General features: G+C 39.5%; 2 protein-coding genes across 2 annotated transcripts; one reads left to right on the top strand and one right to left on the bottom strand.

Annotated features, from left to right (window-relative positions):
• Positions 1 to 67,664: 67,664 nt before the first annotated feature.
• On the bottom strand, positions 67,665 to 88,017 carry LOC148781986 (ATP-dependent DNA helicase Q-like 4A). The gene is made up of 5 exons (XM_088868503.1): positions 87,150 to 88,017; positions 69,017 to 69,146; positions 68,803 to 68,897; positions 68,619 to 68,696; positions 67,665 to 68,540 (listed from the first exon to the last, which is right to left on the bottom strand). Exons 1-5 carry the CDS (start codon positions 87,167 to 87,169, stop codon positions 68,093 to 68,095), a joined length of 771 nt encoding a protein of 256 aa, XP_088724629.1. The 5' UTR covers positions 87,170 to 88,017; the 3' UTR covers positions 67,665 to 68,092.
• A 24,620-nt stretch (positions 88,018 to 112,637) lies between these two features.
• Positions 112,638 to 128,424, top strand: LOC105420092 (GDSL esterase/lipase At5g45950-like). Its single transcript, XM_088866249.1, has 7 exons — positions 112,638 to 112,754; positions 126,417 to 126,527; positions 127,519 to 127,540; positions 127,582 to 127,716; positions 127,761 to 127,777; positions 127,910 to 128,016; positions 128,235 to 128,424. Exons 1-7 carry the CDS (start codon positions 112,638 to 112,640, stop codon positions 128,422 to 128,424), a joined length of 699 nt encoding a protein of 232 aa, XP_088722375.1.
• Positions 128,425 to 144,179: the final 15,755 nt, after the last annotated feature.

Raw genomic sequence — 144,179 nt, 5'->3', positions numbered from 1 at the left:
AAGTCAAGGGTTTATTTCTTTGACCACTACTTTTTTTGCCATTCGCCACCAATGTTGTGCTTCACAATCTAACATAAAAACTGCCAAGGCCACCTTCTTATCATCAGGACATTCTATTACCTCGAATATTTTCTCCAATTGCATAATCCATCCCTCGGCTTCCAGTAGGTTTACAGCACCCTTAAAAGAAGGTGGGTTCAATTTCTTAAATTGTTCGATATTACTCTCACCATTTCCCGTAACTGACTGTCTGGGCGGATTGTTGTTTTCCATCTGATGTTGCATTAGAGCAACCATATTTTCCAAGGCTTTGTGAATTCCTTCCATATTAGCTTCAGCTATTCTGGATCTTGACTTCGTCCCGGTCTGTACACGTAATAAATATGATTTTAAATACATTCTTTTTAAATTTCCTAAGAATCTTAAACCTATTGCTCTGGTACCATAATTGTCACGCCCCAAGAATTCGCCACTGTAAATTTTTCCTATCAATGAGATGTATATATGTTGTCACATCTTAGGAATATCAGTATTGTAAATTCTTGAGGCGTGACACTAGCCCTATTTGTCACACCACTCCCATATCTCACAAATCGATCATATAACTCAGGTAATCATATATCTGAGATTAATTTCATAACTCAGGCGACTACCTATCTCAGGCGATGCGATTTGCACAAGGCATTACCGGAAAGTCACATATTACCTCATGCGCACCTCACTGGTGTCAATCATGGCCATGCGATACGCTCAAAGCATGCAAAGTAATCACATAACAGTCACAGTATCACAATATCCAACTACCAATGATAGACTCATTACGTAGCAGTCAGAAATCAGTATTCATATAATATAATTAGAAAGTCTATTACCAATGGAGGACCCATTGTGTAACAGTCAGATAACAGTATCACAGAATGATAGTGTCAATATCACGGAATGACAGTGTCTGTCTCACAGAATGTCATTATCAACATCATATTTTTTAAGAGTATTAGATTCACAGAATAACAGTGCCCATATCACAAAATAACGGTATCCATATCACAAAATGAGTGTTACAGCTACAATTTCAAGCCGTTACATCTGGTGGTAAATAGGGTCATAACTTATGATTTCTTTGGAATTTGAAGATGGTTCTAGAACCAACTTTACACTAGACACATCTATCTTTCAAATGGGGGTAGTTTGAAAGCAATTGGACCTTGTTTGGCCCCTCAAAGGTTTAAAAGAATGGAGACATTTCATTTGAAATCTGTTGTGCAGTGATATGTCTTTAACATTAGTTGAATATCTCCCAAACCATAAGGAATTCCGAAATATGGTTAACATGTGATTCCAAGTACATGCAGAGATCTTTTAAGAGGCGATGGTTGAAAGAAAACAGATACTTTTTTGTCAGTCAAACTCCATGGCAACAAAGGAGTCAGTTCTAAGCCTGGTAGAATTGTCTAGAGTAATATATTATCACAATTAATTGTATAACTATCAAATCAAGCATAATTTCGAAAAGCGCTACACATGTGATTTTAATCTTACCCATAAATATTTCAAATAGTAGTGGTTTGGAAGAAAACAGACCTCATTTGGTTGGTCAAAGATCGTGACATCAGAGACATCAATGTTTGAACACATTTTTCAGCACCTTGGTCCCTGATGCAAAATAAAGAGGAAGCGGGTCAACAAAGCCTACAAAACAGTTGAAATTTCGATTGTTTCAGAATTTCCCTAGAATTGGTCAAGATCTTCACTAGCACTCCAAAAAGCCACTTGTCAAGTTTCATCGCAATCAGACATGTTTAAGGCAGTAAACATAAATAAATAATTTCAAAAAAATTGGTCTCTTGCACCCGAAAAATGGACTTGTAACTAGAACTTTATTTTTTGAGACTCAAATTTCTGAGAGACCACTATCATTGGATCCGACACTATCGAAAACTCATATGGGTCAAGTTTCGGCTTAATCGGGCACTCCAGGACAACGTTATATGGGTAAATACCTAAAAGCAGTAGACTGCACACTATTCCCGTGTGGCCACCTTGCACTAAAACACCATTAAAGGTGGTTGTTTTCACATTGACGGACAGTGACTTTTGGGGCCCATATATTACTCGTTCCAAGTCGGATCATGTTCAAATTTTGTGAGTGTGTTCGTCTCGTCAAGACGAACGTTTCGATATGTGGTACGTCCCGTGATGATGCCTGAGCAGGGAGAAAAACTAGATAGAAGTTGCTGATCCGTGAAGAAAGTTGTAGAAAATTTAACAACAGCATGCCTCACTGCAGTGGCCAACTCCCGACGCTCGCATACCCGATCAGCACAAAACCAATTGCATTATGTGCATAAGGTCCGTGGCCATCTTTGGTCCAAATTTTGCGTACGATAAATGGTTGGACTTGTCGAAGCTGCTATAAATTTAGGCCGCTGGATTTCAAGATTTTGGCTAAAAACCCAAGATGACGAAATCTTCATCTGGATATGAAATCGAGCTGCGTTTGTTTTAACGTGATCGTGACGGCATGCTCAGTGTGCTTCAGTAAAGAAACTGAAGAAAAACATCAAGGACCGAGCACACTATCGATCTGAAGTTTTCAAGATTCATCCAAAATTCATGTATCATGATCATGGCCTAAAAACATGATTCATGGCTCGAAGTTGGTATCAAATCGATCGCCATGCCGAGCCTCACTAGAAAACAATCATCTTTCAATCAAACGGGAATCAGAACAACCCCGAATTAGTCATGGAAGATCACGTAAGTTCTCAGGCAGCAGCAGGGACTGTTTTGAAATTCCACATATTATTAGGTAAGCGCAAAACAGTCCTTTTGCACCCATTTTTAGAATTTATTTTAATTCAAGTAAATTATAATTATCTTCAATTCTAGGTAGTTTTGAGCGTATACCCATGTTTTAGCCCAATTATATATAAGCATGTAAAGCCGAATTGTAAAATCCCCTTGAGTTCATTCTTAAGGATTCAATAAAGACTTCATTTATGCGTAAGCTCATGGGTGTGTCCTGGAGAGAGAGAGGATAGAGAAGAAAAGGGTCGGTACCCTTTGGTAAGATAATTTTCTCTCTCCTCTCCTCTTTCTCTCCTCCCCGCTTTCTCTCTCCTTCCCTCTTTCTCTCTCCTTCCCTCTTTCTCTCTCTCTCCTCTCTTCTTAAACCCAGTCGGTGGAGGCCCAGCATCGCCAGTCTTTCTCTCTCTCTCTTCTCTTCTTAAACACAACCGGCAACGCCTGGCGCCGACTATGTCCTTCTCTCTATCCTCTTTTCTTAAACACATCCGACGATGCCTAGCGCCGACTGTGTCCTCCCTCCCCTTCTTTTAACTCAGTCGACAATGCCTAGAGCCGACTATGTCCTTCTTCCTCTTTTTTTCTTCTAACCCAGCCGGTGATGCCTAGTGCCGACTGTGTCCTCTCTTTCCTCTTCTTCCAACACAGTCGGCAATACCTAGTGCGATTGTGTCCTCTCTCTCCCTTCTGTCACACTGGTGGAAGCACATTGTTATATGTGCTCTCTCTCTCTCTCTCTCTCTCTCTCTCTCTCTCTCTCTCTTTTCTCTTTAATTCACAGCTAGTGGAAGTCATCGCTGACTGTGTTTTCTCCTTCTCCCATTTCCTTCTGTGTCTGTCTTTACCCCTTCTTTCCATCTTCTCTCACACTCTTCTTCTCCCTTCCTTATCTCATCCATATTCTCTATGTTCTCTTCGTCTCCTCTTATTTTACTTTTTATTCTCTCTTTATGATCTTTATCTTTTCTTGTTATTATTTTGTTTGATTAAGAGGGATCGAGAATAGCCTTCCATGGTAACCACTGTCGTTTAGCCATAATGTTATGGTGCCAGTCATAGTTACTATTCCCACTTTACTGTAACGATAGACTAACCATCATGTCTAGCTAGTAAGTATTGATATTGTCGTCTAGTAGAAATCTTGTTGAGCCGGTGTGAGATACCGAGCCCGTTTTACTTCCACGTCAGATCAATTATTTATCAGCTTAGTCACTATACTGATCTCCCCGCCTGGTCAAATTCTTCTCTTCCCCATCTTTCTTCCGTCATTATTTTTTTCCTCTTTTTGAATGTGTATGCTCGTATGTATTCATCAAAAAGGAAAGGTGAGGTCTATTGACCCACCTATCTTATAACCTTTGCCATATGTGTATGATTCCAGAAAACAGGTGAATACAAGCCAAGGGAGGCGACTCCAAACCAGTTTTATTACTGGGGGGATTTCTTCATGATCTAAGAAGATGTTCACGCTAGCCAGCTCGAGTAAGTCTCGAATCCATCTTAAGTTTCTCTCTAATCAATTGGTAATACCTGCCCTTATCCTCGAACGAGGTTCTCGAAAGAGCGATATCAAAGTCCCAGGTCTCCCTGAAACCCTAGACGTGTGCCGCCCGATCATTCAGATCCGGAGGGTAGATCAAGGCACTTAACCAGCTTGGCGAGTCCATTGGCGAGTTACTACCCCTTAGTTAGATCATTCTTGTTTGGCTATTTTCTCTTTTTATTATCTATCTTTTCACGTGTTACTTAGGTCTTACGGGTTCTGTAACCCATTTATCTGGATCGAGGACTTCCTTATCCCCGCATTCGAGAGTGTCCTTAGGGAACAAGTTCCTCCAACTTCGTTCCCAATCATCCATTTGAGCAAAGACCCCTTGTCTAAATCCCAGGTTTTAACCTGGATCGGTGTGAGGAGGGACTTAAATGTCCCTCACTCCCCATCTCCTCGTTCTGTTTGAACCTCCACTAAGGCACCCTACATTGGCAGCACTTCTGTTGCCACACACAGCATGCACCCAGCCACCGGCAAGTCACTTGTCGGTCGTATTCCCGAGGTACACCGAAAGGCTGCCCAATCCCTTTATGCAAAAGATAAGCCAATTGTCAATGCTTTTGTGGGTCGCTGTAAGTCTACCCCCCACATTCCTACACCACCACGAGTCCCTATCCCTTGAGGCTCGACACATCAAGGCGAGGGCCCTGCGGCCTCCACCCCTCACACACATCACAAGGCTCCTGGATCACCCACTTGAGCCACACCTCGGGACAACCCTTATGTTACCTCGAGTCAGCATCCAAGATCAGACCTCCCAAGGCCAGGTCCTGTACACGCTGATCACATGCATCTCACTACTCAAGGCAACGCCATTACTGCCCCAACCAAAGTACACAGGAGACAACCTCCTCGTCCTTCTACTCAGCACACACAAGCGCACCCTGTAAGGGGTAGGCCTCCACCTGCTCTCTTACAGACACATGCTTGCAGTTCATGACCTCCTAAGGCCAGACCACTTGCTCGAGCTTGAGTTGACCCCCAGGTCACTTGTGACCCTTCTTCATGAGAAGCACAGGCGTCGTTGTCACAGACAGTACCTCACCATCGACTCAGGTGCCCTCATGAGTCAACCCCACTCCTGCATGCTCATCCATCATTGAGCAAGAACCTCTAGCCTTGGTACGTGAAGACCGTCCCCAAGAGTACCATTCTCAACCAGCCCTCTCATTTTGGTCACATCTCTAGAGCCTACAAGAGAGTTTGGGGTAATGACCAGTTGGAAGATCGAGTCCTCCATCCTCCCTGGTCTACGATGACTCCAGTCCCTAACCCTCAACCTTTGTCGCACCTAATAGAGACAGCTCTCTCTTGTGCAAGAAGCTGACCAGCCGCAGTCCAGATCATAATTTTGGCTCGAGGTTCATCAAAGGCTCAAAGTGAAGTGTGATAGAGGTCTGCGAATTCGGACCAAGGAAGTGAACAAGGCGATCAAGACAATCAGCTCTGACGACCCTTTGTGCCTCAATCCCTTCTACCCACTTCAGATGATGAAGGATGAAGAAGAAGCCCATGAGTCCTGCATTGTGGTTAGTGTCGTAGAAGATGACCTAGCCACTCAGCAACCACGGTCCCAAGACCCTCGAGTCCATTCAAGGCATGCTAGCCCCCTACTGGCCGATCTACCGCTCACGACGCATCAAGTTGCAAGCCCTCAGCTACAATTAACGTTGATCTCCCTGGAGAAACAGTCAGCATAATGGTTGTAAACGAGCCAGAGGACTCGCAGGAAGAGCGCTTGAGCAAGTTCGAGGATATGATGCGCGCGATGATGGAAAAGATCGATCGTATAGATGCCGCATGCCAAATCAGCTAACCATGAGGTCAATTCCCATCACTCTGATGGTGCACCTCTAAGGCAGCCCCCTCCTTCTACCTCATAGGATAATTCTGTCCCTCACCCCGTCTCTCAGGCAGGCATTGATGCTTTGGTGACCCATAGCTTAAAGAACAAACAAATCTCGAGGACACAGGGTGCAACACCTTATCAAAGGAGAAGTCTGCTCTATTCAACAGAACTACCTCCCCAAACCAGCACATCAACTACTTTCAGCCAACGTGTCGAGAAATAGCGGTTGGTGGGAGACTCCTTCTCCATTAGTTCGTTGAGACCCTTGACGGCCCAGCTTTTCAATGGTATACTCGACTTCCCCCGAACTCGGTGCATACTAGGGAAGAGATGGAGAAATTGTTCCACCAGCATTTTTATGAGGTCGAAAGAGAGGTTCAAACCATCAAGCTTCTCACCTTGACTCAAGACCCCGATGAGCCTGTGGAGCAGTTCATATCAAGATGGCGAAATTTGGCTACTCATCATCCCAATCCTATGCTTGAGAAGGAAGCAGTCCAAACTGTGTGCAGAACGTGAGACCTGAAATTGCTCTACACATCGAGGCCTCTAAAGTGACTTCCATGTCAAAGATAATTTCTAAATCAGTCTGCATAGAAAGTCGATCACGTCACCATGGTGGGTCCCGACAACCATCTGCAAGCTCAGGAAACAATCGGGGCAATGGTAGCTCTCGGACTAACACCCGGGGCAGCCAACAAAAAGGAGTAATCAGTGCAGCGGTCATGGTCAGTGATCTAAAAAAGGCTCCCTCCCAAACTTTGGACCTCTCCAAAGGGGTGAGCACAACGAAGACAACGCCCCAGGGAGGCAAGCAACAACAGTCATACAAACGAGTATCTCCACCAGTGAATCTTAATCGGGATGATTATTTCACCAGACATAGGAACAAGGTCTACCCCTTTGAGAAGGAATGGGTCCTTGCACTGTTACGATTATTATTGGAACATAATATGATCGAGCTTCCTGAAGCCAAGTTCCCTGAGCAAGCTAGGCTCGATACTCAAGCAAATTACGGTGCCTACCATAGAAGGATCAATCATCCCACAGATAACTGCTTCACACTAAAAGACATCATTGAGGCCCAGATTTAGAAGGGTTAGATAAAGCTTGAGGACTTAAAGAAGACACTCGGGACAGCGAAAGCCTCCCATGTAGTAATGGTCCAAGAGGAAGACGAAGCCCCTAGTATCCTTTATGCCTTCTTTATTATAATACTTCAGGAAAGCCTACTCATACCAAAACCGATAAGGCAGCCTCGACACCTTGCTCGAGGGACTGAAGTCCATTTGTGCTCATATCACCAGATATGGGGCCACTACCTGTGGGAATGCACCAGTTTCTATGATATATTTGTTAAGAAAATGAGGGAATGTCAAGAGTTTTACAACGCTCCAGAAGTGAGCCCCTAGCCACTGCTCCACCGGTGGAAGAGGGCCTTCCAACACAAGACCTTCCCAATAATGATTCAAATGTTGCTGAGCACTTGACTTCTCATCCATGGATAGTCCACCGCGGGCAAAGCAGACTCAAGTCCTTGGGGCGAGAAGCGGTCCACCAAGCTAGGGTTGTTCACAACTTTATTGGACTTTATCCTTGCCACTATCCTTCTTCCTTCCCCGACTCATCGACAAGACCTCTAAGAGTCATCTTCCACTCAAAGCACGTCCAATGAGAGTGCTTATTTACCTAATATCTTAAGATATGCCGAGCTGAAATTTGTTAATTCATTCTATTTATTCATATATTTCTCTTTCCATTATGCTTATTTACCTAATATCTGTGAATAAGTTAAATGGGGAGTTATTACAAGTAAATACAATACTAGACCAGTCTCTTTCGAAATTGTTTGCCCAAGGTAAAACAAGATAGACATTTAAAGAGGGCAACAATAAATAAAAAACAACACATGGGTTTCTAAATATGTTATATTCTATCTTCAAGTGAGAATGTTTTTAAATACTTTTGGCTAAGAAGCCCTAATTTACAACGACAAAAAGAATTTCACTAGTTATTTTCAAGGATCAAGCTCTCATTCCAACAAGCACTTGGATATATCCTCGCACAAAACCTATCGAATTTTAGAACACAAGGTTGGGATGTTCCAATTTTTTTTTTGTTGAATAAATCTATTAAAGAAATATCACAAAAAGAACAACGCTGATAGTTTGCATTAAAGAGCAATCTCACAAAAATGATGACATGAATAGTTTTTACGAAAAAGCATGTCACAAAAGGAATGACATGTATACTTTGCTGAAAGAGAAATTTAACGAAAAGAATGACACAAATGTTTGTCATTTTTGGACTTTATAGGATTTAATTTATTACAACGCTATTTTATAATATGAATTTGTATTTTTGGAACTCGGCATGTATTATTAATTAGTAAGTGGAGAAATGATAGTTTTCAGCAAATGTCCCATGTTGAGAGATTTGGGGTATGATCTTTATCACTCTCACCTTTTCGGGAAACAAGACTACCCCCTTGTTTTCTAGGAAAGACAAATGGTCATGGACCCTTAGGAGGATGATGATATTTATAAGGTGACAGAAGTAGCCCCAAATGAGAAGATGCTACTACTTTCCTTTTAGGAAAAAACAACCAATGGATTCTACTCGAGTTTCTCTGATGCCAATACCATGTCCAATACTTCACTCATGAATATCTCATGTTTTCTTATAATAATGATAGCATGGTCTTCAAATCTGGACAATATTGCATATTAATTCCCTATTCGATGCACTATTGACTAAAGCTATTCTATTATTTAAAACTAGAGAAGAATACAAAGAGAGAAATAGGGATTTTGGAATTTAGGGAAAATGATTATACAAACACACTAGAAATGTAGGGAAATTAGATAAACACAATATCTTAAGATATGCCGAGCTCAAATTCGCTAAATTGTTCTATTTATTCATGTATTTCTCTTTCCATTATGCTTATTTACCTAATATCTGTGAATAAGTTAAATAGGGAGTTTTCACAAGTAAATTCAATACATGTCCAGTCTCTTTTGAAATTGTTTGCCCTAGGTAAAATAAGATAGACATTTAAAGAAGGCAACAATAAATAAAAAACAACACATCGGTTTCTAAAAATGCTATATTCTATCTTCAAGTGAGAATGTTTTTAATCACTTTCGCCTAGGAAGCCCTAATTTGCAATGACAAAAAGAGTTTCACTAGTTATTTTCAAGGATCAAGTTGTCATTCCAACAAGCACTTGGATATATCTTAACACAAAACCTATCGAATTTTAGAACACAAGGTTGGGATGTTCCAATTTTTTTTTTGGTCGAATAAATCTATTAAAGAGTATTTCAAGAGCAATCTCACAAAAAAGGATGACATGAATAGTTTGTACGAAAAAGTAGGTCACAAAAGGAACAACATGTATACTTTGCGAAAAGAGCAATTTAACGAAAAGAATGACACAAAGAGTATTTCCACATTACGATGATGAGTAGAATTTTCATTAAAGTGTAACCTCACGAACGCGTACAGCGTGCATAAAAGGGACAATTCACAAAAAGAATGCATAAACGCAATCTATAGAGGCAAGTGCAAGCTTTTTCAAAAACCTGAAAGCAATTCAACTTCCTTTTTGTCATCATAGTATACAAGAAAATAATTTCAATGCATAACACCATAAGGGCAATGCAAAATCTTTCCTATAGAATGATAAAATATTCTTCATTAACGAAGGTTCATGCTATCAGTAATTCTTCTTTTTTTGGCAACTTCACCAGGGAGATGATCTACAAGGCATTTAGTCAAGCCTATCATTTGCAATGAACTAAGATGCATGGGAGGTACTTGCTCTTAAACATTTCTTTTTTTGATAGGTGAGCAATCATGTTTTAGAATAGGAATGTAGTGTTGGCCATTGCAATCATAAACACCATAACCAATAAATCCCCAACCCGATTCCTACACTAAAACATAGATACATGGATCACTCCTTTGGTAGGTGGTTGCTCTAGAATGGACATGTTGGCACGATGTTATGACTTTGGCCACATTCAGATCTCTTGAGCAGGCTCCTTTGCCATTGTGTGGTTATCCCATGTGGTTTACCAAGGCTTAGCTTCTTGGCTAATACTCTGTCTGGCAGGTATTTACGTTAACGCATAATATACGAGTGTGGAATGAGGCCTAGCTCGGGTAAGCCTTTTTGGGAGATTGTGAGTCTAGAGTAGAACCATCAACCACAAAAGGATGTCTACTTTTATCAATATTAAGACATAGGCTTGGGATTGATTGCTTAAGGTTTCTGCACTTCCAACATGGCATCGCAAGCTTGATTCCAACAACTTTACTATCCAAAATACACACACATATTTTTATCATTGTGTGCATGTGTGAGATTGTAAGCCTATATTTTTTTGAGTAAGTACCTCTTGTACATCTTTGTTCACCGAAATGAGATGCTTGATTGAGCATCAATGTTGAAAAACTATTTACAAGAGTTGCAATTAACTTACAAAATTACTGATGATGTGAACCCTTATTAATAAAGGGTATTTTCTAATTCTGCAGAATAGTGTGTTCCTCTTATGGTGTTATGCATTGAAAGTTTTCTCTTATACTTTGATGAAAAACGAGAGGATGGTTTATTTTCAAGTTTGTCCAAGTAAGTATTCCATTTGGCTCTATAGTGGATAGAATGTCGTTCTTTTTGTGACGTTGTCTTTCATCCAAAACTATGTCATTTCTCTTTCATACAAATTGTACGTATTGTTCTTTTTATGACATTGCGCTTTGATGTAATCTCTAACATGACATCATTCATGTGATAATGCTCTTTTATGCAAAGTATACATGTTGGTCTTTTATGACATTGCTCTTTGATAGCTTTTATTCAACCAAATCAAAACTTGTTACACACACAAACACTAGAGTAGCAATTCTCCAAGCGTTGCTTTCTCAATTTTGTGCAATTTTAAAAAGGGATATTTTCAGTTCCATGTTAAAATGACAAATATACTAGTTTTAATGTAATATCCATTTGAGGAATAACACCTAGTTTTTTTAGAAACCACATGTCACCTTTTTATATATCTCTATAGCCTTCGGAGTAACTATTTTACCCGTCACTTTTGTGGTTTCCTTTTGGTGGTTTTAGAATTTGTTATTGAAAATCAGAAAGCTTCACCTGTTTGTCATTTTTGAAATTTATAGAATTTAATTTGTTACAATACTATTTAATAATATGAATTTGTATTTTTGGAACTCGGCATGTGTTATTAATTGGTAAGTGAAGAAATGAAAGTTTTTAGGAAATGTCCCATGCTTAGAGATTTGGGGTATGATCTCTCTCTCTCTCAACTTTTGGAGAAACAAGACTATCCCCTCCTTTTGAAGGAAAAACAAATGGTAATGGACCTCAAAGAGGATGATGATAATTATAAGTTGACAGAAGTAACCCCAAATGAGAAGATGCTACTACTTTCCTTTTGGGAAAAAACTTCTAATGGATTCTACTACAGTTTCTCTGATGCCAATACCATGTCCAATACTTCCCTGATTAATATCTCAAGTTTTTTTATAATAATGATTGCATGGTCATCAAATATGGACGATATTACATATTAATTCCCTATTCGATGCACTATGACTAAGACTATTCTATTATTTAAAACTAGAGAAGAATAAAAAGACAGAAATAGGGATTTTGGAGTTTAGGGAAAATGATTATACGCAACACACTAGATGTAGGGAAATTGGAAAAACACAACATCTTAAGATATGTCGTGCTGAAATTAGCTAATTTGTTGTATTTATTCAAATATTTCTCTTTCCATTATATTTATTTACCTAATATCAGTGAATATGTTAAATGGGGAGTTTTCACAAGTAAATACAATGCTTGTCTAGTCTTGTAACAATCCAAAAATTTCAAAAAAAAAAAAAAAAAAAAAAAAAAAAGAAAAGAAAAAAGAAGTGAAAAGATGCTTTTAATAGGTGATGGTCTGTTTGAGTATGATGGTCCTTGGGGACCATCACTATTTTCAAAAAGTTTTACTTGGTTTAACTTTTGCTTGCCTGCTTTTGCTTGCCTGCTTTTGCTTGCTTGCTTTTGCTTGCTGCTTGCAGCTGGCAACGTCCTTTAGCGGACGTGGTTTTCGTATGTTAAAAGCAGACGCTTAACCCGACACCTCAGGTATGAGGTAGAGCGTAATAAAATATTATAATAATACGTTATAAGAATTTAAATAGGGGAGGTGAGCACTCCCACCCTAGAAAATTTTGAGATCTCTCTCTCTCTCTCTGGTCGAAACACAGTGAACTCCTCTCTCGAACCGAAATTTTTATCGGAAGCTCCCTCTCAAACATTTGTGGGTAAGTGACATCGTCTTCCTGAAAAATAGTTTGTTTTTAATAAATAGTGATATTTCCGTCCAGGATCTTTATTTTATAAGTTTTGCGTGTAAGTGACTCCATTGTCTCGAAAAATAATCCATTCTTTTTAAAAATGAAATGAAATAATTATTTCTGCTTATTATCATGAATTTTAGGCGCGATAAATTTTATGCGCACGTGACCTCATTATCTTGAAAAATAATCTTTTTAATAAAAATTGTGATATTTTATCTATGTTAGAAATTTTGAATGCTGTAAATAGAAAAATAAATTTATTTATTTTTCTTGTTTATTATTAGAAATAAATGTGATATTTCTGCTTTTAGTAAAATTGTGATATTTCTTTCTACTGTTTTGAATATTTAGACATTGTAAAATTCATGTGCAAATGACTGCCGTATTATTTAAAAATTGACATTTTTGCAATTGATTATAGTATTGTTGTGAAATGTTTATTTGCAAATTAACATCCCATAAATTGTGATAATTCCGTTCTATAAGAGTTTTTCTATATATATTAAATTGGCAATTATGCTAGAACGTCTTTACGAACTGCTACCTTTCTAAATTTGAGCCCAAAATATTTGATTGGTTATTTTAGAAATGTTATTAAAAGTGTCTGTTATTAATGGTTTCAGTGAAATTCATATTAATGATTTCAGTGATATATTGAATACATGATATTGCTGCTTTCGAATGTTTAAAGAGATTTAGAAATAATTTAAGTATGCAAGTGGACTCATCCGGTTCGTCGGTGAGGTATAAGTGGACCTATCTGGGACACCGGTAGGGATTAAGTGGACTCATCCAGTACGCCGGTGAGGTATAAGTGGACCTGCAGGGATTAAGTGGACCTATCTGGGACACCGATAGGGATTAAGTGGACCCATCAGGACGCTGATGGGGTATATAGGTGACCTACTTGGGACGCCAGTAGGGTATTTTGTGAAATCCTTTGAATTATGTACTGCCATTAAAAGTGTTATAAGCATTTCAATTACTCGAATTATACTTAATTATGCGTTTATTGAAAGTGAAACTGTTGATGCATTTCTGTTAATAAATCTTATTTTGAAAAATATTGATATCTTTCAATCATGATTATTTTTAGGATTATGATGATCACTTACTGAGTAGCCAAACTCATCAAACTATGGTAAACATTTTTCAGGATAACTGCGGATTCATTTTGAGTGCTAGTCAAGATCAACTTTGGAAGATACTGTTGTTGTGCTAGCTTTCTTTATTTACTTTGTAAGACCTCGCCACTGTAAATTTGTCCTATCAATAGATGTATATATGTTTTGTCTGTCACATCTCAGGAATAACAGTATTGTAAATTCTTGGGGTGTGACAAGTCTCTTTCGAAATTGTTTGCCCTAGGTAAAATAAGATAGACATTTAAAGAATGAAACAATAAACAAAAAAAGATACACGGGTTTCTAAAAATGCTATATTCTATCTTCAGGTGAGAATGTTTTTAATCAGTTTTGGCTAAGAACCCCTTATTTACAATGACAAAAATAGTTTCACTAGTTATTTTCAAGCATCAAGTTGTCATTCAAACAAGCACTTGGATATATCCTGACACAAAACCTGTCGAATTTGAGAACACAAGGTTGGGATGTTCCAATTTTTTACTTAGTTGAATAAATCTATTAAAGAAATATCACAAAAAGAACAACACAGATAGTTTGCATTAAAGAGCAATCTCACAAAAAGGATGACATGAATAGTTTGTATGAAAAAGCATGTCACAAAAGGAATGACATGTATACTTTGCTGAAAGAACAATTTAACGAAAAGAACGACACAAAGAGCATTTCCACATTATGAATGACATGTAGAGTTTTCACTAAAATGTAACCTCACCAACGCGCATGGTGTGCATGAAAGGGACATTTCACGAAAAGAACGACATATACGCAATCTACAGAGCCAAGTGCAAGCTTTTTGGAAAACCTGAAAGCAATTCAACTTCCTTTTTGTCATCATAGTATACACGAAAATAATTTCAATGCATAACACCGTAAGGGGAATGCACAGAGATGATCTACATGGCATTCAGTCTAGCATATCATTTGCATTGAATAAAGATGCATGGGATGCACTTGCTCTTAAACATTTCCTTTTTTGATGGTTGACAGATCATGTTTTAGAATAGGAATGTAGTTTTGGCCGTTGCAATCATTAACACCATACCCAGTAAATCCCCAAATCCCCAACCTGATTCCTACACTTAAACATTGATACATGGATCGCTCATTTGGTTGGTGGTTGCTCTAGAATGGACATGTTGGTACCATTTTATGACTTCGGCCACATTCAGATCTCTTGAGCTAACTCCGTTGCCACTGTGTGGTTATGCCTTGTGGTTTACCAAGGCTTAGCTTCTAGGCTATTTCTCTATATGGCTTGTATTTACGTTAAAGGATTATATAATAGTGTGGAAAGTGGCCTAGTACGGGTAAGCCTTTCTATGAGATTGTGAGTCTAGAGCAGAAACACCAACCACAAAGGGATGTGTACATTTATCAATATTAAGACGTAGGCTTCGGTTTTATTGGTTAAGGTTTCTGCACTTCCAACACGGCATCGCAAGCTTGATTCCAACCACTTTACTAGCCAAAATACACACACCTATTTTTATCATTGTGTGCATGTGTGGGATTGTATGCCTTTATTTTTCTGAGTAAGTACCTCTTGTACATCTTTATTCACCCAAACGAGATGTTTGATTGAGCATCAATGTTGAAAAACTATTTATAAAAGTTGCAATGAACTTAAAAAATTAATAATTACATGAACCCTTATTAATGAAGAATATTTTCTAATCTTGCAGAATAGTGCGTTCCTCTAATGGTGTTATTTACAAAAAAATTTTGTGACATGGTCTTACATCAAAAAATATGACATTCTCTATCAAACAAATTGTACCTATAGTTCTTTTATGACATTGCTTTTTGATGTAATCTCTAACATGACATCCTTCATGTGACAATGGTCTTTTATGCAAAGTATACATGTTGATCTTTTATGACATTGCTCTTTGATAGCTTTTATTTAACCAAATCTAAACTTGTTACACACACAAAAACTAGAGTAGCAATTAACCAAGCATCGCTTTCTCAACTCTGTGCAATTTTAAAGAGGGATATTTTCAGTTCCTTGTTAAAATGACAAATATACCAGTTATAATGTAATATCCATTTGAGGAATAACTCCTAATATTTTTAAAAACTACATGTCTCCTTTCTATATATCTCTATAGCCTTCTGAGTTACTATTTACACGTCACATTTGTAGTTTCCTTTTTTTGGTTTAAGAATTTGTTATTGAAAATCAAAAAGCTTCACCTGTTTGTCATTTTTGGACTTTATATGATTTAATTTGTTACAATACAATTTTATAATATAAATTTGTATTTTTGGAACTCGGCATGTGTTATTAATTGGTTAAGTGAAGAAATGATCGTTTTCAGCAAATGTCCCAAATCATTAACACCATAACCAATAAATCCCCAACCGCATTCCTACACTTAAACATTGATACATGGATCGCTCCTTTGGTTGGTGGTTGATCTAGAATGGATATGTTGGCACCATGTTATGACTTCAGCCACATTTAGATCTCCTGAGCACGCTCCCTTTCAACTGCGTGGTTATGCCTTGTGGTTTACCAAGGCTTAGCTTATAGGCTATTACTCTGTCTGGCTTGTATTTGCGTTAACGCATTATATACTAGTGTGGAATGCGGCCTAGCTCAGGTAAGCCTTTCTAGAAATTTGTGAGTCTAGAGTAGAACCACCAACCACAAAGACATGTCAATGTTTATTAATAATATGACATAGGCTTTGGCTTGATTGGTTAAGGTTTTGTACTTCCAACATGGCATGGCAAGCTTGATACCAGCGACATTACCACCAAAAATACACACACATATTTTTATCATTGTGTGCATGTGTGAGATTGTTTGCCTTTATTTTTCTGAGTAAGTACCTCTTGTACATCTTTATTCACTGAAACGAGATGCTTGATTGAGTATCAATGTTGAAAAACTATTTATAGGAGTTGCAATTAACTTACAAAATTAATGATGACGTGAACCCTTATTAATAAAGAGTGTTTTCTACTTTTGCAAAATAGTGCGTTCCTCTTATGGTGTTATGCACGAAAAGTTTTCTCTTGTACTATGATGAAAAAGGAGATGATGGTTTGTTTTCAAGTTTGTCAAAGTATGTCATTTGGCTCTATAATTAATACATATGCCGTTCTTTTTGTGACGTTGTCTTTCATAAAAACTGTACCTATTGTTCTTTTTATGACATTTCTCTTTGATGTAATCTCTAACATGACATCCTTCATGTGACAATGCTCTTTTATGCAAAGTATATATGCTGGTCTTTTATGACATTACTCTTTGATAGCTTTTATTCAACCAAATCAAAATTAGTTACAGACACAAAAACTAGAGTAGCAATTCTCTAAGCGTTGCTTTCTCAACTTTGCAATTTTAAAGAGTGATATTTTCAGTTCTTTGTTAAAATGACAAATATACCAGCTTTAATGTAATGTCCGTTCGAGGAATAACACCTAGTTTTTTTAGAACGGAATGTCTCCTTTCTATATATCTCTATAGCCTTCTGAGTTACTATTTTACCCTTCACTTTTGCGGTTTCCTTTCTGTGGTTTTAGAATTTGTTAATAAAAATCAAAAAGCTTCACATGTTTGTCATTTTTGGACTTTATAGGATTTAATTTGTTACAATGCTATTTTATAATATGAATTTGTATTTTTGGAACTCAACATGTATTATTATTGGTAAGTGAAGAAATGATAGTTTTCAGCAAATGTTCCATGTTGAGAGATTTGGGGTACGATCTCTATCTCTCTCATCTTTTGGGGAAACAAGACTACCCCCTCCTTTTCTAGGAAAGACAAATGGTCATGGACCTCTAAGAGGATGATGGTATTTATGAGAAGTAACCCCAAATGCGAACATGCTACTACTTTCCTTTTAAAAAAAACTACCAATGGATTCTACTCAAGTTTCTTTGATGCCAATACCATGTCCAGTACTTCACTGATGAATATCTCATGTTTTCTTATAATAATGATAGCATGGTCATCAAATATGGACAATATTACATATTAATCCCCAATTCGATGCACTATTGACTAAGGCTATTCAATTATTTAAAACTAGAGAAGAATACAAAGAGGAAAATAGGGATTTAGGAGTTTAGGGAAAAGGATTATACACAACACACTAGAGATGTAGGGAAATTGGATAAACACAATATCTTAAGATATGCCGTGCTGAAAGTTGCTAATTTGTTCTATTTATTCATATAGCTCTTTTTCCATTATATTTATTTACCTAATATTTGTGAATAAGTTAAATGGGAAGTTTTCACAAGTAAATACATTACTTGTCCAGTCTCTATCAAAATTGTTTATCATAGGTAAAATAAGATAGACATTTAAAGAAGGCAACAATATATAAAAAATGACGCATGGGTTTCTAAAAATGTTGTATTATATCTTCAAGTGAGAATGTTTTTAATCACTTTTGGCTAAGAAGTCTTAATTTGCAATGACAAAATGAGTTTCATTTGTTATTTTCAAGGATCAAGTTGTCATTCCAACAAGCACTTGGATATATCCTCACACTAAACCTGTCGAATTTGAGAACACAAGGTTGGGATGTTCCAATTTTTTATTTAGTTGAATAAATATATTGAAGAAATATCACAAAAAGAACAACATGACTAGTGTGCATTAAAGAGCAATCTCACAAAAAGGATGATACTAATAGTTTGTATGGAATAGCATGTCACGAAAGGGACGACATGAATACTTTGCTGAAAGAGCAATTTGATAAAAAGAATAACACAAAGAGCTGGTTAGGTGCCTTGATCTCACCCTCCAGATCTAGGTGATCTGGTGGCACATATCTCGAGTTTTTGGCGAACCCAAGATTTGAGATCGCTCTCTCAGAACCTTGCTCGAGAGCAAGGGCAGGTATACCAACCAATGAGAGAGGAATTTTAGGTGGGTTTGGGACTTACTCGGGCTGGCTCGCGTGGGTACTCTCTTAGATCACGAAGAAATCCCCCATGCTACTTGAGCTGGTTCCAAATCGCCTCCCTTGACCTGTAATCCTCTTGTTTTTCTGCACAACACTTCTGTGGTTAATCTGTAAGACAAGTGGGTCGAAGGACCCACCCTTGTCATAGGGTGATGCACGTTCGTATGAGAAGGCAATGAAGTGCAAGGTTAGATGAAAGATAGAAAGGAAAAGATAACTTGACAGAGGGGCGAGACTAGCATGACGTCCAGAAGTCACCGACTCGGAGTGGCAGCAAGACAGGCATGGTTCACAAGACCAGCATGACGACAACACTACTCGAAACCAAGGCCGACACGGCATTGCTAAGCTAGGTTTACCCTCAGTCAAGCGAGAAGATAAAGGGGTGAAGAGAAGAGGGTGAGACGGCAAAGAAGGGGGAGGTTCGAACGTCAATAGGCATCGCGGTTGACAACGTGAGGAGATGACGCATCCCTTGCGGATGGTGCTGACTCTTGAAGAGGTGCACAGCGATGGTTTCCCTTAGGTCACACAGTGATAGGTGCAGTACGCAGGGAGAAGGTTGGCGGGCATCAGAAGTGCGGAGGAAGCTCATGAACGGAGGTTGTTGTTGTTAGAGCCTCTAGCGGGCGGCGATAGGTATCACCGTCTGTGCTAGATGAAGGAAGACCCCCGTGGGTAACAACAGGCCTCGCCGTCTGGGTTCTTCACCAAGACGTCACAGTCTGTGGGCGGCAATGGGTAGTGCCATCTACAGACTTACTAGAAGAAAGAGACAGACGAGGAGAAGGGGAAGAAGACTCGCTCATGGTACTGCCATCACCATGCGTGACAAGTGAGACCAAGGGAGAGTCATGCACAGCACTGCCACTGTCGTGCATGGCCTCTACGAGGAACTCAGACGAAGTTGAGGGAGAAGAGAGAGGAGAAGAGAGAGAAAAGAAGAAAAGAAAAAAAAGAGAGAGAAGAATTACCTCAACCCTAGAGGTAACGATCAAAATTTTCTCTCACCTCACTCTCTCTCAAGCGTGACACAACAATGGTAAGAAAAAAAAACTTGTATTAAGTGAAAACTCTCTCTTGTGTGTGTATGACTCACCGTGTCTCTTCTGTATATCTTTGCTACGTACAATGTTGGTACGTATATATTAAAGTGTGCCCCAAACATGAGGGGATGATCAAAATTAACCCTAATTGCTGGAAATTAAGATTAAATTGAATTAAAAGAAATTAGAAAATAGGGTACAAAATGACAGATTTGCTCCTTCCTAACAAGTTGTGGAATTTCATAACAGTCCCTATGTTGCCTTAGGACTTGCGTGTTCTTGCATGGCTAATCCGGGGTCGTTATGATGCCCAGTTGATCATAAGATTATTGTTTTATTGTAGGGCTCGGCATGGCAATCCATTTGATATCAGCTTAGAGCCATGGATCGTGTTTTTGATGCATGACACGATTATGTGTCTTGAAATTTGAATAGATCTTGAAACTTTGGATCGATAGTGTGTTCGTTCCTTGATGCTTTTCGGTGTTTTCTTCACTGAATCACACTAAGCATTCCGTTACGATCATGAGGCACCAAACGCAGCTTGATTTCTTGCCCAAATAACGATTTTGTAAGTTTGGAATTTTGGTCAGAATCAAGGATTCCGGCAACAGAATTTGCAGTCTATTCGTCGGGTTCGTGTGCAGAAACCAACTATTCATCATGTATGGGGTTCGGGTCAGAGATGGCCCGAGACCTTACGCCTGTAATGGAATTGGTCTCACGTTGATATGGCTCATGAGCGATGTGATTTCGCCGCTCAAGCAAGGCACGACGCTGCTGAATTTCCTGCACTTTTTTCATGGATCAGCAATTTCTCTCAAGCTTGTCTTTGTGCTCGGGTATCGTCATGGGGCGTGCCACATATCGAATCGCTCATCTTAACTATACGAATATGCTCACCAAATTTGAGATTGATCCAACTTGGGACGAGTGAGATATAAGTGTCGAAATTCACTAGTTGTGCTTGTCCCTTTAATGGTGTAGTTTTGCAGGGTGGCCACACGGGAGTAGCATACAGCTTCACCTGTTTCACTCTTTCGCCTATAAAATTTTTTGGAAAGTCCGTTTGAGCTAAAACTTGACCCTTAGGGGTTTTCAACTATGCCGGATCCAATGGCGGTAGTCCCACATCAATTTGAGATGCTGAAAATGTAGCTCTAGTATAGGGGTCCGTTTTAAAGTGCGAGAGGCCGATTCTGCCAAAATTGTTTCTCAATCTGCACTGCCTTAGATATGTCGAAATGCTACGGAACTTGGCAAGAGACTCTTGAGAGATCTCATTAAGATCTTGGCTAGTTCTAGGGCTATTCTGGGACTGTTGAAATTCCCACTACTTACTAAGCCTTTATTGAGAGAGGTCCCCATGTTGATGAAAAATACTTTCCAACAAGAGCATTTCCACATTATGAATGACATGTAGAGTTTTCATTAAAGAGTAAGCTCACAAACGTGTATGGTGTGCATGAAAGGGTTATGTCATAAAAAGATTGACATGTAAGCAATCTACAGAGCGAAGTGCAAGCTTTTTGGAAAACCTGAAAGTAATTCAACTTCCTTTTTGTCATCATAGTATAGAAGATAATTAATGCATAACACCATTAGGGGAATGCACAATCTTTCCTTAATAATGAGAAAATACTCTTCATTAAGGAGGGTTCATGCTATCAGTAATTCTACTTTTTTTGGTAACTCCACCAGGGAGATGATTTACATGGCATTCAGCCAAGCATATCATTTGCAAGGAACAAAGATGCATGTGAGGTACTTGCTCTTAAACATTTTTTTTTTTTATGGTTGGCCAATCATGTTTTATAATAGGACTGTGGTGTTGGCTGTTGCAATTATAAACACCATAACCAATAAAACCCCAACCCGATTCCTACACTTAAACATTGATACATGGATCTCTCCTTTGGTTGGTGGTTAATCTATAATGGACATGTTGGTACCATGTTATGACTTCAGCCACATTTAGATCTCCTGAGTAAGCTCCTTTTCCATTGCGTGGTTATGACTTGCGGTTTACCAAGGCTTAGATTCTGTGTTATTACTCTGACTGGCTTGTATTTGCGTTAACGCATTATATACTAGTGTGGAATGCGGCCTAGCTCGGGTAAGCCTTTTTGGGAGATTGTGATTCTTGAGCAGAACTACCAACCACAAAGGGATGTCTATATTTATCAATATTAAGACTTAGGCTTGAGCTTGTTTGGTTAAGGTTTCGGTACTTCCAACACTTTATCCCAAGCTTGATTCCAACCACTTTACCACCCAAAATACATATATTATCATTGTGTGCATGTGTGAGATTGCATGCCTTTATTTTTTTGGGTAAGTACCTCTTGTACATCTTCATTCACCGAAACGAGATGCTTGATTGAGCATCAATGTTGAAAAACTGTTTATAGGAGTTGTAATTAACATACAAAATTACTGATGACGTGTTAATAAAGAGTATTTTCTAATTCTACAAATGTGTTCTTCTTATGGTGTTATGTACAGAAAGTATTCTATTGTACCATGATGAAAAATAAAACGATGATTTGTTTTCAAGTTTGTCAAGGTAAGTATGCCGCTTGGCTCTATAGTAGATACATATGCCGCTCTTTTTGTGACGTTGTCTTTCATGCAAAACAATGACATTGCTCTTTCATACAAACTGTACCTATTGTTCTCTTTATGACATTGCTCTTTGATGTATCTCTAACATGACATCCTTCACGTGACATTGCTCTTTTATGCAAAGTATCATTGCTCTTTGATATCTTTTACTCAACCAAATCAAAAAAATTTACACACACAAAAACAAGAGTAGCAATTCTCCGAGTGTTGTGTTCTCAACTATATTCTATCTTCACGGGAGAATTTTTTTAAGCACTTTTGGCTAAGAAGCCCTAACTGCATTCAAATGACAAAAAGAGTTTCACTTGTTATTTTCGAGGACCAAGTTGTCATTCCAACAAGAATTTAGATATATGCTAATACAAAACCTATCGAATTTGAGAGCGCAAGGTTGGGATGTTCCAATTTTTTATTTGGCTGAATAAATCTATTAAAGAAATATCACAAAAATAATAACACGGATAGTTTGCATTAAAGAATAGTCTCACAAAAAGGGTGACACGAATAGTTTGTATAAAATAGCATGTCACAAGAGAAACAACATGTATACTTTGTTGAAAGAGCAATTTGTCGAAAAGAATGACATAAAGAGCATTTCCACAATACGAATGATATGTAGAGTTTTCATTAAAGCGAAACCTCACAAACACTTAGGGTGTGCATGAAAGAGACTTCTCACAAAAAGAATGACATATATGCAATCTATACATAGCCAAGTGCGAGCTTTTTGGCAAACCTGAAAGGAAGTCAACTTTCTTTTAGGGAATAATTTATATGCATTACCCTATGTGGGAGTGCACAATCTTTCCTGAAATATGAGAATAATTTTCATCAACGAGGGTTCATGTTAGAAGTAATTTTGCTTTTTTTCTGCAACTCCACTAGGGAGATGATCTACATGGCTTTCGGTCAAGCATTTCATTTGCAGGGAACAAAGATGCATGGGAGGTACTTCCTCGTAAACATTTCATTTTTTGATGGTTGACCAATCATGTTTTAGAATAGGGATGTAGTGTTGGCCATTGCAATCATAAACAACTTAACCAATAAAACCCCAACCCGATTCTCACACGTAAACATTGAAACATGGATCGCCCGTTTGGTTGGTGGTTTCTCTAGAAGGGAAACGTTGGCACTATGTTATCATTTCGATCATGTTTAGTTCTCCTGAGTAGGTCCTTCGCCAATGCGCGATAATGCCTTATTGTTTACTAAGGGTCGGCCTCTAGGCTATTACTCTTACTGGTTTGTATTTACGTTAACGCATCAATGCTAGTGTGGAATGTGGCCAGGCCCGAGTACACCTTTCTGGGAAATTGGGTCTAGAGCAGAACTACCAACCACAAAGGGATGTCTATGTTTATCAATATTAGGACTTAGGCTTGATAGGCACTTCCAACACTACATCCCAAGCTTGATTCCAACACTTTACTACAAAAAATACACACGCATACTGTTGCATGCCTTTGTTTTTTTGAGTAATTACCTCTTGTACATCTTTATTCACCGAAACGAGATGCTTGATTGAGCATCAATTTTGAAAAACTGTTTATAGGAGTTGCAATTAAATTACAAAATTACTAATGACGTGGATCCTTATTAATAAAGAGTATTTTCTAATTCTGCAAAAAACTGTGTTCCTCTTATGGTGTTATGCACGGAAAGTTTTCTCTTGTACTGTGATGAAAAAAGAAATGATAGTTTGTTTTCAAGTTTGTCAAAGTAAGCCAGCTTTTTGACTCTATAGTTGATACATATGCCATTCGTTTTGTGACGTCTTTCATCCAAAACTATGACATTGATCTTCCATACAAACTTTACCTATTGTTCTTTTTATGACATTGCTCTTTGATGTAATCTCTAACATGACATCTTTCATGTGACATTGCTCTTTGATAGCTTTTATTCAACGAAATAAAAACTTGTTACACACACAAAAACAACAGTAGCAATTCTCCGAGCGTTGTGTTCTCAACTATATTCTATCTTCATGTGAGCTTGTTTTTTAGCACTTTTTGCTAAGAAGCCCTAATTGCATTCAAAGGACAAAAAAGAGTTTCACTTGTTATTTTCAAGGATCAAGTTGTCATTTCAACAAGCACTTAGATATATGCTAACACAAAACCTGCCGAATTTGAGAACACAAGGTTGGGATGTTCCAATTTTTTATTTGGCTGAATAAATCAATTAAAGAAATATCACAAAACGATTAACACGGACAGTTTGTAGTAAAGAACAATCTCACAAAAAGGGTGACATGAATAGTTTGTATAAAAAAAGCATGTCACAAAAGCAACAACATGTATACTTTGTTGAAAGAGCAATTTGACATTTAATGACATTAAGAGCGTTTCCTCAATACGAATGACATGTAGAGTTTTCATTAAAGCGAAACCTCACAAACACATATGGTGTGGATGAAAGGGACTTGTCACAAAAAGAAGGACATATATGCAATCTACATAGCAAAGTGTGAGCTTTTTGGCAAACCTGAAAGAAATTCAACTTTCCTTTATTCATCATAGTATACAAGAGAATAATTTATATGCATTATCCCATGAGGAAAGTGCACAATCTTTCTTGAATAATGAGAAAATAGTCTTCATCAATGAGGGTCCATGCTAAAAGCAATGCTACTTTTTTTTCCGCAATCCATCAGGGAGATGATCTACATGGAATTTGTCCAAGCATTTCATTTACAGGGAACAAAGATGCATGGGAGGCACTTGCTCTTAAACATTTCATTTTTTGATGGTTGACCGATTGTGTTTTAGAATAGGGATGTAGTGTTGGCCATTGCAATCATAAACAACTTAACCAATAAAACCCCAAACCGATTCCTACACGTAAACATTGATACATGGATCGCCCGTTTGGTTGGTGGTTGCTCTAGATGGGGCATGTTGGCACCATGTTATCATTTCGATCATGTTCAGATCTTCTGAGCGGGGTCCTTCGCCACTGCGTTGTAATGCCTTGCAGTTTACTAAGGGTCAGCCTCTAGGTTATTACTCTTACTGGTTTGTATTTGCATTAACGCATCAATGCTAGTGTGGAACAAGGCCTGGCCGGGGTAAACATTTTTGGGAGATTGTGAGTCTAGAGCAGAACACCAACTACAAAGGGATGTCTATGTTTATCAATATTATGACATAGGCTTAGACTTAATTGGTCAAGGTATCGACACTTTCAACACTGCATCCCAAGCTTATTCCAACCACTTTACTACGCAGAATACACACGCATCTGTGCATGTGTTTGAGAGTGCATGCCTTGGTTTTTTTTAGTAAGTACCTCTTGTACATCTTTATTCACCGGTTGAGCATCAATGTTCAAAAACTTTTTGTAGGACTTGCAATTAACTTACAAAATTACTGATGACGTGAATCATTATCAATAAAGTGTATTTTCCCGTTCTTCATAATTGTATGTTCCTCTTATGGTGTTATGCATGGAAAGTTTTCTCTTGTACTATGATGAAAAAGGAGAGAATGGCTTGTTTTCAAGTTTGTCAAAGTAAGTCTGCCGTTTGCCTATAGTTGTTATTAATTGGTAAGTGAAAAAATGATAGTTTTCACCTAGCGTCCCATGTTGAGAGATTTGGGGTACACCGTCCCTCTCTCTCTACTTTTGGGGAAACAAGACTCCCCCCTCCTTTTCTAAGAAAGACAAATGGTCATTCACCTCTAAGAGGATGATGGTATTTATAAGTTGAGATAAATAACCCCAAATGAGAAGATGCTACTACTTTCCTTTTAGGAAAAAACTACCAATGGATTCTTTTCGTGTTTATCTTTAGCCAATACCATGTCGAATATTTCACTGAAGAAGATCTCATGGTTTCTTATAATAATGATAATACGCTTATCAAATCTGGACAATATTAGATATTAAACAAAGCGAGAAATAGGGATTTCGAAGTTTCGGGAAAAGGATTACACACAACACACGAGAGATGTAGTGAATTTGGATAAACAAAATATCATAAGATATGCTGAGCTGAAATTTGTTAGTTTGTTCTATTTATTCATATATTTCTCTTTCCATTTAGTTACCTAATAGTTGTGAATAAGTTAAATGGGGAGTTTTCATAAGTAAATTCATTACTTGTCCAGTCTCTTTTGAAATTTTTTGCTCTAGATAAAATAGTATAGACATTTAAAGAAGGCAACAATAAATAAAGGACACATGGTTTTCTAAAAATGCTATATTTTTTATTCACATGAGATTGTGTTTAAGCACTTTTGGATAAGCCCTAATGGCATTCAAATGACATAAAGAGTTTCACTAGTTATTTTCAAGGATCAAGTTGTCATTCCAACAGGCATTTGGATATATCCTAACACAAAACCTGTCGAATTTGAGAATGCGGGGTTGGATTGTTCGAATTTTTATTTGATTGAATTAATCAATAGAAGAAATATCACAAAAAGAGCAACACGTATAGTTTGCATTAAAGAGCAATCTCACAAAAAGGGTGACATAAATAGTTTTTATTAAAAAGCATGTCACAAAAGGAACGACATGTATACTTTCCTGGAAGAGCAATTTGACGAAAAGAATGACACAAAGAACATTTCCACAATATGAATGATATGTAGAATTTTCCTTAAAGTGTAACCTCACAAACACGTATGGTGTGCATGAAAGGGACTCGTCACAAAAAGAATGGCATATATGCAATCTACAGAGCTAAGTGCGAGCTTTTTGACAAACCTGAAAGCAAATTCATCTTTCTTTTTCTCATCATAATATACAAGAGAATAATTTTTATACATTACCCCATAAGGGGAGTGCACAATCTTTCTTGAAGAATAAGAAAATAATCTTCATCACTATCAGTAATTCTACTTTTTTTCCTCAACACCACCAGGGAGATGATCTACATTTCATTCGGTCGTGCAGCTCATTACTAGGGAACAAAGATGCATGGGAGGTACTTGCTCTTAAACATTTCATTTTTTTATGGTTGACCAATCGTGTTTTAGAAATAGGGATGTAGTGATGGCCATTGCAATCATAGACATCTTAACCAATAAAACCCCAACCCGATTCCCACACTTAAACATTAATACATGGATCGCCCATTTGGTTGGTGGTTGCTCTAAAAGGGACATGTTGGCACCATGTTATCATTTCGACCATATTCAGATCTCCTAAGCGGGGTCCTTTGCCACAACGTGGTAATGCCTTGCGATCTACCAAGGGTCGACCTCTAAGCTATTACTCTTACTACCTTGTATTTGCTGTAACACATCAATGCTAGTGTGGAACGCGCCTTAGCTCGAGTAAACCTTTATAGGAGATTACGAGTCTAGAGCAGAACCTCCAACCACAAAGGATGTCTATGTTTATCAATATTAGGACTTAGGCTTGGGCTTAATTGGTTAAGTTATCTACACTTCCTACAATGGTTAATGCATCGATGCTAGTGTGGAATGCGGCATAGCCTGGGTAAACCCTTGGCTTTTTGAGTAAGAACCTTTTGTACATTTTTATTCACCGAAACAGGTTGCTTGATTGAGTATCAATGTTGAAAAAAATCATTGTGGGAGTTGCAATTAACATACAAAATTACTAATGACGTGAACCCTTATCAATAAAGAGTATTTTCTAATTCTACAGAATTGTGCATTCCTCTTATGGTGTTATGCACGGAAAGTTTTCTCTTGTACTATGATTAAAAATGAGAGGATGGTTTGTTTTCAAGTTTGTCAGAGTAAGTCGGCCGTTTGGCTCTATAGTTGATAGATATGCCGTTCTTTTTGTGGCATTGCCTTACATGTAATTCTATGACATTGTTCTTTCATGCAAACTATACCTATTGTTCTTTTTATGACAATGCTTGTTAATGTAATCTCTAACATGACATCATTCATGTTATATTGCTCTTTTATGCAAAGTATACATGTTTTTTTATGACATTGCTCTTTGACAGCTTTTAGTCAACCAAATCAAAACTTGTTACACACACAAAAAATAGAGGAGCAATTCTCTGAGCCTTGCGTGCTCAACTTTGTTCAACTTTAAAGAGGGATAATTCCAGTTCCTTGTTAAAATGACTAATATACCCGCTTTAATGTAATATCCATTTGAGGAATAACACTTGATATTTTTAGAATCCATTTGTCTTATTTTTATATATCTCCATAACCTTCTCAGTAACTATTTTACCCGTCACTTTTGTGGTTTCCCTTGTGTGGTTTTGGTATTTGTTATTGAAAATCAGAAAGCTTCACTTGTTTGTCATTTTTGGAATTTATAGGATTTAATTTGTTAGAATATTATTTTAAAATATGAATTTGCATTTGTGGAACTCGCATGTGTTATTAATTGGTAAGTGAAGAAATGAAAGTTTTCAGCTAACGTCCCATGTTGAGAACTCTCTCTGCTTTTTGGGAAACAAGACTACCCCCTCCTTTTCTACGAAAGGCAAATGACCATGGACCTCTAAGAGGATGATGATATTTATTAGTTGACAGAAATAACCCCAAATGAGAAGATGCTCTACTACTTGCCTTTTAGGAAAAACACTACCAATGGATTCTACTCAAGTTTCTCTGATGCCAATACCATGTCCAATACTTCACTGAAGAAGATCTCATGTTTTCTTATAATAATGATAGTATGCTCATCAAATCTGGACAATATTACATATTAATTCCCTATTCGATGCACTATTGAATAAGGCAATTCTATTATTTAAAACTAGGAATTTATACAAAGAGAGAAATAGGGATTTAGGAGTTTAGGGAAAAGGATTAGACACAACAGACTAGAGATGTAACGAATTTGAATAAACACAATATCTTAAGCTATGCTGAGCTGAAATTTGCTAATTTGTTTTATTTATTCATATATTTCTCTTTCCATTATGTTTATTTACCTAATATATGTGAATAAGTTAAATAGGGAGTTTTCACAAGTAACATCATTACCTGTCCAGTCTCTTTCGAAATTGTTTGCCCTAGGTAAAATAAGAGATATTTAAAGAAGGCAACAATAAATAAATAAAGACACATGAGTTTCTATGCTATATTCTATCTTCAAGCACTATTCGCTAAGAAACCCTAACTACATTCAAATGACAAAAAGAGTTTCACTACTTATTTTCAAGGATCAAGTTGTCATTCCAACAAGCACTTGGATATATCCTAACACAAAACCTGTCGAAGTTGAGCACTCAAGGTTGGGATATTCCAATTTTTTTTTTTGGTTGAATAAATCTATTAAAAAAATATCACTAAAAGAACAACATAGATAGTTTGCATTAAAGAGAAAAATAACAAAAAGTGTGACTCGAATAGATTATACAAAGAAGCATGTCACAAAAGGAAGACTGGTATACTTTGCTGAAAGAGCAATTTCCCTTAAAGCATGATGCAGAGCATTTCCATAATACGAATGACATGTAGAGTTTTTATTAAAGCGTAACCTCACAAACACGTATGGACGTACGGTGTACATGAAAGGGACATGTCACAAAAAACATTGATACATGGATCGCCCCTTTGGTTGTTGATTGCTCTAAAAGGGACATGTTGGCACCATGTTAAAACTTTGCTCATGTTCAGATCTCTTGAGCGGGGGTCCTTCGCCACTGTGTGGTTATGCCTTGCGGTTTACCAAGGGTCAGCCACTAGGCTAATACTCTTACTGGCTTGTATTTGCATTAACGCATTACATGCTACTGTGGAATGCGGCTTGGCCCAGATAAGCCTTTATGGGAGATTGTTAGTCCATAGCAGAACCACCAATAACAAAGAAGGGATGTTTATATCTATCAATATTAAGTCTTAGGCTTCGGCTTGATTGGTTAATGTTTCAGCAATTCCAATACTGCATCCCAAGCATGATTCCAACCACGTTACTACCCTAATTAGACTCATATTTTTATCATTGTGTGCATGTGTGAGATTGCATGCCTTTGTTTTTTTGCTTACGTACCTCTTGTTCATCTTTATTCACCGAAACGAGATGCATGATTGAGCATAAATGTTGAAAAATTCGTTCATCTTTATTCACCAAAACGAGATGCTTGATTGAGCATCAATGCTGAAAAACTCATTATAGGATTTGCAATTAACTTACAAAATTTATGATGGCATGAACCTTTATTTATAAAAAGTACTTTGCAGAATTGTGCATTCCTCTTATGGTGTTATGCAAGGAAATTTTTCTCTTGTACTATGACGAAAAAGGAGAGGATGGTTTGTTTTCAAGTTTGTCAAAGTAAGTATGTCGTTTGTGTCATAGTTGATACATATGCCGTTCTTTTTTAAACGTTGCCTTTCATGCAACACTATGATATGCTCTTTCAAGCAAATTGTACGTATTGTTCTTTTTATTACAATACCCTTTAATGTAATCTCTAACATGACATCCTTCATGTGACACTGCTCTTTTATGCAAAGTGTACATGTTGTCCTTTTATGACATTACTCTTTGACCGTTTTATGCAACCAAATTCAAAACTTGTTACAAACCCAAAAACTAGAGTATCAATTCGCCAAGCCTTGCATTCTCATTAAAATGATAATGTACCTGCTTTCATGTAATATCCATTTGAGGAATAATATCTGGTATTTTTAGAAACCATGTGTCACCTTTCTGTATTTCTCTATAGCCTTCTGAGTTACTATTTTACCCGTCACTTTTGTGGTTTCCCTTGTTTGGATTTGGTATTGAAAATCACCTTGTTTGGTATTGGTATTGAATATCACCTTGTTTGGTTTTGGTATTTGTTATAGAAAATCAAAAAGCTTCACCAGTTTGTCATTTTTGGACTTCGTAGGATTTAATTTATTACAATACTATTTTATAATATGAATTTCTTTTCTAAGAAAGACAAATGGGCATGCACCTCTATATGGAAGATGATATTTATAAGTTGTTAGAAATAAACCTAAATGAGAAGATTATACTACTTTCTTTAAGGAAAAAACTACCAATGGATTCTACTCGAGTTTCTCTGATGCCAACACCATGCCCAATACTTCACAGAAGAAGATCTCATATTTTCTTATAATAATGATGATATGCTCATGAAATCTAGACAATACTACATATTAATTCCATATTTGATGCATTAATGAATAAGGCATTTCTATTATTTAAAACTAGAGATAAATACATAGAAATAAATTGGGATTTAGGAGTTTAGGGAAAAGGATTACACACAACACACTAGAGATGTAGGGAATTTGGATAAACACAATATCTTCTGATATGTTGAGCTGAAATAGCTAATTTGTTCTATTTATTCGTATATTTCTCTTTCCATTATGTTTATTTACCTAATATATGTGGATAAGTTAAATGGGGGTGTTTTTACAAGTAAATTCATTACTTGTCCATTCCCTTTCGAAGTTATTTTCCCCAGGTAAAATAAGAGACATTTAAAGAAGGCAACAATAAATAAAAAAGGACAAATGGGTTTCTAAAAAAGTTATATTCTATACACAAAACGTGCATGCCCATTCTCCTATCGCTCGCTAATCAGAGGCGAGGGTGATCTCGGATCCTATTGCTAAGATCATGGCTGGTCCTTAACCTTGAAACCTGCATACCCACCATTTAGTCATTTGATTCTCACATGTCAGCCGACCACACCAAGTAGCTCATTGATCCTCGTGGGGGCAAGGAAGGGCATCTCTCTTAGGTCTGGGTCCTCACTCTGTTATCGCCCGGTCAGTTCACTCGTTCTGTTCACCTCATCCAGTGAATCTAGAATGGTACCATGAATGTTAATGATCCCAAAAGTCATGGATCCTAGTTCCGTATATCTTGAGGAACCCTTGGCACTAGCAGTGCATATGATTTGGGAACTAATAAAGAAAAATCATGTGTAATTAGTCATTATTTGAATGTCAAACCCTCAAATGCCATATAACACATGCTTACAAATTATCTACTTTCCTGAATTAGAGACTTTAATGAACATGTTTGATAAAAATGATAAACACATTAAAGACAAGTGATCCCCAATTGGTATTCCTAAATAAAAGGACATTTTATTGCATATATAAGTTATCTAGAAAATATATAAATACATTAAATGAAAGTGATCATGGATGGGTAGTTGATATGGAGGAGATATCCATTCATCATTGATAATTTGCGTAAAAATAAGTAATCATATCTTGATATTCCATTTTAAAATTAAATTGTGTATGGGCTTATATTATTTTGGACTCAATGATGAATGTATCAATCTTTGGAATCATATAATTATTTATAGCATATTTGTGTTTTTATTTTTGTATAAGTAAATTTTATTTTTTTTATTGTGCTTACATAAAGACTGCTTTTTATAAAATAATATATTAATTTAGTATAATAAACTCTTGTTTTTTTTTTTTTTTGGTAATTCAGTGGGAAAGATGCCTACCCGTTCTTTCAATAAATTGGGGAGTTACATTTTTTAAGGTGTTAATTTGGGGTGCCAACGGTATGAATGGATACCACGATGTGGTACCTGGGTGTGGGGATGCTCCCACCATGACCCCAACCCCAACCCCATTCCTATTAAACTCTAGATAAATTTTGCACAAGTGCTATATAGAAAAGTTCTACCCGTAATCTCCTGAAAAAATTCCTTGTTGATAATATATTGATGAAATATTTGCTGCTAAGCACTTTGTATAGCCTACAAAGTTGGAAGCAATGTTACCTTAACACCTGGCTTTCTACATTTTGTTGCATGTGAACATTTGTGCCTTAGGCAAAAAATTGATGACGGATTTAGTGAGAAATTTTAGGTTTAATTTTTTTATTTCCAAGTTTCCAAACAGGATTGAGTTTCATATAGTTCCCATTGAAATTCTAGGGATTAGTTTCCTATGTTACTAAATTACTGAGTGACAATTCATCAACATCATCGTCAAAGTCTTTTCCCAAATAATTGGATCGAATGCACGAATCCTAATCCGTCATTCTGCTCTATTAAAGGTCATACCCTTAGTGAAACCATAGGCCCCCATATATTTTCTTACCACTTCCAAACATGTCATTTTGGGCTTATCTCTTGCTCGTTTTGAGCCATCCACTTATCTGTGTCATACATGGATAGCCCACCTAAGTCTGCTCTCTCTCATCTTATTGCCTATTGGTGCCACATCTAAATCTTTCCAAATATATTCGGTTCGAATTTTCTCCCTTCTTATCTAGCCCCTCATCCATCTCAACATCCTCATATCCACTACACTTATTCTATGCGTATATTATTTTTTGACCGCCCAACATTTCGCCCCATAGAGCAAAGCTGGTCTCACAACTGTCCTATAGAACTTGCTCTTCAGCATCATTGATATGCGGTGACCACATAAAATTTCGGTTGCACATCTCCACTTCACCCGCCCAGCCCTAATTCTATACGTGACACCTTCCTCAATCTCTCCATTTTCCTGGATTATCGACCCATGATATCGAAAATGCATTCTTTTTGGTTTTTTTTGGCCGTTAATCTTAACTACTTCCACATCTTTACTCCTATAATTTTAAAATTTGCAGCCCATATATTATGTCTAAGCCCGACTAATTTTAAAACATTTAGATTCTAGAGAATCCATCCAAATTTTAAACTTTGTATTAATGTCGTTTCCTGTCACATCAATCAAAACTATGTCATCAGCGAATAACATGCACCACAATACCTCACCTTGTAGATGCCTAGTTTAGTCGTCCATAATTAAGACAGTCCATAATTAAGACAGAGGTGTGGGCTTAATGCTGAACCCTGACCTAAACCTATTGTCATTGAAAACTCACTCATCTATCCACTAGTTGTTTGTACACTAGTTAGTGCTCTATCGTACATATCTCTCACCAAGTCGATATAGTGTATGGAGACTCCTTTCTTTTCCAACATCTACTAAATCAAATATCGAGATACTCTCTCATAAGTTTTCTATAAATCAATAAAAACCATGTGGAGGTCTCTTCCCTTCGCCCTCAACTTCTCAATCAGTTGCCTAAGTAGGATATGTCGTTTACCTCCTTGACATAAAACCGAATTGGTTTTCTGATACATTCATTTCATAAAAGTATCAGAATTGTGTGAAGTATCAGAAAACCAAAATTCGAGTAAAGGGTTTTGAGAAACTTGTCACTATTCTCTGGAGTCTCAAGCTGAACAAGAGCCATATCACGGGTGCCCTTTTGTAATTTTGTTGCCTTTTTTGTGTTCCACACACTAGGTAGTATACTCCAGAAATTATTTCCACTATATTTCAACCATCCAACATCGTAATGGCTTGACTTTTTGGGGATCTTTTGGAGGGTAAATAAGATTAGATTTAAGCTTATTGTGAGGACCATCTACATGTGTTTTTATCTTCTTTGACCATGTTCCTTTATTAGACATCTGATCATGATCAACCACATAGCAACGACTTTTATCTCTCCCAAAGCTTCATTGTGTGGCTCATAAGTTTGATCTCTTGATACTTCACTCAATTCTGTATATCTCTTTTATTCTTGTAATTAGATACCGCAGTACTTTTCTTCCATTTATCTGGAATTTTCTTTGTTCTCAATACTTTGTTGAAGAGCTTGGTCAGTCAATCAACGTCAATCTCACTCATGCACTTTCCAAGCCTTCATCGTGATACCATCTGATCCTAAATCCTTTCCTATCTTCATCATTTTCAAAGCTTCTTTCACTTCCGATATCCTAATCTTACAAATGTATTTATGACCTCTACCCTCATTATGCCAACAGTTTGTGTTCGTCATTTAATTAGTTTTTAAAATAAGCTCTCCACCTTTTGTTGACCTTTTCATCCTTCACCAAGACCCTTTGATCCGCATTCTTAATGTATGTTTAGATCTCTGCACTATTTCTCTATCTTTTGCGCTAATTTGAAGACGTTTTTCACTTTTCTTGCTCCTAGTTTACTATATAGATTATGATATGCCTTAAGTTTAACCTTACTTACTATTTGTTTAGAATTTTTCTTAGCATTTTTATATTCTTCTAAGTTTTGATCCTTTGTATTCGTTGCTAATGCATAGTGACAAGTATGCCTGATAAATTGAAATTATCTCAATTTTATCACAAGCCGTTCTATTTATTGCCAATAATAACTTTGATAGTACCCCGACAAAATGAATATCCTAATAAAATGAATTTATCGCATTAATATAGGGTGTTCCGATAATATCACGATACGAACCTTTCTTGATCATAACTTGTATGTAGTATGAAAGCAAAAGCAATTTGACTTTAAGAAGAACAATTGGGGAGCAATTTGCAAGAAACTAATAATGGCTGTGTAGTTAAAGTTCTTAAGTTAGATAATGAGTTTTAACATTTCAAATTTTGACTTGCATTAGAAAATAGTCGACTTTATCATTTATAGACTTTTTATAATATTTACTTTTCGTGTATAAATGGAATTCAAATTCATCAAGGTTAATAAGAATTTATTTTAGAATGAATAATGTATTTGACTTAGTAGATTAAAGACCTAGTAATTATCCGATACATTTTCAAATAAAAAGACATGCGATAATATCCCGATAAAATCCTCCGTCGATAATATTCCAATAATGATAATTGTCACTAAGGTTGCAAGGATTTAGTTTCCTTGTTATGAGAAATTCCTTTTATGCAATAGGAGCTCAAGTTTTCTTTTTGCAAAGATTTTCCTGATTTCTTAATTTTGAAAGTAGAATTTCTATGGCAAGTCTAGAATTACTTGGAGTCTAAGCCCAACTAGGATTTGAGACAAGAAACTATCATGACACATGCGTTGAGTGCAACACCAGGCAATGAAATACTTATGAAAAAAGAAAGGCTGCACTATAAAATTTGAGAATTTAATTAAGAGTAGTTTTAAGCTTTGGTTGTGAATTCCATCAATAAGATGCTTATTCCTCCATATCTTGTTCTGTTGATTCCACAAGGAACCTTGATTTTATACAATGCTGATTCTATACAATTTATAGGTTTTCTTTCGAGTCCTTGTATAGTGCTGATTCTATACATGTCTAGATCCCCCAATCCTTTAGGTACCAATTCCTAATACTGCTTTATATGTATTTGGTACAATCTTCGACGAATTTGTTTAAATTACTTGACAAATGCAAATAAATGTATGTCTGACATATATGTATTTATCAATGCTTCACCTCTTTTGTTTAAGAAAGGTATGGGTGGTTTTTATTATAATAAGATAAATTTCAAAAAATCAACATAACAATAAAACCAAGATCTTAACAACTTGATGTCATTGAAACAATTATGCACTATGCTTGAGATTAAAAGATAAGATTGCAAGAAACAAAAGGAAGAGTGTCGGAGATTACCTCAACCGGGCATATTACATCCCACACCGAGTCACCACCATCCGATGGTGCAGGATCAATGGTCTAGCTTCAATCTCGAATCAGGAAAGCAAATTTCGGTCTAGCCACACCAATGAAACATGAATCCCTTTGATCACAAATTCAAACCCTAAGTGAATTCTCTTAGCAACCTAGTTTGAGAGAGATGGATTCTCTTTTTACTAAACCCTAAAACCCTTAGCCATGAATCCATATTTGAGAGATAAGAGAGAATAACTCCATAACCTTAGGTTCTTTCACAATGTGGGAGAGAGAGATCAAATATGAGAGAGATAAACTTTCTTAAGAGAGAGATAGAAAGATAAGGTGTAGAGATTTTTTGGTAAAGGCAATCCATTTTTATAGGCTTTGAATAATATTAGGGTTTCTTAGGGTTTTCTTTGGCTTGCCTCTTTTTATGAGATTGAACATAGACCGTCGATCAAGGGTGACTTGTAGGGTGAAAGATTTGCACCATCCATTCCATAGATTGGCCATCAACATTATAGAAGGTGTATAAACCATTATCCCCCTTTCCTAAACTATTTTCCCATCAATAGAAATTAAATAAATTATAAATATAATCAAAATATTGTGCATACCATAAAATAACACAAGTCTACTCAATCTGTTTACAAAATCTTTCAAAGATATATCAAGTCAAATATTTAGTCAATATCTTCCAACCATATGGCCACATGTCATATCACCAAACAATAGGAAAGAGAATAAGGGTGGGGCATGCCACCCAAGGGAGGCACTCACGAGGCCCAACTTCTAAAATAAATATGGTGGGCCCATGTGCACAATAGCCCCCCATGATATTTTTATATATTTATAATTAATAAAAAAATTATAATATTATTTGAATATTTAAACAATTGTAAAGTCAATATTTTAAATTTTATAAATCCAAATATTATAAATAAAATATCCAAGGGTTCATAAAAATTCAAATAATAATCTTAAAATAATTTTCATTATAAAACAAAAAAAATTGAATTAATTTAATGGGAAAATGATCCATATGGTTTAGGAATCAACAATCATGGGGGCACTCCACCTTCAACTCCACCTTCAACTGTGGACTACAGACCACACTTGCTTTATCAGACCGACCCAATGTTTTTCATGATCCACAGTCCAAGCAAGGGCTCATTAGCAAGTCACCAAAGTCCAACCAATGAGCCAAGGGATCGTAATCTCAGCCTGTGGATTTCAGGTCCTCCCCTAGAGACATGTCAAGGTCATCAAGACCTTATGCGACCACAGCTCTATGGCGCATAGGGATATCTCTCGCATATACATACGCTTCACCCTAAAATGTAGATTTCTGACTTTTTCGAACGATCTATCGATATGCATGCCATGTGATGGTATATGGATGAGGTTTTGGCCCATGTCTCTGTAGGCCACCATCACACACAAGGGTTACACAGTCCCTCGGCTCACTCATCCGGGCATATTCTCTAACCTCATCAAGGGCTAACCCATTAGAAATCTTCTCGGATTGTTCTTTATGCCCAGGTAACATGGGTTTTCCCAACCGATTGGCCTAAATCGTCAAGCACAGTCTGGTATCTGTAAACATCGTTTTCTTAGTATGATCCACGAGAGACCACACTCCCACTGAGTTCATGTTCCACTATATCATTTCATTTTACAAGCACTCATAAGGCCTTTAAAAGCCACATAAATCCAACAGTCAACTCATCATTCCGGTACACCTCATAGATAGCACCGAGTTCGCCCAAGTACTGTAAAATGGAAAAGGAAAAATAAGTAGCTCTTAGCATCTAATTCAATCTATATCATTCAAAAATTTGAGCATTATGTGCATATGAACTAATCAATAGCTCAGCTATTTTCTCATTAAAACTCCAACTTTTGTGCATCATCAGTTCTTAGCATGCAAACTTTCACTTAGAACGAACACCACATTAAGTTATGAGAGAACGAACACCACATTAAGTTACGAGAGGAGACACTTGAGTGCCTTGTGCCAAGGACATAATTTGAACCTAATAGAGCTATATTAGAAAAGGTATACTAGAAGCACTACAATGCTTAGTTCCTCTTATTTTCTCAAAGAATTTGAAGGTGAATGTGCCCAATTTCATGCAGACTGGTAACCTAGGGTCCTGATGACGACCACCACAGATAGTTCCCTTTTTTCATTGGACTTGGAAGAGAAGTTCTGGTGAATTGGTCCAAAGACAATCAACAAATTGGCTCCAGAACCAAAGTTGATCATAGATGAAAATTGGTTGGGGTGGCCACCTTTGAAGTCCATATTCATGAGGCTGGAAGGTGATGACAATGGAAATAAGATGGTAAATTGGTGAAAGTCATTTGCCGTAAAGAGTAGGGCCATGAATAGGCTCTTTGGAAAAATGAAGCAGAAAAATGCAAGAAAAGTGTTTAGAAGAAAAAAGGGACAAGTAACTTGAGTTTGTATTTGTCTACCACAAGATTTTAAAACTCGGCCTAGTTGACTTGGACTCGGCCGAGTTACTTGGACGCAACACCTTACCGAGCCGAGCCCTAGAAACAAACTCAAACATGTCAAAATTGGATGTTTCTGGTGATGATTTGTGAGTCATATGCTCTATTTTTCTATTCCCCTTTTAGTGGACTTCTATAAATTATAAAGTTGTTTGGGTGTGTTAACAGTCTTTTCTCTCCGCGATTATCTCACTCAACAAACGGGATTTATAGGCGGAGGAGGCACAAGCTTAGTGAAAGAAATAAGAAATTGAAATTAGTGATCTAGGGTTTGGCGCAAGCTTTTTCCTCCATTGATTTTCTCCACGTAAGCTCTACACCCCCACCATGAATGGCTTCATCCAAGCTCAAAACACTGAACAATATTTTCAAAATGCCATAGTTAAGATAGCAGTTTCTCAAATTTGTGAAGCCTCAGGCTTTGATTCTTCTCAAGACTCTGCGCTAGAAACCCTCTTAGACATCGCCACAAGATACTTGGAAACTCTAGTTTGTTTCGCCCATTCTCATGCCAATTCATGTGGCAGGTCACAATGCCATACTGTTGACGCCATTAATGCGATTGGGGAAATGAGTTCACTTCTAGGGGTTTTCTAGAGCTTCAGACTGTAATCGTTTAATTTTGAGCTTTGGAGTTGTTAAAGCAATCATGGATTATGTTAGTTTAGTTGAGGAGACCCCTTTGCTAGGCCGATAACTCGAGACACTAGTTCTAGAGAGAGAAAGAGGAGTTATCATAGTTTCACTCAGTCAGGCAAAGAGCCACCTTATGGGCATGTCCCTCTATGGCTCCTTGCTTTCCCTGATTCTCTCATTAGAGAAAGTAACTCAGAGAGAAAGGGTAGATTTGGGGTTTTTGAAAAAAAGTTTAATCGTGAGCCAGAGGGTAGATTTGGGGTTTCTGAAAAAGAGTTTAATTGTGAGCCTTCAATGATTGTTCACAATGGAAGTCATAAGCTTGATTCTAAGTTTTCATGTTGTGGGTTTGCACGGGGGTGAGAGAAGGCCGCACTTTCATCCGAAAAAATTCTAGTCTATACTGAATTTTTTTTTTTTGGTGACTTTTGCCTTGACACGGGAGTTTTTTTCCTTTCAGTCTAAAATCTAGCAAAATCATGTGGTTGTTCAAACGGTTCAAAGTCCATTTCACAATATTTTTGAATTACAATCCAAAAATATTCCAATTTTGGGTACATTCAAACTGGCACTTAAAACACCAAAACTTAGAAAAATTTGTAGACAATCCAAATATCAGAAGTACATCACACCACACCCTAGAATACCCTAGAATGCAAACCATTGCCAAAGAACTCAAAAACAACAAAATACCGATATTCCAGGATAACATGTGTAATTATTCTTATGATATTACCTGAAGTACATGAAACTAAAACATGTTATACATGTCTCAGTCATCTACTGTTCCAATTAGCCTCATGTTCTCCTTCCATATACGAAACTTGCAACTGATACTCAGAACCCAACCCCACCTAAATCATATATCAAATAAAGACGTAAATAAAGGATCAAATCTAGGAGTAAGAATTTGTCCTCCAGATATATACTTCAATGTCACTAATTTTTATGACACAAATTGTAATATCCCAAGAGGTTTGTGAAGGGGCTGCACTTTAAGTTTATTTCTTATCATTAATGAAATTACTCGAGTAGTGAAGTTCTTCCTCACTGATTCACCTAAAAGAAATGATCAAGCAAATCTCTGCATTATCAGTAGGTTCCTCTGAACCAAAGACTACTTTGCATAATGAATACTAAAATAGAAACCCAGACTCCTAAGGAACCAATTGATTACAGGGAAACTTATGAAGCAGAATGCCAGATCATAACTATCAAACATAAGAGGCAAAAAGAGATATCCATATACAAAGGAATAAGCACAGTATTTAGTAAATGAACTTGAGAATATTGATAAAACCATATAAAACCAATACAGAAAGTGACATGCAAAGATTAATAATCAAAACATAAACATAGGAATTAGTTCATGAACTTGATATCATTGATAGAAGTAAAACCATCAAACCCAATACAACAAAGTGACATGCAAAGATTAATCACAAGCAAATAGCAAAGAACTCAACACAAAGCCCAACATACTCCCAGAATAAACATAGCCATTAGTTCATGAACATGAGATCATTGATAAAACCATGTATGACATAGTACATGAAGGGGACATGCAAAGATTTGATAAAACAATATAAAACCTAATACAACAAAGTAAGATGCAAATATCAATCGGAAGAAATAGCAAAGAATTCAATATAAGACCCAACAAACTCATGAGAATAAACAGGTTATTCAGTTCATGAAATTGAGATCAATTGATAAAAGCACTGAAACTCAGCAAACGGAGCCAAGTTACTTGGACCCCCCTCCTTGCCGAGCCGAGGACTTAGCTACAAACACATGAAAATAAAAAAAAAATTATAAAAATCATAAAAATATAATTTTTGCAAAATAAATTATGAGGTTTTTATATGTGTTTGGTGAGTTTTGCATGTCATGTGCCTTTTTTATATTGTCCACTTTTTCAAGATTTTTCTGAAATGCTTCCAGCTATAAATCATTTGTTTCTAAATCTATCTTTTTTTTATCTTATTTAGACTTTTAATGTTGTTTATAGTTCACTTTCCCTTTTACTGAGTTCTTTTTACCATTTTTTTTTTATTCGGCTCTTTTTGGAACCTTGCACAACCCAGTGAGTCCTAGTAACTTGGCTCGGGCAAGGAGCACGTCCTGAGTCCCAGCCAGCGCCTAGCCTTCAAACCTTCAAAACCCCATAAAACCTTACATGAAAAAGTTGCATGCAAAGATTAAAAACAAAACCAATGAAAAATTGACATGCACATGCTAATCAAAAGCAAAAAACTCTATACAAACACATACTTAAACAACAAAATATAGAAAATTAGTTCGTGAACTTGAAATCCCAAATAAAACCATGCAAAACCAAGTCAAAAAAATTACACGCAAATATTAATCGGAAGCTACTTGCAAATGATACTGTAAAAAACATGAAGGAATTTTTTTTATTTTTTACCACACCTGGCAAAGATTATAAGTGAAACTATCATAGTTATCAATCACAATAATTGGATTAACTGAATTATTCTCCTTAATTTTGTCCATGGCAGAACCCATTTCAGTTATGACTGAGGCTCTGAGAGTACGAAAAATCTGAAACCAACCTCGGGAGAGAGAGAGAAAGAGAGTCAGAGGTGGTGGAACTCAGAAAGATCAAAAGAAATGTAGTGAGAGAAAAGGGGGTTCTTACTTTGATTGATGCAAGTTTGGAGAGAGAAAGTAGATTGGACTTGGGGTTTTCTTGAAAAGCACTAGTGGGGTTGAGAGAGATTGAAAACGCCATGAGAGCAGGTCACAAGGCACCGAACCTCGCCGGAAGAAGGAGAAAATGAGGGGAAACTGAGGCCCTGTGGGCAAGGAGACAGATAAAAAGAGAGAAATAGAGAGAGAGGGGCCAAAGAAAGATAGGTCGAGAGAGAGAGCTTGGCCAACCTCAATGGAAGAGAGAGAAAGTAAGAGCCCCGACTGAAGAAATCGATAAATATGTAGAGAGAGAAACCCAGCCCCTGAACCTTGGGTGAGGAGAGAGAAAATGTAGAAATGGTTCTGACTTCTTCTGACTAGTGGCATTAGCATAGCACTCTCCCATTGCTTTATTCCTTGATGACGAAAATACCCTCCCCCTACGTCGTCACATCGCCCTCTTACTTGAAATGAATCCGATACAGTAGTGGCATATTTGTAATTATAGAGAGGGGGGCTAAAATTGTAATAGAGGTGATGCTATTTTCCCGCCACGCGAGGTTAGATCCTCGTCCGCCATCATCTACATTTGCCAAGAGAGCCTTTTTTTTTTTTTTTACTTTTTTTTTTTTTCACCCTAATAATATTCTAGTACATATAGTTTAATAGAAAGGATTACATACTATGAGACCACTTATATTTTTTACAAAAAGGTTGTAATTACTATTAATCATTAGATATCAAATTGCATGGCTTGGAGCATGTCAAGAAGTTCTAGAAAGTTTTTGAAGTTTAAGTCTAATCAATAACAAATTCAAAACCACCCAATTTAAAATCCAAATAACAAGAGTAATTGTGGTTTCCTCGTGCTAAAAGTAAATGAAAAATTTCATATAAAGTTGCAACCTTAAAATATGGAATTAAAGATGCACCTTAAAAATCTATCGGAAAAGGTTGTTTTAACCTCTGGACATCAATATATATATAAAGAGAGAGAAATATATTGAGTCTCAGAGATAGTGCATCTTGCAACGCTTTATCTTGACCATGCATTTTTAAAGTTTTCATATGTTTATAGATCTACTTGATTTTAACTATTTTTAAAGTTTAAAATTTTATAAATAGAGATGAAAATAAATTTTCAGATAATCCTAAAAATTCTTTACACTAAAATTACATATTATGATAAAATTTGGAGTTGCGCCTAAATTGGATTGTTTAAGGTTGCAACTTTATACAAACCATACCCAAGAGTAAATGGTCTCTTTCTATACGTTTCTAATTAATTTTACACGATGGAAGTGAGTGCAGTTTAAAAACCCATAGGAACAGGTTGTTTTGGTTGTGAAAACCTTATAATTGATCAGCATGACCTCAAGGAAAAAAAAAATTAATAAAAAAAAAAGATTTCAAGTCTTGAAAATAGTATATCATGTAACAAATTATCTAGACCATCCACTCTCAATATTTTTAAGTTTTTCCAGTCTACTCGAACTATATAATTTTTTAAAGTTTTAAATTTTATATTGAAAATAGATTTTTAGCGCATCACAAGGGTTTACGGCACTGCAATGTATATTCCAGCAGGCTCAGCGTACACTCATAAATGACAATCCATAGTTAAATTCCATATCCTACTACAAGAACGGACGGTGGATACAACTACAATGCACCATTACCATACAACAGTGGCGTATGGCAGTGTTAGCAAAATCGAACCGGAATGGTTAACTAGACATGGGGCTAGGAGTAGTTTGAACCGGAACCGAACTAACCAGTCAAGTAGATTTTTTATAAAAAAAGAAAGGATCAAAAAATCCCAAAAAAATAAAATAAAAAATAGAAATACTTGGATTAAGTGTATAATATCTTATTACATGTATTTATCTTACAAAAAAAAATTAAAACAGCTTTTTATAAATTAATATTTGAATACTATGGTCATGTACATAAAAATATCTTGGGATATTTTTGTCATGTAACATCTTCTTCCAAAAATTAACATATTCATTCCAAACCTTACGTTGTCAAACTTTCTAGTTTCTTTTGAACAAAAATCGCTCACATTAGGAATGAAAGTTTATGTATTTTTTGCAAATAACAAAAGTAGCTTGATGCTATTAAATCAAATAAAAATATCAACTAATTAAGACAAGAAATAGAAAAAACCTCTTCCATATAGTTAGATAAAGCATAATTCGTACAATACTTTTTTGATGAAGTTAAATAAGGCATACTTCACAAAAAGCACATCTCATGACATGCAACAAAACGAAAAATCAATGCATAGTTTTTCTTATATGTTTTTATATGTACATTCTATATCCATATCAGTGTGTCGTGCATTGATTTTATCAAAAACTAAGATCAATAGAACAAATAATTTAATCACAAATAATTTTATTAAGAAAAAAAGAAAACACTACCCTTATTTATCATAAAACATAATTTTATTAAAAAACCATAATTTTCTCAAAAAATAATTTTACCAAGCAAAATGAAAAACCACTTCCCATATTCATCATAAAACATTATTTTATTAAAAACCATAATTTTATCAAAAATAATAATTTTGTTAAGCAAAATAAAAAAACAATTCCCATATTCATCAAAAAATATAGTTTTTTATTAAAAAACATAATTTTATTTAAAAGATAATTTTATTAAGCAATATAGAAATAAAACTTCCCATATTGATAACAAAACATAATTTTACTAAGAAAAAAGAATTTTTTTAAAAAAAAATCAATTTTTCAAAATGTGAGGGATGATTTGAAATTAAGATCACATTTGTAAAAATCTCTCTCTCTCTCTCTCTCTCTCTCTCTCTCTCTCTCTCTCTCTCTCTCTCTCTCTCTCTCTCTCTCTCTCTCTCTCTCTCTCTCTCTCTCTCTCTCTCTCTCTCTCTGGGTGGAATCGGGCTAGATCGAGATCGGCTAGTGACCGATCCCGAGTTAGTCGGCCGATTTTTAAAAATAAGTTGATCTTTTAAAGACCATTTCTATAGCATTCCAAAAACCGTGAAAAAAAAAAAAGAGGAAACAAAGAAGAACGAAACACATACAAGACAATGGTATAGTGTTTCGTTGAACATAAGGCAATCAATTTTTTTACATACACTTAAAAAAACAAAATGTCTCATTTCCATCATTACAAATATAATTATATCATACACTTAAAACAACATAACTAAAAAAATTGAGCGACACTATCATGCACTTATCAAAAAGAAGAATCAATTTCATCAAAAAAAAATTTTATCAAAAAGAATAATTTCGTTAAACAAAATAGAAAAACACTTCCCATATTCGTCAGAAAAAGTAATTTTGTTAAAACATCATAATTATATTAAAAATAATTTTATTAAGCAAACAAAAAAAAAACTTCCGATATTCATCAAAAAACATAATTTCATCAAACAAACAAAAAAAAATTTAGAACAAATTGATTTTCAAGAAACCCCAAAAATCAAGCAACATTTCGAGCAAGAAACAACCCTCAATGTTTGAAAAATCAAACAAATAAACATACATGCACTGTAAAGGCTTCGATCATCTTTCAAACGCTCCAAATTTCATCAAAAAATATTCGGTATTTTTAATTTAATTGAAAAAAAGGCGGAAATTTCATATCTAAGAAATTTTCATGATATTATGCAATGAAAAATTCCATATAAAAACATTGAATCAATCGTAAATAGGCACACCAATTTTATTTGAGAGAGCAAGCAGTGATCATAAAAATACACAACTCAATTTTATAAAAAACGACCAATAAATAGATCAAAAATCTATGTTTTTTTATCGAATACAGGTTTTTTGAGCAGGAACAACATTTCGGGCCAAAATCAACCCATAATATTCGGTTTTCTGAAAAAATTGAAACATAAATATGATAAATAATTCAATTATCTATCAAAACCACCAAATTTCTTCAAGAACCATTCGGTATCAAAGAAATTATTGAAAGAATGGCGGAAATTTTCAAAAGCCTAAAAAATGCACCATTTCAATCCAAAAAACTCTTATTTTTTCGATGTTTCAATCCAAAGTTCTTGTTTTATAGATTATAGATAGTGATTTACAGCAATAAATCATGAAAAATGACAAAAAAAAAAAAAAACAAAGGAGGAAAACGGATCAAAAAAGTGAAATTTTGGATTCAAGAATGCTTGCTACAAATAATGGTCTCGATTTCGAAATAACGGCCGTTATTTACTACTCTACCGATTTTTACATTATAATGGACGTTATTTAGGCTAACCGGTCCGATTAGCATAAACCAGCCAGTTTTGTGGAAAAATAGCCGATTCAATCGGCCGGTTTTTTACCCAAAGTTTTTGGAGATCACTAAAACCGGTGGTAACCGGAGTCGCCACCCGTCGGTAGCGATCTAACCGGCCGGTTCCGGTTCTAACCGGCCGGTTCCGGTTCTAACCGGCCGATTTTACAAACACTGGTGTATGGTTAATTTTAAAATTTTGAAATATCAAATGAAAAAACATTGGTCTGCCAAAAGGTGGATCATAGTATCCTCCCCATTTTGGGGTATTAATGGCATTTGTGTTGCCTTGAATTTGGGATACACGTCCCTTTGATTCAGTTGAATATGATAGTGAAAAATAATTCTATAAAAATATGCAAAAGTGATTTTTGTTGAGGAGAGCAAAAGTAGTCCATCTTAGAAAGCAAAGTTGGAGACAAAGATCTTGGAAGGCTTGGGAGGTTTATTCCCCACCCCTATCCGATCTAACTTTTTTGATGGTTCGACCTAGTTGGTTTTCAACTTCCACTTTATATCGTTGGAATTTGATTATGGCCTCACTTTTGTTTCTCATGAGACAGGTGTGACTAAAACGGGCCTGGTCATCAAAAAATGTTATGAAGTACCTCATGTGCCCCATACGCACACTCAAATTTTGTAAATCATCACCCAAGTAAGCAAACTCCTTTTTCATTTCAATTTCATAAAACCCTTGAACCAAGTGGGCTACAAAAACAAGGTCTCCATTAATAGAGCCCTCATGGGCATAGACCTTATCCTCCTTGAACAAGAGCACAAACCCGGCTTTACTCATCTTGGAAACCGAGATGAGATTATCCCTCATCCCAAGTGCATAGAAGGTGTCCTTAAGCATGAGAGTCTCATCATTAGTGAGCTCCAACACATAGTCTCATTTTCCTAAGACCTATCCATTTGATTTCCACCCATATAAAAATTATGGGTGTCGGGTTTGACATCATAAAATCTTCTAAAACCCTTCATAGAATTTGTCACATGGATAATAGCCCCCGAGTCAAGAACCCACACATCCGCCTCCTCATTGGCAATCAAAGTTTCATGGACCATGCAAACTCTGTTTCCTTGGTCCTCCACCGGTATTAGCTTGAAGCTTATCGATATTAGGCTTAGGAACAAAATGAGGGCTTTATAGAGGAGGAGGATATCTACAAACCTTTTGGGTATGCCTGTATTTCTTGCATCTATGGCAGCACCTTTGAATAATCTTGGCTTGAGGGCCAAACTGACCTCCTACCTACCATCATGGGTGTGGGTGGGGGTTTAGGCCTAAAAGGAAGGGGGCTAGCATAGTTTGGAGGGTAGGCATGGGTCTTAGGGGGTAAGGGCTAAATGGATAAGCGGAGTAACATTTCCCCTTCTGCTTCCCCTTCCCTTTCTTTTCTTGTTCTTAGTATTATCGCTCTCATTCACTCCCATAATACACGTATTCACCATAGAAGGGTAAGAAGAGAAGAAGAGATAGGAATAATGAGTAAGGGAGTAAAAGAAGATGAGGGTTGGTGAGATTTTACCATATGGACCATGGATACAAAGCTAAGTGAATAAGTTACAATCCTTTAAATAAAAATTACAACCATTTATAACCTTGTAAAACCACTGTAAATAAACTCAAATACCATCCCCTTGTGGGGCAATTACATATAAAACAAAACTAGCTTATGAATTATACTTTCATAGCACAAACTACATAAACTATGTCCTAAAGCTTAAATACAACATACAACTAATCTAAACAAAATTCTAATAAATAAAATCAACTAATTAGGGAATTAGAATTCCAAATTAAAATCGAGAAACCACGTTTCGAACCCCTTGTGCCGGGGCCACCCAATCGGGTCATATAAAGAATTAATTTTATCCTTTTGGATTGTACAGAAGTTGTTCAATCTCACAAGAGTATCTAATCCATTTAGGCAGCAATTACACACATTAAAATCACTTTTTAAGATCTCAACATAGTGGCATTATCATCCAAAACAGAATACAAAAGGTTTGAATCGAATCAGATAAAGAACAAGAGAGTTATGACCAAACTACACACGGTGGTCCCTCGGACCACCAAAACAGTCTTGTATAAAAAGATTGCGAACCCTTATAGGTGAAAACAAGTTGAAAAACTTCTAAAAATTAAGTGATACACTGAGACTAAAGTACTTGATGGATTTCAAGCAAAGTAACCAATAGATACTATGCATGATCATGGATTCTCATGCATAAAAGCTATAACTCATGAAGGACCACATTATGAATAAGCATGATGAAAAAGATGATCAAATGGGAATTCTAAGATCAATAAAACTTTTGTAAATTCAAAACTCCAACAACTATAGCTGCCAAAAATATAAACTTATAAGAAAAAAAAACTCAATGGAGTTTACCTTGATAAAAGTACACGATGGACTTCAACATAAGAAATGATGACTACTATCAAGATCACCATCAACGAAGCTTTAAAAGCCTTTTGGAAAAAAAAAAAAAATGTGAGGTCTCTCTTTCTTCAATTTTCTCTCACAAAGCTCTAGAAAAATGGGGGTGACACAAATTTTCGAAAATAGTTCAAGAGTAGAGATAGTTAGGGTTTGAGATATCATGATATACTTTTATAACATGGGTGTAACCTTGGTCTCAATCAACATCATTGATGCACTAATCCAAAAGCACATAAGAGGCTAATGTACCTAGCCACTCATCCACATCCAACCACTAAAATGAAGGAATGGGATTTCACACTATTGTCACTCACCCTAACCCTAAGTTATTTCAATTGCATCCAATATGCCTTTACAAAAACACCCTTAGTTTTTTTTAATAATATATTAGAGTAGATAACCACCAAGGGTAAAGGGCAAAGAAGTAATTGACAAAGCACACACATGTGAAGATATTCTACTTTATCAAAAACAATCACTTTGTATATCCAAAATTTCAAACCAATCAATTTAAAGACAATGTCCCGCTTCACACATGTGTGTGAAGATATTTTTCAACTCAAATTTGAAAATCCATTTTCTCTTTTATATCAAATCAATAAATAAATTAAACTTCACACATACCATGCATGGCCCATGTGTGAGTTAATTATGACATGTGATAAAAAGGGGCCTTAGGTTATAATACTATATAACAATATATAACAAGACATCGTAACACACCCCTTATGAAACAAGCAACCAAATGCCAAATATGTCCCCCCCCCTTGCTACCGTCGTCGCCACCGCCACCGCTTAGGGATCAATACCTAGCTGGGCCGTGATCTTTGAGTGAGGTGTGGGGTGCCACGTGGCTGCCCTATGGCCACTCAGACACCACATAGCACTGCTAGGTCAGGACTAAAGTGGAATTTAAGTCATATAATTTGAAAAACCTCATATTTTTACTAAATAAAATTTCAAAAAATTCTATAAAATTTACAATAAATATTTAAAGTATTTTTTAGCAATTATTAGGTTTTTCTCATCATTATAAAATCAGATAAAAGGTATAATGAGATCTCATGCTAATAACTGTAGGTATCGGAGTACTTCATTGGGCTAGTCTCGAATGATGTTCCATTGAGTCTCTGATCGACCCAATAGACCTATCTTCCACAGTTTAAAGCAGGGATACGTAATTGGCCATATCAAAGCTGCTGAGCAAGAACTTCCAATCACCTGGCTCTCAATGGATTACAGGTGTACCCCTATGAGACATGATCTAACTCAATTACAGGGGTTCTCTCAAAGCATATGTACAAAATGCTTTGACCATTCCATACAGGGTGAGTAATGGTCTCGTGTTAGGATACGGACTTATGTCCCATAAGTCTTGATCATTCCATACAGGGTGAGTACTCAATAAGTACTCGGGTTCTATTTCTCTCGTTTGGATTCTACAAGCCCTGGTCGATCGCAGCTAAACATGAAGCTAGCCTATAAAATCCTGACTAGGAGGTAACCTTTACACCTCCTTGAGAAATTATTTTCTCAACATGTGAACTCTCGATGCCTCATGAGTACTCGAGGTAAAAAAATATGGGCTCCATTTTGCAAGGCACCAAGATTTCAATCTCTCAATCGCTCCCACTGAATGAGAGGCTACTGGAATTTCAGCCTTGAGAGGCCATATTTCTAACAGTTCAAATGTTGGAGGCTAGAGTTTTAAGGGTCAACATTCGAGGTTGAAAGTTTTAGATGTTTGGTTAAGGGTTTTGGGTGAGGTTTGCTTGGTTTGGCCTCTCTATCCTTCTCCCACATTTGCTCGATGTTCCGAGCATTCTCTAGCTCAATCATCTTTTGGACATAGGGATTGATCATTTTATTCTACGAGACCCAACATATTCATCATTTCAGGTGGCAGATACAACTCCATTCTTTAAAATATTTTGAAGAAATTCTAAAAGGGGGAGATGTTTTGGAAACTGAGACTGGCGCCATCTTATGATTTTAACTAAATAATTAACATTTTTGAAAACACAAACATAGAATTTCAAAAATAAAAATACAAATCGAGGCTGTCCTTGAAATAGAGTTTGAAAATTTCAAGAGATTGAACATAAAAAGACTTGAAAGTTTTAAAGAGAGTGAGATTTTAAAAAACAAGTGTGATCGGTAATTTCCCCTCTTGCGACCATATGAGTGTGAGCTTCACAGTTTTTTCACCTATGCCACTCTAGTGGATATAGAGGTTTCTATAAACTTTCTTTAGTTGCGATTTTTATTAACCCAAAATCTAACCATATAACTAAATTTTGGAAAATCAAATATGTGCCCCTTGTGCGAAGAATTATTTGATATTTTTAGATCTCTCCTCACGGATCAAATTCAATCAATTCATTGTTTAGAGCCCAGCCAACCCTAACAAGGATCATGGGGTTGGGAATCCTCGTGTACTTTTGCCCTTGATCCTTTGGTCTTCGTGTTACAATCCAAAGAAGACTCATAGGGTCCTCAGTTGAGCCTATGCCTTTGGAAGCATTTATTGGGTGAGTGTGGCCATTAAAAGCCTTATGAGTGCTTGTGAAATGAAATGATATAATGAAACATGAACTCAATGGGAGTGTGGCCCCTCACGGACCATACTAAGCAAACAATGTTTGCTGATACCGGACTAAGCTTGATGAGCTAGGCCAGTCGGTTGGAAAAAACTTATGTTACCTACGCATTGAAAACTATCTGACAAGGGTTGTAATAGAGAGGTCGAAGTTTGCCTAGATGAGTGAGTCGAGGGACTGTGTGACCCTTGTGTGTGATGGTGGCCTTCAGAGACGGGGTCAAAGCCTCATCTGTGAGCCATCACACGACATGCATAATGATAGCCATTTCGGGAAAGCAAACTACCTTTTAGGGTGAAGCTTATGTATGTGCGAGATATACCCATATGCGTCTTAAGAGCTGTGGTCGTATCAGGTCTGGGTGACCTTAGTACGTCTCTAGGGAAAACCTGAAATCCACAAATTGCAATTACAACCCCTTGGTTCATTGGCCATACTTTCGCGACCCACTAATGAAGCCCTGCATGGATTGTGGGTCGTGGAAAACATTGGGTCAGTTTGATAAAAGCACGTATGGACCGTAATCCACAGTTGAAGGTTGATTGCCCTGGATTTTATTTATATAATTCCTAGACCAAATGGATCATTTTCCCATCTATTGAATTTAATTATTTTTCTTAATGATATATGATTTTTAAATTATTATTTGAAATTTTCTAGATCTTTGAATATTTTATTTATCAAATTTTGATTTATAAAAACAAAGATATTGATTTTAAATTGATTTAAATATTCAAATTTGATTTTATGGATTTCTAAAGATCATATAATAAATTTTAATCATTTTTAATATTGCATGGGAGGCCCAATAAGTTAATGGGCCCATCATTGCATGTAGGTGGGGGCCATTAAGTACCACCTAGGGTGGCACACCACACCCTAATGAAACTTTCCTTGTGTTGGTTCAAGCTTTGGCTTGAAGAGAAAGCTTTGAAGTGTTTTGATAATATTTTGCCTTGAAAAAGCTTTCAAACGATTTTTGGAAAGCATGAGAAGGCTTGTACATAATTTTGGTAAGCACTATATTATAAATGGACTTATTTTATTTTATTTCTATTGATGGGAAAATGGTTTAGGAATGGGAGATAAAGGTTCTAACACCTTCTATAATATTGATGGCCCATCTATGAAATGGAAGGCTCAAATCTCTCACCCCACAAATCACCCAAAATCAATGGTCCATATTCAATCTTATAAGAAGAAGCAAGTCAAGAAAAACCCTAATAAACCTTAATCTTGTTTAAACACTATAAAAATGGGATTGATCCCTACCTAAACTTCTACATCTTATCTCTTACACCTAATTCCCATCTCTATCTCTCACATCCCACAAAGGGAACACGCGCCTCACTTAGAATATATCTCTCGCAATAAAGTTTTTCTCTCGCAATAAAGTTTTTCTTTCTCCCTCAAGAGACCCAAAGGGTCACACCCTACCCTCTCATCTTTGATATCTCTCTCATAGTGGTTCTCTCAACCCTCTCATGATCTCTCATCTTTCATTGGGGTTTAGACTATAGGGTTGTGGTAGAAAAGATAAGTATTTCTCTTTAACTAAGTTGCTAAGGGGATTTACCTAAGGGTTTGAGATTTGTGATAAAGGAGTTCATAGTTCTATTAGAGAACGTGGCCTAAACTTGCTTTTCCGATTGAGACTAAAGGTTGATCGTTGATCCCACGCCATTGGATAGTGGTGACTCAGTGTAGGGTGTAATAAGCCCGGTTAAGATATTATTGGGCACTCTCTTTTTGTTTCTTGCCATATTTAATTATATTGTCCTTATATTCCAAGAATTGTGGATATTTTCTTTGTTTAAAGAAAATTGGTTTAATGGTATCAAGGTTTTTAAGATATTGGATTTGTTAGTTTTATTTTATTTGAAGCAATAGTTATTGTAATAAGGCTGCTTGTAAGTGATATTTGCCAAAAGAAAAGAAAATGGGTGAAAAAAAGAAAAATAAAAATATATATTCCCCGACAAAATCGCATTAGTCTTTCCTTCAGTATTGGCCACTGCCTTTAAATGTCTTCGGGTCTCTTCGGGTTTCTGATATTGTCCTCTCCACTACATAATTCTAGAGTTTAGATGGCCGAGGCTTTTCAGGTTTGTTAGAGTGGTCTTGCCCGTTCATCCAAACTCAAAGTTGCTCTTGGTTCCCTCATCCCTCAATCCTTGGTCCGTTTGGCTAGGTTCGTTAGGTTAGGATTTTGCCTTAATGGATTAATAGTTGTCATTTACCCCAAAGGTGTTGAATTTTTATTATTCTCTTGAGACTTTGAACGAAACCAGAAAGTCTACCACTGCTTGAGGTGTCATAAAGAAAAGGATCGAGTGTATGGGTTGCCCCATGTGCCAAGTTTTGAACCCACGGCCCCGTGGCATCGGTTAGCATCTGTACTAGTGACCAATACATAGAATCGATAGAGAGGTCTTCAATCCTGAAGCTTTTGTGCAATTAAACTCAAATTTGTGTAAATTTTCCAAAAAAAATATGTGTGATTGTGAGAGAGAAGTGGGAGTATGGAGTTCGATAGGCTCTCTCAAGAGAATAAGAATAGCTCATGTGAAGTCAAACATAAGGTATAAACCTTTTCACCAAAAATATTTTGGGACCTTTGAATAAATCACAGGAATTAGACAAAATGAAACTTCTTCTGTAGCCACACTCCATTATCAAATGGTGTACAGGCTTCAGAATCATGCTTTCGATATTGTCACACCCTTACCACCTGAATGTGAAAACACTGCCTTATTCATTAAAGTTGATAATAACTCCCAACCTATTTGCCATTATATCCCGAGACAGATATCAAGAAAAAGATTGCTTGAGTTAATTCCATCCACTTGGGTTATAAACTATGAAAACCTACAAACCTAATGTTAGTCTGTGATACAGTCTGAATCCAGAAAAACAAGGATGTCAGATGGAACAGTTCAAATCAATTTTCAGTCTTCAAAGGATAATGACTCTCAAACTCAAACCAGGGAAATATTGCCTACACAGTTTCAAGGTCTTCTTGAGAAAGTTCCAGTGGTTGCTTTTGATAAAAATGGAAATCCTATTTATGAACAAAAGACCTCTAACAATCATAATTGGTTTGATTGTTGTAACTGTTCTCATGTCTTCAAACTAACGAAGATTTTGATGAAAAGCCAAAATAGAGAAATAAAAAAAAAAAATCTTCTCAGCAAAAGCTTCATGAAAGATTTCTTGATGGAGATCCATCAGTTCGACTTCTTGGTAAAAGTTCAGGCAAGTGGGATTATTATGCAACCTATGGCAGTCAAAAACAAAAATTTTCACCTACTGAACCTTGTGATATCATCCCTACTGGATGGGATGATCAGGATGATGCTTTTGATAAACAAAGTCAAGTTGCTAAATGTTTAATGTTTGATCCTCAAAGTTCTAATTATGCTAGTAATTTTCCTCCATTACATGATTATGAAAAAATTCAAGATAAAGAAAGGCATGCATGGAAGATTAAAAACCCAAATACCACGGATTCTTCTGGTATCTTAAAGACAGTCTCTCCTACTGAAGCAAGCCTAAACTGACAAGCTGAAAATGCAAAATCTCAGAACTTAGCATTGCTTCGAATAGAAGAACAACAGACTCATATGTCTTCTCAGTTACAGGGTTTAACTGGTATAATTATGCAATTAAAAGAACGGATACAACTGTTGCATGAGGAATTAATACAAATTTTACATTCAGTAAAAGATATTTATCAGCAGTCATATTTGCTTGATCAGAAAGGAAAAGAGAAAGCATTTTCGGAGAAACAGCTTCATAGCCTGGAAAGAGATATTTGGATGAAGTCTCAGTCTCAACCTCCATACCAGTCCCAGTTCAGACCATTCTATTCAAACCCTTATGTCCCAAGCTATCCAACCCTAAAAAACCCTAATCCATTTCCTCCTACAATAACCATATACCCTCCTACTGGTTTAATCCCGCCAGAAACTTTGGTTTCAGGTCTTTCAGCTCTTTTGAAGAAGAAAGACGTTTCCTAGAAGAAATATACTTTCCTCAATTAAGGAAAAAACCAAATATCGAATCAAGTTCATCTCAGATCCCAATACCTCATCCTCCTGTACCCAATCCTCCACCTACTACACAATCTATTCCTGAACCTCCTGCTCAATCTTCATTTCCTTTTCCTCAAAAGAAAGAAACTCAAATGCTCCAAGCATCTGACACTGATTCAGTTGTAATAGCTTCATCAGTTTCCCCAAATAGTTTAACTTCTCTTCAACCTTTGCAAGACATGAGTACCTTTTTAAAAAATTTGACCAGACAACCAGAATTGAACCTCCACACAGAAACCCAATCCTCTGATTCTGTGACAAATTTTTCTGAAACTTCTAGCCATAACTCATCCTCTTCTCATGACCTTTTGATGCTTAATGAACCTATGGAACCTGACCCTGATCCTATCATTGATGAAGAAGTCAGACCTCCATTGCACCCAAAACCTCACCCTTCCTATGGAGATTCATCTAAAGGATTCACTCTTGATGATATTCCACCTTCAAAATGGAATGATAGATTTCATGAAATTCAAGGATGGATGCATGCATAAATGCTTAATCCTGCTAATTCTTTGGCTAGCACCATTAGCAAAGTCATTGTAAGACTGCGAGGAAGATTGTTCGATTGGTACATAAATCTTGGAGAATATCGCCAAACTCAGTTAAGAAATTGTGAGTCAATTGTTGAATTCCTTAATTATTTGGTATCTGAATTCACAGGTCCTGTTAAAGATGAACAAATTACTGCACGTGAAGAATTCTTTCAGCTTAATTGTTGCTCATTTAAAAGACAAGACCTTGAAAAACATTTTTCGAAAATGAATAAAAGATACCATAAAATTGGAGGTATTGATGATGTGAATTTGAAGCAATTTTATCTCGAGTCTATTCCTCCAACCCTTGGTAAGGAAGCAACAAAAACATTGGAAAACCAAGGTCTCACAATTCAGAATGTCAGGTTTGGTGAAATTTATCAGTTTGTCCTCCATGCTTTAGAAATATTATGTAACCAAGTTGAATTTGTGAAACCGATGAAAAAGAATAAGCATCTCCTATGCAAATCTTGTGATAAGCCTCATTTGAAGATCAAGCGTGATTCAGAAAAACAATGTGATTGTCCTCCCTTTGGAAAAAAGAAGAAGTCTGAGCAAAAGAGAAAAAAGAAGAAATTTAAGAGATTTAAATATCTTCGAAGCTTCAGATTTCCAAAAAACAGGAAAAAAGGAGATCGTTGTTATGTCTATGGAAAAAAAAAACATTTTGCAAAAGATTGCCCGAATCAGAAAAAGAAAAAGAAAATCATTGGTATTTATCCCAAGTCTTGGATAAAGACATTGATGATGATTTAGAGTCAGTATTCTCTCTTGATGATGAGCAAAATGATGAAACATTGATATCGATTTCATATGCAGATGATTTTGAACTCAATGAGATAAGCAATACAATTACTCCTGAGATACTGTTTCCACAACATGAAATCCCTGAAATACACAGTATACCTTTTCAACCTACCCCAATAGCCCTTGACCAAATCCTCCATGAACACTATTCCAAACCTTTGCAAATCCAAGCCTTTTTTGACACTGGTGCATCTGCTAGCATTCTTAAACCTGATTTGCAAAACAATTTTAGAAAAATTGCAATCAAACTTTTCGAGCTGCTAACGGTGAAAAATTTACCATCGCCCAAATTAGTAAACCAATCCTCATTATACTATTTCCAAAAGTTGTCATCCAACATAAACTCTTAGGATCCTACTTACCCAACAAAGACCTCTTATTAGGATTTGATGTTTTACATCAAGTAAAACTTCAGTGGACCTCCAAAACAATTTAAACAAACAGATAGAAAAAATAGAAAACAGTCATGAAACAAACATGGATTAAAGATCAGAAGTAGAAGTAAACAAACATGCACACCAGAGTTTACAAGATCATACAAAGGGATACAAGGATCTTCGAAGCATAAAAGAAGGTTACAGCGGAAAACAGCAGCAAGGAAGAAAGCAAGGCAAGAAATAAAGAAGTAAAGCCCACCAAAGGAAACTAAGGCTGAGAGGCTCTAGAAGCACTTTGGCCATTACAAATGCCATGAAGGGGTATTTATAGTCCCTGGACCTGAAAGGAGGATTCGAAACAAAATAAAAAAGTATACTTGGCCCTTATGTACAGTGATCTACAGTAGTCGGTGGCCGACAAACAATGCCAAGTGTCTCGACATGAACAGTGTAAAGCTGATGAACAGTGACAGGTGTCCCGACATGAATAGTGAAAAGCTGATGAACAGTGCCAGATGTCCCGACATGAACAGTGAAAAGTCGATGAACAGTGCCTGCCGACGAAATAGTGAGTTACAATGCGTGCCGACAAAATAGTAAGTTACAGTGTCTTGCGGCTTCAAGGACAAGGGCGGCTCCAAACTGGTACGACTTCAAGTGCGGCTTCAAACATGTGCGGCTTCAGGTTTGTGAATTTGGTGCGGCTTCATCTTCAATCTGTATCAGGATAGAGCTCATAAGGGTATCCATCTGAATCATAACTTGAAGAGAGAGGGCTATGTGATGGTCCAGTATATGTATCATCACTTGAGCTGTCTTCTGGTTTTGCAGGTGGGGGATGATCTGCAAGCTATAGATGAAGCTGATGTAGCAAAGCTGCTTCTCTGGGTGTTTCATCGGTCCAAACAGTATTTCCTATATAAACATCCACATGAATCCATTTTGGCTGGATTCTGTTAATATAACACATTATGCTCTTTAATTCTTTCCATAAATCAGTCTGAAATAGCCAGAAACTTAGAAGATTAAAATCATACCATCCAATGGTTTCAATAATGGGGTGTTGGGTAATGTAAGTATGTTCTGGATAAACATGGGGATTAAGATCTTAGTGGAAGGCTACAACGATATAAGGTTTATGAGGATATCCAAAAGATTCAAACCACTGGTTATAATGGTAATGTTTTATAAGAAATTTATAAAAGTTTAAAGCTCGAGGATTGGGATGTTGGTAATTGTTCCATTGTAAAAAGTGGCAATGTCGAAGGTAGGATAGGGGTTTTCTTACATGGAAGATAAAACATATATGGTGGTTTTGGGTAAGATACCAAATAAAGCAAATGACTTCTTTTAGCATATTATAGTAGTGTCTAGTCTGGAAGAGGGATAGGAATGGGTAATTAGGATGGCATCGAATTCCTTGAAAATAATCTCCATGGTTTCGTAGTACTATTTCATGCATTTTTTGTTGCATCAGAGAATTTTTTGAATCCATAGTTTTCCTGAGGATTATGTCATAAATTTCATCAAGGAGATCTTGTTGATTGTCATTAATGCTGATAATGGCACCCAAAAAAGGAATTACTGGAAGAATTTGTTGATCAAATAATTTCTTCCTTGAGAACATGTCTTCTAAAACATTATTTTTTCCAAAGATGTGTTTGTATTCAAAATTCCATTGGGAAAACCAATTCGACCATCTCAATACTTGGGGATTTGGAAGTATTTTGTTTTTTAATTTCAACATGTTGGGGAAAGCAGACAAATTCATCTCTACAAGAAAATTGTGGCCGATAAAATGAAATTAGAATTTTTCAATTCCTCATTTGACGGTCAGTATTTCTTTAAAAGTAGAATGATAATGCATTTCTGATTCTTTAAATTTTCCACTTTTATAGCCGCAAATCATTCTGTCTTTTCCAATTTGCTCTAGCAAAATACATGCTCAGAATTCATCTGATGCGTCAGTTTGTAATACTCTTTTTCCATTGGAAGGTATTTTCAAAGAAGGTAAATTTTGAGATAATCTCTTTAGCTCCTGAACACACTCAGACTGTTTTTGTTTCCATGGTGGTGTTTTTTTCTTTAACAGTAGATAATGAGGACTGGTAAACAAAGAGAGTTTAGGAATAAAAGGTGACATATAATTTACAATGCCTAAGAATTGTTGGATCTGCTTTACTGAGGTCAAAGTATCAGGAAAATCTAGCAAATGATTAACTATATGGGGTTGTAATCTGTACATACCATTATGGAAATGCATACCAAGAAAATCTATTTCAGTAGTAGCTAAGACACACTTCTTTTTAGAGAGCATGATACCATATTTACAGCAAAGGGAATAAAACTTATCTAATAGATTGACATGACTATCAAGATCAGGAGAGAATAGTATAATGTCATCTATATATATCAAAGCTTGTATTGAGATTGGTTCGAAAATAGTAGTTAAAACTTTTTGAAAATAAGTGGGTGCATTTTTCAAACCAAAGAGCATAACAGTCCATTGAAAGTGGTAATTTGGAAGACAAAAGGCTGTTTTTGGTCTATCATCTGGGTGTATGCCTATCTGCCAAAATCATAACTTTAAGTCAAATTTTGAAAACTATATGAGCATGAGATATCTGAGAAAATAAAGCAACTTGGTTAGGTAAAGGAAACTTATCATCTGCAAGAAAGGTATTCAATGGTTGATAGTTGATGACTAACCTAAGTTTTCCTCGGGTTTGTTCTGCTCTTTTATTGACATAAAAGGCTTCACATGCCCAGGGAGAACTAGTTGTTTCAATTAATCCTTTCTTAATCGGATCATGAATTTCTTGCTTGGTTTGTTCTAACAAATCAGGATTTAACCCTCTGTAGGAGGCTTTTGTGGGGTTGATGTCTTCATTCTTTTTGAATGGGAGTTTGACGTAAAATTTTTGGTTTCTCCAAAGTGGATTGGTGCATTTCTTAAGGAATTCAGTATGAGAATTTGCACAACAATCAGATATGATTTTTTGTCTAACTGTTCCAAGGTTTCGGTTTGGGTTTGGACTAGGCTAGAAATCCAGGACATGGTCATGTTTCTAAAATGAAGGCCTTTGGAGGTCCACTGAAGTTTTACTTGATGTAAAACATCAAATCCTAATAAGAGGTCTTTGTTGGGTAAGTAGGATCCTAAGAGTTTATGTTGGATGACAACTTTTCGAAATAGTTTAATGAGGATTGGTTTACTAATTTGGGTGATGGCAAATTTTTCACCGTTAACAGCTCGAAAAGTTTGATTGCAATTTTCCCAAAATTGTTTTGGTAGCAAATCAGGTTTAAGAATGTTAGCAGATGCACCAGTGTCAAAAAGGCTGGGATTTACAAAGGTTTGGAATAAGTATTCATGGAGGATTTGGACAAGGGCCATTGGGGTAGGTTGAAAAGGTATACTATGTATTTCAGGGATTTCAGGTTGTGGAGACAGTATCTCAAGAGTAATTGTGTTGCTTATCTCATTAAGTTCAAAATCATCTGCATATGAAATTGATATCAATGTTTCATTATTTTGCTCATCGTCAAGAGAGAATACTGACTCTAAATCATCATCAATGTCTTTATCAAAGACTTGGGATAAAAGACCAATGATTTTCTTTTTCTTTTTCTGATTCGGGCAATCTTTAGCAAAATGTCTTTTTTTTCCACAACATAACAACGATCTCCTTTTTTCCTTTTTTTTCGAAATCTGGATCTTCGAAGATATTTAAATCTCTTAAATTTCTTCTTTTTTCCAAAGGGAGGACAATCACATTGTTTTTCTGATTCACACTTGATCTTCAAATGAGGCTTATCACAAGTTTTGCCTAGGAGATGCTTATTCTTTTTCATCTTTTCACAACTTCAACTTGGTTACATAATCTTTCTAAAGCATGGAGGTCAAACTGATACATTTCACCAAACCTGACATTCTGAATTGTGAGACCCTGGTTTTCCATTGTTTTTGTTGCTTCCTTACCAAGGGTTGGAGGAATAGACTCGAGATAAAATTGCTTCAAATTCACATCATCAATACCTCCAATTTTATGGTATCTTTTACTCATTTCCAAAAAATGTTTCTCAAGGTCTTGTCTTTTAAATGAGCAACAATTAAGCTGAAAGAATTCTTCACGTGCAGTAATTTGTTCATGTTTAACAGGACCTGTGAATTCAGATACCAAATAATTAAGGAATTCAACAATTGACTCACAATTTCTTAACTGAGTTTGGCGATATTCTCCAAGATTTATGTACCTATCGAACAATCTTCCTCGCAGTCTTACAATGACTTTGCTAATGGTGCTAGCCAAAGAATTAGCAGGATTAAGCATTTATGCATGCATCCATCCTTGAATTTCATGAAATCTATCATTCCATTTTGAAGGTGGAATATCATCAAGAGTGAATCCTTTAGATGAATCTCCATAGGAAGGGTGAGGTTTTGGGTGCAATGGAGGTCTGACTTCTTCATCAATGACAGGATCAGGGTCAGGTTCCATAGGTTCATTAAGCATCAAAAGGTCATGAGAAGAGGATGAGTTATGGCTAGAAGTTTCAGAAAAATCTGTCACAGAATCAGAGGATTGAGTTTCTGTGTGGAGGTTCAATTCTGGTTGTCTGGTCAAATTTTTTAAAAAGGTACTCATGTCTTGCAAAGGTTGAAGAGAAGTTAAACTATTTGCGGAAACTGATGAAGCTATTACAACTGAATCAGTGTCAGATCCTTGGAGCATTTGAGTTTCTTTCTTTTGAGGAAAAGGAAATGAAGATTGAGCAGGAGGTTCAGGTATAGATTGTGTAGTAGGTGGAGGATTGGGTACAGGAGGATGAGGTATTGGGATCTGAGATGAACTTGATTCGATATTTGGTTTTTTCTTTAATTGAGGAAAGTATATTTCTTCTGAGAAATGTCTTTCTTCTTCAAAAGAGCTGAAAGACCTGAAACCAAAATTTCTGGCGGGATTAAACCAGTAGGAGGGTATATGGTTATTGTAGGAGGAAATGGATCAGGGTTTTTTAGGGTTGGATAGCTTGGGACATAAGGGTTTGAATAGAATGGTCTGAACTGGGACTGGTATGGAGGTTGAGACTGAGACTTCATCCAAATATCTCTTTCCAGGCTATGAAGTTGTTTCTCCGAAAATGCTTTCTTTTTTCCTTTCTGATCAAGCAAATATGACTGCTGATAAATATCTTTTACTGAATGTAAAATTTGTATTAATTCCTCATGCAACAGTTGTATCCATTCTTTTAATTGCATAATTATACCAGTTAAACCCTGTAACTGAGAAGACATATGAGTCTATTGTTCTTCTATTCGAAGCAATGCTAAGTTCTGAGACTTTGCATTTTCAGCTTGCCAGTTTAAGCTTGCTTCTGCAGGAGAGACTGTCTTTAAGATACCAGAAGATTCCCTGGTATTTGGGTTTTTAATCTTCCATACATGCCTTTCGTTATCTTGAATTTTTTCATAATCATGTAATGAAGGAAAATTACTAGCATAATTAGAACTTTGAGGATCAAACATTAAACATTCAGCAACTTGACTTTGTTTATCAAAAGCATCATCCTGATCATCCCATCCAGTAGGGATGACATCACAAGGTTCAACAGGTACATAATAATCCCACTTGGCTGAACTTTCACCAAGAAGTCCAACTAATGGATCTCCATCAAGAAATCTTTCATGAAGCTTTTGCTGAGAAGATTTTCTCTTTTTATTTCTCTGTTTTGGCGTTTCATCAAAATCTTCGTTAGTTTGAAGACATGTAGAACAGTTACAACAATCAAACCAATAATGACCGTCAGAGGTCTTTTGTTCATAAATAAGATTTCCATTTTTATCAAAAGCAACCACTGGAACTTTCTCAAGTAGACCTTGAAACTATGTAGGGAATATTTCCCTGGTTTGAGTTTGAGAGTCATTATCCTTTGAAGACTGAAAATTGATTTGAACTGTTCCATCTGACATCCTTGTCATTTTGGATTCAGATTGTATCACAGACTGACATTGGGTTTGTAGGTTTTCATAGTTTGTAACCCAAGTGGATGGAATTAACTCAAGCAATCTTTCCCTTGATATCTGTCTCGGGATATAATGGCAAACAGGTTGGAAGTTATTATCAACTTTAATGAATAAGGCAGTGTTTTCACATTCAGGGGGTAAGGGTGTGACAATGTCGAAAGCATGATTCTGAAGCCTATACACCATTTGATAATGGAGTGTGGCTACAGAAAAAGTTTCAATTTGTCTGGTTCCTGTGATTTGAAGTTGATCTTTAAATGCAGAGCTCTGGTGGGGGTCTTTAATAGGGATATTAAAGTTAGGAAAGAAGGTAACAAAGATGGTATCAGCATTTAGAGTAGTTTGGATAGTACCGATGCAAGCATGCTGATATTCTAAAAACCTGGTATCTAACAAAGCTATTCTGGTTACTGCTTCTATTCCTCGACCATGAAAGGTGAGGGCTAGCTTAATGGCTCCAAAATGGATATGAGTATATCCTTCTTTAAGCCATTGAGGAAAAAGGTTTCTGGGAAGGGTAATGGTAACATATTGTTCAGCTTAGGTAGTAGGAATGTGGTGTTGGTCAAAAGAAGAGGCTTGAACATATTCTTTGATAGCTTCTGGATTCTTTTTCCCACAAAGCTTCTTGATTCATTTAGTCCAATTCAAACTAGATTTATCATAAACATGATAAGGATTGATCAATTGATAATGCGTTTCAGAAAGCTTTTCAAGGGTGTATGTTATTTCAAAAAAGTGTTTTTGTTTTGAAAACATGGGTCCTAAATCAAGGGAAGAAGAAGAAGAAGGAAAACCTACAGAAGTATCAGAAATACTATCATCTGCCATTTTTGAAAATAATTGTATAGTGTTGACTGTGCAAAGATAAAGGTAGGTTAAAGGGTAACTTTCCTTACTGGTTTATAAAGTATGAACTCCACTCCAGGCCTCTTGCCAATTTTAGAGTTTCTGTCATATAAACCACATAAAGTTTTGACAGTGGATTGTCAACTTCATTTCAAGAAATTAACCTTTAATTCGTATTCTGTTTTCTGATGCGAGAGATCGTAGACCAGCTACATAGACGGAGAGCATACTAATCCGAATACGGACTATAGATTAACCCAACCAACAGTGTACTAAAATAATCTCAACAGCATGATCCAGGCTCTGATACCAATATAGATGTGCATAAACAATTTAAACAAACAGATAGAACAAACAAACAACAGTCATGAAACAAACATGGGGAAAGTGAAGGCAACTGACACCATTCTCTGTTACAATAACTAAATTCAAAGTAGATAAATAATTAGAAAAAGAGAGAGAGAGAGAGAGAGAGAAAACAAAATTAAAGAGCCTTATAAAATTAAGAACAAAGTGAAAAGCACATGAAATATCCCGAAAAGTAAAAAAAAATGGGGTCCAATATCTCAAAGGAAAATCAAGAATGTGCCCGAAGTACCAAGTCGATTTCAGTACTCAAGACAATCAAGGGACATTAGTTTGACAGGTTATGATTAAGGAACTCTCCAAGTGAACCTAAAAGACCTTGACCATTTGAACTTCAAAGTTAGGTGGTTGAGGAACGAAATTAGAAGTCTGAGGAGATCCTAAGCATTTAAGGGCAATATCCCATATTCTTGAGTTAGATGCCTAAAAATAGGTTAAAATTCTACCCAAGGGCATAGATGATTGTCCAGTGTAAACATCTGGCCGTGGCCTTGATTGACGACATGAGGCGCGTCATCAAGCCCAGAAAGTGTAACGATGTGATGCAAATCGTCAAACCAGAAAACATCAAAACTATGCGAACCGCGTCGTTAATCTCATAGATTTGACGATGAATATCGCAACATCAACACTTTCTAGGTCCAGATGAATTCTAAATTTTGGGGTAATTTTTTTTTTGACCTTTTGGAATTTCTGGAACAAGTTTGAGCTAGCTTTTTTACTGGATTTGACCAAATATGACCTAATCCTATCACCAATTAAACTTTATCATGGATCTAAGATGCCTAACCCCAATGGAACTACTACCTAATTGGATCCTATATAAACCCCCCTAGTCTCTCATAGTTAACCAATTAAAGTCCTTAAAAAATCTTAGAAAAACCTTAGAAATTAAAGGCTATCCAAGAAAATTATGAGAAAAATACCCATAAATTCCTTACGCTAGCTTAAACTCAAAAGCCCAAGGAAGAAAACCCTACGTGAAACCCTAAGCCAATTCTTTACAATTTTAAAAACTATAATTTCAAATTCAAAACCTACATTCCCTAAGTATTTCTTTTCAGCCAAAAGCTCTAGAGTGGGGAATGAAGACACTTCAACCACCAATCTAATCCTGCAGTCCACGTGCTGAGCTAGAGGGACCATATTCTACATAAGTTTTATTTTCTTAAATTTTGTGCTTACTTTATTCTTTTTATTTTCCTTTATTTCTTTCATTGGTTTATTTTCATGGATATTGCGTGATTTCAATTCGGTTCTGCCGACAGTTCGTAGAGAGGGCTTATCTTTCGAGATCAATATCTATCTTTGAACTATAATTTGACTGATCCCCACAATATTTATCGATTATAATTTTGAACAATTTGAAGCACAAATTTGTGGAGGTGTTATAAGAGATCTCTTCAGGTTTGGCTGTAAACAACTTGGAGATGACCAAGCATGACCTTTCACTATGTCAAAAAAGCATGTAAACAAGTTGGAGCTGACCGAGCATGAACTTTCACTATGTCAAGAAGCATGGCAGAGAGAAATAATTCTATATAAATGGTCTTTCAAATTTGCCCAAACTTCTTTGTATCAAAAAAGCTCCATGTACTTTGTAAGATCATTGTAATTTGTGATGCACATTGTTGCATTGCGTATAGGAATGGCCTCAAGGCTAGGTGGTCAAGTTGGTGAGATGTCATAATGTGATATCTTGAATTTCATTCCTAATCGGGGACCCCTCCCCCAAAAAACAAAGCTTGCGTTGGTCATATACAATCTAAGAATATGAATTAAAAGCGAAACATACCACATCACCTTGTTGTGTCAGGGGCTCCTCTAGGTGCCACGCCAAAATACATTTTAGTGTTGTTACTGTGACATTTTAGCTAATCACTAAAACTGATGTCAGTTTACAACATATTCAGGTGTAGCTACACTAAAGATCTGCAACCATTTTGAGTGATGAAAACTGAAAATACCAACGTTCTTCCCACTGGCAGAAACACCACATTTCATTTTGAAAAAACATGTATTGACCAAAACACTTCATACAATCGAGCTCTAGAAAAATGGAAGTCTTCAAATTCTGTTTGCATCAATAATATGAAACAAAAACCGATGCATAAATATTATTTTTGGGATGAAATTCCAAATATGTTGCACTTATATGAGATGCCTGATTCATATTTTGTCACTAGCATGGCTCACACTGATTATGCGGTTATAAAAATTTATTCCATCAATGAATTCCAAATACGCTCACTGTAAGGATGATAAAAGGCATAATCTTGATCACAAAAAGAGCTGTAAAATGGATAAGGAACCATTATCCTCACAGTTTCACCCAAAAAAAGCATGTTTGGATGGTGTAAAAGTCCTGGATAGCACGACATTTTTTATAAGACCCACAAAAATGGATGTTTGGCATGGACAAATATCCAGTTCCAGAATTCTTGTTCTTTCTAGCTCTAGGGCCAAGACAAGCATGACCAAAAAATTGCAAATAATGTGGAACAGATCTATGGGTGCCACATATGGTTATTACTGCTTATCAGCAAATATTTACAACGATCAACATACGTTCGACACATGCTGAGTAGATGGTTCCATGCAGCTACTTATAAACCACAAGCAAACACCTAAAAAGTTCAAAAACTTCTACATTGATGCTTGGAGAATTTGGAATGGCCAACATTATCATGTTTCCTTGGCCTAAACATTTACAACCTGAATATTTTGCAGTAATCAAAACATAGATTTTGAAATGCATTTCAAAGGAAATCAGGACCATAGTTCAACTGTGAAACTGAAACTGACCAAATGGATGGAACACTAAAAGGAAGGTGCTGTCATAATAAATAAGATGCCTCTTTACAAAATTGCATGTTCCCAGAGAACATTATAAGTTTACATGCCTTTTAGAGCAGATGGTTTAGAAAGGGAAATCATTTAGATTCTAGGTTCATGTCACAGGAATTGCCGGAGTTTTCAACTGGTTTCCACTCTAGAATTTCAAAACAAAGTGATTCTACGACATTTAGAGCTGCATCTGATAACATTTTGTTCAAATAAGGCCCAACCCAAGCAGCATTTCCCATCGTAAGAGATATTCTGCTCAGATCAGTATGGGGATGAGATCATAACTAATTTATAATAAGAATCTGATAGCAACACCCATCAGTATGGATCAGAAAGACCACAAAAGAGATGGATACATGAACGTAATACTGTACACAATTTTGCTAAAGATTCTGATCAAGTTTGGCTCCTGAAGGCATAGTCTTCAAACAAAGGACTAGTTGAACCACCAGGTTTGCTCTTTGGGTTCAACCAAGTAGGCAAGATTCTCCCCCCTTGACCGTGATGGTCATCGGTCATTTCACTATCATCAAGATCTATGACACACTTATTCCCTGCATCTCTGCAATCCATGTCCCACTTTTCCGCCGCCACTGAACTAAACTTGTCCCTTATCTCATTTTTGTCCACATCAGTAACCCTTTTCTTTGACAAACTAACATCCTCAAAGAAGTCATCATTTGGGAGGGGATTTGTAGTTGGAGTAACAGATGTCTCTCGCCTCCTCTTGTAAGATTCAATGTTTTCATAATTGCCACTGACATTTTTCTCTGATTTATGGTATTCTTTCAGCGTAGATTCAATTGTTTCTAATAAACGATCTCCATATTTCTTTATCTTTGCCCTAATATCAGGAATCCACTTTCAGTAAATTTTACATATTTTGAGACGTGAAGAAGATTCAAATAGATACAATACTTACTTTCCAATGCCACTAATCTCCAAAAGTTCCTCTTTTGTTCTTGGAACTCTCTCGCTGATCTCCTGCAAGGTGGCATTTCTACAGAAAAAAGATGACAAACCTTACAGAAGTAAGCCAAGGACAAATTTAACCAAACATAAAATATTAAGGAACAAACAAACTTGATCCAAGAAAAAATTCGTACCCAAAGATGTGGTAAGCCATGACTCCTTCACCAGCCTCTTTCACAAGCATGGTTCGAAGTGTGCGCAATGCAGAAAAAAGTAGTGCTGAGAGTTTCTGCAACAAAATATTCAGCATGAAGTTCATGAAGCTAAACATTTCTAATAATGAAAAATATAACAGCTGGCTTGAACAAGGAGAAAAGAAAGATGCAACATAATCTTTGAGAAGATTACCGGATCCGCCTCTGATTGAGGTTGTGTAGGACTATCATATATTTTGGGTGTCTTTCCTAGTTGAAGTTGGCCCTTAGCTGGAGTCACTTCGGGCTTCTCTGGTTTATTTGCCTTTTGGGGGGCAGCAAATCTGAAAGAAGTATATAGGATAAATATCATATATAAAGAATTTTATCGCACCATAATTGCAACATCCATTCCAAGCCATAAGACGGCTTAGTTGGTTCTCATCATCAAGGTAACCAGTCTCAGAAGACAGCAGACATCACAAAGTGTGGACTTGGCTTTTCAGTTATAAATCAAACATGACACATCAACCCATTCATTCCCTCCTTGTAATGAGTCATACAGACATTCTCTGAACTTAATCTAAAAACCAAACGAAAGAGAAAAGAAACAGGCCTGAAAAAGAAAGGCTAACTATTTTCTGCATATTCAAAGTTTCAAACAAAAAAGCTTCAAAGAGCAGTACCTAACATAAGAATCCACCATGCTACATGGTGCACATACAATTATTTAAAAGAAGATAATGTACCAAAGTTAATGTCAATCAAGAATGTAATCTTATATACAAGCACCTGTAAAGAGTATGCTTGCTAATGCTTGCTAAGTCACGAACACTATCTAACTGGTTGTCAAGCAGTGGAAAGAGTATGCTTGCAAAGTCAGGAACACTATCCAACTGGTTGCCAAGCAGCAAACTATCCCAGTATTGTTTCTACATTGTCTATGTGTTTGTTGCATTTTTTTTTTTCTGTGTGTCTATAAAAACTCACTGGTTCCCAGGTCTATATAGGCACTGTATCCCAATACAACCACTTTTCCACTGGTCCTGAACAGGGATACCTGGGCCACTGGTTCAAACCTGGCTGGGACCCCATGGAAGCTGAGCCAGTTCTTGGTCAAACTCAGGCAAGTCCTGGCCTAGTCTGAACATTTTTTACTGTTGATTGATGCAGGGCAAAAAAGTAAAAGGCCTGTTTATCAGCCCTCTCTCGATTTGAAAGCGACTTCTGAAAAAATTCACCAATTTCATGGATTTGAGAGAAATTGAAATTCACATTTCAAGTTCAAAAAAGATTCGGCAAACCTCAGGTCAAGTTGATTCAAAGCCTAGCCCAAAGAACACATAGGGGGTTCAATTTCACAGGCTTCTAGAGTCGATCTACGGCTGCTAAATGATTTTACATTGTTTACACTGCATAACTTTCATCTTTTCCTCTTTTCCTTTTAAAACCCATGATATGGTTCCATTTCTTCAAAATAATCACGATCAACACCGATCTAGGCTTCATTTCATTTTCACCTGGATTTGTTTTTTCTGTCAACCAACAGCCATTGTTAAAAAATATGTACAAACTATCAATAGAATTGAAAAAATTTCATTTTTATTTTAGCATTGAATGTGTTTGCAAATATAATGTTTTAGTATTGTACACTGTTTTCCCCAATTTATTCTTGATTTATAAGAAATTATTTCTGAACTTTTTTATTTTTTAGCATGAAATTGCTTTCTATTTTATTTTCTAGATGTAGGTGGCTCAGTTTGGGTGCAAACAGTTAGTTTTTAAAAAAAAATTGGGAAGGAGCAATTTTTTGGATAGTGAAGTGCTTTCTGGTTTTATTCTTCACGTGTTTGCATGTCTGATAGTTTTGCAGACGCCAATCCTCACCAAACACATTAAGTTTGGGCCCAAAAAACAATTTTTTGGAGAAAAATTTGGTAACAATCAATTTTTAGGCATTGAACTGCTTTCTCTTTTTGAACATGTACTTGGGCATGCTTTTAAGGCTGCCAATCCTCAGCCATAAGTGTTTAGTTCGAGTGCAAATAATTAATTTTTTAATAAAAATTTGGAAATGAGAAATTTTTCAAGCATGAAAATGCCTTTTGATTTTTGTTTTTTCTTCGTTCATTGATATGTGTACATTCCAGTTTTAAAGCAGGTACACCTTTGGATTTTGCAGTATGCCACACAGAAAAGAGAAACCTGGTAAGGAGTACGAGGACGGGTATTTCCCCACAGGGAGGTTAAGATTAGATGCATTTTATGTAAGGAGTAGAGTGGCGATATCAACTGCCTGAAATTGAAAGTGAGGTCGATGTTGTGGCATGTGGCATGTGATAGGTGCTAAAGAATGCACAACAACAAATCCTGGCAGTCATCACTTCGTCAAAGGAGAAGAAAGTCACAAAAAAAAAAATATTAAAAAAGAGGGTTAAGGAGATTGGTAGCCAATACTATGCCCCTACTCAAGAGGGAAGGCATGATGATGAGGATTTTGAGACCCAACAAGAAATTATGAGGGGCACAAGTTTAGAGGATCAGCATTGCAGCAAACTTGTATGAGGATGTTTGGAAATAGGGGATCCTTAGGGGCAAGCACGAGCCACATTGTTAATTATACAAGGAGTTGCACATTGGGTTTGCCAAGTCTGTGAGCATTATAGACGGCTGGATGGTTATGAGCTCAACCTAGCCAATCTCCTTAACCCACCAAGGCATCTAGCTTACCCAAGGTCTAATTGCCCTTTCCTTTCAGAGTCATCAGCAAAACAGAGGACCACCAAATCAGTTTTGCTAAGAGTATAAGGAAGCGCCCAATGAGTGCAACTAAGAAGTTCTTTTATGATGTTGCCATTAATTTCAATAGGACCAACAGTGAATACTTCGAGCCCATGATATCCACAATCAAGGTACCAGGACTCAACTTGGCCAAGGTACTCGTCCATTGGCCAAACTGAGTTACTCGAGCAAGTCCAAGTAACTCACCTAAGTCAAGCCCATGTTTAAAAATAAATGAAAAACAACCTATTTGTAACAGCAAAGCTCAATTGGCACACTAGTTAAATGATGTGGATCCTCAATAAAAGGGTGAGGGGTGGTCGAATTACGCCCATACATATGTATTTTTTCAATTAACCCCGTTAAACCTTATTTGAACGATGCCTATTTTTTAATAAAAAAAATATAGGATGGCATATAAGGAGATTTGAACCTTGGACGTGAGGGTATTGAAGCGTACGTATTAGCCATCAGGTCATTTGAGCACTGCTTGAATGAAAATGGGCATACATAACATTTATATAAGTGCACACTGTACACGACCTTGCCCATAGACCGAGTGCGAGTAACTCGCCAAAGTCCAAGTCACCTCAGGCGAGTCATGGAACAGTGTCCACAATAGTTAATGCAAGGCCAGAAATTAAGCCCCTCACTGCACATGAGCTTAGTGGGCCCTGCTGAAGTGAGGAGGTAGCGAAGGTTAGCCTCATTGTGGATGAGCAGACACAAATGTGGGAGAGAATAGGGATACCCATCATGTAGATGGCTAGGACATCATGGGCAACCCCTGATTAATTTCTTGGTGTATTGGCCACAAGAGACATGCTTCTAAAGCAATGTAGATGCCTCTAAACTGAAGAATAGGAAGATATTGATCGGGAAACTTGATAATGTAATGAAAGTTATTCGTGATTAGCACGTAGTCCCATAAATAACAGCCAAAATCAAGAACTATGTCAACACGGGAAAAAGCTTAATGAGGAAGAGGAAGAATTTGGTATGGAGCCTCTATGGTGCCCACTACATCAACCTGATGCTCAAAGACATTAGGCAACCTAAGTGGGCTAAAGCCCTTGTCGAGTAGGGAAAGACTGTTACCAAATTCATGTAAAATTTTTCATGGGTTCAAAATTTTATGAGGCGATATACAATGGGGAGACATCTAATGGTTAGTAATCTTACAATTCACCACCCCCTTATCCATCGATTTGATATTAAGGCCGCAACCTAGGCTTAAAAATATCGCCATTCATGTTCATTCTCACTCATCTCTTCTTCCCGTCATGGACAGCAAAACCTATTGCCGTCCATGTTCATTCTCTTTCTTTCTCAGTTATCATAGACGGCAGAGCCGATCGCCGTCCATGTTCTTTCTCTTTCTCTCTCTTCTATCATGAAGAGCAATACCTATTGTCGTTCATGACTCTCACTCATCTCTCTTTCTTGTCATACACGACAGTGCTTACCGTTGCGCATGACTTTTCTCCTTCTCTCCCTTCTGTCATGAATGGCAATGCCCATTGCCGTTCATGACTCCTTTCTCACCTCTCTCCTGTCATGAACGGCAGTACTTAATGTCATCCATGACTTCCTTCCTCATCTTCTTTGTTCTCTTTCCTCTTCATCTCTCTTCTCTTCTCTTCTCTTCTCTTCTCTCTCGCCTTTCCCTCTTTTCTTCCTCTTCTTTCCTTTCTCATCTTCCCTCTCCTCTGCTCTCTCTTTTCTTTCTCTCTCTGCTTTCTCTCTCCCTTATCTCTCATCTCTCTCTTATATCTCTTCTTTCCTTTCTTCTCATTCTTTTTTCACTCTTCTGACCTCTCTCTCTTATCTCTCCTCTTTTCCCTCTCTCTCTTCCCTCTCTCCTTTTCTCAATCTCTTCTTTAACTCTTCCTCTTCCCCCTCTTTTCTCTTCTTTTTTCTCTTCTATCTCTTCTCTCTTCACTTTTCTTCTCTCATTTGACCAGAGGATAGGTTAAGCCTTGCACTGCCAAGTTAGTCTTGCCGTCGAGCAGTTTAGCCGCAGCACCAGTCTGAGTCACCGTGCCCGTCTAGCTGCTACGTCAAGCTAACCGTGGTGTCAGTTTAGTCAGTGTGTTGGTTTTGTAGTCGAGTAGTTTAGCTGTCGTGCCGGTCAAAGCCACCGTGCCCATCTAGCTACCATGCCAAATCAGTCACCGCACTAGTCTTTGCCCTGCGACAATCTAGCTACCTGGTCAAATTTCTTCTCTCTCATTCATCTCTATCAACTCTTTTCTCCTCATCTCTTCCCTTATTCTATTTCTTCATACTATCTTTCTCTCTCTTGACCTTATTAAACTTCATTCATTTCTAAAACACACACTTCATCTTTAAAGTACTGGTTGAAAGCCATACCAGTCATTAGAGCCATTTCTTTAAAGTACTGGTTGAAAGCCATACCAGTCTTTAGAGCCATTTATTTAAAGTACTGGTTGAAAGCCATACTAGTCTTTAGAGCCATTTCTTTAAAGTACTGGTTGAAAGCCATACCAGTCTTTAGAGCCATTTCTTTAAAGTACTGGTTGAAAGCCATATCAGTCTTTAAAGCCCTTTCTTTAAAGTGTGGGTTGAAAGCCATACCAGTCTTTAAAGTTCCTTCCTTGGAGTACTGGGTGAAAAACAGACCAGCCTTTAAGAGTTTATTCTTCTCCTCTTTGAGAGATTAGTTGAAAGCCATAGGAATCTTTCATTTTCTAACATTCCCCCCTCCTTTCCTCTCATCTTTATTCTACTCTCTTTTCTTTGTCTGGAAGATTAGGTGAACATCAGACTGGTTTCCAGCTTTCTATTCTACCCCTTGAATGTACACTCGTGTGCATTCACCTAAAGGCAAAGTGAGGTCCTCTAACCCACTTGTCTTGTATACTAATATGTGCGTGTGCAATTATAGAAACAGGAGAGAACGAGTCAAGGGAGGGGATTGCGAATCAGCCATAGGCTTGGGGGGCTTTCCATCGTGATCTAAGAGTGCGCCCATGCGAGTCAGCCCGAGTGCATCACGAACTCAGGTGAGGTGTGTCTTGCCTCACACCCTAATTCTTCTCTCACCGGTTGGTGTACCTGCCCTTGTTTTATACACAAGGCTCCCGAGAGAGCAGTCTCAAGTCTCGGGTTCTCTTTGAAACCCGAGACACGAGCCACGAGGTCAACCCGACCTGGGGGCGAGATCGAGGCATCTAACCACCCACATAGGCACAAAGTGGCATTTTCATGCCCCAAAAGTAGGCAGCAATTTTTAGGAACTCTACAATGGTCGTCAGGGAGTGGTTTAAACCTCGGAAAATACGACTATTTCTTTCATTCCAGAGAACCCATAGCAACACAAAGACCAAGATCTTCCAAAGTTGCATCCTGTTTTAGGGAGAGAAGAAGAAAGGAAAGCCGCGAGGAGCTGTTTGACCGTCCACGGGGTCACCCAGGTCATAATGAAGGAATCAAGCAGTCAGAGCGCGTATAGAATATGGTCGGGCAGTGGAGGAAGAGGTGGTCAGCCATCTTCTCAACTTGTAAGTAGAATACACAAAGGTTTGGCATGTGGAAACCCCTCTTTTAGAACTGGTCGCTTCTAAAGCCCTGCAATTTGCAAGTATCCAAGCAAAAGCCTAGACCCTTGGGGGAATAGGAGCAGACCAATTCTTATGGAACACAGTATTAGGGGTGTGTCTATGCACACGGTCTGCGTAGATGGAAGCTACAGAGAAGTTCCTGTTACGTGTGGGGCCCCAAGTAAGGACTCTTCACCCTAGATGGTTAAGAACAAACCCCGAAATAGATCTCAAAGGGTAAGAAGTTGAGTGGCTTCCTCATCCGAAAATGCCCCTCTAAAAATGGGACCCAAATGATAGTGTCGGCTATGAAATCATAATCTGAAATGTGGGCTTTGGGGTTAGCAACTATGGGATACAGGGAAGGAAAAGGTTGAATAAAGTTTGAAGTCCTGTCCAAAGATCCTTCCAAAACATGATCCATTTCCCTCAGCCAACTTTGAACCTAACCCTTGGTGTGAATAGAGGACTACTTTTAACTATGCTGATCCAAGCCCCTGAGGTTCAATGGCACGGGAACTTGGGAAATTAAACCCCTAGCTCCATATTTAGCGGCCACAACCTCCTTCCAAATGTGGGCTGTTCCTTTACAACTTTGCTAGAAGAGCTAGGTTGAATTCACTCAATCTATAGATGCCCATCCCCTCAGCTTTCTTGGGTCTACACACTTAGTGCCACAAGATGAGGTGTTTTTTTTACCCTCATTTCCTGCTGGACTATAGGAACCTGCACATGAGGCCCTCAAGTATGGATGCCAATGAAGCAAGGATATGGAAAAGGGACATAAGAAGAATGGCATATCAGCAAGGACAGCTTTTAGGAGGGTGATCCAACCCCCAAGAGAGAGAAGCCTACCTTTGCAATTTGCCAGCTTCCTATTGAATTTCTCAATGACAGTGTCCCATAAGTGTTTCCTGGGTTTTTCTAGACATAAGGGACGGCCTAGATAATCGAAAGGCAAAGCTTCAGTACTGCAGCCCAATTGATGAGCAAAAGGCCTTGTTTCCTTGTCCGTCATTCCAATGCCCATCAAACAGGTTTTGCCCATGTTTACCTTCATCCTTGTGGAAAGCTCGAAGGATTTGAGAAACAACCAGAGGCTATCAAGCTGTGAAGGGTAGGCATCACAGAAGATGATCATGTCGTCAGCATATAAAAGGTGGGGAATAATGGGACCACTACAAGACGAACAGAAAACTTGGGGAACTCCCTGGCTGTGGAGGCATGAAATGGAAGTTGAGGAAAGTTCTCCCACTATTGCCAAAAGGAAAGGTGATAGGGAGTCGCCTTACCTCAACCGTTAGAGATGCAGAAGTACCCTTGTGGAGTTCCATTGATGATAATGGATAAAGAAGTATAGCCTTTAATCCCGTTCTTGCCTAATCTTCATTGAAAAGCTCCCAATCAACGTGGTCATAGACTTTTTCCCAATCAAGTTTGATAGCCACGCCTCATTGACTAGAAAGGCTTGAGAGGTTTGCTAAACGGGCAACTAAGACGTGTATTATTTGTTGTTAAGCCACAAAAGCTGATTAAGAGGAAGAGGTAACTTAGGGAGACCTTCAATCTAGTTGCAAGAATCTTTGAGAGAATCTTATAGGTGGAGTTAAGGAGGCTTATGGGCAATTAAGTCCATTTTTTTTCCTACTTTGATTTTGGGGATGAGGGCGAAGAAATGGCGTTCATTCCTTTGTGAATACACCATTTGGAGTAGAAGCCATTGAAGAAACTCAGAATATCAAGAGCAAGAGAATCCCCAAAGGTTCTGAACAAGATTACAAGGAAACCATCAGGTCTGGTAACTTTGTCCTAGGTCTAAATCATGTATTTCCTTTTTGATTGCCTCCCTAAAGAAGGGTCTTTCTAGTCACAAAGAGTCAGAATGAGAGAGTTTTCAAGGGAAGGTTATCAATGCTAGGTCTAGGGCCAAGTTTCTTGGTCTTGCGATGCTATTATTGAGCTAGTTTGGCCGGTTGAAAATTTGGTCACCTACTGATATCTAAGTAATAGTTTTCCCCCTACACCTAGAACTGGCGGTCTTATGGAAGAAAGTCGTATATCTATCACCCACTTTGAGCCACTTTACCATACACCTTCGGTATCAATAACTCATCATCTTGTTTAAGGGTGACAAGGATGTTCTGTCTTGCCTCTAATCTCTCATTTTTCTCAGGTTCAGACAGGGGTCTACTTTCTTCCAACTGGTCAAGGGTAGGGATTTTGTTGTTGAGGACCTGGGTTTGAGAGATAATGTTTCTCGAAAGGTTTTTGCTCCACTGGTTAAGGTTGGTTTTAAGGAGTTGCAGTTTTCTAGTCAATACCTTGTAACATTGAAAGAAGACCACCAAGTGCATGTCAATTGAGAGAAATATGGTTCCTCAAAGCATAGGAGCTTCCAAGTCAGATGAGAACAAGAAATGATCCAACTTGGAGAGGAGTTCTTCATCCGTATGGTCTAACTGGTGTGTGTAGCACCCGGGAGGGGGATGGGCTATTTTGGTCTATGAAGTCACAAAAAGCCCTCCTGCAAGCAGTAATTCTCCCCCCTAGTTCCTCTCGTGGGTCCAACTTATGACATTGAAACCACTTCCAAGGACCCAAGGGACAAAGGGGGTAGGGGACTCATATTAAATATCAAGCCAAAGATCTACTCTGGTTTTGGAACAGCTAGGGCTATAAACTATTGTGTATTTCCACTGCAGTCCATTGAAGGATCTTTCTAGTACTACACTAATTGAGAAACTCCTTGTCGAAGAGGAGATTAAGGTAGGAACGGAGGGGTCCAATGCCACCCAAATACCATTGGATACCCCAATAGTCTCCAGAGCGACCCATTGGCAGCATTTGCAACCCCACACATTCCTAACTAGGAGAGCTCCAGCGTAGGTAGTTTAGTTTAGGCAAGGGCCATGATGTCCAGCACTAGGATTGAACCTAGGGCAGCTATTTTCTTTTGGTAGCTACCTAGACCTAATATTCCAAACTAGGATTTTCATCCTGGAGAGTTCAGTGGCTGGGGCATTCTTCTTCTGAACCTCCCATGAGTAGGCGTGGAGCTAGGATTTGGGCTCGGAAGTGATCTCAAAGGCAAGGTTATGAGTTCTCTAGTGCCTTTGGAAGTTCTCTTTTTTGGTTTTACCTGGGAGGCACCCACTTCCTCTCTGAGGATGTCCACGAGGTCCGAGATTCTTCCATCGTACACAGAACCCATGCTCTAAAGCTGGCATCCACATGTAGTACACCTCCATCTACCCTCCTAATCTCCTGGGGATGGGCTGACTCTAGGGATTGGATGTTGTAGTGGAAATCTTCATCGCCTAATCTCCAGTTGAAGCCTAGTGGCTCTAGCAAGATCAATGGAGAACGATTCAAGTGTTACAAAGTGGTTGGGTTGCAATGGCATAAGAAATTGAGTTTTTGAAATGATGTGGTTTAACTGGGTGTACTAAATGTATGTAATTGTGATATAAAGACGGTGATTAAGGTCCTCAGGAACCTTTTCCTACATCATGCAAGGTCGAGATGTCAAAAGCGAGGGTAGACTATGGGTGGGAAAGATCTTGGGATGAGAGAGGAGGGAAAGAAAAGCAGGAAGGCTAGAGTACAAAGGTTAGACCACATGTAGTGGGGCTCAGCTGTGTGGGGCAGAAGAAGTACATGTCCTGTAGTGGTAGTCATTACAGAGCTCCACTTGAGAAAGAACAATATGCATATTGTTGTTTTTCTCCAACCTGAATTTCTGTCATCATGAAAATGCTAACAAGCGGATTATGATTTCTCTATCACGCGATTTAGAGGGATCCCACTCTGCACACATCAAACTCATCTCTCTTTCCTATAGAGAGAGAGGGGAGAGGGAGAGATAAGTCATGATCTGTCTGCAAAGCTGGAAGCTTTGGCCCTAGAGCGAGCGAGAGAGATTTAAGAGAGAGAGAGAGAGAGAGAGAGAGAGTTGAGTTACTAGGGAGAAAGAGATGTTTTGTTCTTCTGCCAGCTAACTCTCGAAAGTGTGTTGTTCTTCTACTAGCTATCCACCAGAGAAAGAAGTTGTTTTTTCTCTATCACCCTTAGAGAGAGAAAGAGAGAGGGGGGAGAGAGAGTCTGTAACCTACCTAAAACAATGGAGAATCCCCCACTAAAAGGTCAATGGGAGTTATTAAAAGAGATTAAAGTGAGGTCAGAGGGGAGAGAAAGGAGGAAGAAGACCAGTCCAACTCTCTCTCTCTCTCTCTCTCTCTCTCTCTCTCTCTCTCTCTCTCTCGCTCGCAATATATATATATATAGACTCCAAAGTGGGAGGTGCATGGAGTAAATTATCTTCAGGAGCGCAGCAGTCTCTGTCTAACCAGAGATTTTGTTTCTGGCATAGTAGTGCATCAAGTTAAATCTCTATTGTGCAGAGTTCCGCAGTCTCCCTGTAGAATTAAATTAATCACAGTACATAAACAGCAGTAACATTACAGAAAATATCTCGCAAATTGCAAAGGATTCAATTGAAGGGTGAAGCAAATTTACAAAGGAGAGCATAGAGCACAAGGACATCGCTAAAATTGCTGGACTCTCTAGCAAGGTAGAGTTTAGAATTGTAGGACCTTCCATTATTTCGAGGGAGTTCATCCGACATTAAGAGTGCTACCTCAAGCTGAAAAGACAGGGACAACCATTTTCTCCTATTGACCCTTCAACAGTTGAGGAATATCTATGATTTTCTTTCAGGATTGGATTTTTGCTTTGATTGGACTGGATTATCTTACGTTTGAAATTGAAAATCTGGCACAGCTTAGTGTCTTCCTTAGCATGTATGGGACTTGATTGTTGCTGGTAGAATTAAAGGGCCTAGTTTTAGGAGCTATGGTTCCCTCCACAACGTTGCTAGAGCTGCTCTTATCCAGCTTAGTAGTTTTAACTTGATCGCTCCTATTAATCGCATGAATCACTATAATCTTTTCTACACATTTTTTTCCTTTTTAGAGATCTTCTTCTATGGAGTAATGAACCCGCTTATGTGGGAATTCTCAAGCAATATGTAAATATAATTGATGCTCTCAAAATCCAACCTCCAAAAGAATCTCGCGTCTTAGTTTCTTCAAATTTTTAATTTCTTTGTGGTCCTAAACCCCAACAGGTAGAGAGACCATGCCAGTGGGTCTCTATACCTGCGGACAGGGCATTAGGGGATTAGGGGGTATATGGGTGATCTGGAACCCTTCAGAACACATCCTCCTCTCATCCCACCTAGGGGAGTTCTCCACCACCGTACTTCTCTCTCGAATATTAGACGGTTTCCTATGGAAATTCTCGTCAATACATGGTCCCAACTCAGCCTCTCTCAGACCAAGGCTTTGGGCAGAATTGGACCACGCAGCTTCCCTACCCCATCCTACTTGGTGTTTCGGTGGGGACTTCAACATCACAAGATGGTCACATGATAGGAGCTCCAATCCCACAATCAGCGAGGGAATGAGGGACTTCTCGGACTTCATTTTCCGTAGTGAACTCCTAGACATTCCGCTTCAAGGAAATTGTTTTACATGGTCCAATCATTCACCCCAACAATCCCTCTCTAAACTAGACAGATTCCTTCTTTCCTTGAATTGGGAGGAACATTTTCCGGGTTCTCATGCCATGGCCTTACCTAAACCCACCTCTGACCACTGCCCCATCCTCCTAGATACCCGAGCAGTTAGGAGAGGACCGAAGCCTTTTAGATTTGAATTATCCTGGCTTCAAGAGGAGTCTCGCCCCACCCTGATTTCAATTTGGTGGAACTCCTTTTCCAGCCAGGTTTCGGGAAGAGCAGGTTAAAGGCTCCAAACCAAAATCCAATTACTCAAAGCCTCCCTCAAAGGCTGGAGCAAGTCCATCCCCGGTAACTACTCCCAAACTAAGTCCTCTCTACTTAATTCCATCCAAGACCTAGGTCGAACTGAGGAGTCCAGACCTCTCACAAACACAGAATCAAACCTCAGAACCAAAACAAAACTGGAATACTTCGCTATCCTTAAAAAGAAGAACTATATTGGTACAAGAGGTCTAGAGTTAATTGGCTGAAAGCAGGGAACCAAAATACGAGCTTCTTTCACCTAATAGCTAATTGTCGCAAAAGGGACAATACTACCTCGATAATCAAATTGGACAATCGCTAATTGCTGCAACCAGAGGAAATCGAGTTGGCCATTCTCGATTTCTTTTGGACCCTATATATGCTGCCCCTACAGGCCCAAGACCAAGGATGACAACTCTAGATTTCTTAACCCTTCCGGAAGACTGGGGACTTTGGCTAGAGCAACCTTTCTCGGAAGAAGAAATCTTAAAGGCTATAGATGACTTAGACAAAGACAAAGCCCCCTGTCCAAACGGGTTTCCCATAGCACCCTTTAAAAATTTTTGGGAAACTTTTTGTCCAAATTTCTTAAGCCTTTTTGAGGAATTCTTCCATCGGGGAATCCTCCACAAAGCCATCAATGCCACTTTCATAGCCTTAGTCCCCAAGGTAGAAGAGGCGGAGGAACTAAAGGACTTTTGTCGAATCAGCCTGCTCAATTCCTCTTACAAAATTCCAGCCAAGGTTCTGACCTCAAGGCTAGAACAAGTCCTTCCTTTAATAATCTTATCGTCACAGACAACTTTCAACAAAGATAGACAAATCCTGAATGGAGCTTTAGTAGCACACGTGTGCCTTCACTCAAGGCTAGTGTATCAAAAAGCGCTTGGCGGGTCCTAGGCAGCTTGCGGGGTCCAGGCCACCTAGCGCCTAGGTGGGCGCCTAGAACCTGAGCGGCTGCCCAGTTGAAAAAAAATAAAAATTCCAATATACCATATTCCAACAATCCAACTTGAAAAAAAAAAAAATATAGAAGTCGAGGAGAGAATTTTGATAATCCATATTGTTAAAACAGTAAACTATAAAACCATACAAGTGATATAAAAGTCAACACCCAACACAACAGAAATATACAGAAATTTAGAAAATATATAGTCTAACAAAAGTCAACACTCATGACTCAATACAAGTTACACAACAGTCAACAGACTCAACACTCAGCATCAAGAGGCAAGAGTCTTCAATCATCATCATCATCATCATCATCAAAAGGAATATCAATAGCGCAAGCCTCATCATATGCATCAGAGCCGAGACCATCATCATTCTTCTGAATCTGGCTCTTCTTCCTCTTCTTCTTCTACCTCCCTCTTACTAGTATGTGTAGTCTGTTCAGATGAGGCCCTAAGTCTTGACTACTGTACTCTTTTTTTTTGTGGTTCTGTGAACTCAAATATTGTATAATTTCCTCCTTGGTAGCCTCAAGAACATTTTTACACGGGGCAACATCCCCCGTAATACCGACAACGTATTTTTTAAACCGATAAATTCCTCCATTAGTATCCTTTCCACAATAATTACATTTAATACAATTTTTATCACTTGGATTCAGGATATAACCATACTTCCAACCCGGATCACCACTCCGACGACTAGAAGCTGAAGAAGATACTTCGATAGAACAAGGCTTATTTTCATCCTTTTTTGGTTCTTCAAAATTCAAAAGATGTCTAATCTCATCTCGAACTGCTTCAAGAACCTTTGTACAAGAAGCAACATTACCTCTAACATCAGCAAGGTGTTTTTTGAATTGGCTAATACCTCAATTGGTATCTTTTTCACAAAAATTATACCTTATACAATTTTTATCATTTGGTTTTGGGTTATACCCATACTTCCAACTCGGATCACTTCTTCTAGGAGTAGCAGAAATAGATCTATGACAAGGATCTTGTTCTTGTTTTTTGTTTTACATAACTTAAAAATTGTTTAATCTCCTCTCTGACAGCTTCAGGAACATTTTTACAAGGGACAAAATCCCCCTTAATACCGGTAAATGTTTCTTAAACCGGTTTATGCCTCATTTTGTATCTTTTTCATTAAAAATGCATCGAACGTAATTTTTGTGATTTGGATTCAGGTTGTATCCATATTTCCAATCCGGATCTCCACTCCGACTAACTCCTAAAGAAGACATCTCAAAATAAAGCAAGAAATCTAAAAAATGCAATTACTTCGGTTGCTTGAACTCCAAACTTTGAGAACACTTTGATAATTCGATGATTGATCGAATAAAATGTAGTTTTTTGGAGTTTTTTTTAGTCTAAAAGGGCTTCTTGTGGGTTCAAATGAACCTAAAAGTCATCATTCTTAACTTTTAAATATTTCAAAATAACAAAAACAAAAACAAAAAATAATAATTTTTTCCTTCTCTAGGGGGGGCACAAGCCCTGGGCGGTAGGCGGCCGCTCAGGGACGGACAGCCCAGTTTGACCGCCTAGGCACTGGGCGGTCCGTGTTTTTGAACAATGCTCAAGGCACATGTCCAAGAAGCATGGTCTTATCTTCAAGATAGACTGGACGAAAGAGTACGACCATGTTGACTGGTCGATTCGGGACGAGTCAATGGCTAGAATGGGTTTCCAGGACCTGTGGAGAAAGTGGATGAGAGGATGCTACTCTCATCCTCACTTCTCGATTCTCATCAATGGAACCCCAAAAGGTTACTTCTCATCCTAGAGGGGGCTACGCCAAGGGGACCCACTCTCCCCCTTCCTTTTTGCCATTACAACATAAGTCTTTAGCCGTTCAATGCCTCATTTGAACCAGGAAGGTCTCCTCATCGGATTCAAGAGCAGTTCCCAAGGTCCAATAGTGTCTCATCTGCAATATGCAGATGACACTGTGGTGCTCCTTGATGTCCAGAAGAAATTGATAATCTGAGGCTTTATCTCATATGCTTCCGAATGGTTACAAGGTTCAAAGTTAGAACAGAGAAATCAAAGATGATGGGAGTGGCACTCACAAATACTGAAATCATAGCGCTTATTCCAAATTGGGAATGCAAAGTGGAAGAACTTCCCACAACATACCTTGGTCTACCCTTGGGATTGGGGAAACCAAAAAGGAGACAGTGGTCGTAGGTGATTGATAAGGTTGACAGATGTCTGATAGGGCGGAAAGGGAGATACTTCTCCATGGCTGGCCGTACCACCTTGATAAAACCTTGGTAAACGCTCCGGTCTACCTCATGTCTCTCTTCTACATGCCAACCTCGGTGGCCAACAGCCTTGAACAATTTTTGAGGAATTTCCTCTGGTTAGGACGCGCCGAGAGAACCTAATACCACCTTGTACTGTGGTACAAGATCTGCTTGCTCAAACACCAGGGAGGACTAGGGATTAGGACCTTAGAAAACATAACCTGGCCCTTTTAGGGAAATGGTGGTAGCGCCTAGCCACTCAAACAGATCCCCTATGGGCTCAAGTTGTACGCAGCAAATATAGGATTCCGGAAGGAGTTTGGGTGCCTGAGAGGAGGCAGCAGAGTAGAGATTCAGGAGCGTGGAAGTCGTTTGCCTCCTCCCTCTCACAGTTCAAAAATTCATCAGATTCCATCCAAGAGAAGGAACAAGAGTGCACCTCTGGTCAAACGTCTGGCTAGGACACGCTCCCCTAAGGGAACTTTTTCCCTCCTTTTACTTTCTTGCCTCAAACACGGACTCTACCATTGCAGAGGAAATGGTATTGTCAGGAGGCCGAAGAGTCTAGAACCCCTCATTCAGAAGAAACATCTCAGATGAGGAAACCAGCCATTTCCTGTCACTCTTGGCAGTTTTACATTCCATCTTCATCTCTACACAAGGGAGGGACTCCATGGTATGGACTCTAGCCCCCTTCGGTACTTTCTCGATGGCCTCTTTTTATAAAAGACTCATCCAACCCCCACCTATCCTCCTAATCCTACGTCAGTCCTTTCTAAGGTCTGGTCCACAATTGCCCCTCCCAAAGTCCACGCTTTCAACTCGATTGCTCTTGTTCTCAACGGGCACTCACAGTGGACCAGCTTCAGAAGAGAGGGATTCCAATCCCCAACAGATGTGCCATGTTCTTGAGCGAGGAGGAATCGAATCAACACCTCTTCATCCACTGTAAGCTAGCCCACAACCTTTGGAGTCAAGTATTGCAAATGTTTGGTTTCCAATAGGTTACTCCACCGACGGTCAAGGCCCTAATTTCCTCGGATCTGCGTCACACTAGCCAAAGGCCGGAAGAACCTTATGGAAGGCTACCATCGCCGCTTCTATATGGGTGATTTGGGTAGAAGGAATACAAGAATATTCCTAGGTCACAAACTCCAGGTACCAACACTTTTCCACAAGGTTACTACTCTAGTAACATTTTGGGCATCCAACCACAAGGTGTTCTAGGGCCTTTCAGCGAACACCTTTCTCAGCCAATGGGAAAACATATCTACCACCAACCACGAAAGGTGCAAAGATCAAACAACTGGCTGCCACCTCCAGAGGGCACCATCAAGCTCAATTTCGATGGTTGCTCCCTAGGGAACCCCGACACTGCAGGATCGAGAGGTATCTTTAGAGACCACCATCACAATATTCTCTACACCTATTCTGAACATCTAGGCCACAGAGACTCTCAATAGGCTGAAGCCACGGCCCTGTTGTTGGGTCTCAAAATCTTTAACCATTCCTGGGGTTCACACCTTCTAGTGGAAGGAGACGCACACAATATTATCTCTTGGGCAACCGGGACGACACCATCTCCATAGTACCTACCTTCGATCTTTGATGGAATTGCTTATATTTGTAGGGATACATTCGTCTCATGGAAGCATATCTGAAGGACATGCAACGAGTTCGTCAATCTTCTGGCGAAAGATGGGGCTAGGAACCAAGTAGAAGACAACGCCCGGTCTATCTCCTTTTTTGATCAAGACCACAGAAGGCACACAACATAGAACATCTCATTGTAATCGGGCAATTCTATAAGCCCAATTTTTGTTAACCTAATGTAAATCTCTTGTAATAGGGCAGGTTTATAAGCCCACATTTTGTATAGGGTCTGCTGACAATTTTTTACCGAGAGACCTGTTTAGAGGGTTCCCTCGGACTACCACACATCTATATTCCAACTTCTCTTAGCAATACAAAAGTTAACCTTACTCAAAAAAAAAAACAATGGTAAGGAAAATTTATCTAATACCCAAACCAGAGTTATAGGCCTCTAACATGGGGAGTTTGGGGAGAAAATTTTCATTTTCTCAGTTCTCGTGATCCCAAACCAAAAGCATAGTTCTTCTAATCAGCGTTCAAAAATTCAAACTTGATGGCTACACGGTAATGCCCAAAAATTGCGGCCAGATGAATTCTGGACTAAGAAAAACCATATGACTTTCTCAAATTTTCATGTGAAGAATTCTAGGAAACTAAAATGACTGCATCGAAATCAAATTAGGCTAATGTAAGACAGACCTTAGCACGACCACATCATGTTTTTGTTTTATATATATATATATATATATATATACAACATCCGGGTTTTTCATTTGTAAGAAGTAACCACCTGGGAGCTCACTCCAACAACATTTACTTGAAGCCGAGTTTCTATGAACTGGTTAATAGACAAGTAACAACCAAGTTTCTCCAGCAATTGCTGCTTTAAAAAACATTTCAATCAAACGCCCATCAGCACAAACTAGCAAACAAAAATAAATAAATAAATTTGAAATATCAAAAAATTAAGAAAAGAATCCCTTAAACAAAAGCAAGAACCTCTACTTATGAAGCATATATTCACTGAAAAGTTCTCTCCCTTATGAAGCGTATGCTCACTTGATATAGCAATGAACAACTTCAGTAACAGATTTAAACTTTCGAAATCACAGTACCAAATAGCACATCCAAAAAGAAGATCACAAAAGCAAGCCCTCACGTTCTCCATAAACCTGAGCATTCTAAGTAGACATCCTGAGCCCTAGATCATTTCAACAATAATCTATCACATTTTCTACAATTTAACAAAACGAAATTACAGATATAGGGCCATTTACATTTTTAAAATAAAACCACGAAATTCCAACAACAACAAAAAAAAAGAGGAAGAAACGTTTCATAAATTTACACCACGCAATCAAAGTTGAAGGTGAAAAACTCATACCGCATTCGAGGCATTGTCATCAGCTTGCATGGAAGGCCATAACTTTTTGAAAACCTCGGGACTCCTATAGGTTGATCCAGGAGGTGGGCGATTAGCGACTACAGGCCCCTCAAATGGCAGAGACCCCATATAAAACAACATCCCGCATATATAAACAAGAGGCACAAAGAGCAAGACCCCATGCCTTCTATACACAACAGAGAAAAGAAGATACACAAGCCTATGTATTACATTCTGCAACTTCAGAGGAGGGCCAAGCCCCAAAGCTCCTCGAGCCTTTCCTCGAGAATGGCGAAACCTCGGAGAGCGACATGGAGAGGAAGGAGGGGAATGTGAAGAGGCTAAGCCGCCATTAGCGAGCCTATTGTAAGCGTTCATGCTTCGACCTAACGATACCTCGGCTCTGGATAAACCCCAGGGGTTTGGTTCCTCTGGTTCTAATGGCCATGAAATCTCAGCATTTCAGAGCTCCTCCTCCCCTTTGTAAGAAACTTGTTGGTGAGAGAAGATCAGGTGGGTAACCAAGAATGCTCTCAAACTGAGTGGGAGCGCGTTTTGCCAAACAGAAAATCCAGTCAAGAGAGAGAGGGAGCGCGTTTTGCCAAACCAGAGATGAAGGGTGAAAATTGGTTTACAATTCAATGCGAGCCTCTCTCCCTCTCAATGTGGAGATCACGGTACGCAATTCAAAGAGTTCACTTCCGTTGCAAGCTCTCTGGTTCACTTTCTCTCTCTTCTTCCTCTGTCTCTCATTCAATGTGAGAGCGCATTTCTCTGGTTCACTCTCTCTCTTCCTCCTCTCTCTCTCTCATTCAATGTGAGAGGGCCGTTCTCTGGTTTACTTTCTCTCCTCCTTCAATGACGGGGCATTTCTCAGGTTCACTTTCTCTCTCTTCTTTCCCCTCAATGTGAGGGCATTTGGGTAACAGAAAGAGCTGCCTCTCTCTCTCTTTCCAAATCTGAACTGATCTGAGCCGTCAGTGCGATGATCACCGGCACTTGTCTTCAAATCCAGGCCATCTCACTCTCTCCTCTGCCTCAACTCCCCGCGGGGTTTAAAACATTACAGCTTAACATTTAAGTCGCCACTTTCTCTATCCTCTTAGACCTTCACATTGCACTTTCTCTCTCTAAACCTCACATACTTTTCGTTAATTCTCATATATTTTTCCTTAAATATGTTTAAGCTTTGAGCCGCCTTCGGCCGGGACAAATATCGCCAACCAGATTATAATGGTTTCCTTCTCGCATATGATAAATGTGTCTTATTCATATATATTCCCTTCAATATTTATGTATTTGTTAAAATATGTTAAATCTATAATATCCATGAGAAAATTTGGAGAGGAACGCAATTGGCCATACCGACAAGATTAAGTTTATAATTTACGGCCAAGAGATGCTGATAATGACACTTTAGGATAACGGGAATTTAGCTCCTATTGTCTTTATGTCATGGAAACTCCAGAAAAATAAGGATTATATGTAATGGAACTATTTAGGTCACAATTACTTACAATTATTCAATGTGAAATCTGATCGTTTTGTGTAACAAAATTTTAAAAAAAAAAAAAATTTAACTTGAGCTTGGTCAGCAACCCAATTTCACATCCTATGATTAAAATTAAACATGACTACCTTGTAACAAAAATAAATATGTCTTTATATAAAAATTGACTAAACTTATATTGTATTTATTAGATAGTTACCCAAAAAATAGGTATTGGAGGCCGCCTGAGTTTGATTTATTAGCAAGGTATATAGGAAAAAAGGGTGTTGCTCAAAACAAACAAACAAAGTTGGCTTTCTACCCATAAAATGGAACGCACTCTATAAATAGTAGAGAACATAGTAAAAGTAAAAAGCTTGAAAAAAGGGAGTATTTTCCTTTGTTTTTCTGCTTTTCTTTATTAGACAAAAAGTAATAGGGCCCACGCGCTCTTTCAGGTACAAGAGAGAGCGAGTGAATCACATGCTTGCCATGGCTTGCTGAATAATGAATGAAGCATGGCGTGTGCAACAACTTGATGAGCAAGTATTGAATGTCTCACATTGCACCATGTCCGTCGGCATAGAGAATTCGTGACACTTGATGTTTTAATGGATGTCAAAATTGCGAAGCGCATTTTCTTTTTTTAACATTCGTATAAAACGTTTTTATTATTTTTTAAAAAAATTTATACACATCATCATTATTGTTAAAGCTTTTTTCAATTAATTGGAGTCGGCTATATGAATTTTCATCTGTTTTATTTAGGGCCATACCCTCAGTGAGGCCACAAGTTCCCATATCTTTTCTCATTATTTTCAACCATATCTTTTTGAGCCTTCCACTTGAACTAAATCGTACTTCCTAACAAGTGTTGTATCGCATATATGCCACACATGACCAACCCACCTAAGTTTACTCTATCTCATTTTGTCACCTATTAGTGCTACATCTGAATTTTCCCGAATGTATTTATTTCGAAATCTATTCCTTCTTGTCTTGTCACTCATCCATCTCAACATCCTCATTTGTACTACTGGCATATTGTTTTTAGACTGCCCAACATTTCTTCCCATATAACAAAACCGGCATCATAGTTGTCCTACAGAACTTACCATTCATCTTCATTAGTATGCAGTAATGACATAAAATTATGATTGCACATCACCACTTTGCCCACCAACTCCAATTCTATGTGCAACATCTTCCCCAATATCTCTATTTTCCTAGATTATCGATCCAAAGTATCAAAAGTACACTCATTGTGACATTTCATGGGCGTCATTATTAACTATTTCCTTGTCTCTACTTCTATTATTATTAAACTTGAGAAATTTACACATGTCCCTTTCCTTATCATGTTTATATCTTTTTTCCCCAAATTGCCCCTTTTTTTTTTTTGAGAAACATTACAATCTTTATTCATATCACCACAAAACCTTACATCATTACACAATTAAAATTGGCATATACAAGAACCAAAAAAGAAAAAAATACAAATTATTATAATTCCAATATCTCAACCATTTTGTTCAATTGTTAAGCTCGTAGCAGAGACACAAGCTTCCACAATACCATCAGCCTCCATATTACTCTTCCTATAAACATGCACAACAGAATGTTCCATACCCTCACAACAATCTATCAATTCATGGATCAAACTATAAAACTCATGGGTATTCTACTTCTCCTTTAATCCATTTGATGATATTCATGGGTCCCCTTCAATAACAGTAAGCTTTTGAAACCTTCTAGCTAACTTCACACCTTGCAAGGTAGCCCTACACTATTTCATTTGCCGTGGCAACCCAATTGGTCCAAAGAATTTGAATAATGTACAACCACTACAATCCCTTATAACCCTACCAAATAATTTTTTTCAAGCAATTGCATTGTTGTCTTTGCATTATTTTTCAAAACAACGTTGATTCCTTTCCTTCCAAATGTCCCAAAGAACAACAACTCAAGCTACCTTCCATATTATATGCCCCTTCTTGCTTTATCCATTCATCAGCCATTCCCCAAATAGTTCATCAAACTGTATAGATCCCAACCCAGTGAAACCCAATCCGACTAATATCTTAGCCCATACATCATTTTGTTTATGATGAAAAATTAGATAGATCTTCCGATGAAGATATCTCGATTTTAACACCTTAAACTAAATAAAAATGCAAGAAATAAAATGGTAAAAAAAGTGGGACAAATCAAATTCAGATATGAGGCCAGATCTACTCGGAAACGAGCAGATCTACTCTCAGATCTGTGGTGGAGCCAACATGATCCAAATCATCAAAAATACGATTTTTTAAGAAAACTATTCAACATAAGATCAAATTAAAATTAAAACAATAAAACAATAAAACAATAAAACAATAAAACAAAGGAATATAACGATACCAATCCGGGTCGAATGGCTCAGGACTCCCGAGCCTTCGAGGGCTCGCCTGTATCAGCACCAGCGTCCTCTTTGCCTCTCTGATTTGAATGTCGGCCGACAAGTCTTGATTGAATAGGGTGGTTGTGCCCTGAAAATGGCTTAGAACTAGGGTCCTCAGGCTTAGGTTAGATAGGGTTTTTTCTCTGAGTTTTTCTCTCAGATCTCTATCTTCTGCTCCAGGGTTTCTAATCTCCATCTCTAATCGTTTCTCTCTGTCCCCTAGGGTTTTTCACTCTCCTTCCCCCTCAAAATGCCATGAAAAGAGGGTTTATAGGGGTTAAAATCCGTTAGAAAGGATATCCTCTTGCAACAAACAAATTCCCCCCAGTCAAAGATACCATTTTGGGGAGGCGGATTTGGGCGGCACGGGTCGTGTCACTTGGGTGACACGGGTCGTGTCACCTGAGGGGCACAGGTCGTGTCGCCTAAGCGGCACGCCTCGTGCCACACAAACTAAAAATGGCTCCAAATTGAAAATTTTCTTTTCAAGTGTGTTCCTCGGCCTCTCGTGAAGCTATCAATAAAAATTTGGGTCAAAACAAATTTTTTTGCTATTTTTAATTAACTTTTTGGTAAAACAGGACGTTTACATAAATCTGGTTCAAAACAGGGTTTCTGCAGGGTTTTGGGCAGGCAGACTAGTTTCTGGTCACAAGATAGGTTATGTGAACTATGGATTTGGGTTTCCTAGGTTAAGTATAATCCTAAAAATTCAAGAAACCACATAATTTGTCAGATTTAAAATGTGATGTCTACAGGCCCCTTTTGGCACTCCCTGTCCTTCGGGGGACAGGTGAGTGGCAAAGAAGTAGACAGTCTGGCGTTCCCTATCCTTCGAGGGGCAGGTGAACGTCGAAGATTTCTTTCTGAATTCACGTGGTCAGAGGGCACACCAACTATCCCTCCAAGTCATTGCACTCATCGAGCTCACCCACCTAGGGCCTTTTTCCTCCTAGGGTTTTCAGCGTGAAATGTCGATGAGTTACACAAGCTTGAAACTTGAGTTGGATTTTCTGGCCATACCACTTAACTTTAGGGGTTTTACAGTTCAAAATTTTTAACCCTGACATCTTCTTTGATCTCCTTTGGCTTTCTTAAGGCTGTCTATAGGTTTAAGAAAAGAGAGGATAATGCAGACATTGAAAATTTGTTCCTAATGTCACATGGTCAGAGGGCACACTAACTATCCCTCCAAGTCATTACGCTCACGGAGCTCACCCACCTAGGTAATTTTTCCTCTTAGGGTTTTTCGACATGAGATGTCGGCGAGTTACACAAGCTTGAAACTCGAGTTGGATTTTCTGACCATACCACTTAACTTCAGTTTCAAATTTGCAAGCCTGTATTTTCCTAAATTTCCTAGGGCTTTCCTATGGCTTTCTATAGGAAAAAGGCTTTTTATAAGAAGAGACTTATCTGGCAGAATCCGAAGAGAGAGACAATGCAGCAACGCGGTAATCCCGACAACACAGAGATCATCATATATGGGTGTCTAAGCTCATTTATTTTGAAAGTCGTTTTAGAAATTTTGAAAGTAGGGGGAGATTTGAAATGGAACTCGGAGTAGGGACACATTACGATTAACAAATAAATTAAAGTTTTTGAAAACACAGACATATAGTGAAAATTTTGAAAAGAAGAAGATAATTTTGAAAAATTAGGTTGGTTAACAGTTTTAACTCCTGCAATTATAGATCCCTCTAAGCAGTTTAACGTCATGCAGCGATGGATGGTGTAGTCGGCACTTATACTCATATGACCGTGGAGTTTTTATTTTTTATTTATATATATATATATATATATGAGTAGTGATCCTATGAGACCCCCCCACACCCATGTGAGTAGGACCCCAAATGATCACCATCAAATGGGGTCCTACTCACATGGGTGTAGGAGGGTCTCATAATGCCATTTCTCATATATATATATATATATATATATATATATATATATATATATATATAAATTTTTTTTTCTTGCTACCCCTGTTGGGGAATGGTTTTCTTTTAATGTAGGTCTTACAGTTTAACCACTTGTGACCCCTTTGGTGGACCCTATGTGAGCGTGTCGGGTCCTTGTTTGAATCTTCGAGATGAGGAATCATCAAGTATTTCTTTATCTTCTAACCTCAGCTCTTGTATTGTAATTTAAAGAGAGTTTTAGGGAGTTTTGAGCGAAGCAGAGTCTTGAAAATACATGATACTGCCCCTAGGTGTTTAAAATCTCTTTGGATTTCTAATTTTGTTCCTCCTCCACTCACCCTTTCAAAGTTTCAGACGTTCTAGGTCCTTAACAACGTTCCGTCAGGCAAATGCTTATTGATTTTCTTTTAACACCACTTTGACTCAACGGGAAGAAAAGGAGATGTTTAGAGAGAAAAGACTTTGGATATTAGAAGGAATGAGAGAACTTCTTCTTTTTTCGTCGCCCCAGGTCTATTTTGGGTGTTCAGCCCGGTAGAGTTTTTTCCAACACTTGGGGTTCCTTTCGGATTTTCAGCTCAGCAGATTTTTTATTTTTTTTATTTTATTTATTTTTTGAATAAGAGAACAATGACAAAGGAAGATGAGGAGGAGGAAGAAGAGTCAATATGCGTCTTTTTTTTTAGTAATTCGCCTCAAGATCATGTAAGAATTCAATCATCTTTCCCTCCTCCAAGTGGCAGAGAGGTTTTAATATCGGTCTTCCTCTGATTTCCCTTGACCCAAGTTGGCATCCAAACTCTCTTTGACAATGGTTGTTGAATTTCCATTGAACTTTTCCTTTAAACTGCTCCACTTGAACCTTGATTTTGGGACTAAACATTACTCTCAGTTTCCAAATCCCTTAGCCTTTTGTATGGATAGATAGGCTCATCAGGGTTTTCCCATTAATGGAGTACTTCATGTTACACATTAGGTGTTAATGCCTTTTGAAGTGTGAGGCATGAATTCCTCATTTGGTTATTTGCAAGGGGTGATTGATCACCCAACTCCTTTTCAATAATCTTTTTCATTGCAAATTTTGAATTGCTTTTCAGGGGTTAACTCCATAGTGGACTCCTTTTAGGTGCTCGAGCTTAGGTGAGACTCTCGCACAAGAGGAGTAGTTGAGTTGGTACTAGATGGCCTCACGACATGTTGGGAGTCAATAAAGAAGGGTTCAATCTCATTAGTTGCCCCTGTTGTATTAAAAGGCCTTATGACGTGTTGGGAATCAACAAACAATCTCATTAGTTATCCCTATTGTATCATCTTCATGCGAGGACTTTGTTCTTCACAGGATGAATTCTCTTTATATGGTGGTGCTCCGGTTATCGGAGTTGTGCTCATGTGGTTAATGACTTTTAGAGAGCATGCCTCTTAAGGAGGTAACATAGTCGGATTTTTAATATCCAATTCTTGATCCAAGATTGGTGGATCATTAAAGAAATCTTGTGAAGGTGACCCACATGAGCCCCTTAGAATTTTCAAAGGTTCGAGCTCTATCAACTCTAGTGAAGATGCTAAATCTTTGGGAATAGTCAAAGCTAGGCTCTTTACTTTTCCATCATTTATAACTGGGTTCACCTTGAGAGGTGGCTTAATTAAATCTTCTAAGCTTGGCTCCTCATCCCAAATAGGTGGGTTGGGTGGCCCAGGTGGGCTTCTTAAAATTTCTAAAGGTTCATCTTTTTTTGATATTTGAGGTGTTGGCCCTTTGTTTGGAAGCATAATGGGAGACTTTGGGGTGTTAACCTGTTGTTTAGAAGATGATCCCCTTCTCGTTGATATAGATCACATCAATTTCTAACATGTCGTCCTCATTATATTAATCCCACTTAGGTGGGTCGTCAAGGTTTTGGGGTGAAGGGCTTCCCTTTAGCACTTGTTCATTTACCCCCTCACGAATTATTATCCCAGAATTAAGAATTTTTTTGTCGTCATGGGCTTGGGGATTCATAGCTTCAAAACCGTGGTTGAGCTTATGTTCCAATTCATATTGCTCTTGTGAGCTTGATTCGTTGCCGCACACGTATGAACCCCTTATTGTGTTGGCTTGGAAGTCTTGGTTGAAGGGTTCATATGCCCTAGTGTGACTCTTGATGATGGGGACTTCTTGTGCCATTTTTTGGAGTGTATCTTGGAGTGGAATCCCATATGCCATACCCATTTCTTCTCCCCTTTCTTCGATTATGAGTTTAGAGCTAAGGTCATCCTCACTGGTTTGATCTTAAGTATCCTTAGTCATTAACTCCTAAGTGAGGTTATGCTCTTTTTGTTCTTCATCTACTGGACTTTCCAGTTGATTTCTTCTTTTGCTTCAAGGCCTTTGTGGATATTCTTCAGGTTTGGGCATAGCTTGGGATTCTCCTGAGTTAATCAGGTTGACATCAATATTCTTTGTCGAGACATATAGAGTTTCTGATTACTCTTTACCATTTACATCTTCCTTTTCGACACTTATCATGTCGTTATCGATGAGATCTTGAACTTTATGTCTGAAAGCTCGCCATTCCTCTATGTTATGGGAATAATTTTGATGCCAATTGCACCATTGAGATGTACCACCTCCATGGGAAGGAGGAATCTTGGCTGCTGTCGGCAATTCTATGAGCTTTGCCTTAAGCAACTTCTTCATGACATCGGTCATAGGCTCATCAATGGGAGTGAATTCCCTTGGTGTAGAAGTCTGCATTCTCCATGTGGTAGAATGAATTTTAGTCTTTCCCTGTGAATGGTTTGCAGAAAGTTTGCTTTTCTTGATCATGTTTACCTCCCCTTCTTGAGAGGTTTTTTAGGCTGCGGCTTTATCTTCCTTGGCTTGCTCATATCGTGATACTCTTTCAAGCATAACATCAAATGAGTATGGGACTGCCCCCATACTGAAGAACATGATATATTTTGGAGTCATGATCTCTAATGCTAGGATTACCTTCGCGGATTCAGGGAATGGAGTTTCAATGACTCGCATAGCGGCCTCTCTGAATCTGGTTATAAATATGGAAGGAGACTCGCCCAACTTCTGTTTGATGGAAGTTAACTCACTAAGGGTGATGGGTCTTGGCTAACTCACCAAGGGTGATGGGTCTTGGCCTTCCTCCACTATAGCGAGAGGAAAACTACCCGAACATTTCGTTAGGAGTTGCTTGAGGGTCCTCCTTCATGAATCTTTGGTGCTACATCAAGGGTTCTTCTTTTAAGTTATGCGAGAACATGACCTTAAGTTGGTTGTGTCAGTCTCACAGTGTGTGGACCATCAATAAGTAGGTGTTGATGTGTGCCTCAGGATTCTCTTTCCCTGAAAATATGTTTCTGAACTGTGGCATCACAAACCCCACTGATAGATCTTTAGGTTTCTTAGAATTTCTTGTCCATAAGCTGTAGGAGTTGAGAAATCCCATATCCCCATTTTGTCTTAAGAGTCTTGAAGGTGTTTCATACGAGCGATTTGAGCTGTCATTATAGCTGTGAGCTGGCTCGGTTGTATGGTTTGTTGAACCTGGCTTTGTGGTATGTGACTAGTATGAACTAGTTGTTAGACCCATGTAATGGGTTGCCCCAAGTACTGAACCTGAGGAATGTGTTGAACTCGATGTGCCGGTTGTCAGCTTGTAGACTCATCCGAGTTGAATTGAGTCAGTCGGAGGTTGCACACCTTGGCCATTCAAGGAGGTTTGCAGGATAGGATCACCACTTAACTGGGTTGGACGACTCAAGCTGCTATGACAACTAGACCTCTGACCTTGAGCAGCTAGGTCTACCTGGGACCTAAGTTGGATGATCTATCCCTAGGGTTAGGATATTCTCTTGCCTTGGCATTAAACTGAAAGAGTGAAGGAATGCCATTACTACTACCAGATGGAGTTTGCAGTTGAGGTAGACTCAGGCTCGAGTGATGACTAGAACTAGACCCCTGGCCCGTAGTGGGCTGGATTGGCAGGCTAACAGCCTTAGAATCATCTTGGTTTGAACCACAATGTTGGACTTGGCCTATGACTTGAGCTTCTGACCTGACTTCCTGGATTGAGTGCGTTGGATGGTGTATCCTCTATTGAGGAGGTCTTGAAAGTAAGCATGCAGTTTAAGATTGTCTTTATATCGAGTTAGGTCAAAACCCTGATATTTACTAGCGATGGATTGCTCGGGTAGGCTTTCCCTAGTTGCGTGTGAACCCACTCGCCCACTAACTGCTTGACTACCAAGATTGGAATGTTGAGCTTCTAATTGACTATCGGAGTTCACACGGCTGAGATCGACTGACTCAAAGATTTGGGCTGGGGCCTTATTCTTATTGTGTCGACTGGATTTGAGGTTAACCCCTATGTCTTGAAGAGTTGCCCCCGACCTGACCCCTTGACTATTCAAGGTGTTACGAACCTTACCAACCTATTGGCTCGTGACTTCTAAAGGGTGGCCTTGAAGGCGGCTTGAACGGCTAAGTTTCGTTCCATGCAGGTCTAGAGTCGGCTCACTGACACGAGTGCTATGGATGATTTGTGAGGAAGCACTGTGACGGTGCCTCTCAAACTGACTAGGTTCTCTAAATCTAGACTGAGCTAGGACCATAGGGTTGGACCTTGCTCTATTATGATCCTGGGTCATGATTCCTAGACTTGGTGAGATCTAGACTCGACGCCTAACTAAGATCTATGTTAAGACTAGATTGGATGAAACTTGTTAGACTCAATGGGTTTTGGTTTGAACCCTGAACTAGGGTAAGCCTAGTCTAGCTCTAGAGACAACTTTAAGCATAGATCTATGCTAGAACCTAGACTAAGACCTAGACTAGATGGGTATGAGTCTCGGCTTGGACCAAGAGTGAGTTTAGGTTCGGACCTGGTGTGAGCCTGGTTCGGACGTAGACTAAGCTGGGTGCAAGCCAGGGCTTGGACCAAGAAGGTTGTGATAATCAGACCGGGCGTGGACCCGGACTGGATCAAAGGTTGTTTAGGTACGAGCGCTTGGCTCAGATCGAAAGGTGGCCTAGGTTTGGACCTGAGCTAAGCTGGGTATAAGCCTGAACTTGGATCTAGAGAGTTTTAATGATCAGACTAGGTGTGGACCCGGACTGGATCAAGTATGAACTAGGAACGATCCTTCGGCTCGGACTAAGAGGGGGCCTAGATTCAGACCTGGGTGTGAACCTGATTCGGACCTGGGCTAGGCGAGGTACAAGCCTGGACTCGGACCCAGAGAATTTTGATAAGCAGACCCGGTATGGACCGAACTGGATCAAGGATGACCTAGGAACGAGCCTTCGGCTTGGACCCAAAGGGGGCCTAAGTTCGGACCAAGGCGAGACCTGGTTCGGACCAGGGCTAAGCTGGGTACAAGCTTAGACTTGGACCCAGAGAGTTTAGCTTGGGCCAAAAGCGGGTCTGAACTGAGATCTAAGATTAACCAGCCAGATATAAGCACGCAAGCACACAAAATTTTTTTACCTAGTATTATAGGTAGGCTTGGCTTGAGAGTGGGTTCCTAACTATTCAAATGTGCCTAAGTTGATATAGGTCCCCACAAAGGTCCTGACCTCTTGTTATAGGATGTTCACCAAGTCTTACTATACGCAGAGTTGCTTTGAGGCAAATGATTACGGAGGGGCACTCATAGTTAAAGTTACGTGAATCCCAACCGCCTCGACTCTCAAAGCTAGGTTCCCCTCACGCCGTTAACATGGATTTTGAGGGTTTTTGAAATACTTGTTTGTTGGTTTCCCAGGCACTCCCGGTTCGGTGTGTGCTGGAGTGTGTAAAGAAGCATGATATTAAAATAAAGTCAAGCACACAATGCACACAAAACAAGAAAGGAAATAAGTGAGCTCTCGACATTGATCGTGCTTAGCGATGCACGCTTCAAGGCGAAACTCACTCGAAGCACAGTATAGATGGAGGGGAAATCAACCCCTAGAAGGTAAAGTCAGAACAATGTGACCAGGCACGGTCCATGCTAAGTCGAGCGTGGCCCGAGTCAAGGGTGACTCGAATGGGACACAGTTCTAGGAGGGCGCGAGCATCCCTTGATGTACTTTTCTTATTTTTTTATATCTTTTTTTTAAAAAAAATTTTGATGAAACACAATTAAACTAAGCATGGTGAAAGCAGGGAAAATATGGTTTCAGTCAAAATTAACAAACTAAAATAAAAAAGAAAAAGTCAGGAGCAGGACAAACTTATCTAAAGCAAAATATTTTTTTTATATTTTTAAAAAATTTATTTTAAGCCAAAATTTTGTGGACAAGAAGCCAAACGACTTTGGAATAAGCCTGTGAGGTCCCAAGAATTTTCTAGGACCTTTGTGATAGGGCAGCATAGGTCGTGTCACACTTATAGGTTGGGCTGCACAGGTCGTGTAGCCCAAAAAATATTTTATTATTATTATTTTTCAACCTTGATGGAATAAGGCTACGAAAACTTGCAGAAGCAGAAAAATAAAAATTTTTGATGAAATAAAATCAAAACAAAGTGAAACAGAAGAACAACAGATGGAACATACCTGTATCAAGCAAAATATGTTTTTGGTATTTTTAAAAATTTTATTTTGCTCCAAAATGTTTTGAGCAGTCACAAGAGAGTCCCAGGTCCCAGCCTGCAAAATTTCAAAAAAAATCTGACTTGGGCGATGGGGGTACCAGAGGGGGTGTTGCTCGGACTTGAGCAGCACTACCTGTGTTGCCTGGGTGGCACGCCTCATGTCGCCCGGGCGGCACACCTCGTGTCATTCGGGCGGCACTTCTCTTGTCGCACAAGGAAAACAGTCGCTCAAAAACATATATATATTTTTATTTTTTTATCTTGTTAATATTGATGAAATAAGACTACTTTAAACTTGGAAGAAGTATGAAAAAAACGAAAATTTTGATGGAATAAATTAAAACAGAGTAAAAAGGCAAAAGCAAATATCATAGATTTGTATCAAGTAAAATATTTTTTTGGTATTTTTAAAATTTTTATTTTTCTTTGAAATTTTCTGAAATGTCATAAAAACGACTCTAGAATAGATTTACAAAGTTTTAGAAAATTTTGAATCTTTTAAATTTTGGGTGACACGGGGAGTGTCACCCTGGATCTAGGCGGCATTGGTGGTGTCGCCCAAGCGACACTTCTGGTGTGGCCCAGATTAGACAGGGTTTTGGAGCACTAAAATCATGGATCTTGATTCCTGTAGATTCTTTGTACTTTTTGTGACTGATCACAGTGAAAAATAGTGAAATAAAATTGTACTTTGGCGCTTGGATCAAGCTCGAAATGCCCCACAGTGGGCGCCCAAACTGTTTATGATGAAAAATTAAACAGATATTCCGATGATGATCTCTTGATTTTAACACCTTAAATTAAATGAAAACGCAAGAAATAAAATGGTAAAGAAAGTGAGACAAATTTAATTTAGATCAGAGGCCAGATTTGCTTGGAAACGAGCAGATCTGCTCTCAGATCTATGGATCATGTCGCCTAGGGTTTATAGGGGTCACCTGGGCAGCACAGGTCGTGTCACCTGGGCGGCACGCCCTATGTCGCCCAAGGCTGGGTGGAATGAGTCGTGTTGCCTAGGCGACATGCTCAGTGCCGCACAAACAAAAAATGCACCAAATTGAAAGTTTTCTTTTCAGGTGTGTTCCTCAGTTTCTTGTGAAGTTACCAAAAACGTTTTTGGTCAAAACGGTTTTTTTGGCTATTTTTAATGAGTTTTTGGTAAAACAGGGCATTTACAGAAATCTGGGTCAAAACAGGGTTTCTGCAGGGTTCCGAGCAGCTTGGTTTTGGGTCACAAGATAGGTTGTGTGAACTATGGATTTGGGTTTCTTAGGTTAAGATCCTAAAAGTTCAAGAAACCACATAATTTGGTGAATTTAAAATGGGATGTCTACACCTTTTCATATCCACAATTCAAGAATAAGTGCTAAATATTTTCCTCATTCTGTTTACACATAATGCAAACATTAACAATGATTTTTTCTATCTTACGCAGCATATCGATTAGTTAAAATTCTATTCAACTTCGGCAACCATAAAAAACCCTACTTTAAAAGGTATAGACCATTTCCATATTTTACCTGCCTGTGTATCTAACCATCTAATTCGATCACTATGTAGCAGTTTGTAGCCCAAACTAACTGAATACTTTCCACTTCTACTAGGTTCCCATACAACTATATCACCCAACTCAAGACAATAGTAAAATAGTTGTAATAGCGCCAAACATTGCACATATTTATTCACAACATCATTATTAACTATTTTATAAGAAAAACATATATCCCAATTTAAATTGAAACCCCTACCTTACACCATTTCATACACAGACTTACCTTTGGAATTTACTTTGGCAAAAGAAGAGGAAATTGGATATTTAGAGAACTTTCGCCAATCCACTTTTGCTGCAAAAACCCTCATCGTCTCCTTTTCCTCAAGTAAAAAAATTCTATGGGCAACAATTCCTTTCCATATTAATGGAACTCTTTTATTGTTTGTTCCTTTTGCGTCAATTCTGTGTTCAACATCCTATCCATATTTCTCTCCTAGAATCCAATCCACTTTTGCTGCAAAACCCTCATTGTCTCCTTTTCCTCAAGTAAAAAAATTCTATGGGCAACAATTCCTTTCCATATTAATGAACCTCTTTTATTATTTGTTCCTTTTGCGTCAATTCTGTGTTCAACATCCTATCCATATTTCTCTCCTAGAATCCTTCTCCATAACTGATTTTTCTTGTTGCACACCTCCACCACTACTTTGTTAATAATGCGCTATTGATTAGTTTCATTTTTTTCAACCCCATTTCCCCATCAACAATTGGAGAGCATATGTTATCCCATTTAACTAGGTTATATTTTTTCTTTCTATTCTATTCATCTCATAAGAACGTTCTCATCAAATCTTTTATCTTTTTTGCATTACAGCTAGGCATCCTGACATGAAATATATCATAAGATTTGCCACAACTGCCTTAATCAATGTAATTCTTCTCCTAATGACAATAGGTTATACTTCCAAGAATCAAGCTTATATTGTATTTTTTGAATAACTGGATCCCAAAGAGCCACCATTCTATTATTTTCAAAGAGAGGTAACCACATATATTTTAGTGGAAACCTTTCTACTTCACAATTAATACATTGAGCAAATTGTTGTACTTTGCTTTCCTCACATGCCACCCTAATTATATGTGTTTTGTGCAGATTCACCTTCTTCCATGTTACCACTTCAAACACCTCAAGAATCTTTATAAAATAGTAATCTCCATATCATTCACACCATGGAAGATCAACGTATCTTCTGCATACTGTAGATAGGATACAATTGTCCCTTTCTTTTTTACCTGAAAACTATTTAACATCCCTTTTTCTACAACCGAAGAAAAACACTGAAAATTTCACCTATAATGGTAAACAAAAAGGTAGATAGATGGTCTCCTTGTCTAATCCTTCTTGATGATTTAGAAAAGCCTTTAGGCTTTCAACTGATCAATTAATTACCTTTTCTTTATACCTAGAAAACTTCAAGTTGAAGTTTCTAACTTGAAAGCTTCAAGATCCAAAGTTATCTGAAGCCTCAACTTTGGATCCCATTTGGGAGGTTTTCTCATAAACATAATTTAGACTTTGATAATACGAATCCTAAAACTCAAATTACTTTCCATGTCCAAAGTAAGGGCAATTTGAAAAAAGTAAAAAAATATAGAGAAACAACTATGAACTTGGGCTACTTTGGGTGTCAAATAAAAATTGTCCGTTGTTAAAAAAACTTACAAGAGCACTCCATATACTCATTTTAAAAAATTATAACTAATTTTCTTCTCGTATAGAAAATTAACCTGTATTACCTACTTTTGCTCCTCCTCCTCCTCTTCCTCTCCCAAAACTCTTCACATACCCACATCCACCCCTATCCAGAAGATCTATTAACTTGTATTACTTATTTTTACTCTAGAACATAACATGACTACTCACAAAATCCCCAAAAGCAACTCCTTCCCCCAATTCTATGAGTTAACAATCTCTTCGCTACGGATCCTCAAGCAAGAGAGAGAAAGTGAGCTAGAGAAAGAGCAACGGTAAATTCAAAGCATATGAGAGAAGGAAGGCAGGTTTGGGAAAAGATAACTGTTGTTGTTCTTGTATGTTGCATTCAAACACTTCACATTACCATCAAATGGAAGCATTATGTGCTCTCTCTCTCCAATCTCTCTCCTAATCAATCTATATTACGATATGTGTGGTTCGCATGAAAATGTTTTCTAGAAAACATTTTTATATGAAAAACTTCTGTCATGTGGTTAATTGTAGGAATATTTTTACATCAATTAGTTGCCAATTGGTGTAAAAAGTTACAATAAGACCAATTATTCCCATAGTTGACCGCATGCCAAATTCATGTAAAAACATTCTTTAGAAAACACTTTCACCTAAACCAAATGTGTCTACTGGTTTTCTTTTTCTTTGACATGCTTATAGGGAAAGAACGAAACCCTATCTACTACATTTTCTCACTCTAGCTATGAAGGCGGTTTCCTTTCTTATGGTAGGCAATTTCCTCTCTTATGGGATCACTTTTTCTTGAGGTACTAGGTTTTCTTTCTCATGATAGGATATGTTATCGAGAGGGGTCAGCTCTTTGAGCATATAGCATATCATTTTTTAAAGGGGTGACCTTAGAGAGAGGGAAGCTGTGATGGGAGCTTCACATTGGGTAGGTTGGGGGAGACAAAGTCAGGGTGTTGTGTAGGAGGTTTGTTTGGAGAGAAGGGTGCAACTTATCATCCAAAAAAATTCAAGTATAAGTTGATTTTTTTTTGGCAGTTTGCTTTGAAAGGACTATCTTTTAAATTTCAGTTCCAAAAATTTGGTGTTATTCAAACAACTCAATATACTCATTACTCGATTTTTGGATGACTATCCAAAAATCTGCTAGTTTCGAGTTCATCCAAACTAGCACATGAGCGGGATTGTTTTGAATATCAATAATTTAAGGGGATATTAGTGTTAATTTCTCTACTATTTTATATACTGATGTAAATCAGAAAATGAATACAACATTCTCACATTCACTATAAACTTGATATATTTCTACAGTGAAAAGTCTCAGGTTTCTCAGAAGGACTCAGTGTCCATTGATTAATATGAATATATAATATTGTCCCATATAGCTAAATACAGATAACAATAATAAAAATAAATTACAAACACCTATACTATACCCATACTTACCATAAAGATATTGTACTTATGATTCCCATATATACTGATTACAATATATACCTTTCATATTAATTTGGTAAACAATATATACTTTTCTTTCACATGGTATTAGAGTCAGATTGAAACAAAAACAAACATAGGCTCTTCACATGATCTCAAAGTCAGATTCATCTTCACCATATCCATTCATGTACTAATGAATATGTTAATATGTTATTCTTCAATCCTATCCGGTTTGATTGAGCCGTGAAACTGTTGGGTCTTCTATGACCTACTGTCGACTCTCTGAACCTTTGATTTGAGCCCAATGTGCTTCATGTTTTGATCCAATCTTTTTGGTCACCCTCCAAGCGCATACTCTCTGTCTGCAATGCTCCAACTACGCCTTCCACACTGCTATAAACCTTTTATACCCCAACTACTTTTGCATGTTTCCCAAGCCATTGACCGTCAATTCCATCTCCTCCTTTGTTGACTCTCTGTTTTATTGAAGAGATTTGTTACACAAATATTAGAGAAGGGTTTAGAGAGAGTAAGCCAATACGCAAGTAGAAGCTCACTTACATTGAGAGATTATACCACGTTATAAAGTCAAACCCATCCAGGGAGAAGAAGAGCGCCATCCCCATGGTATCACTCATTATTTTGACTAAACAACCAACATTATCCATACCCGTGAGAGAGAGTTGTTGCTGCCCTTAAAGTTGCCACAACATTTCTCCTTAGTTGCTGCTGCCTTCACAATTGCTACTGCCATCAAATATGAGCTCGCCGTAAAGAGCGAGATGATACAAATATTGTGATGGTTGTCCAAACAGATCTCAGTTCCTGTTCCTGCTCCTACTCGTACTTGCTGCTGTTATTGCTGCTATATATATCTATAGCCGGATATGAAAACTGCCTCTAAATCCACCTTTGAAAATTGGATTATAAAAACAGCCTATATGCCCCATCTAAAAAAAAAAAAGGTTACTCTGCATGTTTTTGCCTTTACCTCTAGATCTTGATCCCAGGGTCCAAAATCATATGAAATCTTACCCTGCCACTTTGATCTGATCTGATAGTGTCATTAGCGCTCTAAAACCCAATCTGGAGAACCCCTTTTGAAGCTAATAGTTTTTTCTGAGATCATCTTCGTGTTTTCTATTCTTATTTGTATGGTCATGTTTGTGTTTTGTTACTTGTTCCTGGTTTGCGAGCTGCTAAATTGGTCACGGATACACACTGAGTTCTGTTGGCTCTTTCAAGTGCCATTATGTTTTCTCGGTTGACTCAACTGTTTTTGTCTCTGCAGAAGATTTGAAGTTTTTATTTATTGCTTAAGCATACTCTATTCAAGCTTTATGTTTATGAGGCTTGTTGATATTTCATTGCTAGAGTATGCCCTATTTTGATGTTCCTCTGTGCTTGATGATCAAACAGTTTGAGTATGCACCTTAAGATCCAACTACTCGTTTCTGCAACTTAATGTTCAAACTCTAGCTGCTCTCTCTCATAACATCTTGAGTTTGAGGGGGAGTGTGAACATAAAGTATATATTGTCTACCAAGTTAATATGGAAGTTGATTATTGTAACCAATATATATGGGAATGAATATCTTGTATTTTATGGTAAGTATGGATTTAATATAGGTGTCAGTGATTTATTTCTATTATTATGATATGTATTTGTTTATAAAAGACATGTCTGTACATTCATACAATTAATGGATACAAAATCTCTTCAAAGAAACTTGAGATTCTTCACAAATACAACATTTGTGTATTTGTTATATACTTGATAATAGCTGACTATTAGGTGATCCCACAGAAAAATGTGTTTAGCCAAGCCACCGACTTCATCATTCTTTTCCCTATATATAAGTTAAAAGATAATTTTGTTGACTAGAACTTATATAATCATTTATACACCCCCGTTTTGTGAACTAGTAATTTCGATGGTTTTCTAAACCATAAACAGCCTTAGGACTACACTCTCCCAGTAAACCCCCAGACCACAGATCACAATAGTCCATAGTGCTTGCCATGTGATCTAGAATCTCGTAGAACACCCTGTTTTAATCAAAAAATAATTAAAAATAGCAAAACACCTTGTTTTGACCTAAATTTTGGTAGGCAGCATCACGAGAGCCCGTTTATCCCTTAGAGCTGGAATCTACTGATTCTGGTGTTGCCAACCTAAACTAGTCCAAATCGGCTGATTTTTGGTAGGCAACATCCCAACAGCCCCAAAATCAGCTCAGATAAGAATTTGCCAGTTCTGACCAAATTTCGTTTGGGCAGTGGCATCGCCCAACCCAAACTAACTCAAAATGGCTGCTTTTTAGCAAGTAGCATCCCAACAGCCCCAAAATTAACCTAGACAAGAATCTATCAACTGTGGGCAGATTTGGTCTGGGTGACACCATTAGTGTCGCACAACCCAAACTGACCCAAATCAATTGATTTTTAGCAGGTGGCATCCCAAAGGCCAAAAATCACTCCAGAACTGGAATATGCCATTTATGAGCAGATTTGGTCTGAGCGACGTGGTGTCGCCCAGCCCAAATTGACCCGAAGTGGAAGTTTTAACTATCAAATCTGTGGATTTTTTAATATGTCCACTCTGATACGATCTGAGCCTTTAAAAAGGCAATTTTGGGATCATTTTGAGGGTTAGAACTTATTAGCTTGTGTGCCTAGAGAAAACTTTAAGATTGTGAGATCTGAGAAAAACCTAGATCTAGAAAGCCTTAGCTTCAGGCTATCTGCAGCCCTTAGATTAAGAAATTCATCCATCCAAGCCAAGGCCAGATCAAAACATGTAGAGAAACCAAGAGGACGCATGACAAAAACTCAGTCGGTCTTGATACGGGCGAGGCCTCGGGAACTCGGAGCCAACTAGCCTGGTCTTGTACATTTTTACTCTTTCCTATATTTCTTTTCATTTTTGTTTATTTTATTATAATTAAATTATTTTGTATTGCATTTTATGTAGTATTTCTCATTTCAGATGGATGCTGGCTCAGCCACAGATTTGAAAGTAGATCTGCTCATTTCTAAGTAGATCTGACATCAGAATTTGATTATCCCCATTCTCTATCACACTTTTAAAAAATTAGTTTTTTGTCTGGATCTTAGGGATCTTCCTCTGAAGATCTCTACGATTTGCATCGTAAATAGTTTGACACCAACCATGGAGCAGTTTAAGCTTGATCCGAGCTTCGAATTACGTGTTTTTGTTTGCTATTTTGCACTGATTTTTTGTCCAAAATAGTTCCAAGTTCGACTGTAACCAGGACCCAAGGTTTTTTTTACTGTGAAACCCTGTCTGTCTGGGGCGACCCCACCTATGTCGCCTGGGAGACAACACCTGTGTCACCCAGACTCATTCCCGAAAAAGGCTCAGGACCCACATTCCAGTCCTTGGACCCTTTCCCTACTTGCACAAAAACGTTTGTATCAAAATAAAATGTTAAAAGTACCAAAAAAATATTTTGTTACAAAAACTGAAACAATTTCATTATGTATAGGCTTCGATTTTGTTTTATTTTATTTCACTATTTTTCACTTTTTCTAAGTCCATAAAGACCAAAACAATAGTTTTTATCAGTGTTCGAGGTTTTTGCGACCCAAAACCCTATTTTTTTGGGGAGACACAACTTGTGTCACTCAGGAGACGCCAACTGTGTCCCTCGGGAGACACCCCTAGTGTAGCCCAGACCCAAATGTCCCGAAAAAATCCTAGTACCCCACAACCCTATTTCAAAACGTTTGCTCCTATTGCACAAAAATTTGGGGGTCAAAATAAAATTTTTAAAAGTATGAAAAACATATTTTGCTAGGAAGCATTATTAGTGAACCCGGAAGGATTTTCACTTTATTTTATTTGATTTTTCATGCATTCGTGACTTCACTACTTCTCCCATGCTTAGTTCAAACTTGATAATAAACCAAAAGATAAGAAAAAAGAAAATTGAGGGTTGCCTGCACCCTCCAGTGGCTGTGTCCTGATCGAGGCACCCTCGACTCAGGCCGCACTCAACTAGACCAGGTTGTGCTTGGTTCCACTTCTCATAATTGGATATCTTCTTAGGGGTTGCTTAACCCCACACCTAGACTATGATTTGGGTCAGTTAAGACTTCTACTAAAAGTGCACCTCACGCGGCACGATTTTTGCCAAGTGCTCACTGTTGGAAGGTATTTTTCATCAACATGAGGCCCCTGCTCAATAAAGGCCTAGCAAGTAGTGGAAATTTTGATAGTCTCAGAACAATCCCAGAACTGCCCAAGATCTTCATGAGGTCTCTCAAAAGTCTCCTGCCAAGTTTCGTCACATTCCGACATATCTAAGGCAGTGTAGACTGAGGAATATTTGCGGCATAATCGGCCTCTAGCACCTTGAAACGGACCCCTATAACTAGAGCTATATTTTCAGCCTCTCAAATTACTGTGGGACCACCACCATTGGATCCGACATGATTAAAAACCCCCAGAAGTCAAGTTTCAACCCAAACGGACCCTCTAGGAAGAAGTTATAGGCGAAGAGTGAAACAAGAGGAGCCCCACGCTATTCCCATACGGCCACCCTGCAACACTACATCATTAAAGGGACATTCACGACTAGTGAATTTTGACGCTCATATCTCAACCGTCCCACATAAGTTCACACTCAAATTTGGGCATGTTCGTCTAGTCAAGGCGAGAGATTCGATATGTGGCACGCCCCATGACGATACCCGAGCGTGAAGAAAAGCTAGAGAGAAGTTGCTGATTTGTGAAGAAAGTGCAGAAAATTCAGTGGCATCATGCCTCTCTCGAGCATCTAAATCACGCCGCTCGCGAGCCCGATCGATGCGAGACCAATTCCTTTGCGGGTGTAAGGTCTTGGGCCATCTCTGCCTTAAACCCCGTACGTGATGAACGGTCGGATTCTGTACACAAAGCCGACGAACAGATTGCAAATTCTGTCACTGGAATCTTTGACTCCGACCATAATTCCAAACTTGCAAAATCTTCGTTCGGCCACGGAATCGAGCTACGTTTGGTGCCCCATGATCTTAACGGCATGCTCAGTGTGATTCAGTGAAGAAAATACAGAAAGATGTCAAGGAACGAATACACTATCAATTCGAAGTTTCAAGATCTACTCAACATTCAAGTCACATGATCGTGCACAAAAAGCATGATCCATGGCTCGAAGTTGGTATCAAATCGATTGCCATGCCGAACCTTACAAGAAAAAAATCATCTTACAATCAATCGGGCATCAAAACGACCCCGGATCAGCCGTGCACGAACATGCAAGTCCTAGGGCAACACTGGGACTGTTCTAGAATTCCACAACTTGTTAGGAAGGGGCAAATCTATCATTTTTCACCCTATTTTTTAATTTCTTTTAAATCAATTTAATCTTAATTTTTAGCAATTAGGATTACTTTTGATCATCCACCCATGTTTGGGGCACACTTCTATATATTCATATCATCATTGTACATAAAAGAAAGGAGGAGAGACAACAGATACATACACACACAAGAGAGAGTTTTCACTTAATACAAGTTTATTTTTCTTACAATTGTGGTGTTACTCTTGAGAGAGGATGAGGTGAGAGAAACTTTCGATCAGTACCCCTAGATTTGAGGTAAATATTCTCTCTCTTCTATTTCTTTTCTTCTTCTCTCTCCCTTCTCCCCTCTCTTGTCCCTCGCAGAGGTTTGCACGATAGTGGTAGTGCCATGCATGCCTCTCCCTTGGTCTCACAGGCCGTGCATGGCGATGGCAGCACCATGCGCGAGTTTTCCTTCCCTCCTTCTCGTCTCTCTTTCTCTCAGTAAAGTCTGTAGATGGCGCTGCTCATCGCCGCCTACAGACATAGCTTTGATGTCTCGATAAAGAACCAAGACGGAAAAGTGTGTTGCTGCTTGCATGAGTCTTCCTCTGCTGCGCATTTAACGTAGACGACGATACCTATCGTCGCCCACTAGAGGCCTTGGCAATAGTCATCGCTGTTTGTGAGATTCCTCCATACGTCTGGTGCCTATCGCTGCTCCCCCTGCGTCCCACACCCATCATTGTGTGACCTTGGAGAAACCATCGTTGTGTGCCTTGTTAGGAGCTAACGCATCCACAAGGGATGCACCGCCTCCTTGCTTTGCTCACTGTGATGTCTATCGACGTCCGGCTTTCCCCTTCTCTTCATCGTCTCTTTCTTTCCTCTCCATTGCTTTCTCTTCTCACTTGATTGAGGGTAGGCCTAGCCTAGTACCGATGCGCCGACCTCGGTTTCGAGTAGTATTGCTGTCGTGCTGGTCCTTGAACCATGCCGTCTTGCTACCTCTACGAGTCGGCAGCTTTTGACCGTCATGCTAGTCTTTCCCTTCTGTCAAGTTCTCTTCTCCTTTTTACCTTTCGTTTAACTTTGCACTTCATTTCCTTCTCCTATGAATGTGTATTGCCCTAAGACAAGGGTGGGTCCTTTTCGACCCACTTGTCTTACAAATTAACCACAAAAGTGTTGTGTAGAAAAACATGAGGATTACAGGTCAAGGGAGGTGAATTAGAACTAGCTCAAGCAGCTGATGGCATTCTTCGTGATCCAAGAGGGAGCTCACATGAGTTAGCTCGAGTAAGTCCCAAACCCACCTAAAATTCCTTTCTCATTGGTTGGTATACCTGCCCTTGCCCTCAAGAAGGTTCCGAGAGAGCGATCTCACGTACCGAGTCCACCAGAGACCCTAGACACATGCCACCAGATGACCTAGATCCGAAGGGCGAGATCGAGGCACCTAACCATTTTGGCGACTCCACTGGGGACTTATTACTCCTTCGTTGGTTCACTCTTGTTTGACCAGTTTCATTCTTTACTTTTTGCCCTCATTTCTATGGCAACTGGGTTGTTCGACCCGTTCATTCGGATCAGAGATTTCCTTATCCTTGTGCTTGTGGCTGTCCTAAGGAAGTGAGCCCCTCAAGCCTCCTTCCCTACTCTTCTTCTAAGTCAGGACTCACCGTCCAGCTCCCAGGTTCTCACCTGAGACGATGCGAGAGGGGATTTAAAGGTCTTTGCCTCCCCGCTTTCTTGCCCTGGTGGACTCTCCAGGTAGCACTTCCGCTCCCGCGCACCCTGTTACTGGTAAATATCTTGCCAGTCATATTGCTGTCGTACGTTGGAAGGTTGCCCCATCCATCCAAAGGTAAGCAAATTGCCGTTGCTTCTTAGGTTCGCCGCAAGGCAAACCCCCGTGGTTCTTCACTATTCCGAGCACCCACACCTAGAGGGTCGGTACACAGAGGCAGAGGCCCTGAGGTCTTTACCCCTCGCACATACTCAAAGGCTCGTGGTCTACCCACTCAAGCCACACCTCAGGGCGACCCTCATGTTGCCTTGAGATCGCATCCAGGATTAAGCCTTCTCGGGCCAAACCCTGCATGCGCCATGCATTTGCTTTCCATAGCTCGGAGCAGTTCTAGCTCTATTCCACCTCGAGCACAAGAGCGACCGTTCGTCTTCCCTCCTGGCACACACAACTTCACCTTGTGAGAGACAAGCTCCCACCTCGTCCCTCACAAACGCAAGCTCGTGGGTCTCAGCCTCCACCGGACGAACCCATTGGCCGAGCCTGGGCTGACCACCAAGTGACCCGGATGGCTAACCCTAAAGGTGCATACGCACCATCTTCATAGGTCCCTTTCGGAGCCAAACTCAGGTGGAGTCATGAGCCGACCCCTCTTTCCTCTACCGCTCTCCCGATGCCAAACAGGCACCTCGAGCCCTGGTACTCAAAGGTCTTCCCTAAGAGTACCATCTTGAGCCAGCCCTAGGTAATCCGAACACCCTGGCCTCATAAAGGAATTCGGGGCAATGGCTTGATGTTGGACAGAGGCCTCCAGCATCCAAAACAAGAACCCAAGCTGCGCTCCATCCTTGGGCCCCACTCCCTGCTCCACTTCCTTGGGGTAGTTCAGGTCTTAGGCTCGGTTCTGGAATGAGGTCCACAACCGCTTCAGGATCAAGCAAAAGAGAGGCCTATAGATCCTGACTAGGGAAGCCTCCTAGGCAGCCGAAGTCGCCACCCTTGATGACCTCCTGCCTTGTAATCCCTTTTTCCCTCTTCAAACGCCGGAGCCTGAGCAAGACCAGAAGTACTGTTCGGTGATTACCACCCAGAAGCCACGGTCCCAAGACCGTCAAGAATCGGTCCTCAATCACAAGATCGGCATACAAAGCCCGAGTCTAGTAGGGGCAAGCTGAGCCCCTTCAGGCTGACTTGTCGTGCGTGACTCGCCAGCCTCTGCAGCCCGCTGTATCACCTGACTCTGACCTCCTAGAAGAAACGGTCAGTGTCATGGTGATCAATGACCGACACTCAGGAGGAACAGATGAATAAGTTTGAGGAAATGATGCAAGCTATCCTCGGAAAGATGGAGCGCCTAGAGGCCTCCAAGGCCACTTCTACACCTAACTCCCTGGCTGGTGAGGACACAGCTCCTAGACAGGCTCCCCCACCTGTCTCTCAAGACAGCTCCTCTTCTCGCAGGGTCTCCCAAACCGACATAGATGCTATGGTGGCCCATAGCCTCAAGAACAAGGTCCTAGGCATGCAGGAAACGCCACTCTATCAAAAGCTGTACCCTTCGTACCGTGACCAAGTGTCGTTTCCCCCAAACTACCAAATAGGGAAACTCCCCCTGTTCAATGGTACCACGTCTCCTCACCAATATACGACTCACTTCCAAGGGGCCTGTCGAGAGACGGCAACTGACGGACGTCTTCTCCTTTGCCAGTTCTTCAAAACTCTTGAAGGATCAGCCTTCCAGTGGTATGCTCGGTTGCCATCGAACTCGGTGAATACTTGGCAAGAAATGGAGCAGTTGTTCTATCAACGCTTCTACGAAGTCCAAAGGAACATGGAAACCATCGAGCTCTTCACCCTAATGCAAGACCCTGGTGAGCCGGTTAATAAATTCATCACCTGATGGAGAGAGTTGGCGACCTTTCACGCCACTCCCTTGACCGAGAAGGAAGCAGTCCAGACCTGCATACGGAACATGCTTCTTGAGATAGCCCTACATGTTGAGGCATCCAATCCACCCTCCATGTCAGAGCTTATTTCTAAGGCATTCCGTATTGAGGGATTGTTCAAGCACGACAACACCCAACAATAACCTGCTGACTCATACTCACGCCCCGGCATTCGGGGTAATCAAAAGGCAGTAATTAGCGCGGCCGTCACCGTGGCTAACACCAAAGGCTCAATTTCTCAACTCCTGGACGTCTCCAAGGCACAGGCGTCTCTGATCAGGGGCAAGCAGCAGTTCTACAACAGCATCTCGCCTCCTAAAAACTCTGGGCAAAGCGACTACTTGGGTTGGCACCAGAATAAGGTTTACCCCTTCGACACGGAGTGGGCACCTGCACTACTTCGATTGCTACTAGAATAGAACATGATACAATTACCGGAGGCCAATACTACAGAGTTGGCTGGGTAGGAGGCAAATGAGAAGTATTGTGCCTCTCACAGGAGGGTCTGCCACCCCACTCATGACTGTTATAAGCTCAATGACACTATCGAAGCCCTTATCAACAAGGGTCAGATAAAGCTCGAAGAATTGAGAAAGGCGTTCGAGGCAGCTGAGGCATCTCACATAATCACAATTCAAGAAGATGACGGGGCACCCACTATCCTTGGTGCATTCTTCTTCATAATGCTTGAAGAAGGAATCGCCACCCCAAAGCCGACAAGGCAGCCTAAGTTTCTGCCTCCAGGGACCGAGAACCTCTGGTGCGCATATCATCGGATACGAGGCCACGACGTTAGCAAGTGCACTGGCTTACATAAGCTCTTGGTCGAAAAGATGCAGCAGTGCCAAGAAGTTCAAGGCGACCCGGCTAGACACCCTTGAGTCCCTCTCTCGCTTGCATAAGAATACGTCCCGACGCAAGCCTAGGGAAGCGCTGAGCAAGACCCTCTCCAGGCCCTCGTCGAAGTGATGCTCCACTAAGGTCTCATCACTCCCAAGCTCGCCAGGCAGCTGAGGAGCCTTGCCAGGGGCATGGAAAAACTCTGGTGTCCCTATCATCAAGTGTGGGGCCACGAACTCAATGACTGCTCCGGGTTTGAGGCCCTAGTCACACAGAAAGTCCAGCAAGGTCGCATCGACTGAGCGATTCTTCCAGAACATGTCCAAGCCTTGGCTCCCACCCTATAGGCGCCTCATGAGTATGCACTGGACTCCTCAGGGCCTTCGACCTCTCAGCCCTGTGAAGTCTAACATGGGCGAAGCAGGCTCAAGTCCTTGAGATGTGAGGCAGTCCGCCAAGCTACCACCTCTTGCCAGCCTGATGGGGCTATCCACACACCCCCTCGGGGATCCCGAAGGAGATGTTGAACACCTAGGTCAGCCCGCCGAAGGAATCATCTTCCTCAACTAGTCGAGGAAGAATTCCTCAGACCCCTTGCTCCGCTACCGACCTCGTGGGACATCATCCCAGGTATAGCTCGCCTCATCTTATGGTCCAATCAGGCAGACGGCCCTGAGTCATCAATATCTCAAGAGCCGGCAAAAATGGGTGATGAAGTTAAAAGATGCCCGAAATGTTATCTTTGACCGTTATCTTCGACGACGTGTAAAAAGATGCCCGAAATGTTATCTTTGAAGTTAAAAGCACCCCACAACGGTCACCTCAATTATTACCCTCAGTTTCATGTAATCGACACCGATACTTCTTACAACGTCCTGCTTGATCGTCCTTAGCTTCACGATCAGGGGGTGGTTCCTTCCACGCTCCACCAATCTTTCAATTACAGTTGACATGGAAGACAACACATGGTCTATGCTGACAAAAGACCATTCCTCATAGCTGAGACTACTACGTCGATGCCAAGTACTAACTCACAGACCTTCCCGCAACAAAAAAGTCAAAAGATGATGATCGGAAGTTTTTGAGAGAGACGGGACTTTCGTCTCATGATGACGTTGAGGATTTGGGGTGAATGATTACAGACATGTTCAAAGAAGAGGAAAGATAAGGCAAGATCCTCCCTTTGACCCCTATCCACCCAAGTATACCTTGCCACCTCTCCCAGGTCATGGTATCCTCTCTCGAAGGTGAAGATTCTCCCTCTACTTCTAATTCGCTAGAACAAAACGACGAGTCAGAAGTAGCCCCTGAGCCTGAGGAAGCCCCAGAGGTGGACATGCCAGCACCTACACCTACACATCTCTGCATGTCCCCATCACCCTTTTGGATACAGAACTGACACACCAACCGCCATAGATGGTGCTCTAGGTTCCTTCCTCCCTGAACAAGGGGATAGCCAGTAGCCAAAAGAAGGTCTTACACTTCTCCAAGGTTATCGAAGAAGTATAGGCGAACAAGAGTCTACCCTCTGGCTCTCAGGAACAAGACCCCATGGCAGTGTTGAGAAGTGAGGTGGGTAGCCTCTAGAATCAATTGAAGGTTATGCACGTCGCTTCAAAAATATTAAGGGAGTTTGTCCCCGAGACCTAGACTTACGACGAGCTCAAAAGTAATGTACCTTGAATCGAAGCCAAAGCTCCCCCAGACTGGAGCATTTGCAGTGATCAAGCTCATCAAATCATGAGAACCATGAATTATGAGCCCCTCTCCAATCAAACACTCAGGGGTGAGGAAGCAACTGCTCCGCCGTTCGAGGTCATTGAAGCCACAACAGGCTGCCACAAGATGAAGCAAGGAGTGGGCTATTCTTCTTCATCTCAAACCATGAAAGGGCAAAAGCAGTGAAACGAAAGAAAAGGAAAGAACAAAAGACATGCCATTCACATGGAAGAGACTGCCACCTGTAGGAGTGCAAACTTTCTTACCAAAGGAGGATATTCCCCACGCTCCAACTGGGGTGAAAATGGGTCCTTTCCCACCTCGCGGGCCACGATAATCAAGCTTTACAAATCACCAACGTTACGTTCAAGAGTCACCATGTCCTCCTCATTTTCAAAATAGGCGACCTCTTTAAATATCGAAGGAACTTCCGAGGGCAAAATCTCGAAATCTGAGTGAACGAACTGAAACATGAGCAAGCTAGTTCTAAGGTTTCCTATGTGTGCTATTGCAGAATCTATAGTAGTCAAAGGCCCAGGAAAGTACCTCAGTAGAGGTCTGATGGAGCGATATTCCTCAATAGAAGCCAGCTCTTCTAAACACAAAACTTCCCTAGCTTGTCAAGCCATCTCAATCACTTTAGTCTTGAATAAGTCTGCGCAAGGAACATCGAAGATTAAAAGGTTGTCTATTAGCCTCTTTACCAAAGAGGGGATCATGATAAGCTCAAAGAGAGAAGCCCGACTGAAGAGTTGATAAGCGGCTCTAAAAAGATCGCATCCGTTGTCTGCAGTGACATTACAGCAGTTGAGCCTAGTGATTTGTGTAGGGAAAGGCATCACGGCCTGCAAAACAACAAAACCTCCCCAAATTGTGCCAAATAAGAGGGTGAATAACTTGTCCCATAAAGGAGGTGACTACAAAAGATGCGCCTATGATGGGTTCCCTTCGAACAAGAAACATGAGTCCCTCAAGGTTTCATGGGGAATCGCCCGATTGCTCATAATTATCTGATCATACTCGCTCTCGCCTCCAGAGACAGGAGGTTGATGAAGGGGATGTGATGCATTCTCAGTAATAAGAGGCTTTTCATCCTCAATAACTATGAGGTCCCTGCTTGAAGAAGCTTGTCTCCCAGAAGCTTTAGAAGCCTCGGCTGATCATCAAGGAGACATGTGTCGGGGGGGCACCAAATATCACTGTCTCGTAGTCAAGGGCAAGACTATCGCGGTCTTCCACCAGGAGGGAGTCGTCATCTCACGATCAATCAAGGACCATCAACATCTCGCGAACCAAGGCGCATTAATGTCTCGCTCCAGCCGTCAACATGCGCCACACGTGCGGCCCTTGAAATCCGGGCACGCCGCCTGACACTTGAGGCGTGGCCTGTCACCGCATGTGCGGAGGGTGACCAATCGTTGTCCCATTACTCCTCACCTCCTCTCCCGTTACGATCACCCAACCCTTCGGTTTCCCACCGGTGCTTTCTTCTTCTTACCGGGAATCCACTCCCGTACACCGAGAAAACCCTCTCCTGTCTCCTGCTTGTTGCTGGAGTTGGCAAAAATCCCCGAAAGCTTCCCTGCGACCTTGTGGATTGCCCTTCTCCCTGGTTTCCCATTTCAGCAGCTCAGCAAGGCTCACAGAAATTCCACTAAATTTCTTGTGAGCTCAATGCAGCCCCTTCTCCTTCCCCTCTGATAATTAGAGAATTGGCAGAGCCCTCTGAACTCTTTGCGACCTCCCCTTCAGGAGCAGAATGGCCAGAGAAGCACTCAAACTCCGGCAGGTCACCTCTGCAATTCTGTCAAGGCCTCGAGAGATCCTCTTCCTTGCTTAGAAAGCTGCGGTTCTGGCTGAAAACTGTTCGCAAGCACGTTGCGATGCTCCACACTTTCGCTAGAAAAATCCTTAAAAACCTTTCTCGACAAGTTTTGGCCGAGAAGTGCCCGCTAAAAAACCCTCGCCAGGAGCTTTGACTCTCTCTCTAAAAATCCCTTCTACTGTTTTACCCTTTGGTAAAACAGTAATATGGGGTTTCTCCCCCTTTTATACCCCGCAGTACCGGAGACTACCCTTGACAAACTCAAAATGATGCTCTAGTCCCCAGCTCTTAATTGCGATAAGGCCCTACCAGGGCAACCAAGCCTGAGACCTGAAGTAGCATCGTTGCGTGCCTCGTCAAGACTTCATCCAGGGGACTAGCGCTGTGTGCTTTGTTCAAAAGGTTGTCGCTGTGCGTCTCATTCAGGGACTACCACCGAGCGCGTCGTCAAGAGGTTATTACTGCACGCACTGTCAAGGAGTTATCGCTTTGCGTCTGGCCAAGGGTTACTGCCACGCGCTTCACCAAGGGACCTGATGCCATCATTTGGGTCTAATGTTGCACTTAGCGACATATGCAGGCCCTGACGCTCCCCTCCAGATGATCGGCCCATATCCTCAAGAAGTTCATTTCCTACACCACAACCTCGCCCGTTAACGAGCCTAGTATCTGGTAATGGCTCTATTTCCCATGGAGTCACATCGCCATGGTCTGCATTGCATGACCTTAAACTGCATCGCCATGGTCCGTGCTACTTGACCTTAAACTACATCGCCATGGTTCGTGCTGCATGACCATAAACTGCATTACCATGGTCCGCGCTGCATGACCTTAAACTGCATCGCCATGGTCCACGCTACATGACCTTAAATTGCATCGCCATGGTCTGCGTCGCATGACCTTAAACTGCATCGCCATGGTCCGCGCTGCATGACATTAAATTGCATTGCCATGGTCTGCGCCTCATGACCTTAAACTGCATCGCCATGGTCCGCACTACATGACCTTAAACTGTATCGCCACGGTCCATGCTGCATGACCCTAAATCCATGCTGCATGACCTTAAAATGCATAGCCATAGTCCTTGTCTCACGACTAAAAAATATATGACCATGGTCCAAACTATACGACCTTAAGCTATAACGTAGGTCTAGTTACACGACCTCAAATTGCAAAGTTCTTGTCACAGGACTTTAAACTTATGACCATGGTCTAGCTGTGTGACCTTAAACCATAGTGCACGTTCTGACCACATGGCGTTAAAAGGCTTAGCACCACGGTCCAAACTATATGACCCTAAATTGTTGCGGAGGTCTAGTTGCACGACCACAAAATGCATGGTCCGAACTGTATGACTTTAAACTGCACAACCATGGTCCGGGCTATAAGACCCTAAACTGTAATGCGTAGCATGCCGAATGGTCCATACTCATAATTCCAACTGGACCCCCAATGGAGTTAGACGCATGTATGGGTCATACTCATCCCATCATCTCTAGAGAGTTAAAGACATCCTTCCTTCAACCCCGGGGAGGTGCCCTGGCCTCTCAGAGTTCCATGCACACCGATATTCATTATCCCCATGGAGTCACACTAGACCTCTTAATCCCCAGTGAAGCCTTTCCCGTTAACTGCCCCTCGTAGGGTCACCACCTTGATCTACATCTCTTTACATGTGGATAGCCTTAACTATCTTTATCCCTAGGGAGTCAGATTGCTAGCCACGTACCTACCCCCCATGCTACCCTATTAGCATGGCGTCTCGTACAAGGTCCATGCTGCATGTCCTTAAAACTGCATAGTCACGGTCCAAACTATATGACCATAAACTGTAGTGGAGGTCTAGTCGCATGACCTTAAACTGCACGGTCTTAGTTACATGACTTTAAATTGTGTAACCGCGGTCCAAGCTATATGACCTTAAACTATAATGGACGTCTTAACCGCATGTTGTTAAACTGCTTCGCCTAGGTCCAGGAGGCATGACCTTAAAGACGCCCCACGTGCGCACACACCTCCATTTCTGCGTGTATCTTCACGCACATCTTCCCTAACCGGCCCATTGGTGCGTGCATTACCTCTTCTTCTTCTCTCCAGAGAGTCTACATACGCACGCACACCCTTTACGTGGATCACCGTGCACGTCCTCCCCAGCCGGCCCATTCTTTTGCGTGGGCCACCTACAATACTTCCATTGTCTCCCCAGTGAGTCTACGTATGTGCATGCACCCTTTACATGCATCGCCACACACGTCTTCCCTAGCCTGCCCATTCGTGTGTGCGAGCCACCTTCATCCACTTTCATCTCATTCCCCAAAGTCTTACCCATGCTCACCAAACTGCAAGACATCTCGCTGCCAGCAAATGGGTCACCACTTTTTACCTACCATCCAATCCACTCTCTACAGGCAGCTTCATGCCACCTTCCCAAATGAGTCAAAGTCACCCTCAGACTCACTGTATGGCCTCTACAGACTGCCACTCCTTACCGCTACGGTCCAGCTGTATGACCCTAAAACTATAGTGCACGTCCTAGCCACATGACGTTAAAAGGCTTCGGATAGGTCGCGACGGCACGACCCTAAAACACGCATTCTCTCAAAAAAATGGGCATGGTGTACACCTGGACAAGGGAATGCCATGAGTAAAAATGACAGATGGGCATGGTCACAAAACCATAAGTAAGAGAGTTCCGTGAAAAATAAACCCAGGCACGGTGAAAACCCCAAAAGAGCATCGTGAGTAAAAATGGATGAAAAGGGTGGACATGACCACAAAGTCATGGGTAAAAGAGCCCAAAAATAACAGAAGTTGGTGAAAGCCGTCTTCACGGCGCCACTTCCCCTGTTCAAGTGAAAACCCACGAAAGGGCGCTTGGACCGAAAAAGCAAGTTGATGCATTTCTATAGTCTCAGCCGACACCCCAGTTTCCACGGCTCGTCAAGGAGTGAGAGACTCATAAAATCTCCCTAGTAATCATGACTCGTCAGGGAGTGAGATCCTCACAAGATCTCCCCAGTTTCCACAGCTTGTTAGGGAGTGAGAGCCTCACAAGATCTCCCTAGTTTCCACGGCTCGTCAGGTCACAAGATCTCTCCAATTTCAACGACACATCAGGGAGTGAGAGCCTCATAAGATCTCCCCAATTCAACAACAACAAGAGTCCTTGAAGGTGAGGAAGATGAAAAAAAGATCCCTCCATAAATGTTAAGGGCCATTACGAAGGCAAGAGACTGACAAGGCCATGGTTGCCACATGATTCAGGGTACGTCTCGACAAAGCCCTCTAGCCAGCAGGGGACCAGACGTTCGGATGGATCAGAAGCCCTCGACTGGACTCCGATAGACGGGACCTACAGGGATACCTTACACATCAAAGGGAAACCTGATGTAGCAGCAGACAGTGCCGATCAGAGGTTCAGAGCATTTGGCCTTCAAAAATGCCTGGTTCTGTATGAGGAGGTCTTGACAAAGGTCTCTTGCTCCAGAACCACAGGGAGCCCTTGAGGGTGAGGACGATGGCGAAAAAATCCCTCCAAAAATGCTAAGGGCCATTACAAAGGCATGATACTGACAAGGTCAGGGTTGCCACAAGATTAAGGGTACGTCTTATCAAAGCCCTCTAGCCAGCAAGGGACCAAACTTTTGAACAGATCAAAAGGCCCCGTTTGGACTCCGTTAGATGGGACCTACAGGGATACCCTGCACATGAAAGGCAAACCTGGTGTGGCAACAGACAATGTCGACCAAAGGTTTGTAGCATTTGGCCTTAAAAAAAGCCTGGTTCTGTACGAGGAGGTCCTGACAAAGGCCTCATGCTCCAGAACCACAGATAGTCTCTTGAGGGTGCGGACTCTACAAAGATCCCTCAAAATTCCCAAATGAATACACTTCTCGATTCTCTCGAAGCACAACATTCGGTAGGGCATGCTGTTGGAAGGTATTTTTCATCAACATGAGGCCCCCGCTCAATAAAGGCCTAGCAAGTAGTAGAAATTTTTGCAAATCTCAGAACATCTCTAGAACTAGCCAAGATCTTCACGAGGTATCTCAAAAGTCTCCTACCAAGTTTTGTCACATTTCGAAATGTTTAAGGCAGTGCAGACTGAGGAACAGTTCCAGTAGAATCAGCTTCTAGCACCTTGAAACCGACCCCTATAACTAGAGCTAAATTTTCAGCATCTCAAATTGCTGTGGGACCATCAACATTGGATCAGTCATGGTCGAAAACCCTCAGGGGGTCAATTTTCAGCCCAAATAGACACTTCAGGAAGAAGTTATAGGGGAAAGAGTGAAATAGGAGGAGCCGCACGCTATTCCCGTGCGGCCATCCTGCAACACTACACCATTAAAGGGACAGTCATGACCAGTGATTTTCGACACTCATATCTCGGCTGTCCCACATCGGATCGCACTCAAATTTGGTGAGCATGTTCATCTAGCCAAGACGAACGATTCGATATGTGGCACGTATTGTGACAATACTCGAGTGTGAAGAAAAGCTAAAGAGAAGTTGCTCATCCGTGAAGAAAGTGCAGGAAATTCAGCAGCATCATGCCTTGCTCGAGTGGCCAAATTACACCGTTCGTGAGCCCGATCGATGCGAGACCAATTCCATTGCTGGCGTAAGGTCTCAGGCCATCTTTGACCTGAACCCCGTACATGATGAATGGTCGGATTCTGCACACAAAGCTGACTGCAAATACCATCGCTGGAATCCTTGATTCTAGCAAAAATTCCAAACTTGCAAAATCTTCATTTGGCCACAGAATCGAGCTGCGTTTGGTGCGCCATGATCGTAGTGGCATGCTCAGTATTATTCAATGAAGAAAACAAAGCAAAGCATCAAGGAACAAACACACTATCGATTCAAAGTTTCAAGATCTACTCAAAATTCAAGTGACAAGATCGTGCACGAAAAACATGATCCACGGCTCGAAGTTGGTATCAAATCGATTATCATGCCAAACCCTACATGAAATCAAGCATCTTACGATCAATCGGGCATTAGAACGACCCTGGATCAGCCATGCAAGAACACGCAAGTCCTAGGGCAACACAAGGACTGTTATGGAATTCCACAACTTATTAGGAAGGGGCAAATCTATCATTTTGCACCCTATTTTCAAATTTCTTTTAAATCAATTTAATCTTAATTTTCAGCAATTAGGGTTACTTTTGATCATACACCCATGTTTGGGGCACACTTCTATATATACGTACCATTATTCTACGTAAAAGAAAGGAGGAGAGAAGGCAGACACATACACACACAAGAGAGAGTGTTCACTTAATATAAGTTTCTCTTTCTCACAATTGTGGTGTTACGCTTGAGAGAGAGGATGAGGTGAGAGAAACTTTCGACCGGTACCCTTAGGGTTGAGGTAAATCTTCTCTGTCTTCTTTTTCTTCTTCTCTCTCCCTTCTCCCCTCCCTTCTTCTTCTTCTTCTTCTGAGTCCCTCGCGGAGGTCTGCACAGCAGTGGCAGTGCCGTGCATGCCTCTCCCTTAGTCTCACAGGCCGTGCATGGCAATGGTAGCACCATGCGCGAGTCTTCCTCCTTTCTTTCTCATCTGTGTCTTTCTCTTAGTGAAGTCTGTAGGCGGCGGCGCTGCCCATTGCCGCCTACGGACGGAGCTTTGATGTCTCGGTAAACAACCTAGACGACTAAGTTTGTGAGTCTTCCTCTGGTACGAATCTTACGTAGACCTATCCCTGCCTGATAGAGGCCTTGGAAATACCCATCGCCATTTGCGAGATTCCTTTGTGTGTTCGGTGCCTATCACCGTTCCCCCTATGTCCCACGCCAAAAGCGGTGCGACCTAGGTGAAACCATCACCGTGTGCCTTGTTAGGAGCTAGCACCGTCCACAAGGGATACACTGCCTCCTTGCATTGCCCGCCGCGATGTCTATCGACGTCCGGCTTTCCCCTTCTCTACGCCATCTCGTTCTTTCCACTCCACCGCTTTCTCTTCTCACGTGATTGAGGGTAGGCATAGCTTAACGTCGACGTGCTGATCTCGGTTTAGAGCAGCATTGTCGTCGTGCTGGTCCTTGAACCATGCTCGTCTTGCTACCACTCCGAGTCGACAATTTCTGGCCGTCATCCTAGTCTCGCCCTTCCTTCAAGTTCTCTTCTCCTTTCTACCTTTGGTCTAACCTTCCACTTCATCGCCTTCTCCCATGAACATGCATTGCCCTAAGACAAGGGTGGGTCATTTTTGACCCACTTGTCTTACAAATTAAACATAGAAGTGTTGTGCAGAAAAACAAGAGGATTACAGGTCAAGGGAGGTGATTCTGAACCAGCTCAAGCAGCTAAGGGCCCGTCTTCGTGACTTAAGAGGGTGCCCACACAAGCCAGCCCGAGTAAGTCCCGAACCCACCTAAAATTCCTCTCTCATTGGTTGGTATACCTGCCCTTACCCTCTAACAAGGTTCCAAGAGAGCAATCTCAAGTTTTGGGTCCACTAGAAACCCGAGACATGTGCCACCAGATCACCTAGATCTGGAGGGCGAGATCGATGTACCTAACCACTCACATTTTTCTTTCTTTTTGTGTTTGCTTGCTTGCCACTTTATTTTCACTTACTTGCTTCTTTACACGCCTAACCTAGCCTTGAGAGCCGAGATGGTTGGGATTCACATAACTTTAATAGTGAGCACCCCTCCATAGTATTTAGCCTCAAAACAACTCCACACACAGTAGGACTTGACTGATTCCCTTAACAGGTAGTCAGGACCTACGTGGGGACCCACTCAGCCTGCTGCATTTTTGTAGTTAGAACCCACTCAGAAGTTTTCAAGTGCTTTGTTTATCGATTAGTCTTAGATCTTAGTCTGGGTCCACACCTGGTTAGAATTTGAAACCTTATAGGTCTCAATCTAGGCTTGTATCTAGCTTAGCCTAGGTCCGAACCAAGTTCACAACTGGGCTCGAACCTAGGCTTCCTCTTGGTGCAAGCTAAGGCTCACACCAAATCTCATCTAAATCTTAGTCCAGGTCCACACCCGGTCTAAATCTCAAACCATCTAGGTCCAAGCTCAGGCTTGTGCCCTAGCCTAACCCGGATCCGAATCGAGTTTATACCTGATCCGAACCTAGGCCCTCTCGGTTCGAGCCAAGACTTGTACCCATCTAGGCTAGCTCTCAACCTACGTCTAGATATAGAATTGCGTCTAGGACTGGACCAGGTCCATCTTAGTTTAGGGTTCTAACCTTAACCCATCGAGTCTTGCAAGGTACATCCCGTCCAGCCTCAGCCTAGGTCTCCATCAAGTCTAGCAAGGCCCAAGGCTAAATCATAATAATTTATAAACTATCTGATGCAGTTGTCTGTAACAATGGAAATTGCTTAGAAATGCCATTTATTATGGTAAAGGACTAAGCCAATCAGTAATATTAGGAACATCATTCTTAAGTATCCTATATCCCTTAAAAATAGACCATACCGGTACCGAAGCCAATTTAGATGGTCATCAAATAAGATTTGATTTTATTGAACAACCAAAGGTTAAAGAAATAAATAAAGTTAAACAAACTATTCACAATAAAGAAAAATTTCTTTATCATTTTAAAACAGAAGTTAAATATAAAGTAATAGAACAAGATCTTTTACTTCCAGAAATAAAAAAGAGGATTGAAGAGTTTAAAATAAAAATAGAAAAAAAAAAATGTAGTGAATTACCGAGCGCTTTTTGGAACAAAAAGAAACATGTGATAAGCCTTCCTTATGAAGAAGGATTATCAGAAAGCAAAATACTTACTAAAGCCAGGCCAATACAAATGAATGCAACATTATTAGAAATTTGTAAAAAAGAAATAGGTGAACTCTTGAAAAATAATTTAATCAGGCCAAGCTCTTATCCGTAGAGTTGTGCTGCTTTCTACGTAGAAAATGCAGCCGAAAAAGAAGAGGAGTTCCAAGACTACTTATAAATTATAAACCTTTTCATAAAGGTTTAAAATGGATTCGATACCCAATACCTAATAAAAGGGATTTATTAGACAGATTAGTTAATGTTTTTATCTTTTCAAAATTTGATCTTAAATCAGGATATTGATCAATACAAATAAATAAAAAAGACAGATATAAAATAGCCTTTAATGTTCATTTGGACAGCACGAATAGAATGTTATGCCATTCGGATTAAAAAATGCTCCTTCTGAATTTCAAAAAATAATGAATAATGTATTTAGCCCTTACATAAAATTCATGATAGTATACATCGACGATGTGTTAATTTTTTCAGATGATATTTATCAACATTTCAAACATCTGAATACCTTTTTAAATGCGGTCAAACATGTAGGTTTAGTGGTTCTGCTAAAAAGGTAAATCTTTGTCAAACAAAAATTAGATTTTTAGGCCACAATATCTTTCAAGGAACTATTGTTCCAATAGATCGAGCAATTAAATTCTCAAATAAATTTCCTGATGTAATTCTTAATAAAATAGAATTACAAACATTTTTAGGATGCGTAAATTGCATATCAGATATTATAAAAGATCTAGCTATTATTGCTAAACCTTTATATGATATTGTTGTTATTGTTGTTATTGTTATTGTTGTTATTGTTGTTATTGTTGTTGTTATTATTATTATTATTATTATTATTATTATTATTATTATTATTATTATTATTATTACTATTATTATTTATAATAATAATAATAATAATAATAATAATAATAATAATAATAATAATTCTCATATCCAATTTGTTAAACCTTCTCACGAACTATTTGCAATTTTTAACTGTTTTTTTTAAGCTGACTTATTGGGGCTAAAGAGGACAATCGCCGGATATTTAGTAGAAGGTCTAAAGAGTGAGGATTTATTACATGGTGTTAGTTTTGCCTCTGCTGCATCAGGTTATGATAATTTGACTGCTCGTTTCACCGTATGATCATTCTTCGCCTTCTTTTATTTTCTAAAGTAAAACAAATTATGTATTTATTATTTATTTTTATTATTTCATCATTGTCATCATTATCAACTAAGATAAGAATGTCGTTTAATCCACAAGACAATTCAAAATAGAGTGGCTTTTAAAGCACCAATTAAATGTTTCTTTAGTACATTGATGTAATCCATAAATAGAACGATACGTCCTTTAGATTGAACTGTTACAAGCTAGATAGAACCATATGACCTTTAAAACATAAATTCACAAAATTTCACGTCGGCTAGTCTTGTTGGTTTTGATGAATAATACTCTACGGGTACAAAAGTGGATTTTAACAGAACAAAAAATTCGTGTAACTAAGACAGTTTGTCTCTCTTAAAACGTGAAATTTAGAATTTTAGCGAGGCAAACTATCTCAAAAATATTAGAGAGAGGAACTATCTCAAATTTTATATTTTTAAAAAGAAAAAGTAACTCAAAATTTTTAGAGAGAGAATCTCAAATTTCAAGCTTTAGATGAGAGATTTTCTCAAATTTCGAGTTATGTATTTATTGTCCTTTTAAATAATACTTTATACCTCAAAAAGTTTGAGATGGTTTCTGTCTCTAAAATTTTTGAGATAGTCTCTCTCTCTAGGAAATCGAAATTTGAGGTCCTCTCTTGAAAAATTTGAAATTTGAGGTAGCTTCTCTCTCTAAAATTTTTGAGTTAGTTTCTCTCGTAAGACATAAAAATTTCAAGTTTTCAAGGTAGAGAAGCCATCTTACATACACATGGGCTATTTTCGTCATGAAAACAGCCACTTTCTTAAGACGAATGCAAAACTAAATGCTATTGGGGTAAGCCATGTGGTTTAAAAAATATTGGAGTGGGGCATGCCTGGATAGAACGGTCCAGGGGGTATATACAATTTTCCCTTCATTTAACCATTATATTGTTCTACGCTTACTCATTAGGCTGAGTCTCTTTGTGTTTGTGTTGCAGAAATCCCTATCATTTGAGAAACGTATTGGCTATTTGCACAATTATAATGCAAAGCTGACTAAGTTAAAGGAGTGAAGGAGGCACAAAAGAAACTAAAAAATGCAGTCTTTGTTATTAGTGCCGACATAAATGACTTCCTCCAAAACTACTTCACTCGCCCACAAAGCAGGCAGCAACTCTCAATATCAAGACCTTCTTGTAAACAACCTTTTTGAATACATAAAAGTGAATTCTTTGGATAGCCCCATTATGTTTATTTGCCTGTAAATCTCAAATTTCAATGCAACTCTCTTTGCTTTCCTGACAAAACACTGATTAAACACAATATATTTGAAATTTTCCTTCTTACGATTAAGTAATTGATACATCATCTTTCTCTATCTCTCCTTAGGAAATGCATAAAGTTGGAGGGGGAAGGTTTTCAGTGGTTGGACTCCCTCCATTGGGATGTCTAGCAATTTTCAAGGCATGTATGAATGTACGCTCAGGATGTATCACGTATCTTAATGGAATCGCTCGGCAATTCAATTTCGCATGCTTTCCCAACTCCCCCAACGGTTAGATCCTGATGTTAGAGCTGTATATGTGGATACATTCAACACCTTACAAGATGCAGTGAACAATCCCCATAAATATGGTGAGAGAAAATCCTTGTTCTTTGATTTGACACCTTTTTTTGTATCTTTTTAATCTAATATATGAATGATGGTTCACAGGTTTTACCGAATCTTACAAAGGCTACTCGGGAGAGGAGGTTTTGAATTAGGCAAGTCTTGTCGGGGACAAAAAACATGCCCTGATCGCTCAAAATATGTGCCCTTCGATGGTGTACATCTCACAGAAATGATGTACGACATCATTGCAAAGAATATTGTATCGAGGGATCTTGCTGAGCATTTGGCTTGAGATGTTCAAGGCCTCTAACGACAACATTTACTTGTAGTTTTGTTAGTCTGTAAAAGGGACAAGAAAGACTCAATTGTGAAATGTCATTACATTTTGTGTGTTTAGTTGTTTTAAGTAGACTTATCTCAAATTTCAGCATTCTTGGAGTATGCCCCTTGAAAGATGTAAATCTTTTTTTCCCCTTTCCTCATCAGACCCTACAATGCCACAATGGATAAAGTCTATACTATTGTTGTCGTCGGAAAAACATGTGTATTGATAAAAAGAAAATGAGTTTCATCTGTAATTGATAAAGTCTTTACCATTGAATGGTCTTTTATCAAACTGTTAGATATAAAATTGGATGGCTAGGGTTTGTTTACTAGTTAGGTGCTCTTTACCAGCATCATTCTCATATAAAATTTGACAATTACTTTTCCTACACTATGGGAACAATCCCAAAATGTTAGAAGTAAAATAGAATAGCTATTGTGTGGATTCCCTTTAAAAAATTGAGGAAAATTATCTCAAACTTTGATGTTGGTCAAAGGTACACCACTTGCCATCCGATTCATATCAGATGGTTCGAAGTGATTGTCAATGTTATACGTCATTTTTCACGTACTTGTATCCCCAAGATGCATAGGGAGAGAGCCAGTAATAATTTGGTCTTGCCGATACCCAAGACACTGCCAGACCATGGGAACTCTGTAGCATAAGCCTAAAATCGAGCAACCTTTCAAAAAGTACTAGAACAGCTTCAAAAGGCATAAAAAGGGTAGTTTGGGATGCCCGAAGGGCGCTCACAAAGTTTCGTCGCATTACGATTTTGATACGATCAGGACGAAACTCGATTCTCAAATGTAGTTTCTATCATACTGAAAAAGGACCTTATAACTACAACGCTATTTTTGGGGCTTCATAATAGTATCAGACCATCGATGTCAGATTTTATATAAGAGGACATCCCAAACTTCGTGAAGTTATAACTTGAGATCTCGATGTGCGGATCATCGTAAATTTGGGTACGTTGCGACCATATCGCGAAGGGCTACGATTTGGTATAGTTTTTGCGTACAATTGGAGGACGGATAGTACAAATGTTTTGTTTGATAAAGACAAGATTTTTCGGTTGTCGGAATCCCATTTTCTAACGACTTTCCAAATTGGAATATGCTCAAACGGAAACCAAATCAGACAAACTTTAGTGCAAAATAATCGTGACAATGTCCTATTTAATTCGTGATGAAAATGAGGACTCGAAACATTGTGAATCGCATCTTGGTCGAAGTTTATGGACTTGGCTGGATTTTTGGTTCTTCATGAAAGTTCGTTCAAGACGATCAAAGGGCATCAAAATGTTCGTGATAGATCAAACATCGATTCTACAACGGTTGATTACTTGAATTACCACTGCAAGCATCCGAAAAAGCTCTCGAATTTTAGCCATGGCAAGAGGCCCCTCATGGAGGGATGGTTTTGTCATTTGCCCAAAAGTGCTAAAGGGTATTTTGGTCATTTGATCAGAAAAAGGGATTTTATTTCGATTCATTTAATATGTAATTTTCCACTATTTGGCTTAGTTTTGCGCAAGCCACCCTTGTTTTGTGGTTGCTCTATACAAGTGGGCTTAATTCATTTGTAAAAGGGCTTGATCATTTTTGAATGAAACTTGGGAGTTGAAGTGAGATCATAGTTCATTATTTTGCCTTGCTTCCAAGTTATGGATCAAGTGGAGAGGAGAGAGAAATTTTAGGTAGCGAGAGAAACTACCCGTAGCCCATATGCCCTAGTCCATACAACACACCCTACACCGTAGTCCATACCCCTGACCCTACACCCTAGTCCATACATCACATGCAAACCTATACCCAAACCTAACCCTTCTCTCTCTCATGCGCATTCAAGAAGGCCAATGGGGCTACACTTAGGCTAGGACACACCCCAAGCCCATTCTCTCTCCTCTCTCCCCTCTCTTTCTTCCTTCTTTCTCTCTCTACCCCTCTTCCCTGCACACAGAATTTAGAGCCGCAGCAAATCTGCACCCCCGTCTCTTCTCCTTTTTTCCTCGTCTCTTCTCCTCTTCCTGCTACACGCATGGCTCAGCCCCTTCTCCTTCTTTCTTCTTCATTCTTTTCCTCTCAGTCTCACACGCACATCCAGGGCTGTGACTACCAGTGGCCCCGGCTCTGTACACCCTTACCTCTCTTTCCTCCCAATAGTGCACGCAACGTCCAAAGTCGCCCTAGCCAGTGGCCCTGTCATTCTCATCTTCGTTCTTCTCACGTCCCAAAGGCCTAGGGCAACACCATTGTGTGGATACAGCTCATATGCTCATATGTTCTAGGCACGTAGCAGCGCATAGAGGCCGCCTTGTCCCTTCTCTCTCTTATCTCCCTTTTCTTCACCCCCTCAATGCATGGGTATGTATCCTAGAGCGGACGTCCCTCTTCATCTCTATTGTCTTCTTTCCCCTCATCTCTCATCTACACTTGCCAAGCTATAGAGGACTCCCATTTCACGTCCCTCATGTCTTCTTCCCTCCTTATCTACCATCTACACTTGAAGCTCGGGGCTGCGCACTAGAGTGGACTCCTCCTCTCTCGCACTCTTGTCTTCAACATCCCCTCTCTTGTTTACACTTGAACTCGTGCTTGCCCCTTCGTGCAAACACAACTCTCTCGTCCATTCCTCCCTTGTCTTCTAGCTGCACATGCCTATAACTCTAACCCCTCATTTTCTTAATCGTATTTCTATGTATTGATAGTCTCTTTTGTTTATTGTGTGTTTGAATTAGTGTTTTGCAGAGTCATTTTAAGATTTTTAACTCTCATATTGCTACTCTAACTTCCACTTCGTACAGTCGAGTTAAGTTGCGAGAGATATAGATGCTCTTTCCCTCTCTCACTGGGATGGAGTCATCCTGAGTTAGCATCTTGTAGAGTTCTGACTCTTTTGACTGCTCAGATCATTAAGTATCGTAATACACGAGCGATAAAGGGCTTCCATCACCTTTCTTCTTTTGACATATATTTGCCAGCTAGCCAACTCAAATAACTGACATGAGAGGAGTATTTTACTCGAACCTCCATTGCAATTTTTGAAATAAAGAAGTGAAGTGACGTGTTGAGTTCAGAGAGGGGTCCGCATCCAAACCGTGATGTTGGATAGCCGGAGGGCTTGATAATTGTTCTAAGAGAGTGACTGCCTGGGCGTATCCTCGAATCCCAAACAGCAAGGTAAGTGTCTGAACACTTCTTTGTCGATTAAAATCTCTTTCACTATTGGTTCCTATCCGCACTAAAAGAGACCACGCACTGCACCAAGGAAGCGCGTGATTCCTTGCAGTTGTTCGAGAGATGGTATTTTCTCTTCTCCCCGAGGAGCAGGACCAAGGGAAGACTGGGCCCCGACCAACTGACAACTCCACTGGGGATACGCCACCCTATAGTTGGTATTGACTGTTTTCGAACAAACATTTCATTTCTCTCTTCATCTAAAGAACTTGCAATGGAGTTCAATCACTCCTCTTTTGTCCAAATTAGGGATTTCATCATTCCCATATTTGTGACCTCACCCATGGGAAGCAAAACGATTAGTTTTGCTTCTACCATGTGTTCCTCTAGTGGCCTGACTAGCCTTGCTACCCTAGTTCAAGCTAGGGAAACCCTTGTCCCCTCTCTTCCAACATCAAAGGAAAGTCTGTCGATGTCAAATGCATTGATGGTCCTCAAACCACCTACTGTCATATGTACTCTTTTATTGGTAGACACTGTGCCAGTCCTAATCTTAGAGGTGGTTTTGATGCCATTTCTTCGCTTCATTTGGTGAGTTCTTCTAAGACCACCATATCTGCAGGTAACCGCAAGGCTGCCCCATCTTGATGCTACATGGGCACTGCTAATACTAGCATGTCACTACACACACTCCATACTGGCAATTCCTGTGTCAGTTCATCTTGTTCGAGTGGTTCCAAATTCACTCCTCACACACTCACACATATCACTGCCGATGGTTCGACCATGGCCGTGACAAAATGGGGCAAGCAGAAGCTTACGCTAGTCACTTCACTTGTTTTGGGTCTTTTGGGACCCAGACCCATCACATGTGGTCCTTGAACCACTAAAGAATTGCATGATAATCCCTTAGCTCGGGGCAGCCCAAAGGCTGCACTTAGAAGAGCACACGACCTTCAAATCAATCGAAGGTCCCCTAAAAATTTACACATGCATGCTAATGGGCCTAAGGCTGCTCCAACTATAAAGGCAGGTATTACAAATACCAAGCCTTCCACTTCACTGGGGCTTGGATTACAAACCACCCCAAGCACTTCTGTGAACTATGCACACACATGCAGATCCAATGATGCTATCGGCCCCAAGGGAATCGTGCAATTGAATACACCCTTATCTACCCCAAAGCCCCTGACTACATGGTACTCGAAGAAGTTTCCTTTGAGCACCATCCTATCCACTCCTTCTTCGATTGCACGACCTAGCCCTCGAGGCTGGACTCGGGGCAAGATGATGCCCCCCAAGATGATAAAGTAGCATGTCCCTTCTCCAAGAAAACACAAACTTCCAAAGTCAGCTCCGAGCTCCCTTCTCCCAGGATATCACACATTGCCGGTGTTGATCAACTTTGCTCTCATCTTTGTGGGATGAGCCAATCAAGAAGGATGTCGAAGCCAGTTCCAATTTTAGGAGAAAATTTATTGGAACCTGCTCATCAAACAAATGAAGGGGATGAAAGTGCCACTTCGAGCAAGGAAAGTAGAGTCTTCAACCTCAGAAGACTTACTAAAGCAAAATTCATTCTATTCATTGTGAACCATGGAAGAACCTGAGACGAAGGGCATTGTTAACTTCTGTGTCGTAGTGATGAAAGAAGATGAACCTAGTTCATCTGATCCGCGGCCCCAAGGTCGTCACGAGCAACCAAGGGAAATATGGCCCCAAGGCCGTCTTGAGCCCATTCGAATTGCATGATGGCCCCAAGGCCTTCAAGTGCCAACCCAGCAGCAATGCGGCCCCATGGCCATCAAGGGCCAATACTCACCCGATCTGCAAGGCACCCCCAAGTTTAATTAGGGCAAGCTGAGCCCTTGTTACTTGGACTGCTAGATCATGGTGTGAAGAGAACCAGGATTACCCCTACTTCCGAACCACTCAGCTTTGACGAACAAGCTGACGTAATGGTGGTAAGCTAAGCGGGTGAAGAACCTAAAAATCCGATGGCTTGGTTTGAGGATATTTTGAGCAACATCTTGGATAGATTCAAAAGGCTTGAAAATGCTGGACCTGTTGGAGCATCTATGCATCAAGAGGATAATTCTCCCCTTGAACTCCAGTGTTAAGAAGAGGAACGGAGACCCCCACCTCCTATTACAACCTATAATCCAAGAGCTCTAAACCCCCCCTGTCTTCTTTGATGACCAACCCAACATAACTGCTCATCTTATGTCACCAGAAGTAACTCAAGAAGACATTCAAAAGATGATCAATAAAAGTATCCAAGGCTTACAAGCTTTGAAGTCGCAAGAAACCATTCATTATAAGAAGCCTTACCCACCTTTTATTGATCAAATTCCCTTCCCTATCGGATACCAAATGGGAAGATTGTCTGTCTTCAATGGCACTGGCTCGCCCCAGCAGCATGTGGCTCATTTCATGTCAGCTTGCTAAGAATCAGAGGCTAATTCCAGACCACTTCTTCGGCAATTTGTAGAAACCTTGGTTGGGCGTGCCTTTAAGTGATACACACGTTTGTCCTCAAACTCCGTCCATTCCTGGGAAGAAATGGAGCATTTGTTTTACAAACGCTTCTATTAAGTAGAACGAGATGGTCAAGTCATAGAACTTCTCACAATGACCTAGGAAATGAATGAGTCAGTAAACGAGCATTCAGAGATGGAGGGATCTTGCAATGTATCAAACTAACCCCATGCCTGAGATTGACGTGGTATAGACATGCATAAGGAATATGAAGAAGGAAATTTCCTTACATGTTGAGGCTTCTAACCCTACCACATTCTCAGACATGATCACGAAGGCAGTAAAAATTGAAAGCTTGTCAAAACATCATGGTGGAAGTTAAGCTTAGACCTCAAGGGAAGGTCAAAATCGCAATCTCATCAACAATAGGCCAAACCTTCGCCCTAAACTCCCAGCTAATGTTTCTCCTCTCCAAACATTAGATACCTCTCGGGGGTTACCACCCAAGAGTCAAGGGGAACCCCAACATCAGTAGCTTCGACCTCAGAATTACAATAGCGTACCCCCGTCGCAAAATTTGTATCGTACTGAACAGTTTGAATGAAGAGCCAATGATATAGTTTCAACAAAGCATGGGTACCGACTCTTTTGAAGATGCTAATAGAGCAAGGTATGGTGACTCTTCCTGGAATCAAAAGGCCAGAACATGCGAGACTTGTCAACTGCGGAAATTATTGCTCCTATCACCGAATGTTAGGCTGCCTCGTACAAGGTGTTCAGCTTAAGAAACACATCGGAGCCTTAATTCCAAAAGGGTAAATCAATTTCGATAGTCTCAAGAAAGCTTTCATGACTACCGAGGCTTTGCATGTAATTACAGTACAAGAAGAGCAAGTACAAACCTTACAGTCAGAAGAAGTACCATCTAATCTCCTTCATGATCTCTTCGCAATTCTGGCCATGCAAGGGTTGATTGTTTCACTTACTCCAAGGCAACCCAAGGACTTGGTTCGAGGCACTGAAAATCTTTGGTGTCTTTTTCACCAAGTAGGGGGACATGAGATATCTCAGTGTAAGAGTTTTAGGACATTGATATAAGAGTCCATAGCTGAAGGACAAATGATCGTGAATGTGTCTGTCAAAACTCGTGAACCACTTAAACTAGCAACATCCCAGAATCCTACTAAAGCACCCCCTACTTCTCACAACATGAAAGAAGAAGAGAAAGTCCAGTCGAGCAAGTCTGAAAAGGGAAAAGAAGTTATAGAGGCTTCACACATGGTTACAGTGCAAGAAGAAAATCATGTGTTGCTCCTATGAACGAACTGTCTCCCAAAATGTTCCATATTTTCTTTAACATGTTGGTGCAACAAGAAATGATTGTACCTTGTGTGCCTAAGGACATGAAGCATTCAAAAGAAGGAAATCAGAACTTATGGTGCCAATATCACCAGTTAAAGGGACATGATTTATATCGCTGCTGGGGATTTCAGACAATTTTGGAAGAATATATATGAAGTGGTGAGGTAGTTATAGAAAACACATCACCTTCACCTCTGAAGAAAGTTCAAGAAGCCGAAGTTCCACAGCATGGGAAGCTCAAACAGGCTCAAGTTCCCATCTGGACACCTCAAAAACCCCTGTTCTCCAAGCCTCTGTTGAAGTTCATGAACCGTGGATGGAACATCAAGGTCATGGCAAGATGAAAATCCTTAAAAGGGAGGCTATTTGTCAAGAAAATGTGGTACCCATGCGGTAAATTCGAAAGGCCGAACATGCCAAAAAAAATATGTAGAACAAAAGGCCTTCAAAAGCCCAACACCGCAAGGTGAACTTCCCCAATTTCTAAGAGAAGCGGTATTTCTCTCCCCTATCCCCCCTCTTCCTACTTTGTATAACTTTGTCCCAAGGGAAGTTCTTTTTGCTGAGGGTGGTCAATACATGACTATAAGAGCAATTCAAAATCCGTCCAATACTTGTGAGGACATTAAAAGCACCCTACAACAGTCTGACAAATGTGAAGACTCTAAAATCATCCCTCAGTGGTCCATGCAGGGTAAAGACCTTAAAGATCCCCTGTAATCATCCAACAAGGGTTATGAAGTTAAATAGTCCTTGATTACATCCAATGAGAGTGAAGATGTTAAAAGCCTCTTTGAGTCCAATTCAGATGATGACCCCAAAAGCAACCTGATTCGGTCCAATTTAAGTGATGATCCTAAAAGCTCTATCCCTTCTTTTATCCCTGATTCTTCAAACTGTTCTCCCCTCTCAAAGACTGTCTCTATACTCACTCTAGATTGCCGAAATTTTGAGGCTCTTAATGAAGAGCTCAAATCTTGCAATACCAGTAAACAACATAGTAAATAGATAAGAAAGATGGTGCTCAAAGGGTCGGATTCTTAAATGTTGGTAGTGTTATAGCCTTTGCTAAAAGAAGGGTAAGGCATTGTCCCACTCCAGAAGAGACATTCAATCAGCTTCTAAAACTGAAGTGAGAAGAAGGCCCCAGTGGCCTGCAGAACCTAACTTGGGGGAATTATTGAGGAACTCAAGAAGAGAGAGTTCTTCAAATTATGAGGCATGTCATATGCTGGTGTTTCATGAAGGAAGCACAATAGCTCCGGTTGACCAAATGAGGTTGAGGTCAGGAAGGAGATTAAAGCTAATTAAAAAACCGGCTCCATCTAAGCCCTGAAATATCATGGGCCACCCTTGATTCCTTATTCAAGCCCATCCACCTCCATTCATAAACCACCCCCTCTCTTAAAATATCCCAGAGTACCACCAGTCCCTTACTCAATCCCTCCGCCTTCCCACGCTAAAATTCCTAGACTATCACAACCTTTATCTCGTTCTATCTTATGTACACCCACTGTAGCTGCACAATCCAGCCCACCTTCTCTTCCTAATACGACGACTACGATCGCCCCTTCTTTGGCGGTGATCGCCCCTTCTTTGGCGGCTGTCACACAATCTTCCTCTGAAAGAACCACTCCATCACCACCTCTCCCTTTAAAACTAGTGGTAAACGAAGGACCTACCCTTTCTGAACCTGACAAAATTAAATATGATGTGATCGGGCACTTGAGGAGACTTCTAGCTCTCTTAAGTGTCTATGATTCCCTCATGTTATCCAAGGACTTTCGTATCGCTCTGGTGCAAGCTCTCTCCAACCCTGAAGTATACGAGATTGAAGTTGAATGGGTTGAGGTAGACCCCGCAATACCTAACAATTGCATGTCTATTACATTCTCAGATGATGACCTTCAGTTGGGAAAGAAGTTCCACAATCGACCTCTCTTTGTGACCGGCTTGCTACAAGCCTGTCAAATCAATCGGATAATGCTGGATGGGGGATCAACAGTGAGCCTTATGCCTAGAAGGATTCTCACCCGAATTGGGTTAAGTGTTGAGAAGCTTGAGCCTACAAGTTTGACAGTTCAAGGATTCAATCAGTCAGGAGAAAACCGGTTGGTGAACACTTCCACGTTGTTCCATGTTATTGATAAGGTTACCTCTTACAATATACTGTTGGGTCATCCCTGGCTACACGACCATGGGGTGGTTCTGTCCACACTCCATCAGCATTTCAAATAAAACTAAGATGGAAGCCAACACATGGTCTTTAATGATAAGAGACCGTTTCCCATTAGTGAGTCACATTATGCTGATGCAAAATACTATTTCGTGGACTCAATGTGCTCTCAAGAGTTAGTATTGTCTATGAAAGCCAGTACAAACCCAAAATTGAGAGAGACTGCTTCGACCTCTCATGAAGATGTGAAAGACATGACAGGGTCACTTAATCACATGTTTCAAGAAGAAAAGAGATATAGAAAAGTCATTCCTTTGATACCCATTGATGGAAATATCCCCACATCCCCAAACGAAATACCGTATGAAGAACCTGAAGGAGAAGCTTCATCAACTATCCCATCTTCACAAGAATCACTTCCAGTGGTGGCTTAGATTGGGCATGATAAAAGGGAAGCCACTGGTTCAAGCTCGTTAACACCCACAGTCACTTATGCTCATGGTGGCATGAAGGTGTTACATATCCCCATTACACGTCAAGTAGAAATAGAACAAAAAGTTGACCAAAAGGTCTTACACATTCTAGTCTCTTTAAGAGAGGTGAATGTTTCTTCCTTTACTCCCCAGGTCAACTATCCCCCAAACCAGCTCCAGGTATTACAAATACTCAAGGTCCTGTGTATTGAAGAGGACAATGTTTGTTCACCTAACTACCACGCTCTACATCAGTAAGATTGCCCCAAAGTCTTGTAAATCCCTGAGATCTTACATATCTCAGTCCTCAAAAGGGAGGAAGATATTGCTCACCTCATTTCTTCACCTCTCTATCAATAAGATTCCACCAAAGTCTTGCAAATCCCCAAGGTCTTACATACCTCAGTCCTCGAAAGGGAGAAGGATAGTGTTTGCCTTACGGATCAAGCCAACTACATGTGAGATTACCAAAAAATCTTTCATTTCCCAACCCTTGTGATGGAAACCCGAATTGCCCATCAGAAGGTGATGAGTGGTCCTTTTTCCACTGTTCGTGACTTCATTGGTATTCCTGAACTACAATATGAAGCTCAAATTCAAGCCAGTATTGCAGAACTGAAAGAACAGGTACAAGATTTTCTTAGTCAAGTGGAGGTTATAAGAAAAGGAAAAGCTAAGATGAAGGAAGTTGCTCCCCCAACACCTGATCCGATTCCTTTACCTGGTTTCATCCCCAAAACTCAGGTAATAAATGTTCAAGTGAACCCTTGAAGAAACCCTTTTCTAGATGCTGCAGTCATGCCGAAATGGGATTTATATAGTCCAGCACATCAGATTAAGAGGAAAATAGACTATGAGTCGTTTAGCAACCAGGGGTTGAATGATGGCAAGGGAATGCTGGCACCCTTCGTCATCATCGAGACCACGACGTCTCAGCATATTAAAAAAGAAGGCATTGATTACCTAAGGCACCCAAGCTTACCCCCATGGTCCTTCTTCCCCAACCAAAGCTCTCATGTAACAGTGTCACAAGAACTGTTACTACCTCCCTTGGAACTTATTTCTAAAGAGGTCACTTCCTAAGAGCCTCAAGAAGTAGCAGAAGTTACCCAAACTGTTCAAGAGCCTGAGGTTTCAGGAGCCAATGAGACAAAAGAATAACCGTTTCTGTAGAGCAAATAGTTGGAATCCTTGAAATGTATGAGTAGTTGCTAATTCTATGTCACTTAGTGAAGAAGAGATAGAAGAAGCTCTGGAAGTGTTGGAAGATGGTGGTCAAGACACGGCTGATGACTTAGAAGAAGTAAACTTGGGTGATGAAGCTGACCCAAGACCCACTTTTATCTCAGCCATTATGCCCTCTGAAGAGTAGAAAGAGTATACTGAGTTTTTGCGAGCCAATCGATATGTCTTTGTTTGGCATTATGAAGAGATCCCTCGGGTTGCAGTTCACAGATTAGGATTTGACCCATCCTTCAAGCCCGTCAAGCAGAAATCAAGAAGGTTTAGAGCCGATTTGGAGATCCGGATCGAAGTAGAAGTGAACAAGCTTAAGATGACACATTTCATTTGAGAAGTCAAGTACCCAAAATGGCTTGCTAATTTTGTGTCTGTCAAGAAGAAGAATGGACAGATCAGGGTGTTCATTGATTTTTGTGATCTAAATATAGCTTGTTCTGAAGATGATTTCTCACTCCCTTTCACTAAGTTGTTGCTAGATTCAACAACCAATTACCAAGAATTCGCCTTCATAGATGGTTATTCGGGGTATAACCAAATAAGGATGGCACTAGAATACGAAGGGTCCACTTCTTTCGTAACTTCTAAGGGTGTCTTTTGTTATACAGTAATGCCTTTCAGGCTAAAACATGTCGGAGCCACCTATCAAAGGGTTATGACCATTGTCTTTGAAGACATGCTGTATGAAGAAGTGGAATGCTACGTAGATGACCTTGTCGTAAAGTTCGACGAAAGAAGTACTAATATAAGAAATCTAGAAAACATCTTTTAGAGACTTCATCTTCACCAGCTCAAGAAGAACCCCTTGAAGTGTGCCTTTGGTATACGATCTAGAAAATTCTTAGGATTCATTGTCAGATATCGAGGCTTAAAGGTCGAACCTGTCAAGATTAAAGCCATTCCAGAGATGTCACCTTCGAGGACTTTGCAAGAGCTCATATCTCTTCAAGGAAAGCTTGCCTATATACAAAGGTTCATTTCTAATCTCTCAGGACGGTGCTAACCTTTCTCTAGGCTCTTGAAGAAAGACACGCCTTTCGAATTGGACGAAGCATGTCAAATAGATTTCGAAGACATCAATAGCTATTTGTTGAAGCCCCCGGTTCTTTCTGTCCCAATTCCGGGAAAACTCCTCATCTTATATGTGAGTCCTGCTTGCTCAAAACAATGTCGAAGGAAAATAAATGACTCTATAGTACTTGAGTCGAAGGATTCAAGGAGTTGAAAATAATTATTCCTTAGTAGAGAAATATGCTTGGCTCTCACTTGCGCAGTACAGAAGCTCTGACATTATTTGCTTGCACATCTGGTTCGGCTCATCTCTTGATCCAACCCTATTAAGTTTCTCTTGTCGTGCCCTTGTCTGTCAGGATGACTTGCGAAATGGCCACTACTCCTCATGGAGTTTGACATTACATATGTGCCTCAAAAAACAGTCAAAGGACAACGCCTGACAGATTTCTTGGTTGCACAACCTCTCCCAGCTGATGCCCCCTTGTTTGATGATCTATCAGATGAAGAAGTATTTCATACTGAAGTTTCATGTGACTGAAAGATGCATTTTTACGAGGCATTCCAATCCGAGAAAGGTGGTGTCGGAGTAGTGTTCTCGACCTCTCGTGATGGGCTTGTCCCTCTATCATTCTCTCTCCTAGAGATAGAGTCACATAACAAAGCAGAATATCAGGTGCTCATCATAGGCTTGGAGATTACTTCTCATATGGACTTGAAATGATTAAGCATTTATAGACATTTAGAGTTGGTCTTCAGGCAACTCAAAGTGGTATATGATGTAAGGAAGGAAAATCTCAAGCCTTACTTCAATGCTGCCAAATCATTGGTAGCTGGATTTGAAGAAATCACTCTTGAGCATGTACCACGAAGGCTTAATGCACAAGTCAATGCACTTGCCAAGTTGGGGGAAACAATTCAAGCACCACTGAAGGGGTCCACATTAATATGGGTAGCTGGATGGAGATATTGTGAGTTCATTAAAAAGCTCGATAATGAAGATGAAGTGCAATTATTGAAAAATTGCTCTTCATCCATTCGGGGCAGTCATCACAGAGCAAGAGACTACACATGCCTCATGCAGTTCTCATGATTCTTTCATGACTATAAGGGAAGAAGAAGAGGGGGATGGAGAGTCAGAATCTTTAAATCATATTTGTACAAAAGTGGAGCCAGTAACTGATTGATGCATCCCTATTAAGGATTATTTGCAGCATAACCGGCTTCCTAAAGATTCTATTGAGTGCAACAAGATCTGAAGGTCGAGCACATGGTATGTGTGTCGTGATGGTATCTTGTTTCGAATCTCCTATAATGATATGCTGCTTAGATGCATTGACAAAAAAGAGGTGAGCCACCTGCTTAAAGAAGGTCAGGCACACGGTATGTGTGTCGTGATGATATCTTGTTCGGGGCACGTGTTTATACTTGCTTCCACAGACTACTTCTCTAAATAGGCTGAGGCTATCCCTCTAAAAAAATTCCCCAGACTTGCAGTGGCCAATTTTGGGCACCAATATATCATATGTAGATTCAGTGCGCCTGACCGGATCACTTCTAATAATGGCCCTCAATTTCAAAGTAATCAAATTGACTGTTTGGTTAGCCAATCCGAAGGTCAGGCACATGCTATGTGTGTTGTGATGGTATCTTGTTTTGGGGCACATGTTTATACTTACTGCCATAGACTACTTCTCTAAATGGGCTGAGGCTGTCCCTTTGAAGAAAGCCTCTGGACTTGCAGTAGCAAAATTTGTGCGCCAACGTATCATATATAGATTTCGTGTGCCTGACCAGATCACTTCTGATAGTGGCCCTCAATTTCAGAGCATCTAATTGACTGTCTTGTCAATCAATTTTGGTTTAAGTGGAAATAATCTATCATGTACCATCCAAGAGTCAATGAACTGGCTGAAGCCTTTAACAAGACCCTTTATGATGCCCTGAGAAATTCTGTCTCCGATACTAAGTGGGATTGGCATGAAAGACTCTCTAAATTTCTATGGGCCTATCGTCTTATGGTCTAATGTCCAACTCAGTTGACTCCCTACTCTTTGAAATACAAGGGTGAAATTGTGTTTCCTTTAGAAATTCAGTTCCCTTCTCTCAAAATAGCCCTTCATTATGAGATGCCATATGAAGAACATGCTGCTCTTCATTATTAAGGACTTGATACACTTGATGAAAAGAGATTGCAAGCACAACAAATCCATGAGATTCACAAGAACCATATGCAGCGAGCCGTTGATAAATTAATTAGAATACGATCGTTCGTAAAGGGGGAATTGGTCTTGGCAGTAAGAAGACCCATCGTTACTCATGGTCGAACGAAGGGAAAGTTCGAGCCAAAATGGGAAGGTCATTTTGTTGTGAAAAAGGCTTTTCCTAATGGAGCCTATGTGCTGGTCAATGCCGAATGTGAAGAAGCTATGCCCCTAATCAATGGGAGATACTTGAAAAAGTATTATTCATGAGCTATGATCTTAACCGCACGACCTTAAACTGCACGACAATTGTCCAAGCTCTACGACCTCTAAACTATTAGCACACATCCTGGATGTATGATGTTAAGCTGTTTCACACAACGGTCCATGTTATACGACCTCTAAATTGGTAGCACACGCCCTGGCCGCATGACAGTAAACTGCTTCGCAAAACGGTCCAAGCTATGCGACCTCTAAACTCTTAGCACACATCTTGGCTGCATGAAGTTAAACTCTTCGCATAACGATTCAAGTTATACGACCTCTAAACTGTTATCGCATGACGTTAAATTGCTTCATACAACGGTCCAGGTTACACAACCTTAAACTGTAGTACACATCCTGTCTGCATGATGCTAAACTTCTTCACACAACAGTCTAAGCTATACAACCCTAAAAAAAAACTATAGCATACATCCTGGCTGCATGACGCTAAACTGCTGCGTACAATGGTCCAAGCTATACAACCTCTAAACTGTTAGCACACATCCTAACCGCATGCTATTAAACTGCTTTGCACAACAGGCCAAGCTATACGCTCTCTAAACTGTTAGCACATTGGTCGAGGCCTGGTTTTTTCTTTGGTCCTCGTGTGGGCAGGGTGTACACACGTGGGAGACAAAACCCTTTCTCAAACAATCCCGAGGATCCGCACGTGTTGGGCACCTATGCGTGCGCATGCGTGGGCTCTCCAGGGCACGGATAGGAACCAACAATGAGAGAGATTTTCATGGTGGGGGTGCGCTTGGATGCTCACCTCGTCATTTGGGGTTCGTGAGACAAACCCGGGCGGTTCGCCCTCTTAGAAGCCCTCCAACTATCTTTTAGTACAGTTTGGACGAGGACTCTCTTCATGCTTTCCAAGTATCTCTTTTCTCTCTCTCTCTCTCTCTTGCCTATTGCTGCTATGGGGCTTGATTATCCCTCCCTGTGGTGGTTCCCTCGAGAGGCTGGCTGGCTGGTGGGAGGGTGCAAGAGCACCCGAGAGTTAGGAATCATGGGTCGGCTCGGGACCACACGTCAGTTGCGAATGCAGATTCCTGTGCAGGGTAGATGGCATGTAGAGGAGAAGGGAGAGAGGGGCTCGGGATGTGACCTAGCTTAGGAGAGTAAGAGAATTGGTCACCGCACTCAGAGATGTTTTCTCTCTTTGGGAAGGATCGAGACCACGCACTCAAGGGTATTTTCTCTCTCCGAAAGTTTTCTCTCTCCTCTCGACGTGATTAAGGGTTCAGGAGCAAAAGACGAGTGAAAACAAGCGTTATGCCTCTGATTTAGTGATGAATAATCCGCTCTTTTACAAATGACTTAAGCTTGT

This window comes from Amborella trichopoda, chromosome 5 (assembly GCF_054954075.1).
Source record: "Amborella trichopoda isolate Santa Cruz 75 chromosome 5, AtrichopodaSantaCruz75HAP2 v2.0, whole genome shotgun sequence".
Classification (NCBI taxonomy): domain Eukaryota; kingdom Viridiplantae; phylum Streptophyta; class Magnoliopsida; order Amborellales; family Amborellaceae; genus Amborella; species Amborella trichopoda.
This window is presented reverse-complemented; position numbering and strand designations above follow the sequence as displayed.

Excerpts from the sequence above, each read along its gene's own strand:
- LOC148781986 (XM_088868503.1), bottom strand. The coding sequence starts at position 87,169 with ATGACAATGCCTCGAATGCG. Across the intron at positions 68,898-69,016 it reads CTCAATCAGAGGCGGATCCG|AAACTCTCAGCACTACTTTT; the intron begins GTAATCTTCTCA and ends ATTTTGTTGCAG. Across the intron at positions 68,541-68,618 it reads GAGATTAGTGGCATTGGAAA|GGCAAAGATAAAGAAATATG; the intron begins GTAAGTATTGTA and ends TCCTGATATTAG.
- LOC105420092 (XM_088866249.1), top strand. The coding sequence starts at position 112,638 with ATGGAGCGCCTAGAGGCCTCCAAGGCCACTTCTACACCTAACTCCCTG. Across the intron at positions 126,528-127,518 it reads ATTTGACTGCTCGTTTCACC|AAATCCCTATCATTTGAGAA; the intron begins GTATGATCATTC and ends TTTGTGTTGCAG. Across the intron at positions 128,017-128,234 it reads GTACGCTCAGGATGTATCAC|GTTTTACCGAATCTTACAAA; the intron begins GTATCTTAATGG and ends GATGGTTCACAG.